General features: G+C 43.6%; 7 protein-coding genes and 1 pseudogene across 11 annotated transcripts in view; 2 read left to right on the top strand and 6 right to left on the bottom strand.

Moving 5' to 3' along the window:
- The window catches only part of LOC121579972 (gap junction delta-2 protein), a 15,540-nt gene extending 15,129 nt beyond the window's left edge, over positions 1-411 (bottom strand). Inside the window, exon 1 of the mRNA XM_041895006.2 lies at positions 45-411. Coding sequence (XP_041750940.1) covers positions 45-121 — 77 coding nt within the window. The 5' untranslated portion in view covers positions 122-411. The remainder of the gene's footprint in view (positions 1-44) is intronic.
- Positions 412-6,011: 5,600 nt separating this feature from the next.
- Positions 6,012-26,372, bottom strand: LOC121579968 (ras-related protein Rab-6A). 4 transcript variants are annotated; one of them, XM_041894998.2, is made up of 8 exons: positions 25,916-26,372; positions 16,918-16,976; positions 16,399-16,452; positions 15,483-15,588; positions 11,411-11,522; positions 9,780-9,873; positions 8,194-8,260; positions 6,012-7,971 (listed from the first exon to the last, which is right to left on the bottom strand). In XM_041894998.2, exons 1-8 carry the CDS (start codon positions 25,983-25,985, stop codon positions 7,907-7,909), a joined length of 627 nt encoding a protein of 208 aa, XP_041750932.1. In that variant the 5' UTR covers positions 25,986-26,372; the 3' UTR covers positions 6,012-7,906. The 4 variants fall into 4 exon arrangements, with proteins under 4 accessions (XP_041750932.1, XP_041750931.1, XP_041750930.1 ...); XM_041894997.2 differs by lacking the exons at positions 9,780-9,873; positions 15,483-15,588 and adding exons at positions 9,201-9,294; positions 15,199-15,304 and having other exon boundaries at positions 25,916-26,369; XM_041894996.2 differs by lacking the exon at positions 15,483-15,588 and adding an exon at positions 15,199-15,304 and having other exon boundaries at positions 25,916-26,365.
- A 1,026-nt stretch (positions 26,373-27,398) lies between these two features.
- Positions 27,399-29,456, top strand: LOC121580361 (39S ribosomal protein L48, mitochondrial). The gene is made up of 8 exons (XM_041895411.2): positions 27,399-27,560; positions 27,701-27,759; positions 27,899-27,930; positions 28,094-28,182; positions 28,287-28,456; positions 28,669-28,771; positions 28,878-28,967; positions 29,114-29,456. The coding sequence occupies exons 1-8, from the start codon at positions 27,540-27,542 to the stop codon at positions 29,186-29,188; spliced, it is 639 nt and encodes a 212-aa protein (XP_041751345.1). The 5' UTR covers positions 27,399-27,539; the 3' UTR covers positions 29,189-29,456.
- Positions 29,457-42,168: 12,712 nt separating this feature from the next.
- On the top strand, positions 42,169-116,046 carry LOC121579965 (protein phosphatase methylesterase 1). 2 transcript variants are annotated; one of them, XM_041894991.2, is made up of 14 exons: positions 42,169-43,351; positions 100,189-100,282; positions 106,444-106,536; positions 107,878-107,935; positions 108,040-108,091; positions 108,581-108,735; positions 110,517-110,607; positions 110,716-110,781; positions 110,866-110,992; positions 113,806-113,935; positions 114,069-114,113; positions 114,257-114,321; positions 114,950-115,017; positions 115,578-116,046. In XM_041894991.2, the coding sequence occupies exons 2-14, from the start codon at positions 100,244-100,246 to the stop codon at positions 115,579-115,581; spliced, it is 993 nt and encodes a 330-aa protein (XP_041750925.1). In that variant the 5' UTR covers positions 42,169-43,351; positions 100,189-100,243; the 3' UTR covers positions 115,582-116,046. The 2 variants fall into 2 exon arrangements, with proteins under 2 accessions (XP_041750925.1, XP_041750923.1); XM_041894989.2 differs by lacking the exon at positions 42,169-43,351 and adding an exon at positions 99,288-99,588.
- Positions 47,707-56,077, bottom strand: LOC121579967 (mitochondrial uncoupling protein 2). Its single transcript, XM_041894995.2, has 8 exons — positions 55,855-56,077; positions 55,519-55,672; positions 53,662-53,860; positions 52,879-53,074; positions 52,567-52,764; positions 52,373-52,474; positions 52,102-52,282; positions 47,707-48,021 (listed from the first exon to the last, which is right to left on the bottom strand). Exons 3-8 carry the CDS (start codon positions 53,785-53,787, stop codon positions 47,907-47,909), a joined length of 918 nt encoding a protein of 305 aa, XP_041750929.1. The 5' UTR covers positions 53,788-53,860; positions 55,519-55,672; positions 55,855-56,077; the 3' UTR covers positions 47,707-47,906.
- On the bottom strand, positions 73,266-78,796 carry LOC121579966 (mitochondrial uncoupling protein 2-like). The gene is made up of 8 exons (XM_041894993.2): positions 77,667-78,796; positions 77,162-77,297; positions 76,633-76,839; positions 76,279-76,486; positions 75,972-76,169; positions 74,164-74,265; positions 73,883-74,063; positions 73,266-73,716 (listed from the first exon to the last, which is right to left on the bottom strand). Exons 3-8 carry the CDS (start codon positions 76,756-76,758, stop codon positions 73,602-73,604), a joined length of 930 nt encoding a protein of 309 aa, XP_041750927.1. The 5' UTR covers positions 76,759-76,839; positions 77,162-77,297; positions 77,667-78,796; the 3' UTR covers positions 73,266-73,601.
- A 194-nt stretch (positions 116,047-116,240) lies between the features above and the next one.
- Positions 116,241-117,093, bottom strand: LOC121578994 (annotated as a pseudogene).
- A 23,686-nt stretch (positions 117,094-140,779) lies between these two features.
- On the bottom strand, positions 140,780-141,751 carry LOC121578993 (odorant receptor 131-2-like). Its single transcript, XM_041893276.2, has one exon. The coding sequence runs from the start codon at positions 141,749-141,751 to the stop codon at positions 140,780-140,782; it is 972 nt and encodes a 323-aa protein (XP_041749210.2).
- Between the last annotated feature and the right edge of the window lie 2,428 nt (positions 141,752-144,179).

The following is a 144,179-nucleotide window of genomic DNA, read 5'->3' as shown; positions in this document are numbered from 1 at the left end:
TTTTACACACACACTGGTGATGAGTGGCAGGAGGACAGTCTTACCTCCCAATCATGGTAGAATGTTGCTGGACAGCAGCCTCGAGCAGCCGCTCCAGAATGGTCCACTCCCCCATGGTCATTGAAAGACAGGTTCAGCCTACAGAGGAACCGGGTCTCCGGGGCTCTCCCCCTCTTCCTCCCCCTCCTCCTCCCCCTCCTCCTGGGCTTAGCGCTCCTGACGGTCCCCAGCCAGAGGGGGCGCAGCCGCCCCCGTCCCACACCAGCTTCTCCTGACCTCTACTCGCTGATTTGGCCGATGGTTCTCTGTGGGGGTGAACGTGTGTGCCCTCTCTCGGTCCGGTCCCGTTGTGCTCTTCTCTTCCTGGCAGAGGAGTGGTGCCGTCTGCCTCTCCTCCTCTCCCTCCCTCCCTCCCTCCCTCCCTTTCTCTCCCTCCCTGTGTAGTGAAGCTCGTCCTCCCCCTGCCGCACCACTCAGATCTATGCTATAGCTCACTGAATCTGACAGCCATGATCTCGCTCTCTCTCCTTCTCTCCCTCCTCCTTTATATCTCCCTCCTCCCCCTCTTTCTCCCCCTCACTCTCGCACTTCCCTGCCCTCTCTCTCTCTCTCTCTGTCCTCCACCCTACCCCCAGGGCTCTCCTGGTACCTCAGATGTACTCCCTCCCATCGGTGTGAAGCTCTTGTCCTTGCATTGTGTTCAGTACCTTCCCTGTACCCTTCCTCCTCTAACCCATCACACTACACACTACACACTGCACCCAGCTGACCCCTACTCTGCTCACCTCCACGCACAGCCGCACACACACACTCACAAACACACACACTCAAACTCGAGGACTGACTGTCACTGACTGAATCCTTCCTGCATTTACTACACTACAATGTAAAGACACATTTGCACATAAAGCTTCTGCCATGCACTGTATTGCTTACTGAATTTCATTGTCATGAGAAACGGTGGCTCCTCCACCCCCAATCACTACAAGAAACTCAAAAAAAAAAAAAAAAAAAGCCGGCACACTGAATCATCTGCCTTGCTGCTGCTGCAGAACTGCTGTCCTCTGTCACCCCTCTGGCTAATTCCAGCAGAATACTTCGCCTGGAGTCATGTCTGCCGCAGAGAGCAGGGATGAGTGGTTATCTTCCTGTAAAACCATCATCTCTCTCTTCTCCTCTCCCTCTCTCTGCTCTTTCTCTCTCCTCGCTCCCTCTTTCCCCCTCTCCTTGTGTATGTGTTCTGAGCTCAGTCTCTCTGTGATTACCTATTTCTCTCTAGGTCTCGCTCTTTGTTCCTCCCTCTCCTTTCGGCACTCTCTATCACTCTCTCTGGTTCACTCTCTCACTCGATCTCTGTCAAACTACGTAAGCATGCCACATTCCCCCCTTCTCTCTCTCTCTCCTCCCTCCCTATTTCCTTCTCTGGTAAATGTGCTTGGATTGCTAGTCTGATCGCTGGTTCACTTGTGCTCGCAAGAATGCCTCCCTCCATCGTGCCATCTCAGTTCTCTCCTCCTGTACTTTTGGAATGAGGGATTCTACCGCCACCCCTCCTTCCCTCCTGCCCTCCTGTCCTGCTCAATGTGGAGTATCTTTCTCTCTCACTGTCACTGTCTCTCATCACCCTCTCGTACACATGGTCTCGCTCTCTCTTCTCTCACTCTCTCCTTCTCTCTATTACACATCACCCGCCTCGTGACTCTGTCGAGAGGATTACAGGAGAGAATCATGGTTCTGCTCCTCATTCCCGCTCTACCCCTTCCTGTTACTGTATTCAGCATGACAGCACACTTATTTGTCTCTGCCCCCACTTTCTCACACCCTCCCCACCTTACTGTATTTTCCTCCCCCCTCCTCCTCATTCCCCTTCCCACATTCTGTCCATTTCCCCTTCTCCATTCCACCCCCATTCTTTCTCTGGAAAGATGAGCACAGTACAGTATTCTGCTGTGACATTCAAAGCTGAATTCATTAGATTAATATTATGCCGGTGTGATACTGTACATAGGCTACCTGCACCTGCCCACAAATACACATACTTGCTCTGCCACATCGGTACAGTAGCCACTGTGAGTCACACACCAACAGTAACTGCCTCAAGGGGAAGAATATCCAATGTTTCTTGGAAACTTGTCTGAACAAGGCCATGGATAATACACATCTAGCTGGTTTTTCTATGCATTGGCAGGACAAAACGACAGCGTCGGGGAAGCTCAAGGGGGGTCGTGTGTGTCTCTTTGTTAACAACAGCTGGTGCGCAATCTCTATTATTAAGGAAGTCTCGAGGTTCTACTCGCCGGAGTTAGAATACCTCATGATATGCTGTAGACCATACTATTTACCAAGAGAGTTTTCATCTATATTTTTTGTAGCAGTCTATTTACTGCACTCAACGAGCTGTATAGGGCCATAAGTAAACAAGAAAATGCTTATCCAGAGGCGACGCTGCTAGCGGCCGGTGATTTTAATGTAGGAAAACTGAAATCCCTCTTACCTAATTTCTACCAGCATGTCACCTGTGCAACTAGAGGTGAACAAACTCTAGATCTCCGTTACTCCACACACAGAGATGCATACAAAGCTCTCCCTCGCCCTCCATTTGGCAAATCTGACCATTCCTTTATCCTCCTGATTCCTGCTTACAAGCAAAAACTCAAACAGGAAGTACCAGTGATGGGCTCAATGCGGAAGTGGTCCGATGAAGCGGATGCTAAGCTACAGGACTGTTTCACTAGCAAAGACTGGAAAATGTTCCAGGACTCATCCGATGGCATTGAGGAGTCTACCACATCAGTCACAAGCTTCATTAATAAGTGCATCGACGACGTCGTCCGCACAGTGACCGTACGTACATATCCCAACCAGAAGCCATGGATTACAGGCAACATCCATTTACATTTACATTTTACATCCGCACTGAGCTAAAGGCTAGAGCTGCCGCTACGCCCTCCGACAAACCATCAAACAGGCAAAGTGTCAATACAGGACTAAGATTGAATCCTACTACACCAGCTCTGACACTTGTCGGATGTGGCAGGGCTTGCAAACTTTCACGGATTACAAAGAGAAACCCAGCCGCAAGCTGCCCAGTGACACAAACCTACAAGATGAGCTAAACGCCTTCTATTCTCGCTTAGAGGCAAGCAACACTGAACAATGCGTGAGTGCACCAGCTGTTCCGGAAGACTGTGTGATCACGCTCTCTGTAGCCGATGTGAGTAAGACCTTTAAACAGGTTAACATTCAAAAGGCCGCAGGACGCGTACTCAGAGCATGCGCTGACCAGCTGGCAAGTGTCTTCACTGACATTTTCAATCTCTCCCTGACCCAGTCTTTTATACCTACATGTTTCAAGCAGACCACCATAGTCCTTGAGCCCAAGAATGCCAAGGTAACCTGTCTAAATGACTATCGCCCCGTAGCACTCACATCTGTAGCCATGAAATGCTTTGAAAGGCTGGTCATGGCTCACATCAACACCATCATCCCAGACACCCTGGACCCACTCCAATTCACATACTGCTCCAACAGATCCACAGATCACGCAATCTCTATTGCACTCCACACTGCCCTTTCCCACTTTGACAAAAGGAACACCTACGTGAGAATGCTGTTCAATGACTACAGCCCAGCGTTCAACACCAGTGCCCTCCAAGCTCATCACTAAGCTAAGGATCCAGGGACTGAACACCTCCCTCTGCAACTGGATCCCACCCCCAGGTGGTGAGGGTAGGCAACAACACATCCGCCACTCTGACTCTCAACACGGGGGCCCCTCGGGGGTGCGTGCTTAGTCCCCTCCTGTACTCCCTGTTCACCCACGACTGCATGGCCCCGTACGACTCCAACACCATCATTAAGTTTGCAGACGACACAATGGTGGTAGGCATGATCACAGAGGACGACGAGACAGCCTATAGGGAGGAGGTCAGAGACCTGGCAGTGTGGTGCCAGGACAACAACCTCTCCCTTAACATCAGCAAGACAAAGGAACTGATCGTGGACTACAGGAAACGGTGGGCCGAGCATGCCCCCATTAACATTGACGGGGCTGTAGTGGAGCGGGTTGAGAGTTTTCTATTATTTATTTATTTCTCTTTCTCTCTGCATTGTTGGGAAGGGCCCGTAAGTAACCATTTCACTGTTAGTCCACACCTGTTGTTTACGAAGCATGTGATCAATAAAATGTTATTTGAAGCAAGGACAGACTGAGAGATATGTGGTTTTAGGGCATAAGAAGAAATAGAGGGAGGTAAGAGGCAGGGAGAGAGTGGGGGGTTGGGATTCAGGTTGTATGCAGGTTTGTGAGAGGTGAGTATAAAACCAGCCACGACTTCAGCAGGCAATCAGGCTAAAGGGAGCAAGTTCACAACCACAGACCTTACACAGCAACCACTGCAGTGAATCAATGTATCTAGCTCTGTGTATGTGTGTGTGTTAGAGAGAGAGAGAGAGAGAGAGAGAGAGAGAGAGAGAGAGAGAGAGCAGATAGGATCGGAGGGAGAGGGAGCATTGTGTGTGTTCAGCATCTTGGGCGAGGGGCCTTAGGGTCTCATCCTCATCAAGGACACGTGGTGTATCAGTCCTGAGGCAGTGGAATGTGTTTGGGCCTGGGTTAGTGACATAGAGAGGCTCTGGAGGGCTGTCGTCAGCTGGCTGGGGCTGAATGAATTCAGAGCTCTATTGCACATGAGAGACGCAGGTGTGTCATCAGTGACCTAGAATAGCCAGATCAAACACAGACACACACACACACAAGCAAACACACATGCTTACATGAACACATACAATTAAATAAACACACACACGTGCACGCACACACAACAAATATTATTTCGTCAATGACCTTGGATGGAGAGAAACCCTAAATTGCATTAATGAATTAACAGGAAAAATAAATCTTAGATGAATGGATATTCCAAAAATATCAATTTTACGATTTTCTTGTCACAAAGATGCTGATCATTAATAATAGATGTTGCTATTCCCTTGTCATAATCCTGTGTTGATACCCCATATTTAGGGCTTCAAGCTTGAACCCTGAGTATGAATCAAATAGGGTGAAAATACATCTGTGTGAAGTCAGGGGAAATTATCCAGCTACCCCTGCAGTAGACTAGAGAACACTGTTCACTACCTCAAAGTAGGCTATTTATCATCTGTCATGAGTAGAATAGTATAGGGGTCACTTAACCAAAAGAAGATTGAAAGTGTATGGTATGATAGATGACGCAATAACTACGTAGATGATAAGGTAGTAGGTGATAGTACGTTAGATGATGCATAACTACGTAGGTCAACATGTCTATGAAGGGAGTGGGGATGCAGGGATTGGTGTGTGTGTAGGTAACATTCATCAGGGAGCCGACATAGATCCTATGAACAGTCAAGACTCGTGGAATTCACTGCTCCTGGTCCCCTGGACAGTCGTTGGAGAGGCTGCCACCTAGTGGCTATACCGGCTCTCAGCAGGACAGTAAAGGGATGGGCTCCAGTCAGAGGCATAGTTGATTTATGCGTCAGATCAGTATCAACTCTGTTATCAACTCTGTTACCGGTTCCACTAAACCAAACCTACTGAAAAAATACTAAGTAAAATGCACTGTGGTAGCTGGGAAGCTGTAATCATCAACTGATATGAGCACTGACAAATGGTCTTGTAGCTTACTGGTAAGCTATTTCAGAGAGGTTGTCAGAAAGTGGATGCAGTGTTGCTGGTGAGTGCAGACAGGCATGATTACAGAGTAAACATTCTTCGACCTTACCCAAGACCTTCCCCTTGAAACAGGATGGAGCCTGCCCTGACATCTAACCATATCAGACAGAAGGCCAATACTTTGTCCTTCACCTGGTCTTCACTTACAGTGCCAGAAAACACTCCGTCTGAGGACGATAGCTGGTTATGGCCATAGATGGCCTAAACTTTGCCCACTATGACCCAATTATGTTGTGGGGAAATGATTTACAGACTTGAAATATTGAATTCAAATATTTTCAACACCGACAAAACACCAAGTTGACAGGAAATAACTAGACTAGGCACGCTTTGCAGCTTTCCTTGTCTAGCATTTATCTATTTATTCAACCATCAAAAAAGGACATTTCAGTTACTAAATGCAGACCTTTCTTGGGGATGACGATAAGACACTGATGAATTCTAGCAGTGCAAATTATGAGCTTGTGGCAGCACAGACAGTTTACCTCCAACCTCCAGTTAAAACCATTCCAAAGATAAAAGGTTACGGACCAAGACGCTACCAAAAAACTGTGGACTTTCCTCCAGAAACATACACAAAAAAACATTGCACTATTGTTTTTCAGTTGAATCAAATCATCATTTTGGGTGGAGTAGTGGGGTAGTGACATCACCAGAAGAGCTGGAGGTCATGTTTGAAAATCAGGTGGTTGACAAAATACTCTATTAGCCATTTAGGGATCATCCCAAGAATGATAGTATTAACAGTAATAAAAAAGAAACATGATCCAGTATAAATAAATATTACAAGTCATTGTGGACTGAATGAACATGTACGATAATTCTCATTAACAAAAGATCAAAACCAAAAAATTAAAAATTATACCTCTAAAGTGTCGATATAACATTAAACCAAACAAAGCCAGGAAATCCCAAAACCATGGAAGCCCTCTACAATTAACTGTTAAAAAGGCATGTCTGCATATCTAACGAAGTTGGGTTTGTGTTGAATATACTTCTCAACATTCTAAAATCATTTCACAAACACTACCGTTCTCCAAAGCAATATCTTTTCATCTATGATAATAATTGTACTCTTTACAAAAAAGTAAAGATCTAAGCAAGAGATATAATAGAAAATGGCAGCCAAGATGAAGATAGTTTTTATTCATTTGTGAGGACAATGGGAGAAATTAAGGACGGTCGTGTTGTGGTAGTGAGACTGCCCTTGTGTTTTATTGTTGTTACTTTACGTTATTGTGGTGGGACTGTGTCATGATGCTGTGTGTGTGAGTTCTTGTAGTTTCCCTACATTGTGTTGTCATACCATGCTTCTGTGGAGTGACACTGTGTGGCTACTCTGTGGTGGGACCGGCGAAAAAAGGAAAGGTTGGTATGCTCAACTTTTACCTGTCACTGAGTGAGTGATATTCTTGGGGGCTGCTGAGCTGTAATAATCCATTCAGAACCCATTTATGGCAGAAAAATTCCACTCAGTATCCATGACTGAAGTCTAGGTTCCGCACATGCTGCCATCATTTTTGACAACTGTCCAACCAACCATTTCCACAGAGTATACCCATGCAAGTGACGCAGCAAGTAACCTTGTAGTTTTTGAACTTTTCTAGGCCTTTTAAATAGTCTTCAATCTTCAAAAATGTCATAAAAGGCATCTGGCAGAATTAATTTCATCCACAAAGCCTAATATATCCGTGTTTTCATAAATATGAAGATATTATCTTGAAGCCCATGTAAAAGACCAGGGATATGAACACGGAAGTATGACGTAGGAACGAGTCACTTGCATGGCATTTTACAGAAAAACAGGATACAGTGCTTGAATATTTTTTAACAATAAATAATTTCCTTTTTGATTGCCAAAGTAGAGTGAAAGTTCAAATGAAATATAATAGCATTCACATCCACTTTTTGCTTGTTAAGCTTAAGGTCATCTCAGCGAGAGAGCAGGTTTCCACGACAACAAGGATGATGGACAGGTAGTGTTCTTCTCTTTCAGGCTGCGGTGAAGGAGTTAGGAATCAAGGAGTTCAGAGAGGGAGCGCAGTGAAGCAGAGAGGAAAGGTACAGTATAGAGGCCAATAGGGGGAGTGAATAAGCCAGGGCGAGAAAGATCAAGAACAAAGCGCAGGAGAGAGAGAGAAACAGAGGGATGGGAAGAGCGTGATAAACAGAGGCTGGAGTTAGCAGGAGTTAGCAGGAGCAGCCTCCTTCGCTGACGGGCTGTTCTGGGGGCTTCTCCAGCTTTATGTCAATCACTGGGGGAGGAGGGGTTAAGGACCAACTCAGAGAGGTCAGATAGGAACACATGAAGTCCTTTCAAACACTTCCCATCTTCTCAATATGTGTCAATAGGTTTACAAGCTAGCCAATAGGTGTCTCTAAATGTTTGAGTACAATCTGTAAGCATTTATAACTACTATTGCCACTGAAAAACATGTGTAGTCATACACACGTGTGTCTGTGTAGAGTAAGGATACTGTCTTCTCTGCTCTTGTCCTGTGTGCTCTCCATGCCAGGGAGGGCAGCAGCCACGCGCCGGAACAGCTGCAGGAGAGAGAACAGACCTTGTCTGTCAGAGTCAGACCATTCCAGACATCCTGCCCTGACATGTGGCCTGCCATCCACAGAGAGGGCAGGGCAGCTCTGTGGGCTTTCGGTCTTCTTAATACATCGTCATTGGAAGCATTAAAACAGGCACACTGTAAGGTTCACCTGTCCAGAGGCAGACACCATGAGAAAGGAGAGCCCATAGAATCTGTGTGCGTTTGATAGGTCAATCATCTATGATTCTAATCAGTAAATCAGAGCTCATTCTTTTATCTTAGTTGGTTTGAGCAGGGGAAACTGCTCCTCATGTACGCTGCTTGCTTTAATAATATGTTTACTTGCCTGAGGGTTTGAACAAAGGCCTCTTTCATAAATGATCTGTACAGCGTGCCTTCCACACAAACCTACTGTAGAGCTCACGAAACCCAATGCTTAAGATAGTATCCAGACTGATTCAAGCTTTGTTCATTAATTGGTTTAAGGTAGACAGCAGTAATCATATACATATCCTCCTAAAAGGAGGTAGAATACCATCCAATAAATTAACCTGCTGGAGAGGAGGAGTTCAAGATCATGCAGATAATGCATTAAATATAATAATTTGATATTGGTCAGAGAAATCACTTCAAATCAAACCTGGGGTGTGGATTACAAGTCTAAAAACTCTGTCCCACCCAGCAGACCAACTCTGAGCCCACACCTCTAAAGGGCAGTGGATGGTCTGTCCCAGGGTGCAAAGAACCCTCTGGTCTTTGGTTATTATGACTGACATGAGATTGGTAGGCAGGAGTTCTGAGACATATCCAAGGACCCCATTTAGTGTAAATGCAAGCCAGCGTTCAACACACGCATGGTGATATGCACGCGCACACATGAGAGAGAAGCTGTCAGAAGAACGCGTGAGCACTGCACACATCACACACACGCTGCGCTCTACCTGTTTGACATTGTAGCCTGTCTTTGCACTTGTTTCAATAAAAATAACATTCAGCTCTTTGGCTCTCTGTTCCCCTTCTTCTGTGGTTATCTGTCTGCGATGACACACGACACAGACACACACACCAGATGTACACAAACACATGAAAAAGAGAAGGTGAACATCATGAAGTGAAGGATGAACATGCCGTGTCTCCTCCTGCTGCTTCTCCTCCTGCAACCTCTGCTCTGTCGAAAAGTGCCCACACAGCTCCTACTTCATCTCTCAACACCTCAGAGTACCACCTCAGCTCCTGGTTCAATACACCATATAGGATACAAATGAAAGGCGCTTAAATCTAAAATTATCAATCAATGGGTATTATAGAATGGTGTGCCTGTGCGAGCCATTTCACAAATGCTAATGACCTTACATATTCCATATAAGGATTGGGCTAAACTAAACCTACCCATCCATCATTACTGTAGCATTTGACCCTTAACCCCTGAACTCTGACTATAATGGGTGACCTTTCGACGGTGAGCCGAGGCAGCAGCAGTGGAAGCATGGACGGAGAGCACGACTCAGTCACAAACTCACCTGCTTGACGTTGTAACCTGCTTTAGCACTAGTCTCAATAAACATTACATTTAGCTCTTTGGCCTTCCTCTCACCCTCTTCAATAGCAACTTGCCTGTGGTAGATAAGAGGGTTAAATATGCACAGCAACAGCATACGGTCAGCTCATATAGACACAGCATGCCAATAATACAACACAGCAGGACAGCAATCAATAAAAATAAAAAATGGGAATAGTAATTCAAAGCAGTTGTTTTAAGGCGAAAAGCATTGGGGGTTATAGTGGCCATGTGTTTAACCATGTGTTAAAATAAAAAGGAGCGGTTTGGCTATCACAATTGTTTGAACACACAAATGGATAAGACATGCTATGATCAGTTGAATCTCTGGATAATTCTAATATATCTAGGTCATGCTAATCTCAAAAGAGTCTCTGTGTGGTCTATTCAACCCCAGACAGATCAGTCTCTATAGGGCCTGTATCAAAGGAAGAGGTTGGATCCCTTGTTATGGCCAACAAGTCCCTGCTCAGCCGTACCTAGACAGCAGTGTTTCCCACTCAACACAGGAGGGCCTAAAGGTCTCAGACAGTCTTAAATCTCTCTACAGTTACAATCAGTGGATTCATTAGTATGCTCCAATGGAGAGAGCCCTCCAGGACCTGGGGCCTCATTTATAAAATGTTGCATAAGCACAAAATATGCCCTAAAAAAATGTGTGTGCCGGTTCTCACGCAAAAGATGGCATTTATAAAAACTGAACGTGAGAATGTGCTTATCCTCCCGCAAACTTTAGACTATGCGTACGCACAGTTTCCACTGGTTGAAGTATTGCATTGCAAGAAGGCAAAAGTAGCCTAGAAGCCTTGTGCAGGAATATATGATACATTAATAATAACAAAAAAAAAGTTAGCTGAATATAATAAGATCCAGCTCAGTTGGTAGAGCATGGCGCTTGCAACGCCAGGGTTGTGGGTTCGATTCCCACGGGGGGCCAGTATGAAAAATGTATGCACTCACTAACAGTAAGTCGCTCTGGATAAGAGTGTCTGCTAAATGACTAAAATGTAAAAGCGAAAATAAATGTATTTTATCTTTGCATTCTAAAATAATTCGAAATAGGCATCTATTTCCTATTATTTATTTCATTTCCATGATCATTGCAGGAAATGGACATGGAAACGATCAGTTTACAGGTCCACAACTTGCAATTGCTTTTGTCTTTCAGAAACGGTCAGATAGGATGTTTTCTTTTGCATTGACATTTGCTATAGCCTATCAACACCGCCAAAGACATTTGATCAATTTCGCCATTGTTATTTCCTTTAGAGGCCATCTTGGCCTAATTCCAATACTTCTACAGTATACAGCAAATAAGGGCGTTATCGTCACCATAAAAGGTGAATGAAGGGCATTTCAGGCGTGCAGTTTTACGAGAGGTCTGATTTATAACGGGAAACATGCGTATGCATGTATGGCATGCACCAAGTTTATACATCTCTATATTTGTGCGTGCGCAGTCTTTTCAGAAATGGCTCACACAGATATTTAGTGTAAAATTGACTCAATTATTATGAGGCCCCTGGTCTGAGGAGGACTGAAGAGCTCTACATGCTTACTGACTTTAGCCTTCAGTTATTACGTCACTCACACCTTTTGTCTGCAAGGTCCGTCTTGTTTCCCACCAGCATGATGATGACATCACTTCCTCTCTCCGTTCTGACGTCATCAATCCATTTTGTGGTTTGCTGGAAAGAGTTGACATCTGACACAGGAGGAGGGAGGGAGGGGAGTAGGGCAGAGAGAGCGAGAGATCAGAGAATAAATGTTCATCTCTATTCAGGTTGTGACGAGTACTGAATTGTGGTGATGAGCAGAATGACAGAGACAGTAACAAATATACAGAGAATGTAACAACAAGTAAGATCATTAAACTAAGTAAATCCAGCTCCCATGTCCTATCTATTTATCCATATGTAGGAGCCAAATAGGTTATATTGTACATTTTTATGTTTCAAATTCATAAGGAATTTCAGTTGTGTGTGTTTGCCACTAATCCCATGTCAAGTGTGTGTACCCCACTCGACAGGCTGATGGAGAATACAGTTAAAAGGCCTACAGACTCCAAGGCTTACTGGGATTGACTGGAACGGCAGCAGTCTTTTGACCATACCAGACCATGCTATTTGTTTCTTTAGTTTGAATGATCAGAATTCGTTTTGTTAGATTTTTCTTTACATTTTGTAAACAGAAGAACGAAAAATTAATTGACGATTATTTTTCAACTTGAATCACTCTGGACATTGGATTTGTATGCGTCAAGACTAACATTTCACCACTCTCCACTGTGGAAATTGTTTTGGTACAATTAAATTGGACAATTTAGCCACTACACCATCCATCCATCTAGGCTACTATGTTATCTATCCATTTCCTTGTATTCTGCCTTCCTGTCTATCTGTTTATCCCACAGACCAGGGGTACTCAACTCTTACCCTACGAGGTCCGGAGCCTGCTGGTTCTGTTCTACCTGATAATTAATTGCACACACCTGGTGTCCCAGGGCTAAATCAGTCCCTGATTAGAGGGGAACAATGAAAAGATGCAGTGGAACTGGCGTCAAGGTCCAGAGTTGAGTTTGAGGGACATAGACTGTACAGTCGTGGTCAAAAGTTGAGAATGACACAAGTATTGTTAATTATTTATGCATAGTCACTTTAACTCTACCCACATGTACATATTACTTCAACTACCTCAACTAGCCGGTGCCCCAGCACATTGACTCTGCAGCGGTACCCCCCTGTATATATAGCCTCCCTACTGTTATTTTATTTTACTTCTGCTCTTTTTTTCTCTCAACACTTTTTTGTTATTTTACTTTTTTATTAAAAATATATATGCACTGTTGGTTAAGGGCTGTAAGTAAGCATTTCACTGTTGTATTTGGCGCATGTGGCCATTAAAATTTGATTTGAAGTATTGGTCTTCACAAAGTTCGCTGCTTCAGTGTTATGAGATATTTTTGTCAGATGTTCCTATGGTATACTGAAGTATAATTATAAGCATTCCATAAGTGTCAAAGGCTTTTATTGACAATTACATTAAGTTTATGCAAAGAGTCAATATTTGCAGTGTTGACCCTTCTTTTTCAAGACCTCTGCAATCCGCCCTGGCATGCTGTCAATTAACTTCTGGGCCACATCCTGACTGATGGCAGCCCATTCTTGCATAATCAATGCTTGGAGTTTGTCAGAATTTGTGGGTTTTTGTTTGTCCACCCACCTCTTGAGGATCGACCACAAGTGGGATTAAGGTCTGGGGAGTTTCCTGGCCATGGACTCAAAATGTCGATGTTTTGTTCCCCGAGCCACTTAGTTATCACTTTTGCCTTATGGCAAGGTGCTCAATCATGCTGGAAAAGGCATTGGTCGTCACCAAACTGTTCTTGGATGGTTGGGAGAAGTTGCTCTCGGAGGATGTGTTGGTACCATTCTTTATTCATGGCTATGTTCTTAGGCAAAATTGTGAGAGTGAGCCCACTCCCTTGGCTGAGAAGCAACCCCACAAATGAATGGTCTCAGGATGCTTTACTGTTGGCATGACACAGGACTGATGGTAGCGAGGCTATATACAGGGGGCTACCGCTGCAGAGTCAATGTGCTGGGGCACCGGCTAGTTGAGGTAGTTGTCTTCTCCAGACAAGGTGTTTTCCGGATGCCCCAAACAATCGGAAAGGGGATTCAGAGAAAATGACTTTACCCCAGTCCTCAGCAGTCCAATCCCTGTACCTTTTGCAGAATATCAGTCTGTCCCTGATGTTTTTCCTGGAGAGAAGTGGCTTCTTTGCTGCCCTTCTTGACACCAGGCCATCCTCCAAAAGTCTTCGCCTCACTGTGCGTGCAGATGCACTCACATCTGCCTGCTGCCAATCCTGAGCAAGCTCTGCACTGGTGGTGCACCGATCCCACGGCTGAATCAACTTTAGGAGACGGTCCTGGCGCTTGCTGGACTGTCTTGGGCGCCCTGACGCCTTCTTCACAACAATTGAACCTCTCTCCTTGAAGTTCTTGATGATCCGATAAATGGTTGATTTAGGTGCAATCTTACTAGCAGCAATATCCTTGCCTGTGAAGCCCTTTTTGTGCAAAGCAATGATGACGGCACGTGTTTCCTTGCAGGTAACCATGGTTAACAGAGGAAGAACAATGATTTCAAGCACCACCCTCCTTTTAAAGCTTCCAGTCTGTTATTCTAACTCAATCAGCATGACAGAGTGATCTCCAGCCTTGTCCTCGTCAACACTCTCACCTGTGTTAACGAGAGAATCACTGACATGATGGCAGCTGGTCCTTTTGTGGCAGGGCTGAAATGCAGTGGAAATGTTTTTTTGGGGATTAAGTTCATTTTCATGGCAAAGAGGGACTTTGCAATTAATTGCAATTCATCTGATCACTCTTCATGACATTCTGGAGTATATGCAAATTGCCATCATCAAAACTGAGGCAGCAGACTTTGTGAATATTAGTATTTGTGTCATTCTCAAAACGTTTGACCACGACTGTATATATGTATTTAACGGTCTATCCTCTATCCAGCTGGAAGTGGTGTCCGTTTTTCTGAAGTGACAGTCAGACTTCCTCCCCAGAGAGCCAGTTAAATAGATGTCCTCTAGCCCTGCTGCAGAGCCATGTCTGCTTTTATCTCCCCCTAATGGCCAATCACCTAACACAGACACACATGGTAGCAGAGACACATGTGAAAACTGAACATTGTTATTTAATAATCAGGCAAAATAGGCCCCTGAAGCAACATCAAAGCTGCCGATACCAATTATTTCTAATGAAACTAAATAAGACACTTCATTGTTTTGTATATGGGTGAACAACAAACCTAAGAAGTCATGGTTGACATGACCAAAAAAGAGAGATCAAGAAAGACTGGTCCAGAGAAATAAAGATAGGGAAGGATTGAAAAGAAATTAGATTGCTCTATTGGAAAAAACAAGAAATCATCTACGAAACTACTAAACTATTTAGTATAAACAGATTTTACCGACTGATATTTACTATTCAAAGCTATTTTGTCTGTAGCCTAATATTTAATTGGGTTGTATGTATGCTACCGAATGCTTTGCCCTTCTGGTGAACAAATTAATATTTGTCTATTTAATACTGAAACAGAGAAATGTTCACAGACTACAATCACGCAAAAAGCAGACTAAATAAAGAAGTGGCCCAAGTGGACATATACAAAAAAAGAGTGGGAGGAAAACATCAACAAACATGAAAAGGGGACAAAAGGCATCAGGTAGGGGAAAAAAGGAGAATGGAAAAACAGAAAATAGAAAAGGGACTTGAGCCAGCGGCAAAAAAGGAGGACATCTTTTTTTGTTTTGATTGGTATCCTTCCATCACTTTTCCATCAATAGGGACCGCACTCACTTGTGATGTCATAGACTACCACGGCCACGGTGGAGTCTCGTATGTAGCTAGGGATCAGACTCCGGAAGCGCTCCTGGCCGGCTGTGTCCCAAAGCTGCAGTCTCACCTGAGCAGCACGTTACCACCAGCACACAGGGAGAGAAGGAGAAGGGGAGAGATGGAGGAGAGGGGCAAGAGGGGAGGAGAGGAAGAGGTGGTGGTAAGAGAGGGGAGAACTGGACGAGGGTTGAGGGGGGGGTCACGCACGCACGTCGAGTGGGCGGGGCGCGGAGGGGAGTACCTACTTGTGATGTCGTATACTACGACAGCGGCGGCAGAGTCTCGGATATAACTGGGGATGAGGCTACGGAAACGCTCCTGCCCAGCCGTATCCCACAGCTGCAACCTGATCTGTGGCGGATGGGAGGAGAAATAAAGGAAAAGAAAAGGAAAAAGAAAGGATGAAAAGAAAAGGAGACAAAAGGAGCGCAGAAACAATGGAAACATGAAGTAAGAAACCAAAAAGAATAAAGAAATAAAACAAATCAAAATTGAATCAACTTCTGAATGAGAGAAAAGGGAGAGAAATAGAGAAGAACGGGAGCGAGAGAGAGAGAAAGAGGGTTGCATGCAGGGAGTGTGTGACCATAGGAGGAATGGTGAGGGCCAGGGGAATCATGGGTACTAGGCCTCATTTCTGAGATGATCTTCTCTCCTTCACACTAGATATTGAATTTCAGAACCAGAATGAACCGAATATGAGCAGATGGGGAAAATGGAAGAAAGGGAAGAGGCAGGATCCAAGTCCAGGTCAAGGCGGCTCTCCGGCTTCTTTAAGGTGCTAGTGTGTGTGCTGTGTGTGTGAACCTGGGCCAGGATAAAACACAGTTAGAGCAGACAGAGTCAGGACACAGGATACCCAGCATCCCCAAAGTCCCAGAAACCACTGTTGGCAAGGATACAGTAAAGACAGAGACCTGTGTGATTTGGTGGGGGTGCGTGCGTACCAGTGAATGGGTACATCTTTACATTTCAAAGAGAGACATTTTCTAAAAATCACCATAATGCAATTTAACATTCCTCAGTAAAAGTATCACATAACACCACAGTCATGATTAACACACTCACTTAAATATTCCAATCATAATCAGCATATTACCACTCCATGGAATAAGACAATTTCAAGAGAGATCGATTTAAAAAGAAGAAAGTCAAACTTACTGTTCGGTCTTCGAGGTACATGGTTTTTGACAAGAAATCTATTCCTATTGTGGCCTGGAAATGAGAAAGAATGAAGAATGAGAACGTTTCTGACAATGATGAAGATGGTAGATTGATAAGGAAAGGCTTTAGTACTGTAGTTAGACTGAAATGAAGGAACAACAAACATATTGCCTAGTCGAGCCCAGCACTAACAGACATTTACATTAGTCATTTAGCAGACTTAGTGCATACATTATTTATTTTTCATACTGGCCCTGCGTGGGAATCGAACCCACAACCCTGGCATTGCAAGCGCCATGCTCTACCAACTGAGCTACACGGGATGGACCTAATTCAATTGGCTAATCATAAAGACAGACTAGCTGAATCAAGTGTGTTAGTGTTGGTCTGGAGCAAATGCCTGCCCACCCTGTTGTAGGACCAGGACTAGGGTTAGGCATTGAGACCAACGGCATAGTAAACCTAGCCCTAACTATCATATCCAGATTAAATGGTGTCTGTGTGGTCTAGCCTTACCTGGTAGGTGTTGTCGAAGCTGTCGTACATGAACCTGGTAATCAATGAAGTCTTCCCCACTGAAAAACACAAGACACATGTTAGAACCAATATAGCTACGTAAGGACACAGAAGTCCGGATCGCTGTAATTTTTCCGAATTTGATTTATTTTTAATTACATTTTTAGGAACTCAGTCAGGGTCTCAACTTACTGTTGAGTTAGAATAGTAGAACACACAAGGTGCAATTTTGAAAATTGGTTGTGCATCTGCAGTTTTCCTCTTGATGTCACTCAATGACCCCGTTTACATGTGCACAGTATTTTGGATAGTAGCTCATATAGTAGCTGTTTACATGCACCTTTGATATCCCGCTCATGAGTATCCCTGTACCATGAATAAACAAAATATTCCTCATTTAAGTATATGGATTAATTGGAATAGTAACTGAAATATGGACACTGACTGTAGGCCTATAACCTCTCACATGTAGCGTAATACAATATTAACTTGCAGTGAAATTATACAACAGATGTTAGCGGAGAACAAACAGGAGTGGAGAAATTATTTCTTTCTTTCAGCATCTCTTGAGAAAATGTGAATGCGTGTGTAATGTGTTATCTTTGACACTGTTATGCAAGCTGACAGTATTTTAACCACATAAAATATGCACCCAAGACTAACTGAAGTCTTATCAGAAACGTGTTTCATAATTTTCTCCGCTTTTAATTTCCTTAAAACCGGTCAAACTGATGACATTTGGACATTATTGCGTTTTCTCCCCGGTTCCTAAACGAAACAGACAACTTTACAGGTGTTAACTAGATTACTAACGCATTCCTTCTATCGATGTAAAACATTATTCTGGTGAGCACTACTTTATTTAGTCTTCTGGGCAACAAGTTATGACAGAAGAGAAACTGCATGTATCAAACTATAGTTGACAAACAAATGGCATACCAAACGCCAGAAATTATAAGCAGAAACTTGTGTAAATTAGGGGTGAAAGTAGCCAGTAGTAAATTATAGTAAATTAATTATAGTAGTCTAAATTATGGAATTATTATGGTGGAGCGAAATGTGCAGGTAACCTACTTTTTGAAGTGATTTGTTTGACAATCAGATGAAAACATCACAACACCCATGATATTCGAAACTGAGCCTGCGCAGACCGCAAAAACAACATTAAACAGGATAAGATGTTTACATGCCACAGTATCCGTCTTAGATCAGCATATCCAAGGCATCTTATCCGGGTTTCTCATAAATGGGATACAAGCTTTTTTGGGTTATTGTAAACGGGATATGATGTTTATATGCGTCAACTCAAAAACAGAGTACTTGAGTATCCCGAATAATAACAGGATATTGGTGTGTATGTAAACGTGGTCACTGACAGTCACTCAATTAGTCTAGACAGCTATCTTACCTTTTAGTAATCATGGCCGAATTACTGGCCGGGCACATGAACAGGGGCCCTGACCTCCAGGGGGCTTATTGATTTTGTTAATCACTTTCACTCAGATTTCATATTAACATGGCATAAGTAATGGCAAAATGTGTAGAATTGCAGGAGATTAGCTGGAACACTGCACCAAAAGACTGCTCTGTAAAGCCAACATATTTGTTTACCTTTTGTTTATAAAATACTTTTTCTGCTAACAGATCCCTCTGTAAGTATGAAATTACAGTTTTTAATCCCGGTGCTGAGTTAATGTGAGTTAACGTGTAGCGGCTAATTGTATAGCTAATAGGCTATGGGTCTGTAGATCGACTGTGGTGAATGAAGCTACAGCAGCCAAGGTGATAAGAAATGGGGCCATTTCGGCTTGTTTCTGCTGTTCTCCACATAGCCTTTTAGAGTTTTTAAATTGTATAGAAATGCAGTAAATGATCTTCAACTCCGCTCCCCCTCCCCTACCATCAGTCCCTGGCTATGGCCCTGATTACGGTCTTGAAGGGTAAGTAACACTAGTAGTGATGGCACATAGCACTGACAAAACAGAGACAGACACACAGTACTGGAGGCCTCACCAGACCAGCGTGGAATGAGTCTCATTTCACATAGCTAACATAAGACATGTTCTAGCCTGATTTGGTGCTGCAATTCTCCGAACACAGCAACTCCTCCTCAGACAATTTGCTGAGGTGCACCATCTGTTTTCTAACCAAAGCCCACAGCTCACCACTACTTTATGACTTGACTCCAACCAACCAAGAGGCCTGGAGTAAGAGACCATGAGGAGCTGTCTGCTGAGTCTGCACTTTAAGGGAGAGAACATCAGTAAAAATGACATAAGAAATCCGGAAGGGTTTTTGAATTGACTTGAAAAAACCCTCCAAGGAATGCTGGGAGATTCTCAATGCCAACCCAGACATAACATACTGGCATTTAAACAATACTTGATTTTCGAAATGTTGCATACTATTAAACATTCTATTTTTGCATACTGAGAATGTCTCTCACTCTCCCTCGCCCTGCACTGGCATGTGACAACACCTCAAGGGAAATTAGGGAGGGATTAAAACAGGGAAAACAAAGACAGTCATTTTGTTTCATTGCTCCAGTCTACCACATCGTGGAATGCACAAGTATTAATTTCCAGTACAACCTCCCCCTCCCTCCTACTCCTTCCCTGTACATCTCACCCAACCCCTCTATCATATTACCACTGTATCACTGTTGCTCATGGCTGGGTAGACCTCAAGTCATGGATCCTGTGCAGAGCTCTCAATAACACAGCAGTGTTCAGAATCACAGTACACACAGGTCTCTGGTACAGATTGCTCAGAGTCATCAATATATATATATATATACAGTGGGGAAAAAAAGTATTTAGTCAGCCACCAATTGTGCAAGTTCTCCCCTTAAAAAGATTAGAGAGGCCTGTAATTTTCATCATAGGTACACGTCAACTATGACAGACAAAATTAGAAAAAAAAATCCAGAAAATCACATTGTAGGATTTTGTATGAATTTATTTGCAAATTATGGTGGAAAATAAGTATTTGGTCAATAACACAAGTTTCTCAATACTTTGTTATATACCCTTTGTTGGCAATGACACAGGTCAAACGTTTTCTGTAAGTCTTCACAAGGTTTTCACACACTGTTGCTGGTATTTTGGCCCATTCCTCCATGCAGATCTCCTCTAGAGCAGTGATGTTTTGGGGCTGTCGCTGGGCAACACAGACTTTCAACTCCCTCCAAAGATTTTCTATTGGGTTGAGATCTGGAGACTGGCTAGGCCACTCCAGGACCTTGAAATGCTTCTTACGAAGCCACTCCTTCGTTGCCCGGGCGGTGTGTTTGGGATCATTGTCATGCTGAAAGACCCAGCCACATTTCATCTTCAATGCCCTTGCTGATGGAAGGAGGTTTTCACTCAAAATCTCACAATACATGACCCCATTCATTCTTTCCTTTACACGGATCAGTCGTCCTGGTCCCTTTGCAGAAAAACAGCCCCAAAGCATGATGTTTCCACCCCCATGCTTCATAGTAGGTATGGTGTTCTTTGGATGCAACTCAGCATTCTTTGTCCTCCAAACACGACGAGTTGAGTTTTTACCAAAAAGTTATATTTTGGTTTCATCTGACCATATTACATTCTCCCAATCCTCTTCTGGATCATCCAAATGCACTCTAGCGAACTTCAAACGGGCCTGGACATGTACTGGCTTAAGCAGGGGTACACGTCTTGCACTGCAGGATTTGAGTCCCTGGCGGCGTAGTGTGTTACTGATGGTAGGCTTTGTTGCTTTGGTCCCAGCTCTCTGCAGGTCATTCACTAGGTCCCCCGTGTGGTTCTGGGATTTTTGCTCACCGTTCTTGTGATCATTTTGACCCCACGGGGTGAGATCTTGCGTGGATCCCCAGATCGAGGGAGATTATCAGTGGTCTTTTATGTCTACCATTTCCTAATAATTGCTCCCACAGTTGATTTCTTCAAACCAAGCTGCTTACCTATTGCAGATTCAGTCTTCCCAGCCTGGTGCAGGTCTACAATTTTGTTTCTGGTGTCCTTTGACAGCTCTTTGGTCTTGGCCAAAGTGGAGTTTGGAGTGTGACTGTTTGAGGATGTGGACAGGTGTTTTTATACTGATAACTAGTTCAAACAGGTGCCATTAATACAGGTAACGAGTGGAGGACAGAGGAGCCTCTTAAAGAAGAAGTTACAAGTCTGTGAGAGCCAGAAATCTTGCTTGTTTGTAGGTGACCAAATACTTATTTTCCACCATAATTTGCAAATAAATTCATAAAAAATCCTACAATGTGATTTTCTGGATTATTTTTTTTCAATTTGTCTGTCATAATTGATGTGTACCTATGATGAAAATTACAGGCCTCTCTCATCTTTTTAAGTGGGAGAACTTGCACAATTGGTGGCTGACTAAATACTATTTTTCCCCACTGTATATATATATATATATATATACACCACTACACCAACAACACTGGGACGAATGTGTGCCAGATTTGAGCACTAGGGACAGGCAGTGGTCTAGTTTTTGCTACATATCATAGGCCTACTAGCTAGGGGAGATTGGGAAACAGTGGCTCAGCCTGACCTTATGGTCCTGTCATTCATCAGGATGATGAGACACACCAATCCACAGGTTAGGTTATGGGGCCAGAGGGAGTGATCTAGAGGCCTTATGTAATCTTCTCTCACTCCATTCTCTTCATCTCAATGTAATTGACATGACATTGTCTTACATACTTCTCTTTTGACAAGCCAAAGACCAAACTCTTTTCAATAATTGATTCCTCAGTCAATATGCCTAATCTCGTTCTACCTGATTCTCTTCCTGATAGCAAACAGCCAATCAAATGGGCATCAATGGAAGTTAAATACAGACAGAGTTGAAGAGGTCAACCTGCCCAGTGTGTGACCTCTAAAATACACCAATGACATGGCTACTTTTGAAACTGAAAACTTCTCCTTGAATGCAAGAAAATGGAGCAGCTCTTGTGCCATTGAGTGTACATAGATTAAAGGCAGGACGTGACACCAATCCCCAGCATGGGCTAAGTATGGAAGGGAAGATAAGAGTGACATTCTTGTGACAGGAATGCCAGATGGCAAAGGCCCCCAGCTACATTTAAATCATTCTGTGGAGCCACTGTAACGCTGACCAGTGAATGAACATGCCATGATTTGACAGAGAATACCTTGTAGCTGCCACAGGTAGAAATGTATTCCCAATCAAACGGTACAGCTTTCCCCATAGCCCCATATTAAAACAAATCAAAATTGGTCGCATACACATATTTAGCAGATGTTTTCACGGGTGTAGCGAAATGTTTATGTTCCTAGCTGCAGTTACAGTGCAGTAATACCTGACAATACAAAACACGCAAATCCCCCCCCAAAGAAAGGAATTAAGAAATATAGAACGAGCAATGTCAGAGTCCAGGATATAAATATATATGATGGTGTGTATAAAAACATTATGGGCAGTATATGAATAGCAAAGGTGTGTACAGCAGTAGTAATATAGAATAGGCCTCGACTAGAATACAGAAGATACACTGAGAGTACAAAACATTAAGAACACCTGCTCTTTCCATGACAGACTAGGTGAAAGCTATGATCCCTTATTGTCACTTGTTAAATTCACTTCAAATCAGGGTAGAATGATTTTTAAGCCTTGAGACATGGATTGTATATGTGTGCCATTCAGAGGGTGAATGGGCAAGACAAAATATTTAAGTGCCTTTGAACGGGGTATGGTAGTAGGTGCCAGGCACACCAGTTTGTGTCAAGAACTGCAACACTGCTAGGTTTTTCACGCTCAACAGTTTCCTGTGTGTATCAAGAATGGTCCACCACCCAAAGGACATCCAGCCAACTTGACACAACTGTGGGAAGCATTAAGAGTCCACGTGGGCCAGCATCCCTGTGGAACGCTAATCGACACCTTGTAGAGTACATGCCCCGACGAATTGAGGCTGTTCTGAGGGCAAACGCAACTCAATATTGGGAAGGTGTTCTTAATGTTTTGTACAGTGTAGGACGCACGTATGGGCATTCGGACACGGTCAGTGACTAAAGTTCAGGGCAGGGAACTGGGCGGAGGCCGGCTAGTGGTGACTGTTTAACAGTCTGATGGCCTGGAGATGGAAGCTGTTTTTCAGTCTCTCCATCTCAGCTTTGATGCACCTGTAATGTCTCCGCTTCTAGATGGTAGCAGGGTGAACAGGCCGTGGCATGGCTCGGGTGGCTGAGGTCCTTGATGATTTTCTTGGCTTTCCTGTGACACCGGGTGCTGTAGATGTCCTGGTGGGCAGGCAGTGTGACCCCGGTGATGCGCTGGGCTGACCGCACCACCCTCTGGAGAGCCCTGCGGTTGTGGACGGTGCAGTTGCTGTACCAGGTGACGATACAGCCCAACAGGATGCTCTCAATGGTGCATCTGTAGAAGTTTGTGAGGTTCTTAGGGACCAAGACGAATTTCTTCAGTCTCCTTCTTGCACCTTCCCTCACCAACCCGTCTGTGGTGTTCCCTAAAATTAGAAGGTAGGACTTGACCGATTCCATTGCCCACCTCTACTATTCCTGAGAGGAAAACCATAACCTAGTTTGAGTTCAAGACCGTCCCCTTCCCAGTTTCCCTGGGCGGAGTTCAAAATAATGTTTAATTTAGAGGCCCACCACTTCCTAAAAACAAAATTGTATTCCTTAAATAAATATAAACATGCTTACATGCCTGCTAGCAAGAGAGCTGTTTGTTTTTAGCATTATTTTTACTTACCAGGTAAGTTGTCTAAGAGGTGAGAACACTTTAGCAACAGCCTAGGAAAGAGTTTTCGGGGAGATGAGTAGCTCAAAGAGACATTTGGAAGCTGGGGATGATTAGGTGGCCAGAGTAATACGATGACCAGGTTGGGAATTGGGAACCAGCCAAGAAACCAGGATAAACACTCCCTCCCTACTCTTGCCCACAGAGAGTCAGGACCTCGATTTAACATCTCATAATTATATGGAAGGGTAGGCCTAACTTGGGAGGGTCAGGCCGTCCTTTCAAACATGCAATTAGTAATTACACTGATAAGATCTAATGGCGAAAACACCTGAGAAGTAAAGTCACTTAAAATCTATACCCATTTTCATTAGTCTGGACAGTTGTACATGTCAGACAAAAACATATGAGTGTGAAGTCTGTCGTTTGTGTGTTTCCCAGCGTTGAGGGATTTATACTGACTAGGCCTAATTTGTGCACATGAAAAGGCAGGAGTTATTCACTCTGATCCAGTGTTCACCTCTCACACCAGCGCAGAAATCCCTGCTTACATAAATGGCTGCGAAGGGGTGAGAGGTCAGGCTTCATTCCTCTTGGGCAGAACACAAAATAAATCACAGCAGTATATTCTCCACATTACTCCTCCCTAACTCCAGTCTCAACAGAAACATCACACACGTTTGTTAGCAGCACAAACACACACATAAATCTCATTGAAGTGTAGCATTGGTTCTGGTTAGAGGAGGGGGATGTTTGTTGCTGACAGTGGTATATAGGATATACTATTTTATAGGCTTGCATACGATGAAAGGAACATATTGACTTCCAGGCCACCGCCATACCATCCCACCCCCTCAGCAGTGCTGAGATCAGGCCTGTAACCCAGGTTAAGGCATCATTCCAGTCCTTGGCTGTTCCTCAATGCAGTAATGTTATATGACATATCCATCATACTACTGTATTTGCATCCTAAAGCCCCAAACCACACTAGTTCCTGTTCAATTCGATATTTCTCTGTGTCTCAACAAAGAATTGTGATTGAAACAGGGCACCCATCCAATAACTAGAGGTCAGAGAAATCAACTAAAGTTGGACAGAGAGGTTAATTGCTTAATTCTAGAGTTAAGTAGGAGCTGTTTGATTGCGGTGAGAGCTCCAGAGGGCTGAAACCTGTGGTCATCCTGAATGGAGTCAGGGAAGACACAGATGTGATATCCTGCACACCACAGTGCTTATGTTGAACAATGCTGGCAAAGAAAGGGGCTCTGAAAACCACAGGCCTCAAATCAGAGTGGTTCTGTCTGCAATCTACGTTGTAGGAAAGTTGGGTTACGGGTATCTCTGATCCATCCAGCACAATAGCTCAACTGGTTGTCAGAATCAGAGAAACAGGTGGTTTTATAAGAACCGTTGCTTTTTAAAAGAGAAACAGAATTGCCACCACATCATGAGAACAGAAATCTGTTGAAATGTACAACATGAAGTGCCAACTCTCCACGAGAGAAGAAGACAGTGCTGGCTGGCAGGCATGAGTCTATAAATCAACCATATAACGTTAGCATAAAGACATTAATAAACATTGGCAAAGCGCCCACGCATTGATACTGACGCTTTGGTTTGACGTACAATGCGACATCTTTCTTGACACAGAGGCTGTATTTGGCCAGAGTAACGACAGATGGCTAACGTTAGCACCGAAAACTTGACAACTGCTCTGAACAACACCAAAGACAAATCTGAAATTTCTGACTGTTCAATCAACACCGACCATAGTTGATTGTGAATGAGATACATCAAACCTAGATAACCTAAACATAGTATGCCATAGTTATACCAACCTACCATAACGGGTTATATTCTAGTAGTATGTAGCAACTGGATAGCTAGTTAACGTAGTGTTTCGATTTATTTTAGTTAACGTCGTTACAACTCGACTGCTGACCTGACTGACTGGGTGAACTAGAAACAACTCGTCACCCAACAGCTTGCTAGCTTAGTTAACGGTCGTTAAATAACTAGTTAGCTAGCTAGGCTAGCAACGAAGTAGCTAAACACTTGATATCACCGATAGGTTCAATATCACTAATCGTAGCTATTTAGATAATTTAATCGCCATGGTCTCGTTATTATGGCTGTCGGTGGATATCGATTAAAACTAAGGAACTCGCCCAGGATGATTGAAGAGGGCTGGCATTAGCTAGTTAGCCAGTTAATAGCTAAACTGATGATGACCACAACACGTTAGTCGTTACCCCACACAGTGTTCACTTACCGCTCTGTTCGCCAAGAAAGACCAATTTAAATTTCCTTAGAGGGTTTCCGAAGTCTCCTGCCGCGGACATGACTGCAATATTGTTAGGCAGGCAAATACAAGTTGTAGACTGTGGCCCACAGTGTGGGAAAAACACACTATCCCTTACTTTAGTGAGCTAGCTAACGTTAAATCCTTACTAGCTAGCCAGTTGAGTTGACAAGTTGAGGGGTTTGTGCCGTAAGAACTAAGTTAACTAGCTAGCTAGCATTAGCAATGCTCCTAAACTAACAGTTTCTTGGCTAGACTGGCAGTCGGTGAGTTTCGTAGCTAAATAACTATCTAGTAAATACCGGACTCTCAAACACTCAGCTGAATTGTTTGTGACTCACTGCCTGCCTGGCTAACTAACTACCTCAGCACTCCCACTCCATCGCTAGGTAGCCGTTTCAGAGGAAGTTTGTCACAACCTAATATGTTCGACGACGGGCACACGGCTCCACCAATCCAATGCGATTGTGGCATTCCGATGCAGTGGTGTAAATTACGGGTGTGTTCGCAAATTCACTCTGGAGTGCCAGAGTGCGCTCTGGGCGTTCGTAAATTCAAAGGATTGTCAGATTGTACGTTCATAAATTCAGAGCGTTTCGCTCTCGGAGCCATCAGAGCGCCGAGGAGTAGGGTTGATCCTACCAATGGCAGTCAAGCACCCAAACTAATGGCTAAAGTTGGCAAGCTACTTCCAGACACAAATGGAGAACACTTCACTCTGACCATTTTACTCGCCCTAGCAGAGCTGGTTAGGCTGTTTTCATGTGTTTTAGAGCGTTGTTGACTGTAACTGTGCAGCTGGCAACAATTTAATTACGTTTACCGACACCGGTCATATTCAACGGGTGTTATGCGTTCGTAAATTCCTCAGTTATTCTGAGCTCTGGCACACTCAGACGAGAGTGCTCTGAAATTGGAGTAGAGAGTGAATTTACGAACGCACCCATTTCGTGACCCGCCACATAAACTTTCCAATATATATCCGTCAATAATATAGTAGCTATTTCAGAATGGGAATCAGTGTCGAAATACATTAAAACGTGGCGTTTGTTTTGTGTTGTGTTCGCACGTCCTGAAGTGAACGATTGATGGAATTTGCATATTTCATGGAACGAAGTTTTTGCAATGTAATGCAATGTAAATACACATCCTAGCATATGTCAGATGAAAGGGGAGTTGATGCAGGTTGCTTTACGAGGACGCCACGTTTCCAGGGCCAGCATCGGACTTTGAACGCAATGCCGTCATTCTTTGTAATACAATGACATTGTGCAGTGAGCAATAATGACATCTTATACACTTGTTTGGCTGTATCAAATACCCTCATACTCGGCTAGTATTCTCTTTGATTGATATATTAAATAAAATGTAATAAAACATAGAAGAAGCAACTGCAAGCGAGAAGCAAACACATTTGAAAGCGGAAATAAGATATTGTCCTTGTTCCATACCACATTTTAGTCAGATGGACCAACCGGAAGTGTTTTTCTCAGAACCTCTGGTGTACATGTGCAACAACTGGCTGCTGCAAAATTGTGAATCTAACATAATTTCGAGAGTTGTGACGTGATTACATAATCTTAAAATTGAAGCAATGAATCCTGTCATTCGCAAGGTAGTGTGTCTTCTACTCAGAAATTGTGTTTGACACGTTTATTGTTGATGTAGCTAGCTGGCTAGTAAGACGGAAGGTCAAACATGTCAGTATATCAAAACACTTGTATATGATAGATTGTTTGTTTGTCTTCTATCCAGTTACAGGCTTCCTTCGTACTTCATTCACGTGCGTTGGACCACGCAGGATTGTTATTCGGGTAAGCTAGTTAAAAGCATATAGGCAGCCAATTGCTGGTTGTTACAGTACACAATAATTACCACATCAGGTTTCATTTGATGGGGTGGTAACTAGCGACATTTCAATGTGTCTATAATGTTTCTGATGTTTATTTTAAGGGCATCACTATCAGTGCAACATCCGATTCAGGGTAAGTCCTCCCACCAATAACAATAGTTAGTTACTGTTGTGTATCAATTTACTTTCTAGGAAAGCCTTAGGAAGTGATTATATCCTGAAAGTTATATTGCCACATATATAATTACCTAAGTGTATGTAAGCCATCTGTTTGGCTGGATAACTGTTTTCTACAGGGTGTCTGTCTTTTTCCAATGAGAGACAATACAGGACCATGCCTACTCATGGGATTGGCAAATATAAGCACCTGTTACCCAAAGAAGCGGTAAGTCCTTAGTACATCACTTATTTATACTTTCTAATACTGAAGCCACCAGCTTACACTGTTACCATGTCTACTTTCTAATAAAACATGTATTGTGCCTTCAGCCAAAGAAAAAGAAAGAGAGACAGCAGATGAAGCAGATCAAAATGGCTACATATACAGAGTACGGGACTCTGAACGTGAACGTGTCTGGGTATGACATGATCCTAGTAGAGCACTACTCCCAGTACGTCCATAATCTCTGCAACCGGCTAGGCGTCAAAGTGGCTGAGAGGTGAGAGGTAGACTTTAAGACACTGTGTTACTGGCCTCACTCAGATTTGATGGGCCAAATATCCATGTCTCTGTCGCAAAGTTCATAATGCTTCAATAGGAGGCACACATTTGGCCCTCTTGCATAGCATGGGATTACGTCATCCAATATCTTTGAATTATTGGTTAATTAACTAACCTTAAAGGGATGACCTAACACTATTCTCCTCTCAGCTATGCATTGCCCACTAAGAGCACGGAAGTCATGGTCATGCCAGAGCAAGGGACCAAGATGTATGTAGATGCCATCCTCAAGACCCATGAGCGAATTGTTCAGGTAATGGAGCGTTTTGAGTGATAATGTGTTCTCTGAACTTTTGGCAGTTGCACTGACAAACAACGTTTCACTCTAGAGAGAGCATTGATAAGTGTTTTGTTTACAGCTCAGCCAACTAAACGCCACATTATGCCCCACCTTTATGGAGGTCCTGTTAAAGAATCAGCCAGAGGGGATTCAACTCTCTGTAAAGCCGGTGAGCATATGACATCTGTGTTGTTGACCTCTGCATTACTTTTCTTTTGCCCATGGATCATATCCTATATCTACAGTATGTACACTTCTTTTGTCATTTGTTAGTAATTGTTCAGTGTCATAACACTTGCTTTTCTGTTTCCCCAGCACACAGAGGCAGATTACCAAGCCCGTTTCAAGGCGCGTCCAGAGCTAGAGGGACTGATGGCACAGATTACCTAGTGAGAGGAAAAACACTGTCCACCCCACTCTTTTACCTCAACTGTCATCTACTTTGTCACATTTGAATCTGTGGATGCCTATGCGTCTTTTTTTACTCACAATAGTGTTGTTGTTTCTTGCAATCATGACGTGTACACATTGTAAATTAATTGTGGGTGAATGTAGGACATTATACAAAAGCAGAAGAGCATACGTACATCCAGGTAGTTTTTGCAGGTGCTAGAGTTGTAGGTTAATTCATTAAAAATAAAAATGCCGCACACTGCTGCTCATGCTCTCAGTTGATTTTATTATAACTTTTGCACCCTTAGGTCTTCATCAGGCATCCATATCCCAGGTGGGGGTGGAAGGTCATTCATATACAGTGAGGGAAAAAAGTATTTGATCCCCTGCTGATTTTGTACGTTTGCCCACTGACAAAGACATGATCAGTCTATGATTTTAATGGTAGGTTTATTTGAACAGTGAGAGACAGAATAACAACAACAAAATCCAGAAAAACGCATGTCAAAAATGTTATAAATTGATTAGCATTTTAATGAGGGAAATAAGTATTTGACCCCCTCTCAATAAGAAAGATTTCTGGCTCCCAGGTGTCTTTTATACAGGTAACGACCTGAGATTAGGAGCACACTCTTAAAGGGAGTGCTCCTAATCTCATCTTGTTACCTGTATAAAAGACACCTGTCCACAGAAGCAATCAATCAATCAGGCCAAGACCAAAGAGCTCTCCAAGGATGTCAGGGACAAGATTGTAGACCTACACAAGGCTGGAATGGGCTACAAGACCATCGCCAAGCAGCTTGGTGAGAAGGTGACAACAGTTGGTGCGATTATTCGCAAATGAAAGAAACACAAAATCACTGTCAATCTCCCTCGGCCTGGGGCTCCATGCAAGATCTCACCTCGTGGAGAACGGTAAGGAATCAGCCCAGAACTACACGGAGGATCTTGTCAATGATCTCAAGGCAGCTGGAACCATAATCACCAAGAAAACAATTGGTAACACACTACGCCGTGAAGGACTGAAATCCTGCAGCGCCCGCAAGGTCCCCCTGCTCAAGAAAGCACATATACAGGCCCGTCTGAAGTTTGCCAATGAACATCTGAATGATTCAGAGGAGAACTGAGTGAAAGTGTTGTGGTCAGATGAGACCAAAATGGAGCTCTATGGCATCAACTCAACTCGCCGTGTTTGGAGGAGGAGGAATGCTGCCTATGACCCCGAAGAACACCATCCCCACCGTCAAACATGGAGGTGGAAACATTATGCTTTGGGGGTGTTTTTCTGCTAAGGGGACAGGACAACTTCACCGCATCAAAGGGACGATGGACGGGGCCATGTACCGTCAAATCTTGGGTGAGAACCTCCTTCCCTCAGCCAGGGCATTGAAAATGGGTCGTGGATGGGTATTACAGCATGACAATGACCCAAAACACACGGCCAAGGCAACAAAGGAGTGGCTCAAGAAGAAGCACATTTAGGTCCTGGAGTGGCCTAGCCAGTCTCCAGACCTTAATCCCATAGAAAATCTGTGGAGGGAGCTGAAGGTTTGAGTTGCCAAACGTCAGCCTCGAAACCTTAATGACTTGGAGAAGATCTGCAAAGAGTGGGACAAAATCCCTCCTGAGATGTGTGCTAACCTGGTGGCCAACTACAAGAAACATCTGACCTATGTGATTGCCAACAAGGGTTTTTCCACCAAGTACTAAGTCATGTTTTGCAGAGGGGTCAAAAACGTATTTCCCTCATTAAAATGCAAATCAATTTGTAACATTTTTGACATGTGTTTTTCTGGATTTTGTTGTTGTTATTCTGTCTCTCACTGTTCAAATAAACCTACCATTAAAATTATAGACTGATCATGTCTTTGTCAGTGGGCAAACATACAAAATCAGCAGGGGATAAAATAATTTTTTCCCTCACAGGGACATTTCAACATGTAAACAACATTGGTGGACATGCAGGTAATCACGCCTTTGATCTTAAATCTTTGTCCTGTGCGGGGGGTGTAAATGAGTAACATTTATATGTTAAACTGCATTGAACACATTGGCCACATTTGTAATTACCCACACAGGACAAATATTTAAGATCAAAGGCCTAATTACCTGCATGTTCACCAATGTTGTTTACATGATGAAATGTCCCTGTGGTCTGTCTAACATACAACAAAACACACAACAATACACAACTTAACCACCCCACTAATTGTATTGATCTCTATTAGACTGGCTAGCTTAGCACACCAAACATGGACATTTCAATATTGTCAGCTTGCTGTTAGCTAGTTATCGTCAAATTAGTGGATTCAGCTATTTCAGCCACACTTGTTACTGACAGGTGTATAAAATCGAGCACACAGCCATGCAATCTCCATAGACAAATATTGGCAGTAGAATGGCCCATACTGAAGAGCTCAGAGACTTCCAATGTGGCACCGTCATAGGATGCCACCTTTCCAACAAGTCAGTTTGTCACATTTCTGCCCTGCTAGAGCTTCCCCGGTCAACTGTAAGTGCTGTTATTGAGTGCTGAAGCGCATAGCACATAAAAATCGTCTGTCCTCAGTCGCAACACTCACTACCGAGTTCCAAACTGCCTCTGGTAGCAACCTCAGCACAATAACTGTTCGTTGGGAGTTTTATGAAATGGGTTTCCATGGCCGAGCAGCCGCACACAAGCCTATGATCACTATGCGCAATGCCAAGCGTCGGATGGAGTGGTGTAAAGCTCGCCGCCATTGGACTCTGGAGCAGTAGAAACGCGTTTTCGGGAGTGATGAATCACACTTCACCATCTGGCAGTCCAACGGACAAATCTGGGTTTGGCGGATGCCAGGAGAACGCTACCTGCTCCAATGCATAGTGCCAAATGTACTGAGTGGCGCAGTGGTCTAAGGCACTGCATCGCAGTGCTAACTGTGCCACTAGAGATCCTGGTTCGAATCCAGGCTCTGTCGCAGCCGGCCGCGACCGGGAGACTCATGGGCGGCACACAATTGGCCCAGCGTTGTCCAGGGTAGGGGAGGGAATGGCCGGCAGGGATGTAGCTCAGTTGATAGAGCATGGCGTTTGAAATGCCAGGGTGGTGGGTTCGATTCCCACGGGGGCCAGTATAAAAAAAAATAATGTATTCACTAACTGTAAGTCGCTCTGGATAAGAGCGTCTGCTAAATGACTAAAATGTAAAAATTTTAAATGTAAAGTTTGGTGGAGGAGGAATAATGGTCTGGTGCTGTTTTTCATGGTTCGGTCTAGGCCCCTTAGTTCCGGTGAAGGGAATCTTATCACTACAGCATACAATTCTAGATGATTCTGTGCTTCCGACTTTGTGGCAACAGTTTGTCAAAGGCTCTTTCCTGTTCCAGCATGACAATGCCCCGTGCACAAAGCGAGGTCCATACAGAAATACTTTGTCGAGATTGGTGTGGAAGAACTTGACTGGCCTGCACAGAGTCCTGACCTCAACCCCATCGAACACCTTAGGGTTGATTTGGAACGCCGACTGCGAGCCAGGCCTAATCGCCCAACATCAGTGCCCGACCTCACTAATGCTCTTGTGACTGAATGGAAGCAAGTCCCCACAGCAATGTTCCAACATCTAGTGGAAAGCCTACCCAGAAGAGTGGAGTCTGTTATAGCTGCAAAGGGGGGACCAACTCCTTATTAATGCCCATGATTTTGGAATGAGTTGTTCGATGAGCAGGTGTCCACATACTGTTGGCCATGTAGTGTAGCTACCAGTCTAGCAGTGACTACCAGGACTGTAGCGTTACCTAAAGTCGCTAATTTACCTAGTCCAGCTAACATTACGTTACCTCTTATCGAGAATTTTCCGTTTTGTTATCTGGCTGGCCGGCCTACTGGTCCAATCTGGCCGGCCCGCCAATCGGTCCAATCTGGTAAAGGGCCTCATTGGAGCTGCTACTGCTTCTCAATCTGTCACGGCTTCACCCTCAAGATTATTGGCCCATCATCCTCTGTTGGCCTATTGAGAAGCAGTAGCAGCTCCGATGCAGGAGTGGGCGGCACATAGCTCAGAGCTAGCCCACAGCGCTGACGAAGAAACCAGAGCAGTGATGAGTTCCACTCGATTGTAATTCTGAAAGTGTGGAGCCTACATGAGTTCCTGCAGTATTGCTAATATGATCATGATTGTGTCAGCTCGCTGTTTCTGATATCCCACCACCACCCCAGCCTACACCTGTCTGGGTTCTTTGTTTGATATCGCATATCGTGCTCAATGCCTGTAGTTATATTATCATCTTAATATGACGCTTGGCTCTGGCATTGAGCTACCCTGAAGGAGCAGTGCCCTAACACCAAGACTATGCATTGTTATCTTTTCTAATAAATGGTTACATGAATGTGTACATTTATTATTACAACATGTTCTGGTTCTGAAAACATAGCTTTCATTAACAGGAGATTGGACGATTTCAAAGGTACAGTGCATTCTGAGGGCAAAAAAATAACAAGAGACACAAATGTGGACAAAGTTTTATTGTATCTCATTTAACCTGCACAGACCATGGAACTTGAGGAGAGAAATAACATTAATCCATTTAAAGTAGACATAGTAAAACTGTCATTCTGCATTTGATCTAATTTCCTGGCTGTAGAGCTTGTGATTTATATAGAAATAGCTCTATGGTGATTTACACCTAAACAGTGCAGAGTGAGACAGTGGTACATATCTTTTACATAATCAATACTTTAAAGTGATAAGCAGAAAACGATGACAAACAATGGTGCTTCAATCATGTAGCTTTTTAGACAAGAATAGAACAGGAAATGACTGGTAGGGATTACAAGTAGTTCAGCGACCAACAAGTTCGACTTCAATGAATGTTTGATTAAGTACTAGCTTAAATTCAGTGGAATCTCTTTGGTTTTAAAAACACATCACTGAAAAAAAGGGGCTGCATGAATCTCCTCAATTACATCTGGATTTATCATTTTGGCTTACAGTATGTCATACATTTTTGCTAACCCTAAGGGCTGCATATCCCTGATCATGACCTTCAACCTTAGTTGGGATTGTCACAGGTAAATCACTTGCTGCATCCCAGATAGCACCCTATTCCCTATATATTGCACTGTTGACCAGGGACCAAAGTAGTGCACTATATAGGAAATAGGGTGCCATTTGGTACAAAGCCACATGCAGTTTTCTCATGGCTGCTTCTTTGGGTCCCACGGTCTATGTGACAGGTGTCTGATGACTGAAGAATATGATGTGTCTTGTCCTACTGACTGTGTTTCTACTGACTGTTTCTACTGACTGTGTTCCTACTGACTGTGTTTCTACTGACTGTTCCTACTGACTGTGTTTCTACTGACTGTTTCTACTGTCTTGTCCTACTGACTGTTTCTACTGACAGTGTTTCTATTGACTGTGATTCTACTGACTGTGCTTCTACTATGTTTCTACTGACTGTGTTTCTACTGACTGTGCTTCTACTGACTGTGTTGTAAGTCTGGGTGAATCCTGCTGCTCTGCTGTGCTGAGGGGCCAGTGAGAGACGTCACAACCAGTTGAGGAAGATTACAGTGTGTATCTGATATTGTAATTGCTCAACAATAAGTACATATCACACATACAGACACACAGACACAAAAAAAGTGGCTGCAGAAAAAGTGACACTGGTTTTCAACACCAATCCCTGGGATTTGGGAATTGACAATACTTTCCTGACATTCTTCAGCCAAAACTCCCTGGATAATTTCAACAAGCAGTCCCATGAGCAGAAACTGGAATAATGCAGCTACACACCAGCTTGGACTAAGGACCTAGTGAGCAAACTAGGAGGACTCACCACTGTACCAAAGGTAGCAGGCTTCGGGGCTTTAGCAATATCTATACTGATAGATATAGTCACGGTTGACTTCAAGACCCTGACCCCCCAAGTGAGCAACGCAGACGTTCTGCGCCATGTGTTTGCAGATGAGGCGTCTACTGTGCGCAATGTTATGGAGGAAGGGACAGATAGACGATGAACGTGCATGATGTGGCAAAGATGAAGAAAGGCATCAAGCACGGGGAAAGCAAACTTAGTTTTGCACTGACGCAACTAAATAACTCCATGCTGGTAGATGGCCACATGAGCACTCGTTCTTTCAAGATCTGGATCAATGGAGCGGCCTTCCATGTCCAGATTCTAATCCACCCGGCTCGACTGGAGGAGGGGGGTGGTGGCTGCGTGAGCATTTCAGGCAGACCAGTGAAAATCTGGCCCAACTAATGGGTCAGACAGAATCCTTCATGCTGTTTTAGAGACTCCAAATCTAAGGGAGTGATCTTTATTTATATTGAGGGGATACCTGGAGGGAATCAGGCCTCTGAAATTAAAATGGATAAAAAAACAACAACATGTAACCACCCCCCTCCAAAATAATAATAAAAACAAAATAGCAGGGAATATTAAATCCCTTTTTAGTAGGATATCATTGTTGCAGTTGTGATTTCTATCAAATCAACCCATGGTTGAGAACCACTGCTGTATTCATACCATATTCATGTTATCCGCTAGAAGGTGGCATGTAACAATTTAAGTGTTAAGGGCCATCCACACCAAGGATCATAAATATAACATTAAATTATACATAACTATAAAATGTTGGCGATCACACTAGAGGAACGTTTTGTCGTTCTACAGCCCACACCTGTCAATCAACCGCTCAAAGCATTCTACTGCATGCTGTATACCTATTAATAAGGTGGTACAGACCATTTAATGCTTCAGGGTGTGTTAATTGTCATAGTGACAACTGCAAATAATACTACATAATATAGAAACTCGTATTTAAATTAAATGTAGATATTCAACAACAAAAGCTGTTTAGCCTGCGCATCTTTTACATATTGTAATTTCTTGCCTTGTTGCTCAAGTGGTTTGCAAGTGATTTCCATTTTTCTAATGGATGTAAATTAGTTTGGATCTTCTTTTTCACTGTGCTCATCACTGTCTGTCCTGTGCAATCATTTAATACATCAATGCAACAATGTTATCAACACTGGGCAATGATACACTCTCTCAGCCCCCGTTATAGGGTCAGAGGCAGAGAATCCCAGTGGAGAGAGGGGAGCTGGCCAGGCAGAGACAGCAAGGGCGGTTCGTCATTCCAGTGCCTTGCCGTTCAACTTCGCACCCCTAGGCCAGACTACACTCAATCATAGGACCTACTGAAGAGACAAGTCTTTAGTAAAGTACAGAGTAAAGTACGGTACCAAGTCTGCGTCTCTCACATGGATAGGCAGACCATCCATAAACATTTAGCTCTATAGGAGAAGCCCTACCTCCAGCTATTTAATTAGAAATTCTAGAGGCAATAAGGAGGCCTGTGTCTTGTGACCATAGCGTACGTGTAGGTATGTATGGCAGGACCAAATTGGAGAGATAGGTAAGAGCAAGTCCATGTAATGCTTTGTAAATTAGCAGTAAAACCTTGAAATCAGCCCTAGCCTTAACAGAACCTCAGTGTAGAGAGGCTAGCACTGGAGTAATATGATCAAATGTTTTGATTCTAGTCAAGTATTTAGCACTAACTGAAGTATATTTAGTGCTTTATCTGGGTAGCCTGCGAGTAGAGCATTGCAGTAGTCTAATCTAGAAGTGACAAAAGCATGTATTAGCTTTTCTGCATCATTTTTGGACAAAACGTTTCTGATTTTTGCAATGTTACGAAGACGGAAAAAAGCTGCCCTTGAAATGTTCTTGATATGTTCGTCAAAACAGAGATCAGGGTCCAGAGTAACACCAAGGTTCTTCACAGTTTTATTTGAGATGACTGTACAACCATCAACATTAATTGTCAGATCAAACAGCAGATCTCTTTGTTTCTTCGGACCTAGAACTAGCATCTCTGTTTTGTCCAAGTTTAAAAGTAAAACATTTGCCGCCATCCACTTCCTTATGTCTGAAACACAGGCTTCCAGGGTAGGCAATTCATCATAATGTACAGCTCTGTGTCGTCCGCATAGCAGTGAAAGTTGATATTGTGTTTCCGAATGACATTACCAAGAGGTAGAATATATAGTGAAAACAATAGTGGTCCTAAAACGGAACCTTGAGGAACACCAAAACATACAATTGATTTGTCAGAGGACAAACCATCCACAGAGACGAACTGATATCTTTCCGACAGATAAGATCTAAACCAGGCAAGAACTTGTCCATGTAGACCAATTAGGATTTCTAATCTCTCCAAAAGAATGTGGTGATCGATAGTGTCAAAAGCGGAACTAAGGTCTAGGAGCATGAGGACAGATGTAGAGCCTTGGTCTGACACCATTAAAAGGCAATTTATCACCTTCATAAGTGCAGTCTCAGTACTATGATGGGGTCTAAAACCAGACTGGAGCGTTTCGTATAAAAAAAGAATATTCAGGAAGGCAGTGAGTTGCTGCGCGACATCTTTTAAAAATGTTGAGAGGAATGGAAGATTCGATATAGGCCGATAGTTTTTTTTATTTTCCGGGTCAAGATTTGGATTTTTCAGGAGAGGTTTTATTACTGCCACTTTGAGTGAGTTTGGTACACATCCGGAGGATAGGGAGCTGTTTATTATGTTCAACATAGGAGGGCCAAGCACAGGAAGTAGCTCTTTCAGTAGTTTAGTTGGAATAGGGTCCAGTAGGTAGCTGGAAGGTTTAGAGGCCATGACTATTTTCGTGAATGTGTCGAGAGATACAGGTTTAAAAAACTTGAGTGTTTCCATTGATCCGAGGTCCTGGCAGTTCTGTGCAGACTCAGGACAACTGAGTTTTGGAGAAAGATGCAGATTCAAAGTGGAGTCCGTAATTTGCTTTCTAATGATCATGATCTTTTCGTCGAAGAAGTTCATGAATTCATCACTGCTGAAGTGAAGGTTATCCTCTCTTGGGGAATGCTGCTTTTTAGTTAGCTTTGCGACAGTATCAAAAATACATTTTTGATTGTTTTTATTCTCCTCAATTAGGTTGGAAAAGTAGGCTGATCGAGCAGCAGTGAGGGCTCTTCGATATTGCATGGTACTAGTCGGAAGACTTCCAATTTGGTGGAGCGCCATTTCCGTTCCAATTTTCTGGAAGCTTGCTTCAGGACTCTGATATTTTCTGTATACCAGGGAGCTAATATCTTGTGACAAATGTTTTGTGACTGCATCTAGGATAATACGCAAGGTTAAATTTAGATCTTCAGTTAGGGGGTTAACTAATTTTCATATTCCAACGTCCTTGGGTAGGTGAAGGGAGTCTGGAAGGGCATCTAGGAATCTTTGGGTTGTCAAATCAAAATCAAATCAAATCACATTTTATTTTTCACATGCGTATAGACACAACAGGTGTAGACCTTACCGTGAAATGATTACTTACAAGCCCTTAACCAACAATGCAGTTTTAAGAAAATAGAGTTAAGAAAATATTGACTAAATAAACTAAAGTAAACAAATATATAATAATTGAAAGTAACACAATAAAATAACAATAATGAGGCTATATACAGGGGGTACCGGTACCGAGTCAATGTGCAGGGGTACAGGTTAGTCGAGGTAATTTGTACATGTAGGTAGGGGTAAAGTGACTATGTCTAGATAATAAACAGCGAGTAGCAGCAGTGTAAAAACAAAGGGGGTGGGGAGGTGTCAATGCAAATAGTCCGGGTGGCCATTTGATTAATTATTCAACAGTCTAATGGCTTAGGGGTAGAAGCTGTTAAGAAGCCTTTTGGACCTAGACTTGGCACTCCATTTTTACATTTACATTTTAGTCATTTAGCAGACGCTCTTATCCAGAGCGACTTACAGTTAGTGAGTGCATACATACATTTTTTCATACTGCCCCCCTGTGGGAATCGAACCCACAATCCTAGCGTTGCAAGCGCCATGCTCTACCAACTGAGCAACACATTATTACATTACATTATTTAATTACCGTCACAGCCCTAGACTAGACAACAAAAGTTGTACTGTAACTACATTAGCTATAGGCTATAACTGGTTTTTAAAAAAATCTCCAACATTCTTTCAAAAACCTTCCCAATGTGAAACGCTGTAGCAAACAAAGTACTTGTGATCAGTATGCAGTCTCAATGTCACATTAGCCTGTCCAGCTCAGGCGTTCGGCGTCGCCGGCCTTCTAGCTGCTGCCGAACCTACTGCTGGCAATCGCCCTTCACTCATCAACCCCGGACTTGTCTCATCATTATTACACACACCTGGTTCCAATCCCCACTATCACTGTATATATATACACTCCCTCTGCCATTTTTCTTTGTCGGTTATTGTAAATGTTACTTGTTTTCCTGAGAGGAATCTCTCCTACTATTTCCTGAGTACTTTATATTTTGCAGGTTGGGTTCGCCCTGTGCCTTTTGTTTATAAAGATACATTTTGAGCACAACAGCGTTTGGGTTTCGTCACGCTTTGATCTATGGTGCTTAAATAAATTCAATAGTTCTAAACCTGCGACTGCCTCCTGCCTACTCCTCTCTACACCTGTGACACTCAACTGGACTTTTTATGGCTTTAAAATAACTTATTTTCTTTCCGTAGGCTCTTTCCTTTGTTAACCCTGTTTTGTATTTCCCTAGAGGAGCTCCTGTAGCCTACAATGGAACCCAGCTACATCCCTTCTGTACATGGAGGCCTGCTCCTGCTACATGATGGATACACATACAGAAAGGAACGGAAGGAAGACAGCAAATTATCCTTTTGGAAATGCACTGCTTATGACTCACAGAAATGCAGAGGTCACATCACACTTTCTGATGGAATGATCAAGAGAGTGTCCGGAGAGCACAACCATGTCCCAAACGCAGCGCGGCTTCAGGCCAGGCAGGTACTCAATGACCTAAAGGAGAAAAGCCTTAAAATGCAGGAGTGTCCAAAGCACCTTTTGGTCTGCAATGTGTTGTCCATTCAATCAGATGTCAAAGAACAGTTACCTTCTGTTAAAAACATGGAGAAGATTGTGATGGAAAATGTTATGTTTGTGCTTTTCTAATAACCAATTCGACTGGGTTCATGCAAGTGACTGATTAATCGTGCATGGGAGGAATCCTCACTATCAGTATCTGCAATTTGGCAGTACGCCCAGAACATTGTTTTGAGAACGAAAGGGATATCTCAGTTTCAAGGTCTCAGCTTGGAGAGATGAACCCTCGTGAGGTATTGGTCAGGCACATGCATGAACCAAAACGTTGATGATGAATTAATTATGAATAATGAATAAGCTAAATCATACAAATATAACTTGTCTGTGTAAGCAGTATAAGAGATCTAACGGGACTGCCCCGACGAAGCTCACTTCGGACCGGTACTTTATGCATCCAAGTTTGACTGTGACCTCTCCAGCTTGCACTCCGGTACCGCTTGCCGTGCAGTAGCAGAGAGAACAGTCTATGACTTGGGTGACTGTAGTCTTTGACAATTTTTGGGGTCTTCCTCTGACACCGCCTAGTATATAGGTCCTGGATGGCAGGAAGCTTGGCCCCAGTTATGTACTGGGCTGTACGCACTACCGTCTGTAGTGCCTTACGGTCAGATGCCGAGCAGTTGCCATACCAGGCGGTGATGCAACCGGTCAGGATGCTCTCGATGGTGCAGCTGTATGACTTTTTGAGGATCTGGGGACCCATGCCAAATCTTTTCAGTCTCCTGAGGGGGAAAAGGCGTTGTCGTGCCCTCTTCATGACTTTCTTGGTGTGTTTGGACCATGATAGTTTGTTGGTGATGTGGACACCAAGGAACTTGAAACTCTCGACCCGCTCCACTACAGCCCCATCGATGTCGAATGGGGGCGTGTTCAGCCCTCCTTTTCCTGTAGTCCATGATCATCTCCTTTGTCTTGCTCACGTTGAGGGAGAGGTTGTTGTTCTAGCACCACACTGCCAGGTCTCTGACCTCCTCCCTTTAGGCTGTCTCGTCGTTATCGGTGATCAGGCCTACCACCGTTGTGTCATCAGCAAACTTAATGATGGTGTTGGAGTCGTGCTTGGCCACGCAGTCGTAGGTGAACAGGGAGTACAGTGTGTGTGTGTGTGTGTGTGTGTGTGTGTGTATGTGTGACATATACTTACTGTTGAGCAATTACAATGTCCAAAAGATGACATACACACAGACACAGACACACACACACTCTTCGCCCCTTCTCACACTAATCTTCCTCATTAACAAAAAATGTAAACAAGATGGGAGAACACATTGGGAGAGATCTTAGAGCATTCGTTGATATCCTTTGTCTGTGCTTATGGACTGCCCCCTTTAATTCAAACCACAGGTTTTCAATGGGGTTCATGTCCGGACACTGAAATGGCCATTGCAAAATGTTGATTTTGATGTGTGCTTGGCATTATTTCCTTGCTGGAAGATCCAGTTGCGGCCAAAGCAACCAGGTTTTTGGCTAAAATGTGCTGGTACCGGGGTAAGGTTCATGATGCCGTTGACCTTAACAATGGCCCTAGGACCAGTGGAAGCAAAATAGACGCATAACATCAAAGATCCACCACCATATTTCACAGTAGGTATTGGGTTCTTCTCTTCATATGTATATTTCTTTCGACGCAAAACCCACCACTGGTGTGTGTGGACAAAAAGCTATTTTCAAGTCATCCAACAAATCTAAACCCCTGGAGATGAATAAACTGCATTCTCACCTGGATTGGAACCTGTCTGTCCGGCTCTGTTTGAATGTGGCTCGATGGAAAAAAAGTTGTTCCACGCAGCCTAGGAGACAGCACTTGTATTAGTGTGTGCGTGTGTGTGTGCGTGCGTGCGTGTGTGTGTGTGAGTGAGTGAGTGAGTGTGTGTGTTTACCCTGAACTCACCGGGGCCATACTTGAGAACATAAGCAGGCATTTAGTTGTCAATGGCCCCACCATGTTTACCCACAGGGTTTCCAGTAAAAGTCCAGCCCTGTTCAAACATCTTTTTTTTTTTTTTTTTTTTTTACATTTATAAAAATAACAAAGAGACAGCAACACGGTCACATTCTCCTAACAACATCAAGAAGAGCAGACAGCAGCCTAATTTAAAGGTGACTTCTTAGAAACTCTTCTCAGAAACTCAGAAACAATGGGAAACTCAGCAACAAGCCCAAAGATGCCTGCATCAGCAGCAGTCTCACAGGTTTTCAACATCAATTCCTGGGATTTGGGAATTAACCATATTTTCCAGACATTCTTCAGCCCGAACGCCATGGATAATCTGAACAAGCAGTACAATTAACAAAAACTGGAAGTAGGCAGCTACGCACCAATCTGGACTAAGGGCCTAGTGACAATCCTAGGGGGACTCATCCGTATACCAAAGGCAGCAGGCTTCAGGGCTTTAGTCATATCTATAGTGATAGAGATAGTCACGGGTTCCATCAAGAACCTGATCCCAGAAGAGAACAGCACTGTTTGGAGGTTAAATGACGAGACAGAGTCATTGATGCGAGTAACCAGTCTTGTTCAGCACATTGCAATGCATCCGGGTATATCAAGCGCGCCGGTAAAAACACTGGTCTTGCAGTAATTAACATTTACCAACAGATGGCAAAAACGTGCCATCTTACACCCATAACATCTTCCCTTTTATAAAATAGGACAGGAGCTGTCAATTCACTAACAAAATAAACCTAGTAATAATATCCAACATGAACTGTTTAGGTTTTTTTCAGGTATAAAATAAACAACACATTTGGATATTCTTCACTTTTCCCATTTTTTTTATTTTTATTTTTATAATCTCTGTCAACAATCCATAATAGGAAATCTACAGATTAAGTATTTTAGGTGGCTCGGACAGCCGCCCACAGCGTGGAAAGACAGGGGGCTTTTCTGTGAGGACTGCGGGATCACGCACAGGCGTGTCACCTGACTGTCTGAGGGGAGTATTGATGGGCAAAGGAGCGGCCGCCATGTGATCCCCTGGCTCTTCGGCCAGTACCTCAGGCCCCACGTAACTTGCTGGGGTTCCGTCCTTTTGTCATGCGACCCCTATGACTATCAGGGTTCTGAATAGGTGCTGGCTCAGCAACTCGAAGGTCAACCCCGTTACGGCGGTACAGTGATCCATTCACTTCGTCCAAGTAGGAGCGTGGTGCAACTTTCTGCACACAGGATCCGAGTCTCCAGAGGCCCGTCCGGTCCCCTGGTAGTGGCTTCATCCGCACCACTTCACCCAACCTGAGCTCAGGTAAGTCCTTAATGTGTATAAGAAAAAGGGATACTGTTGACTCTTCATTGGAAGCTGTTTTTACCATACACTAGATGCATTCAGCCTTAATGTGCTGTAGATATACAGTGAGGGAAAAAAGTATTTGATCCCCTGCTGATTTTGTACGTTTGCCCACAGACAAAGAAATGATCAGTCTATCATTTTAATGGTAGGTTTATTTGAACAGTGATAGACAGAATAGCAAAAAAAATCCAGAAAAACTCATGTCATAAATGTTATAAATTGATTTGAGTTTTAATGAGGGAAATAAGTATTTGACCCCCTCTCAATCAGAAAGATTTCTGGCTCCCAGGTGTCTTTTATACAGGTAACGAGCTGAGATTAGGAGCACACTCTTAAAGGGAGTGCTCCTAATCTCAGCTTGTTACCTGTATAAAAGACACCTGTCCACAGAAGCAATCAATCAATCAGATTCCAAACTCTTCACCATGGCCAAGACCAAAGAGCTCTCCAAGGATGTCAGGGACAAGATTGTAGATCTACACAAGGCTGGAATGGGCTACAAGACCATCGCCAAGCAGCTTGGTGAGAAGGTGACAACAGTTGGTGTGATTATTCGCAAATGGAAGAAACACAAAATAACTGTCAATCTCCCTCGGCCTGGGGCTCCATGCAAGATCTCACCTCGTGGAGTTGCAATGATCATGAGAACGGTGAGGAATCAGCCCAGAACTACACGGGATGATCTTGTCAATGATCTCAAGGCAGCTGGGACCATAGTCACCAAGAAAACAATTGGTAACACACTACGCTGTGAAGGACTGAAATCCTGCAGCACCCGCAAGGTCCCCCTGCTCAAGAAAGCACATATACAGGCCCGTCTGAAGTTTGCCAATGAACATCTGAATAATTCAGAGGAGAACTGGGTGAAAGTGTTGTGGTCAGATGAGACCAAAATCGAGCTCTTTGGCATCAACTCAACTCGCCGTGTTTGGAAGAGGAGGAATGCTGCCTATGACCCCAAGAACACCATCCACACCGTCAAACATGGAGGTGGAAACATTATGCTTTGGGGGTGTTTTTCTGCTAAGGGGACAGGACAACTTCACCACATCAAAGGGACGATGGACGGGCCATGTACCGTCAAATCTTGAGTGAGAACCTCCTTCCCTCAGCCAGGGCATTGAAAATGAGTCGTGGATGGGTATTCCAGCATGACAATGACCCAAAACACACGGCCAACGCAACAAAGGAGTGGCTCAAGAAGAAGCACATTAATGGTCCTGGAGCTGTAGGTTCGAGTTGCACAAACGTCAGCCTCGAAACCTTAATGACTTGGAGAAGATCTGCAAAGAGGAGTGGGACAAAATCACTCCTGAGATGTGTGCAAACCTGGTGGCCAACTACAAGAAACGTCTGACCTCTGATTGCCAACAAGGGTTTGACCTTTTGTAAAGCCTGGTAAGGACCCTTCATGTGCTGATAGTTATAGGCCAATAGCACTGACCTCTAACTTGTGTAAACTGATGAAAAATATGATAATCAATAGATTGTCATATTTCCTGGAACATAGAGGTTTATTGAGTCAGTGTCAAAGTGGATTCCGTAAAGGTAGATCTAATTTGGATGCATTAGTAAAGGTGAGCAATGAAGTTGAAAAAACTCTGGTCATGAAAGAAGTAATGGCTACTGTCTTTTCTGACATTGAAAAGGCTTATGACAGTATGTAGAGAGAAGGCCTACTGATTAAATTGGAAAGACTTGGTATTGGTGGGAGATTATATAACTGGGTTTTGGCCTTATTTAATCGCTCTTTTCGAGTTAAAAAAGGACCCATTTTATCTGATGCCTATGGAGTTGACAATGGTATTCCTCAAGGCAGTGCTATCAGTCCTATTTTGTTCAACATTATGATTATCTATGTGTTTTTGAATGTAGGTAGGGGTATTGGGGCTTCCCTATATGCTGATGATGGAGTTATTTGGAAGAGGGGAAGGAATGTCTCTCGTGATCAAATCTATTCAACAAGCTATAGTGGATGTTGAAGGATGGTCGATTGACTGGGGATTTAAATTATTGGTGGCGAAGTCTTGTTGTATGTTCTTCTCAAGAAGAAAGTTGCTGATAATATACAGTTGTTTCTGTATGGACAGCCTATGGGGAGGTTTTCTAAGTACAAATATTTGGGTCTATGGTTCAATGAGCGATATACATGGAAAGATCATGTCATAAATGTTAAAACAAAGTGTAAGAAGGTGGTGAATCTTATGCGCTCGGTCTCTGGTTATGAATGGGGTGCTGACAGACAATCGTTGATGGATATTTATAGAGCTCTGATCAGGACGATAATTGATTACGGGTGTATAGTTTATGGAACAGCGGCAAAGACTTGGCTTCAGAAGCTGGACAGAATCCAGTATATAGCTTTAAGGATATGTATTGGTGCATTTAAATCAACATCTGTATGTACCTAACCAGTGGAGGCAGGTGAGATGCCTTTGGATATACGGCGTAAAAAATGGTCATTAGCTTATTGGGTTAGGTTGAAAGGCTGTGAGGTTGAGCATCCCACTGCTACTGTTCTAGATGACTGTAGGGACTATACTAGTAGACAAGGCAGCGGTTTTGGTTGGACAGTTGGAAAGCTTGCTGATGAGAGTGGTTTGAGGGAGTTGGAGGTCGGCCCTTCTGTGGTGATAGGGGATGTTGCTCCATGGTTACTCCCAGATCCTGTTAGAAGTTAGTAGGGCTCTTTTTAATTTTCTCAGAAGTACTGAGTTAGGTAGGAGGATTTAGAAATGTTGTAAACCGTGATTGACCACACACTCCAGCACAGTAGGTGGCGGCATGCACCTTTAACGTTGGTTTGCGGACCGCCATTATATCATAGAAGACTGCAATGGCTTCAAGTGATTCCTCTCATCAACACGAATTTGAAGATGGAGCTTTTCTTTTGCTACACGGTGACGTTCAACCGGAATATAGCGATGAGGATTCGAAACAAAGAATTGGATTTAACTAGAAGCTCAGCTACATGCCGATGCCAGCACCAAGACGACTATGATGTTTTGAGTGACCGTAAGTAGCTAGCTGAAGTTATAACAATACGTAGTGTAGCCACTGCCTGACTATCAGTTCAGTGGTACTTGGGAAAAGCTTCAGAGACAGTCACATAAAATGATAGGTCCACACTATTTATTTTTAAGCTCGAAAGAAGGCAACATAATACAAGTTTGGAGACGAGGGTCTGAAACAAGGTATCCCACCTGAGCCTGGACATCAGGATACATCTACCATGGAAGTCCAGGGGGGGTCGGTCTGTGTTTCTTTGATCTGACCGTTTCCTCCATGCACCCAACAGTATTCCTGCAGATAGTGTTCATTGTGCGGCAGAAGAGTCATCCCCGGTTTGCAGGGCAACACAATGACCTGGTCTATATGGCCCAGATCTCTCTGGAGAAGGTGAGACAGTCCAAGTCTGACCCAGGAGGGCAAGTGCAGAGTGCATGTTTCACTCAAATGCATTTCTCCCAAATACTTTAGTCATCAAATCTGCATTGAGTTCTTTCAACCCACAGAGTTAATTCCTCCTCCCACAGGCTTGGACTGGATTTGCTGTTGATTTTGAGACACTAGATGGCAGGCTACTCAACATCCCCATCATTGTGCAGTGCTTTTACTATTGACTTGGTTTAGTTTATGATTAGGCCAATAAGCCAAATTCACTGCATCGGCATCAGCTAACGTTACTACAGACTACAACTCTCCACCACCCTGATTGTTTTAAGACTGTTAAGCCAGATCTGCAATCACTTGTCATTTGTAAAACAAATCTTACAGGACAATTCTTACATGATTTATGACATTAAAAGGTATTCCTCACTAATGGTAATAAGGTTTCCCCCCAAAAAATCATCTTTAGCAAAAGAAAGTGCCAGTAAAGGTTGTGAATGCTGACAGTGCATGCCGTTCTGAGAAATGGAACTTCCCTGTGCTTCAGATTTTCAATCACTTGTCATGAGACCTAGCTAAAAGTTTCATTTCCCCATCCAACCCCACCCAGCTCCAAATACAGCAAAGTGGTGTCTGGAGAAGGCATGCCTGTCCCAGGGTCCTTCCCAGAGAGGAGACATCATCCAGTTTGACATGCTTTCCTCAGAAGCTCACCGCTGAGAAGAAACACCTGATCAACCAAGCCCTAGCTTTGTGAATAAACAGCCATAAAATTAAGCCTGATTTTAAACCGGATTGGAAATCTCCTTCCTTTGACCCCCACTTTTAGAATTGTTCCTTTCCAGCAGGTATATATATATATATATATATATATAAGATTCCTGTGAATAAGTTAGTAGCAAAAAAGACAGAAGTCATAATTACAAGTATACATTTTATTGTCAAAGGTTAAAGCACTTAAAAAAGACAATAGAAAGACAAGCTCTTCAGTCTCAGGAATATGCTTCAGTGAAAGGTGAGTGAAAAGTGGTTTAAAATGGAAACTACAAGGGCCACAAAATATAGTTAAATGGAATATGAGCAACACAGCATCACCATCCACTGCAGCCAATGGCCAGGTCTACAGAGGAGTGCCATAGTTTTGGCGGGCTGACATCATGGCACGTTTCAGCTGCTCATATGTAACAAACATCACCACGTTCCACGAGCCCAGTCGTAGAAAAGAGGGCATGAACCTGTAGGGAGAGAATTGAGACAACTCAGATCAAGGCAAAAGCTTCAATTAACCGGAGGGGGAGGAGGAAATAAACGACTGAACAAAAATTAAAACGCAACAATTTCAAGGATTTTACTGAGTTACAGTTCATACAAGGAAATCAGTCAATTGAAATAAATTCACTAGGCCCTAATCTATGGATTTCACATCACTGGGCAGGGGTCCACCCACTGGTCCCCGCAGCCGGACAACTTTCTCATGGCTTCTGGAGGGAAATACTGTTGGAATGCTCAACCGGTGTCGCTCATTCAGCCGACAGAAACTTTCAACCGGTTTTCCCCATTATGTAGCGAGTCGGAGTCTGAGTCTGAGTCTTCTCTTGTCTCTACTCCTCCCGTTACGGGGTCTGAGACGCCGAAGGCTCCCACCATTAGCTCTGACAAATTGAAAACCCTAGTCATTGGCGACTCCATTACCCGCAGTATTAGACTTAAAACGAATCACCCAGCGATCATACACTGTTTACCAGGGGGCAGGGCTACCGACGTTAAGGCTAATCTAAAGATGGTGCTGGCTAAAGCTAAAACTGGCGAGTGTAGAGAGTATAGAGATATTGTTATCCACGTCGGCACCAACGATGTTAGGATGAAACAGTCAGAGGTCACCAAGTGCAACATAGCTTCAGCGTGTAAATCAGCTAGAAAGATGTGTCGGCATCGAGTAATTGTCTCTGGCCCCCTCCCAGTTAGGGGGAGTGACGAGCTCTACAGCAGAGTCTCAGCACTCAATCGCTGGTTGAAAACTGTTTTCTGCCCCTCCCAAAAGATAGAATTTGTAGATAATTGGCCCTCTTTCTGGGACTCACCCACAAACAGGACCAAGCCTGACCTGCTGAGGAGTGACAGACTCCATCCTAGCTGGAGGGGTGCTCTCATCTTATCTACCAACATAGATAGGGCTCTAACTCCTCTAGCCCCACAGTGAAATAGGGTGCAGGCCAGGCAGCAGGCTGTTAGCCAACCTGCCAGCTTAGTGGAGTCTGCCAATAGCACAGTCAGTGTAGTCAGCTCAGCCATACCCATTGAGACTGTGTCTGTGCCTCGACCTAGGTTGGGCAAAACTAAACATGGCGGTGTTCGCCTTAGCAATCTTATTAGGATAAAGACCTCCTCCATTCCTGCCATTATTGAAAGAGATCGTGATACCTCACATCTCAAAATAGGGTTACTTGATGTTAGATCCCTCACTTCAAAGGCAGTCATAGTCAATGAACTAATCACTGATCATAATCTTGATGTGATTGGCCTGACTGAAACATGGCTTAAGCCTGATGAATTTGCTGTGTTAAATGAGGCCTCACCTCCTGGTTACACTAGTGACCATATTCCCCGTGCATCCCGCAAAGGCGGAGGTGTTGCTAACATTTACGATAGCAAATTTCAATTTACAAAAAAAAAAAAATGGCGTTTGTCTTTTGAGCTTCTAGTCATGAAATCTATGCAGCCTACTCAATCACTTTTTATAGCTACTGTTTACAGGCCTCCTGGGCCATATACAGCGTTCCTCTCTGAGTTTCCTGAATTCCTATCAGACCTTGTAGTCATAGCAGATCATATTCTAATTTTTGGTGATTTTAATATTCACATGGAGAAGTCCACAGACCCACTCCAAAAGTCTTTCGGAGCCATCATCGACTCAGTGGGTTTTGTCCAACATGTCTCTGGACCTACTCACTGCCACAGTCATACTCTGGACCTAGTTTTGTCCCATGGAATAAATGTTGTAGATCTTAATGTTTTTCCACAAAATCCTGGACTATCGGACCACCATTTTATTACGTTTGCAATCGCAACAAATAATCTGCTCAGACCCCAACCAAGGAGCATCAAAAGTCGTGCTATAAATTCTCAGACAACACAAAAATTCCTTGATGCCCTTCCAGACTCCTTCTGCCTACCCAAGGACGTCAGAGGACAAAAATCAGTTAACCACTTAACTGAGGAACTCAATTTAACCTTGCGCAATACCCTAGATGCAGTTGCACCCCTAAAAACGAAAAACATTTGTCATAAGAAACTAGCTCCCTGGTATACAAAAATTAATCCATGCATTTGTTACTTCTAGGTTAGACTACTGCAATGCTCTACTTTCCGGCTACCCGGATAAAGCACTAAATAAACTTCAGTTAGTGCTAAATACGGCTGCTAGAATCCTGACTAGAACCAAGAAATTTGATCATATTACTCCAGTGCTAGCTTCCCTACACTGGCTTCCTGTTAAGGCAAGGGCTGATTTCAAGGTTTTACTGTTAACCTATAAAGCGTTACATGGGCTTGCTCCTACCTATCTTTACGAGTTGGTCCTGCCGTACATACCAATACGTACGCTACGGTCACAAGACGCAGGCCTCCTAATTGTCCCTAGAATTTCTAAGCAAACAGCGGGAGGCAGGGCTTTCTCCTATAGATCTCCATTTTTATGGAACAGTCTGCCTACCCATGTGAGAGACGCAGACTCGGTCTCAACCTTTAAGTCTTTACTGAAGACTTATCTCTTCAGTAGGTCATATGATTGAGTGTAGTCTGGCCCAGGAGTGTGAAGGTGAACGGAAAGGCTCTGAAGCAACGAACAGCCCTTGCTGTCTCTGCCGGGCCGGTTCCCCTCTCTCCACTGGGGTTCTCTGCCTCTAACCCTGTTACAGGGGCTGAGTCACTGGCTTGCTGGTGCTCTTTCATGCCGTCCCTAGGAGGGGTGCGTCACTTGAGTGGGTTGAGTTACTGACGTGATCTTCCTGTCTGGGTTGGCGCCCCCTTGGTTTGTGCTGTGGTGGAGACCTCTGTGGGCTATACTCGGCCTTGTCTCAGGATTGTAAGTTGGTGGTTGAGGATATCCCTCTAGTGGTGCGGGGGCTGTGCTTTGGCAGAGTGGGTGGGGTTATATCCTTCCTGTTTGGCCCTGTCCGGGGTTTCTTCGGATGGGGCCACAGTGTCTCCGGACCGCTCCTGTCTCAGCCTCCAGTATTTATGCTGCAGTAGTTTATGTGTCGGGGGGCTGGGGTTAGTTGGTTATACCTGGAGTACTTCTCCTGTCTTATCCAGTGTCCTGTGTGAATTTAAGTATGCTCTCTCTAATTCTCTCGTTCTCTCTTCTCTCTGAGAACCTGAGCCCTAGGACCATACGTCAGGACTACCGGGCATGCTGACACCTTGCTGTCCCCAGTCCGCCTGGCCTTGCTGCTATTCCAGTTTCAACTGTTCTGCCTGCGGTTACGAAACCCCTACCTGTCCCAGACCTGCTGTTTTCAACTCTTAATGATCGGCTATGAAAAGCCAACTGAGATTTATTCCTGATTATTATTTGACCATGCTTGTCACTTATGAACATTTTTGAACATCTTGGTATGGTTCTGTTATAATCTCCACCCGGCACAGCCAGAAGAGGACTGGCCACCCCTCATAGCCTGGTTCCTCTCTAGGTTTCTTCCTAGGTTTTGGCCTTTCTAGGGAGTTTTTCCTAGCCACCGTGCTTCTACACCTGCATTACTAGCTGTTTGGGGTTTTAGGCTGGGTTTCTGTACAGCACTTCGAGATATTAGCTGATGTACGAAGGGCTATATAAAAAATAAAATTGAAAAATTGATCTGTGGCATTGTATTGTGTGACAAAACTGCACTTTTAAAGTGGCCTTTTATTTTCCCCAGCACAAGGTGCACCTGTGTAATGATCATGCTGTTTAATCTGCTTCTTGATATGCCACATGTCAGATGGATGGATTATCTTTGCAAATGAGAAATGCTCACTAATAGGGATGTAAGCAAATTTGTGCACAACATTTGAGAGAAATAAGCTTTTTGTGTGTATGGAACATTTGTGATTTTTTTTCAGCTCATGAAACCAACACTTAACATGTTGCGTTTTTGTTCAGCGTAATGACCAGGTTGTTAGACATGAATTTGAATGATACAAAGCAAGCAGCAACAGCTATATTCAAAGCACTGACCGATAAGGTGTACGAGCCCTGCAAAACAATCCATCTGGTGCAACCCAGTCCAGGAGACTCCAGGCAACTAAAACACTTATTCATAAGACATATGGCTTACCCTTTGTAGAAAGCAAGAGGTCCCTCCTTGGTCACCATGGCAAGAGCACAGTTGAGGGCGCTGCTGTACTGGCCGAGGGCAGAGTTCATATATCTCGTCTTCACAACATCCACAGGAGAGGCAATCACAGTGGTGCAGAATCCTGCACCGAATGCAGATGTGACGTGGCAGGGGAGGTCATCTGTAGGGCGAATGAAAAGGGTTAAGGAGAGGCATCACAATACCAGAGAGAAGTATGAGGGTTTAAATATGTGTCATGACAAAGGCTCACCAGTCAGGGGAGTGTTTTTAAGAAGTGCGTCCTTGATGAGGTCATATGTAACCAGCTCAGTGCAGTTCACGATAGCATTGCGGGCAATGTTTGGGCCAGTACCTGCAAGGTGGGGATGGAAACATTTGCAATACTGGCAGACCAAAACATTGGACAAAGGCACAAATGATCCATGTGATCAAGCAAACACCCACCTCTCCACAGACCACGCATGCCCTCTTCCTTGGCGATGGTCTTGTAGGCCTGCATGGTACCATGGTAACGCCGGTTTGGCCCAGAGGAACTAGCCTGTGCCTGGAAGCGGACCTTCACCACATCTGTGGGTTGGGCTAATGCGACTGCCATGGCTCCAGTGGTACAGCCCGCCAGCAGGCGACTGCCAATCCCTACATCTGGAGAGAGAAAGGGGCAGTTAAAACAGTGGGAGTTCCACTTTCAAGAGAATGAGTATCGTTTGAAAAGGGTCACGATGTTGGCATACAGTATGTGATGTGTAGCCTACTCACGGTCTGAGCCTTTGGTGTAGAATGACTTGACAGAGTCATAGAGGCCGATACGGACGGAGGCGAAGCTCATCTGCCTCTGGAGCCCTGCCACCAGCCCGTTGTAGAGGCTCCTGGCCCCCTCTGTACGCACAATGGTGGTGATGGTACCAAACACGCCCCGATACCGCACTGCTGTACCTTTCTCCTCTCCCTGGATCTGTGCGGAACAAAAGGGGCATAGCGAGACTTAACAGACACTGGGGAGGGAGCATGGGGAGGACGGGGGTCCAGGCACAAGTGTCCATGACGCTACATCCAGGGTCTGCAGATTCCAACGGCTTTACCATCACCTCCTGGGCCGCTTAGTTGGGGAAGGAAGTCGGGAGGAACAAAATTGAAGGAAATAGAAGGTGCAAGTCAGTTTTAATGTTGGCAAAAAACAAAAAAAAGGGTAAATACAATTAACCAGAAATGAAAGGGGACATTTTGGAGTCAGTGATGGATTTGGTGCCATTTTGTGGACCAACCAAGTTTCAGAATTTGGACCCATGGCCAGTAAAAATATTGATGCAGCAGTAATGTCAAGCATCCCTTTTAGTATGATGGCTCACCACATTTGACCAGTCAAATGAGCCCTTTCACATGTGATTTAATTTGAGAAATGATGACCAGTTCCAACCATCCTGGGTCCCCATCTGCTGAACAAAACCAGGTGGCAAATGCTTGGGTGATCCATTTCATGGCGCTACAATAGAGGACCCCACCAGTCCATTTCAACAAAGAACACATGATCCATAGGCTTACCTGTAGCCGGACTTTGGCTGTGTCCAAGGGAAAGGTGAATAGGTCAGCAATGCAGGCCGCTGTTCCAGCACCAATAAACTTCACAGCAGCGGTTGGGGGCACGTCAGCAGGTCTGAATCCAACCATTTTATCCAGATAAATGGTATGTGAAAATGTAAGAAGACTGATGAGGTGAAGACGAAGGGAACTCTGCCCAATTCTGAAAAGGGAGAGGGACAAATTAACAATTTTTCAAATAATTGGCAATATTCATAATTTCACTGACATGTTTCCATATCACAATTGTATGTTGGCACAACAATTCCAACTAGACCATGGTAGCCAGGGCCAGCTCTAGCCTTTTTGGGGCCATACGTGAGTTTTAAAGTTATTGTTCTGCAGTTCTACACATTTTACCATTGAGCAGAGATATTTTTGCAGTTTTAAATGAAATTTCCTGCAATTCTACACATTTTAGTCATTTAGCAGACGCTCTTATCCAGAGTGACTTACAGGCACAATTAGGGTTAAGTACCTTGCACAAGGGCATATCGACAGACTTTTCACCTAGTCAGGTCGGGGGTTCGAACCAGCGACCTTTTGGTTACTGGCCCAACACTCTTCACCCCTAGGCTACCTGACTTATGCCATGTTAATGATATCTGACTGAGAGTAACTAACTAAATCAAATGGGGGGGCCTGGAGGTCAGGGCCCCTGGGCAGAGTCGGTATTCAGCCATGATTACTACAAGTTTAGATAAATGGCTAGACTAACTTACCAATCAAACTTTTATTAGCTGAAATGGCTAATTGAGTGACCGACAAACCATGAGAAAACTGCTGATGCACAACCAAATTTCGAACTTGCATCTTGTGTATTCAACTATTCTAATGCTGGGCATACACTACACAATTTCACCACGAAGTTGCCATGTTTTGCCGATCAGGGTGAAATCCTATGAACTTGGGCTAGGATCAGTACGTCGGGACTCGCATAGTTTGAGCAGGTCAAGGACACACTAATGATGGCTGTTCCGTTCTCCAGACTCCTGTCGGATGTCCCTAAAATTCAGACATTTTGTTTGTGCGTCTTGTAGTTTAAGCAGGGCTACGACGCAGTTGGACAAGGACTACTGCCAATAGCCAATGAGCACTCAGCATGTGAGACCAAAACAATGATGGCTGAGAGGATAGCAACAAGCAGGTTGTCACTAGTTACCACAGCCACAAAGTCAAAATGGGCTATCATAAACATTTATTAATAATTAAAATGTCTTAATTTAAGGTTAGGGGTAGGCATTAGGTTAGCAGTGTAGGGAAAGGTTATGCTTAAAACCTGATTTTAAGAAGATAAATTGTAGAAATGGTGATGTTTCGCCATAATGACAGATTGGTGGAGCTTTTTACCTCCAAAGCAAGTGGAAATTGGAGGGGCTTAGTTCAAACTGTAGGCAAGCAGTTGTTTCAGGCCTCGCTCAGTGGTCTACTCAATTTGCGGAACTGCCATGAAACATCCCCATTGGCGGATCTGCCTGTTACCATGTCAGTAGCACACGACTAAGCAAATGACTCGAGTCAACAAAGGAAGAGCTGTACCCGGTTTACGCGATGCTGAATCAGATAGTGATTATTCAGCCAACACTGTGCATGCAGGGATACAATGTAGTGATCGTGAAAACAAAAGCATTAACTCCACAACTTCAAAATAACAGACAAGCCTGTTAATTTATATTAATGGTGAATTATAATTATATTAATGTTGAAGACATTTCAACTTACTATTTACTAAATAAAAATTAGGCTATGCATTATTACATCTAGAGATCAGGCGAAAAAGCTTTATCCAACTTTTCTTATAGATAATGTGGCCTACTTTACCTTTACTCAAGTGACCAAGGACGGTGATGGCAGAGATCAGGATTCTCTAAAGGCGTCCCTCTGGTCAAAATTACTTTCAATTATGATTTGGTTGCCTTGTTCTTCCATAGAAAAACGTTCAAAAACGATGTATCCAAAAAACATACTACAAATTCTGAAAAACAAGACAACAAAACAGGTCAATAAAACTCTGTAGCCTACACCAACCAGGATACAAGAAAAGAAAAACACGGTATCAAAGCATAGCCATTAACATCAATTTAACTTTGTACTACATTCTCCATAAGTAAACCAACATTTACAGACAGTAGGGCTATGAACATGTTAAAAGTTTACCGTGAATAAAATAGCGAAAAGTTAGATCAGGAAAAAACAAGGTAAAATCCTTTGTGTTGATGCCGCTGTAATGAACGTATAATCTTAAACCGTATAGTGAAACCTCGAGACGAGTTGGCAGAAAAAGAAAACTGCAGCTTTTTATACCACCATTAAAACCTGTCACGTCATGAGAAGGCAGCTGTGTTTGTTCTCAGCTGGTTGGCGGATTCGAGCTAAACTGGCCCTGCCCTGGGGTGTATTCACTAGGAACCAAACAGAACCAAACCGAAGCACGAAACGGGGAGGGACCTAACTGAATTTGTCGAATAGAAACTCTTGTTTTGTTGCAAAACGTTTTCCGTTTGGAGTAGACACTTTCCATTGCAACATTCAGTCAGGGCACTGGGCGATGTAAAACCAACTCGCCCATTGATTACACCAGCTGTTCTCAAATTCACCTAGCTGCTTGTTTGGCTCATTCAATAGCCTTCCACACCTCAACCAACCATACATGTCATGGTGGATTAACTGCATCGTATTGAATTAAATGTTACATTGATTAATATAAACCAGTAACAAACAGTGTGTGCTGTGCAGGTTCATATAGGCTGTGCAGGCAAAAAGGCAGGGTCTGTATTCTCAAAACCATAGGCTTTAACATCTATAACAACACAATTTCACATGCCATTTTATTGGCAGGATTGTTAATTGTTTTATTCCCTAGATCAAGATTAAAACTCATCAAACCTCCTTATCACTATTCTGACATTGTAACAACTGGATGAGACCAGATGACTCACCACTATCATCCTATTCCGACCTCCTGATTTAATCATATTCTTTGCTTCTCAAGCCAGTACTCTATCAACTTTTCAAGACATTTGACTCACATTGATATTAGATTTTCCCAAATGCTCTTACTTATGCTAAAGATATTGAGTACAGCGCAAAGACTGCAACATAACCTCGTCCCGAAGCTCAATTGCCACTGCAGCGAGAGAGCCGGCTGATGGACAAGATTAGGATCCCGTTATTTTAGCGCCCTACAACAGACTAGCGTCCTGTCAAGGGGGTGTACTTGTACATCTGAGGATGTCTCTTTTTTAACAACTAAACTAATTTGAGGTGTGGATGTAGGCCTATACTGTTTACTTCTAGTTCTGCTGAGTCATGATGATGATATACCAACAGAACCTACAGCACTTTAGAATAATAAAATCCACATGTGAAACTTCCAAATAGAGTTCTATGCTACGAGCTCCAAGGCTGTTGTGTAAGACCCGTGTTGTGTAAGACCCGGCACGGCAGACTCCCCTGCAGATGGAAACCCTTCGCTTCATGCCTTTCCCTTCCATATGTGCCCCTTCTTAAAATCATGTGTATGTTGTGTCAAAGGATTAGGCCCATCCATCAGGTTAACAGAGAGGTGGAGTTATGTGTTCTCATGCCAAAAGGTACAGGGGCAGCTGGCAATAAAAACTCTAGGAACTCCCAAATGATTCCAGTAAGTGTGGTTTTTTTTTCTTGACACTGAAGTGTTTAACGAGACACTTCAATGTTCCAGGGCAGAGGAGGGTGAAAGGGTAAAAGTTATTCTGTCTGAAGCAGTGTTGTAGTACTTGAGACCGGTCTCGAGACCACATATTGTCTCGGTCTTGTCTCGGTGTCAGATACATTTGTATGCGGTCTTCTTCCCGAGACCAGCGGAGTAAAAAACTCATAATTATCAGCTTCCATTCAGTCAGCGCATAAAACCACTTCGCCAGGCCAAATACACTGCTCAAAAAAATAAAGGGAACACTTAAACAACACAATGTAACTCCAAGTCAATCACACTTCTGTGAAATCAAACTGTCCACTTAGGAAGCAACACTGATTGACAATACATTTCACATGCTGTTGTGCAAATGGAATAGACAACAGGTGGAAATTATAGGCAATTAGCAAGACACCCCCAATAAAGAAGTGGTTCTGCAGGTGGTGATCACAGACCACTTCTCAGTTCCTATGCTTCCTGGCTGATGTTTTGGTCACTTTTGAATGCTGGCGGTGCTTTCACTCTAGTGGTAGCATGACACGGAGTCTACAACCCACACAAGTGGCTCAGGTAGTGCAGCTCTTCCAGGATGGCACATCAATGCGAGCTGTGGCAAGAAGGTTTGCTGTGTCTGTCAGCGTAGTGTCCAGAGCATGGAGGCGCTACCAGGAGACAGGCCAGTACATCAGGAGACGTGGAGGAGGCCGTAGGAGGGCAACAACCCAGCAGCAGGACCGCTACCTCCGCCTTTGTGCAAGGAGGAGCAGGAGGAGCACTGCCAGAGCCCTGCAAAATGACCTCCAGCAGGCCACAAATGTGCATGTGTCTGCTCAAACGTTCAGAAACAGACTCCATGAGGGTGGTATGAGGGCCCGACGTCCACAGGTGGGGGTTATGCTTACAGCCCAACACCGTGCAGGACATTTGGCATTTGCCAGAGAACACCAAGATTGGCAAATTCGCCACTGGCGCCCTGTGCTCTTCACAGATGAAAGCAGGTTCACACTGAGCACATGTGACAGACATGACAGTCTGGAGACGCCGTGGAGAACGTTCTGCTGCACATCCTCCAGCATGACCGGTTTGGCGGTGGATCAGTCATGGTGTGGGGTGGCATTTATTTGGGGGGCCGCACTGCCCTTCATGTGCTCGCCAGAGGTAGCCTGACTGACATTAGGTACCGAGATGAGATCCTCAGACCCCTTGTGAGACCATATGCTGGTGCGGTTGGCCCTGGGTTCCTCCTAATGCAAGACAATGCTAGACCTCATGTGGCTGGAGTGTGTCAGCAGTTCCTGCAAGAGGAAGGCATTGATGCTATGGACTGGTCCGCCCGTTCCGCAGACCTGAATCCAATTGAGCACATCTGGGACATCATGTCTCGCTCCATCCACCAACGCCACGTTGCACGACAGACTGTCCAGGAGTTGGCGGATGCTTTAGTCCAGGTCTGGGAGGAGATCCCTCAGGAGACCATCCGCCACCTCATCAGGAGCATGCCCAGGCGTTGTAGGGAGGTCATACAGGCACGTGGAGGCCACACACACTACTGAGCCTCATTTTGACTTGTTTTAAGGACGTTACATCAAAGTTGGATCAGCCTGTAGTGTGGTTTTCCACTTTAATTTTGAGGGTGACTCCAAATCCAGACCTCCATGGGTTGATACATTTGATTTCCATTGATAATTTTTGTGTGATTTTGTTGTCAGCACATTCAACTATGTAAAGAAAAAAGTATTTAATAAGATTATTTCATTCATTCAGATCTAGGATGTGTTGTTTAAGTGTTCCCTTTATTTTTTTGAGCAGTGTATATACACTCCTTTCTTGAAACATTAAGACAGTATCTTAAAAGCCTTTATATATGTTATAAACATTTTTGCGCAGTGGCGAACCTATAGGCCTTCAGTGTCTGACAGGTTCATGATTCTGAAAGGACAGAATCCGTAATACCAGCGCACTCATGTAGGAGAATGCACTTTTTGTAAAACACAAAGGGCCATTGGTGTAGTGAAGGCTATACGCAGGTATACGCCATCAGTGGCGATTCTAGCATGTAACTCTTGGTGGGGCAAACTATTTTTTTTATGCATGCCAGTAAAGCCACTACACAACACAACACTAAACAATACATTAATTACACTATAACGGTGACAAACGGTGCCTACAAACTGTTAGGGCCTACATAAAGCTGTCCCAACAGCAGAGCTTTCATTTCAGCACAATGGAGTGAAGCCTTACCACCGCTACACCTGGCTATCAGCGGAGCCTTGTCTGGCAGCAAAACAGTTCATTCAGCCTCATTTACTGCCTTTTTAAAAACCATAGCTGATATGGCTGACTTGCTTAAACAAATGTGGTTACTACTGACTACTTGTGGATTTGTGTAAGTCGATAAGAACCATGTTCTCCTTCAATAATAACAAACGCCAAAAATAGTTTTGACTTTTGAACCCATACAAACATTATTACATTTATGTTCAGTCAATTAATAATGTTCATTCTTATATCAATAACACTTAGCTCTAAGTATAAGCAAGTGCAAGAAAACGAGCTGTGACGAGGTAGGCTTATTCGTTCAGCACTTTCCAAATGGACACAGACAGAAATTCAAATAAATTCAGCAAGATGTTGAGGCCTTAACTTTACTCTTCTTTAAGTCACCACACACACACAGAGAGAGAGAGACGGTTAGCCTACCATTTTGAATTATTTTATTAGGCCTATGTGGTCTAAAAAGGAAGGAAAATACAATCATGAGGATCCACTTCTATATACAATATACTGAAACACAGACAGCACATTGCAAAACAACCCTCGCAATATCAACTGGAATTACATGGGTCTATTACTGAACTTTTTGTTGCAAACAAATATTTGAATGGGACGAGACTGTCACTGGCAAACATGGTTACAGACCCAACAACATTATATAGTATCTCCTCCTCGTCAAGAAAAGCACATGAGCTAATTATAATACACAAAGTAAGCTAAACAATGAAATCATTCCAACATTGCCTAAAATTGTCACGTTGTATACTGATAGAAGACAGGCGCAGGAATACGTAATAGTTTTTTTATTAATCAACCCAACATAAGGTACATCATAGAAAACGACGTGGACGAAGCCCAAAACAAACACGTATATATATATATAAACAGGGCTGTAACCCAAACAAAAGAGCGAGGTGTAAACCTCGGACGAGACCCGTTATAACAAGTGCACAATTACATTACAGTCATTTAGCAGACGCTCTTATCCAGCGCGACACATACTATGTACACATACTATATGTACACATACTAATCAGGGGGAATGGGAACGAGGTGTGCGTAATGAGACTGCTAGGCAAATCCCCGCCTTATCTTAGCTCATTGGTCACCATAGCAGCACCCACCCGTAGTCTGCGCTCCAGCAGGTATATCTCACTGGTCATTCCCAAAGCCAACACCTCCTTTGGCCGCCATTCCTTCCAGTTCTCTGCTGCCAATGACTGGAACGAATTGCAAAAATCTCTGAAGCTGGAGACTCTTATCTCCCTCAATAACTTTAAGCATCAGTTGTCAGAGCACCTTACCGATCACTGCACCTGTACACAGCCCATCTGAAATTAGCCCACCCAACTACCTCATCCCTATATTGTTATTTATTTTGCTCTTTTGCACCCCAGTATCTCTATTTGCACATAATCTCTTGCACATCTAGCATTCCAGTGTTAATACTATTGTAATTATTCTGCACTATAGCCTATTTATTGCCTTACCTCCATAACTTGCCACATTTGCACACACTGTATATATTTTTTCTGTTGTATTTTTGACTTTATGTTTTTTTACCCCATATGTAACTCTGTGTTGTTTTTATTGCACTGCTTTGCTTTATCTTGGCCAGGTCGCAGTTGTAAATGAGAACCTGTTCTCAACTGGTTTACCTGGTTAAATAAAGGTGAAATAAAAAATAAATAAAAAAAACAAGATAGTCCGGTGTTGGTGGTAATGAACGAGGTCAGTGACACCTAGAAGGCTAGTGACGTAGACCTCCGGAGCTGGTGAACGGAATGAGTAGCAGTACCAGGGGGATCCATGACAAAAATGATGAATAAGATAGACCTATAAAAATGTAGATGTACAAACTATGGCATAAGGGAACGATGAGCTGATTAGAGGCAATCCGTAATTTCGATTAAGACATTAATGAGCAAGCTAAAATGGACGTCGTCAATATAACTATTTGGTCGGCACTTTTGAAATGTACAGCGACAGAATTCAGAACATGGGTCGTTCTTACAGTATTCTCCCTGTACACCAAGTCAGAACCGTAGGATAAATAAAGGGGGCATATAAGCACATAATGAAAGCTCTTACAATATTCGATGATGACGTTTCTCTAAAACAGGCTATAGGCTACATGTGCACTACCAAGTCGGAACAGAAGGCTAAATTCTGAGGGGGAAAGGGACCAAATTATTAGGGTGAGGCACATGCCTCCTAACAGTTTACTACACAACATACACTTAGTATTACTTTCTTAGCTACAGTATACATATCTCCCCCCTGGCATATTACATAATTTATGCAGCAGCATACAATACATTTTTTGACTCACTGTTGTTTTGCTGTGCTCACTTGAATAGGAAGGTGGTGCAGCGGTCCTTCTTGTGAGCAAATTATGTCATCAAACTTTGTCATCAAAGTCTGGCATTCTCTGGATTTATGGTGCTTTCAAGAAAACTGGGAACTCAGAAAAAAACAAGGTTGAATCATGACGTCAGTGATCTTCAGGTCGGAGCTCTAGAAAGAGGCCAGAGTTCCGGACTTAGAATTCCGAGTTGGATGACCGTTCAAAACGTATTTTCCCAGTCGGAGCTCGTTTTTTTTCAGAGTTCCCAGTTATCTTGAACTCACTGAAGTCTGAAATTTCCCAGTTCCAAGTTCCCAGTTGTTTTGAAGCCATGCTGCAGAAGTCATGCTGCATTGACAGCATGGCCAATGTATTCAACCTTTTCTGGCCCATGGTGTTGTGTGTGAATGTTTATCCTTTTAAGCTTTGAAAATATACCTTTTTTTAAATCCTTAAACGCAGACTTGGACCACACACCCTCTCCACCTAATAGCAGGCAGTGGAAGCAAAATAGTGATTGCTTTGCAACGCTTGCAGTTAGCCACTGATTCTTTCCAAACCACTCATTGTTGAATTTGAAATTTCCGGCTTGTTGTGTAAAGTTTATGTCCAATGGCCGATGAGCACAGATCCGTTTTATCTATAATTTCTCTTCATATGACAAGGATTGAAAAGGATTTGCCAGTAGATTGTCAACGTGATTTATGAAGATGACTGCTTGTCTAGCTTGCTAGCTAGGATTTTGAAAGTATGATGTTGACATGATCAGTCCAATCAAAGCTACGGTAGATATAACGTGATTTATGGCATTTTATCTGTGGCCAATGACCTTGAGCCTTCTTAGATGGGCACTTCTAATGTAACTCTATGGCAGCACCCAAGGGGGCTTGAACTGTCTAGCTCTCCCTGTAGATTCTGCGGTGAAGTAGTGTCCCCATGAGTGACAGAGCACTGAGCCAATCACAGCGCAACTAGAGAACATTACCAATGCCTACGCCCTGTATTTTCTACTGCCTGCCCCACCACCACAGAAAGCACTGAGCTTGGCTGAAACACCTGCATTTTGGAGCTGCCTTACTCAAGACAGCAAGAAAGAGACCATGTTTGTATACGGCTTTATTCACTCAATATTTATTTTTTACATTGTTTGCAAACTGATATGTGACACGAATTAATGCCAAAATAACAAAATGTTTTTTTTGCTAGCCCCACCTGCCCTGAATGACGGATCGCCACTGTAAACCGTATACCCACTTTTTTTTCAGTGGGCATTGCATATACTCACTTCTTAATCCCTACTGATGAATATCAAAGTAGTGTAGTGGAGGTATACGATTTATCAATTATGTACAATAGAGAAATAATGCACAAAGTAGTCTACACAATCGCAAAGCACGTGAAATATATTCATGTGCGCCGCACACAGCCTAGTTTCAGCGGAATATCATCTGCAGGTAGCAAGAGTGGGCAGCTCTCAACTGGTTTTGGCATGGAGCAGCTCACAGAAGAATGACATCGGTAGCCGGTAGGGTAGGAAAGAGCAGCTCACAGAAGAATGACATCGGTAGCCGGTAGGGTAGGAAAGAGCAGCTCACAGAAGAATGACATCGGTAGCCGGTAGGGTAGGAAAGACGTTTGAACTTATATCCACCAGTAAATGCTAACTAAGGCAACAATGGGTATGCAAACCAGGTATTGAACAAGTTTAGTCCAAAGTCTTGGTTAGTAGGCTATTTGTGATGCAAAATCAGGGGCGTAGACATGGATGGGCCTGGGTGGACAGAGGGCCACCCACTGGGGAGCCAGGCCCTGACAGGCCCACCTATTCAGATTGATGTGGTATAAGCATTGTTGTGGACTTAGACCATCACATTCTTGTATTTTTTCTATATATAAAAAAAAAAAGTGTGGTTTGAGAGTGAAAATCTGAGGAATACAGTAGCAAGAACTTGAACGACTGTTATCCAGTTAGCATATCTCTTGCGTTCGCAAATTCACTCTGGCTAATTACTCCGATTTCAGAGCACTCTCGTCTGAGTGTGCCAGAGTGTAGAACAACTGATGAATTTACGAACGTGCAACACCCGCTGAATATGACCAGTGTGAGTAAACGTAGACAAAAAAAGTAATAGTCAGTCAAGAACGCACTAGATAACATGTAAACAGCCTAACCCACTCTGCTACAGCGAGTAAAAGGGTTAGAGTGAGGTGTTTTCTCATTTGTGTCTGGAATAGCTAGCTAGCAAGCAAGCCAACTTTAGCCAGTTAGCTTGGGTGCTTGGTTGGGACAAGCATGCATTAGCAGGCAAGCTGCAGAAGGTCAAGGAGGCTACAATTCCCCATCATTTATCAGTGAATTTTGACAGCCAACTAGCTGAAAAAGGATTAGTTGTTGATCTTGTTGTTGTTGATGTGCATAATTGAGAGAGAGAGAGCCTACCTTTTCATTGTTGTTTGATCAATAGAACTGTGAAGTTCCCAAATGTAAGAGGACTCCTGTGTTGTTTAAATATTTACAGAAATCCATTCAGGTGTATTTTGTGGCTTTTGGCAAATATGTTCTAATGATCTAAAGTCACACTGTTGCAACTGCCTGTAAACACACAGTCCAGTTCAAAGTGATTAATGGCAGGCCCGTGTGGTAAATTGCTTGTTTATATAAAGGCCTACTGTAGCTCTGATTGGCTATAATGCACCGGTCTGTGTAGACTCCGGTCCTGGACAAGAGAGATGTTTTTATTGTCACGCACAGAAGAGGACCCAAGAGCGCAAGTTCAAATTCAGAGTTCTTTATTCAAGGTTACAGGCGGGAAGAGGAGTCCCAGGGGTGTCAGGGGTCTTTCAGGGTCCTCCTGTGGGTACCTGTGCTCCGGGGGTCACCAAATGTCCGGGGGTGTCCAGTCCAAGTGCTTAGTGTGTGTGTTCCCCAGTGATGGAGCGGCGTATCGGGCTGAGGGTGGTGAAACGTCTGGGCACGCTCATCTGGTGGTCGGAGACCGGAGGGGCTGAAGATCGGAGAGTAGTCGAGGTCCAGAAGGCAGGTTGGGATAGACGGGGCAGTAGAACAAGGAGGCAGTCAAGAAAGGATCGGTATCACAAACAGGAGTCAGAGCGCAGACAGGCAGGTTACTGGTCCGGGTTTGAAGACGATCTGACAGGGCTTGGCTGAAAACCAGGGCTTGATATACTGGGAGAGGTAGTGGGGAAATGCAGTTCAGCTGGCAGAGTAATTAGAACAGAGTGAGGCAAGGTGAGGATGGTGAGTGGGAAATGCAGTGCAGCTGGCCAGGTAACAAGAGCAGAGCAGGGCAGGTGGAGCTAGTTAGGCTGAGTAGAGAGAGGGAGGTGAGCAGAGTGGAAGATAATTGAATGCAATTAATGTTGCTACCAGGGAGAGAGAGTGCTCATGACAGGACCCCCCTCCAAGGGACGGCCCCAGAAGTCCCAAGAACAACATCATGCCGGGAGGGTGGAGGGGAGCAGGCGGCGGGTCAGAACTCCTCCGAGCGGTCCGAGTGAATCTCCTCATCCTCAGAAGGAGCTGGAGGGTCACGGTCGGGAGACAGGACAGGCACTGAGACAGGAGCAGGGCGGGCCGGACGGCTAGGAACCCCTCTTGGACGACCCCCTACGGATTGCAGGCTGATCAGGATGTAGTCGGTGGAAGTCAGTGATAAGGGTCCGGTCCACTATCCTCCTGGCCGGGATCCAGGTCCTCTCCTCTGGACCATATCCCTCCCAATCAACGAGGTACTGGAGACCCCTACCCCTTCGCCTAGAGCGGAGCAGCCGCCGGACGGTGAAGACAGGACCGCCATCTACGAGGCGCGGAGGAGGTGGCGCCGGAGCTGCAGGGACCAGGGGACTTTCATGGACCGGCTTGACCTTGGAGACGTGGAAGGTGGGGTGGACCCGCATGGAAGCGGGCAACTGAAGTCGGACCGCCGTCGGACTGATGACTTTCTGCACAGGAAAAGGACCAATGAAGCGAGGGGCCAGCTTTCGTGATACAACCCGCAGCGGCAGATCCCGGGCAGACAGCCAGACCTTCTGACCAACCCGGTAAGTAGGTGCTGGGGTCCTCCGTCGGTTGGCACCGACGGCGTAGCTGGTTCCAGACTTCAGGAGCACAGTGCGAGCCTGGGCCCAAGTGCGGCGGCAGCGGCGGGCATACGCAAGAGCAGACGGACAGGTGGCATCCGCCTCCTGGCTGGCAAACAGTGGAGGTTGATACCCGTAGACACACTGAAAGGGGGAGAGCCCGGTGGAGGAACTGGTGAGTGAATTATGGGCATATTCCACCCAGAGCAGGTGTTGAGCCCAGGCCCGGGGGATTTTGGGAAGCCACACACCTCAGTGCCTTCTCCAGCTCCTGGTTCATGCGTTCAGTCTGGCCGTTTGACTGCGGGTGGAATCCAGACGATAGGCTGGCGGTGGCCCCAAGGAGATGACAGAACTCCTTCCAAAAGGTTGCTGAGAATTGCGGGCCCCGGTCTGACACTATATCCTGGGGTAGGCCATGGATACGAAACACATGTTCCAGGACCACCTGGGAGGTCTCTTTAGCAGAGGGTAGTTTGGGAAGGGGCACGAAGTGGGTCATCTTACTAAAGCGGTCAACAATGGTAAGGATGACTGTGTGTCCGTCAGAGGGCGGAAGGCCCGTAACAAAGTCCAGTGAAACGTGGGACCAGGGCCTCTTGGGTATGAGTAGGGGTTGCAGCAACCCAGCAGGAGGCTGGTTGGGAGTCTTGTTTCGGTTACAAGTGGGACAAGCTCGGATGAATTCTCGGACATCCCGTCTCATCCCCCGCCACCAGAACCGCTGGCGGACCAGATGAAGGGTGCGAGTGATGCCGGGATGACAGGCCAGACGGGATTCGTGCCCCCACTGAATCACAGGTGACCTGAGATTTGCTGGAACAAACAGACGGTTGGGGGCGCTGGTGCTTGGACCTGGCTGGTCCCGAAGAGCCTCCATGACCTGCTTCTCGATCTCCCAGGTGAGGGCCGCTACGACCAAGTGGCTGGGAAGAATGGGAGCTGTCATGGCGGTGGTCTCGTCCTTCTGAAACATCCGGGAAAGAGCATCAGGTTTGATGTTGCGAGATCCCGGGCGGTAGGAGAGCGTGAAATTGAAGCGCGTAAAGAACAGAGACCACCGCTGTTGACGGGAGTTCAGCCTCCTGGCTGTTTGGATATACTCCAGGTTCTTGTGGTCTGTCCACACTACGAATGGTTCCTTTGACCCCTCTAACCAGTGCCGCCATTCTTCAAGGGCGAGCTTGACAGCCAACAGCTCGCGGTTCCCAATGTCGTAGTTGCATTCGGCAGGGGTTAGCCGACGGGAGTAGAAGGCACAGGGGTGCATCTTGCCATCCTCAGCTGCTCTTTGAGAAAGCACTGCACCCACTCCCACGTCCGAAGCATCTACCTCCACCACAAACTGCCTTGCTGCATCTGGCATCTGGAGGATGGGAGCAGAAGTGAAACATGTCTTGAGGATATTGAAGGCCTTATCAGCAGCTGATGTCCATTGGTACGGTTGTTTAGTGCTGGTTAGCGCCGTGAGGGGTGCAGCCACTGTGCTATAGTTTCTGATGAATCTCCTATAAAAGTTGGCAAAGCCCAGGAACTGTTGCAACTTCTTCCGAGACTCAGGAACTGGCCAGGAAGTGACAGCCGACACCTTCGTGAGATCCATCTGAATGCTGCCCTCGGTCACCACATACCCCAGGAATGAAACGGTCTTGGCATGGAACTCGCACTTCTCTGCCTTCACGAAAAGAGAGTTCTCCAGCAGGCGGCGCAGGACCAACCGGACGTGGTGCGTGTGTTCTGACAGAGTCTTTGAGAATATTAAAATATCGTCAAGGTACACAAATACGAACGTATTTAGCATGTCCCTGAGGATATCATTCACTAGGGCTTGAAAAACTGCTGGGGCATTGGTGAGGCCGAAGGGCATGACGAGATATTCATAGTGGCCGGTTGGTGTGTTGAACGCTGTCTTCCATTCGTCTCCCTCCCTCATCCGCACCAGATGGTAGGCATTGCGAAGGTCCAGCTTAGTGAATACAGTGGCTCCCTGCAGCAGTTCGAAGGCAGACGAAAGTAAGGGCAGTGGGTAGCGATTCTTAACCGTGATGTCGTTCAGACCCCGGTAATCTATGCATGGACGAAGAGAACCGTCCTTCTTGCCGACAAAGAAGAATCCCGCTCCTGCGGGGGAAGACGACGGTCTAATTATCCCGGAGGCAAGAGAGTCATTAATGTAGTCCTCCATGGCCTTTCTTTCCGGGGCTGACAGTGAATACAGACGACCCTTGGGAGGTGCTGTGCCAGGCAGGAGATCAATCGCGCAGTCATAGGGTCTGTGTGGGGGGTAGAGATGTCGCCTTGGATTTGTTGAACACCTCTTTCAGGCTGTGGTAACAGGCCGGAACATTGGATATGTCGGAGGTAGCGCTAGATCCTTCCCGGTGAACGGGCAGGGTGGCCCCCCTTAAACAGGTCTGGTGACAACTCCTTCCCCACTCACGGACTGTTCCTGTCTCCCAGTCGATGTGGGGGTTGTGCTGACGGAGCCACGGGTATCCAAGAATGAGTGGTTGGCCAGGTGAGTGTAGGAGGTGAAACTGGATGGACTCCTGGTGGTTTCCTGACAGCAGGATTGTCACAGGGGCGGAGATATGAGTGACAGTGCCAAGATGATGCCCATCCAGGGCTCGTGCAGGAATGGGTTGTGTCAGTTGATGATGGTTCACGCCCAGTTGCTGTGCAAGCTCAGGGTCCATGATGTTTGCTTCGGCTCCCGGAATCCACAAGGGCGGCCAATGTATGAGTCTTGTCAGAAAGCTGAAGGCGGAGATGAAGCAGGGTCTTTCGGATGGAGGGAGACTGAAGGCTTGTTGAGCTCACCCGGATCTCCCCTACACCTGGTGAGCTGCGGCTTTTGCCGGACAAGTAGCGACACGGTGATTCTCGCCACCACAGTAGAGGCAAAGGTTGGAGCTTAGACGGCGCCGACGCTCCTCGGGAGTCAGAGAGGCACGGCCAATCTCCATGGGCTCAGGCTGATTGAGTTGGCTATGGGACTTGACAGGCAGGGGCTGGACAGAAGCGGTATCGACCCGAGTACGGATGGCAGGTTGACTGAGACGGCCCTTCTCCCTCCTCCGGGTCTGTATACGGCGGTCAATGCGAACGGCAAGGTCAATGGCGGCATCAAGCGTTGAGGGCGGGTCATGGGAAACAAGCTCGTCCTTGATATAGTCCGCCAGGCTATGGAGGAAGGCTTGCACCAGTGCCTCTGGGTTAAACGAGCTTTGACTGGCCAGGGTACGAAAGTCAATGGAGAAGTCTGCCACTGTCCGATTGCCCTGACGGATGGTGAGCAGAGCTTGTGACGCTTCGGCTGTTGGCGAGCCTAGGTCAAAGACCTTTAACATCTCCTCCTCAAAGGCACTGAAGGAGGCACAGGCTGGGGTTTGCCGGTCGAATTCCGCCGTTCCCCACAACCGAGCTCGACCGGTGAGATGTGTGATGACATACCCCACCTTGGCTCCCTCTGTTGAGAAAGTCCTGGGCTGTAGTGCAAACTGGATTCGGCAGCTGCTCAAGAATGGTCTTACTTGCTTCTGGTTGCCATCAAACGTTCCGGGTTCCCAATCCTTGGTTCAGGAGCGTGGGGATCTGGTGGCAGCACTGCCGGGCCTGCAGCATTGGGACCTCCAGCGGAGGGATGAAGGAGTATCGGTGGTACAGGAACAAAAGGACCAGGGGGGTGCAGGTGGAGTAGCCGGGCTTGAGAGTAGTTGCAGGGCTTGGGCTAGCTGTTGTTGCTGCAGTTGGAACTGTTGTTGCTGCTGGTTGAATAGCTGGAGAAGGGAAGCGATGTCGCCAGCCATCCGATTTATGTCTCCCTCAGAGCGTTCCAGTCGCTGTAGGGCAGTCCTCTCTGGCTCTTCCTCCATCGTGGTCAGGGAGTGCGCTGGGTCCATGATGGTCAGATCGTTCTGTCCCGCACAGAAGAGGACCCAAGAGCGCAAGTTCAAATTCAGAGTTCTTTATTCAAGGTTACAGGCGGGAAGAGGAGTCCCAGGGGTGTCAGGGGTCTTTCAGGGTCCTCCTGTGGGTACCTGTGCTCCGGGGGTCACCAAATGTCCGGGGGTGTCCAGTCCAAGTGCTTAGTGTGTGTGTTCCCCAGTGATGGAGCGGCGTATCGGGCTGAGGGTGGTGAAACGTCTGGGCACGCTCATCTGGTGGTCGGAGACCGGAGGGGCTGAAGATCGGAGAGTAGTCGAGGTCCAGAAGGCAGGTTGGGATAGACGGGGCAGTAGAACAAGGAGGCAGTCAAGAAAGGATCGGTATCACAAACAGGAGTCAGAGCGCAGACAGGCAGGTTACTGGTCCGGGTTTGAAGACGATCTGACAGGGCTTGGCTGAAAACCAGGGCTTGATATACTGGGAGAGGTAGTGGGGAAATGCAGTTCAGCTGGCAGAGTAATTAGAACAGAGTGAGGCAAGGTGAGGATGGTGAGTGGGAAATGCAGTGCAGCTGGCCAGGTAACAAGAGCAGAGCAGGGCAGGTGGAGCTAGTTAGGCTGAGTAGAGAGAGGGAGGTGAGCAGAGTGGAAGATAATTGAATGCAATTAATGTTGCTACCAGGGAGAGAGAGTGCTCATGACATTTATTAGGTTTTATTTACTGCAGTGTCTATTAATTGTCCAAACGCATGGCCGCTTTCCCACTTTATATTGCTATAGTATTTTCACAAATGCCTTAGTATACATAATTCCCAAACATTCTAAGAATTTATGAAAATGTGAAAATGACCATATCTAAGTGGTCGCTTGTCAGAAAATTTTTAGAAAAGTGTCCAATTCTTCCTGGGGGTGTATATGAACATATTTTAATAAGATTTCATGTTGCTAAAATGCTGTCAGTTCCACTTTAAATGCAACAATGTTTCACACACATAAGTTATTTTCAAAGAGATGGCTAACAACAGCAAGCGCGCTGCAATAAAAAAGACAGTTCTACTCACCAGACGATGATCATTTGAAACTTAATTTCTTGTTGAAAGTTATTCTTGAAAAGGGAGAAGCTAACTAATTAGCAACAATATCCTCTTTGATAACACCTGCAGCCGCTGCAAACTAGCCAGCAACTAAAGCTAGCTACCTAGACCATGGGAAAACTACTGCTCGCTATTGTGCAGTGACCTGTTGGCCTTCAAGAAGGCAGAAGTTTCCATAGGTTTTTGTAAGGGTCCCACCCATTAAGTCAAAATGTGATTGGTTGATTCCACTGTCACTCCAACATTTGGCCCTACTACAGTTGAATGGCAGATGCCTTTATCTAGCTTCTGATGTAATAGCCAATGGCTGACTTAGCTAGCTAGATTTATCTCCCCAGAGACCAGCAAAGAAAAATCTTGATTCGATCTTTTTTTCTCTTCAGTGTTAACCCTTTCCTTTCCAACAAAAACAGAAGTATATATAATAGTAATAGTATAATCATCATTATTATATTATTATAATCATTATTTTATAAATCCTTAGCCCTTCTCTGATTGGGTTAGTAATAATTTGTAGAGTGGCTCTATTTCCCCTCAGCATGCATTTTTTCACTATTTTGAATGTCTAAAGAATCCATATGTTGTTCTGAAATATGAACACAGAAATACTGGACATTTTGAACTCTTATTATGGTGGTGATTTAACAAAATTGCAATCATCGTCTTTAATTGGACTCACATTCTTCTGGCCTCTGTTTTAACTCGACCCCTTGTCCCCCTCCCGGTCTCGGTCTTGACTCGGTCTCACCCCCCCCCCTCCGGTCTTGGTCTTGACTTGGACTTGATTTGCTCTTTTCTTGGTCTTGAATCAGTCTCGCTTTAGGTGGTCTGGAACACAACACTGGTCTGGAGACATATGTTATTGTAACATGTTTTGGTTGTTTTGAAGTTGGACAAGATGGGTGTGTTATGAAAGTAATTCAATTTATGAATCTGATCAAGCTGAAGCAAATATATATGGATTTACTAACTTTGGACTTGGTCTTAAGTCTAGTCACAGGATTGGAGCCCTGACCATCACCACACATGGTTCATCATTGAGCCTCTGGCTTTATCAGCAATCACAGGCTGAGAAGGACCTTCATTGGGAAACAATCAGCTTCCTCAACAGACACAAGATGCCTTGTGATAATAAGGACACTCACAACAATGCATGGCTGAAATGACCAAGCTCCCTGAGAGGATAAGTAAGTGTATTACTTTAAAACATGAAATTATATTAAAAACAACTGAGTGCATGATGCATGTGGAATCAGTTGGTGCTATAGAACTTTAAGCATTCCCTCTATTCCTGGCTTTACTTGCCTCTGTTACGTGTCTCTCAAATATTATTGGAAGAAAGTATTTGGTTCACTAAAGTCAATGGGTTGGGTCTGCAGTTTGAAAGCTCACTTAGGACACTATTGTATGTGTATGCCACTCTAAAGCCAGGATAAAGATTGTAAACATGCTCCATGTTGTAAAAGAAAGCAGGTGTGTATCGAGTAAACTCTCCCATTTTTTTTTTCAGTGGTCAAAATTGCATTTTACAGAGAGAGGATTGATCCCATTAGATAAGGGGTTGTGAGTTAGGTTAGTACTATACTTCTCTACCATTTAGAATTTTGTTTGACAGAAAAAGACAACTCAATTGGGAAAAAAAGTGCAGCTTTATTTATATTTTAGGTCAACTGAATCAATTACATTTGCATTGGAATATACATAATTCATAACCTGATTATGAGTTATCGACCAGCGATAAACCAAGCTTTCACATCTTAATGAGAAAACACATGTAAACAAAGAATACATAGAAATATAAACAACTTCATCATAAGCGCAAAACTGTAAACATTTCTTTACACAGTCAAAGGAAAAGAATGAGGGAGAACAAGAGGAAAGATCTATGGCTCCGCTCTACTATCTAAAAGTGGTCATCGTTTCACAGGCCATTTGCTACCAGACCATTTTACATGGGCCCCGTTTGGGCTTTACACCTTAACATGTATAGTGGTGGATAATCCTACCACAGGAGGCTGCTGATGGGAGGACGTAGCATAATAATGGCTGGAATGGAGCATTTAAAAAAAACATTTCAGTCATTTAGCAGACGCTCTTATCCAGAGCGACTTACAGTTAGTGAGTGCATACATTTTCATACTGGCCCCCCATGGGAAACGAACCCACAACCCTGGCGTTGCAAGCGCCATGCTCTACCAACTGAGCTACAGGGGACTACAAATGGAATGGCATCAAACCATGGAAACCATGTGTTGGATGTATTAGATACCATTCCTCTGATTCTGCTCCAGCCATTACCAGGAGCCCGTCCTCCCCAATTAAGTTGCCACCAACCTCCTGTGAATCCTACATATCTGCCTCTCTGGCTTTAAAAAGTAATATGTGTCACCACTGTTAGAAGCCCACTCCAGAATTCCATGTCATGAGACCCTAGGGGAGAACAGGCGTGATTTCCACTGTGCTGTTGTGAAGCCTTCGTGCCTGCAAGGCTCAGTCCAGAAAAACATTATAAAAAGAACAAAAAATCAGAATGGTGACTCCCAGGAGGTCTTTGCTCTCATCATAGCCCTCTTGATCTGCTCATAAGACACAAACATCACAATGTTCCAGGACCCCAGTCGCAGGAAGGAGGGCACAAACCTGTGAGAGAGAGGAAAGAAGATGCTATTATAGCTGCGTAGCAGACAGGTGTTTTCAAGTCAAAGTTTATTAGTCACGTACACAGTTTAGCAGCGGGTTTCCATTCTAATCTAGGATAATGTCATTCAAAATGTTTTCTAGCAAGCCTTAATGATCAAACTCTTACCCCTTGTAGAAGGCTGTTGGCCCCTCCTTAGTCAGCATAGTGTAGGCACAGTTCATTGCACTGCCGTACTGGCCTGACGTGGAGTTCATGAATCTGGTCTTGACCACATCTACTGGTGATGCAACAATGGTGGTACAGAACCCTGCACCGAGTGCAGCCGTGAAGTGGCATGGAAGGTTATCTGGAGGAGAAATATCAAACATACATTACATTGACATTACATAGCTACATTAATATGTTATGTAATACAGTTCTAGGTCAAAACTAGACAGTAACCTTACCTGTCATTAGGTCGTACTTCAGTATGAGTTCCTTGATGATGTCGTAGGTGACCAACTCACAACAATTCACAATGGCATTGCGCGTTATATTCGGCATGCAGCCTGGAACAGAGGAACATAGATTTACAGTGGGGAAAAAAAGTATTTAGTCAGCCACCAATTGTGCAAGTTCTCCCACTTAAAAAGATGAGAGAGGCCTGTCATTTTCATCATAGGTACACGTCAACTATGACAGACAAATTGAGAATTTTTTTTCCAGATAATCACATTGTAGGATTTTTAATGAATTTATTTGCAAATTATGGTGGAAAATAAGTATTTGGTCACCTACAAACAAGCAAGATTTCTGGCTCTCACAGACCTGTAACTTCTTCTTTAAGAGGCTCCTCTGTCCTCCACTCGTTACCTGTATTAATGGCACCTGTTTGAATTTGTTATCAGTATAAAAGACACCTGTCCACAACCTCAAACAGTCACACTCCAAACTCCACTATGGTCAAGACCAAAGAGCTGTCAAAGGACACCAGAAACAAAATTGTAGACCTGCACCAGGCTGGGAAGACTGAATCTGCAATAGGTAAGCAGCTTGGTTTGAAGAAATCAACTGTGGGAGCAATTATTAGGAAATGGAAGACATACAAGACCACTGATAATCTCCCTCGATCTGGGGCTCCACGCAAGATCTCACCCCGTGGGGTCAAAATGATCACAAGAACGGTGAGCAAAAATCCCAGAACCACACGGGGGGACCTAGTGAATGATCTGCAGAGAGCTGGGACCAAAGTAACAAAGCCTACCATCAGTAACAGACTACTCCGCCAGGGACTCAAATCCTGCATTGCGAGACGTGTCCCCCTGCTTAAGCCAGTACATGTCCAGGCCCGTCTGAAGTTTGCTAGAGTGCATTTGGATGATCCAGAAGAGGATTGGGAGAATGTCATATGGTCAGATGAAACCAAAATATAACTTTTTGGTAAAAACTCAACTCATCGTGTTTGGAGGACAAAGAATGCTGAGTTGCATCCAAAGAACACCATACCTACTGTGAAGCATGGGGGTGGAAACTTCATGCTTTGGGGCTGTTTTTTCTGCAAAGGGACCAGGACGACTGATCCGTGTAAAGGAAAGAATGAATGGGGCCATGTATCGTGAGATTTTGAGTGAAAACCTCCTTCCATCAGCAAGGGCATTGAAGATGAAACGTGGCTGGGTCTTTTAGCATGACAATGATCCCAAAAACACCTCCCGGGCAACGAAGGAGTGGCTTCGTAGAAGCATTTCAAGGTCCTGGAGTGGCCTAGCCAGTCTCCAGATCTCAACTCCATAGAAAATCTTTGGAGGGAGTTGAAAGTCCGTGTTGCCCAGCGACAGCCCCAAAACATCACTGCTCTAGAGGAGATCTGCATGGAGGAATGGGCCAAAATACCAGCAACAGTGTGTGAAAACCTTGTGAAGACTTACAGAAAACGTTTGACCTGTGTCATTGCCAACAAGGGGTATATAACAAAGTATTGAGAAACTTTTGTTATTGACCAAATACTTATTTTCCACCATAATCTACAAATAAATTCATAAAAAATCCTACAATGTGATTTTCTGGAATATTTTTTCGCATTTTGTCTGTCATAGTTGACATGTACCTATGATGAAAATTACAGGCCTCTCTCATCTTTTTAAGTGGGAGAACTTGCACAATTGGTGGCTGACTAAATACTTTTTTTCCCCACTGTAAGTTAGTTTTGTTCTCAGTTGCTGTAATATTTTCAGGACAGGCATTTTTCCTTCCTGACTGTGAGATTGCTACCGACCTTTCCAAAGGCCCCGCACCCCTTCATCTCGGGCGATGGTCCGATAGGCGTCCATAGTGCCGTTGTATCTCTTCACCCCGTCAGCCAGACGTACTTGAGCCTGGAAACGCACCTTGACCACGTCTGTGGGCTGAGCAAACATCACAGCCATTGCTCCGGTGGTGCAGCCTGCCATGAGCCGAGTAACGATGCTAGCACCTGAAGAGAGGTGTGCACAGTTAGTTATGGGTCCCCAATAAATTAAGTGTATAAGATAGAGGTCAGCACAAGTGAGGTTATAAGGTTATATAGGGGTTGTAAAACGTACTGTCAGAGCCACGAGTGTAGAACTGCTTCATGGAGTCATAGAGGCCGATACGGACGGAGGCGAAGCTCATCTGCCTCTGGAGCCCTGCCACCAGCCCGTTGTAGAGGCTCCTGGCCCCCTCCGTACGCACCATGGTGGTGATGGTACCAAACACACCCCGATACCTCACAGCCTGTGCCCCATGCCCCAACTGAGCCTCCCCTTGAATCTGGAATACAAAGTAGGATTGCTGACACCTGACTGGGGGATGTTCACCACTGCTTGCGCTTTCTCTACATTTTAACTGATTTGTGCAGATCTAATGATCAATTTTAATCAAGGCCACCTAGCCTCTCATCCATCCATGCCCCTCACCTGTAGTCTGACTTTGGCCGTATCCAAGGGGAAGGTCACAAGGTCAGCGATGCAGGCTGCTGTGCCTGCACCAACAAACTTGACAGCCGTTGTTGGTGCCAGGTCTGTGGGTTTTATTCCAACCATAGCTGCGCCGGAGATGTGTTGCTTGAGTTCAAGACAACCAACTCAACAGTAGAGCAACGAGGATCAGCCTGCTGAGCAACTCTGTGGTTACCAGAGGGGCCAAGACACAGAGATAATGATTGGATACTATATCACATCATAAAGAGGTAATTTCATGAAGGACAGGTGACCACTTGCATATCAACATTCCATTCCATTGCATATGAATTTGCACATAGACTTGTATGGTTAAGATTCCTGCTGTTAGCATAGTATGTTCATCCAAACTGGCATAGTGTACTTTCATTGTAGCTATACAGAGAATGGTGCAGTAAATCACTGTCATCCCCTGGTATGCGAGACATGCTTTGATTTATTTGCTAAGGTTTTCCCATACAGTACAACTCTCAATGGGATGCAGTACCTGTCAGTGAGTGATATTGATGAGGAATATCTTCAAGTCTCTTTCACAGGTAAACTTCTTGTTTGGAGGTGTTTTCCTGATGAAATGCCTTGGTCCATAAAATCTTCCTGGAGACAGCAAAGCAGCATGCCACTACCTGTGAACATCAACAAACTTTCATCAATGATTATGATTATGACTATAATGGTGGTGGTAAGGTAAGACTTTAGCTGGCATGAACTATGATTACTTATCTACTACAACTGAAAATGCTACCACTCATTACAGTTGCTGCTAGTCCTACCATAGGTACCATTTCTCTTTATTTTACCATCAAGTAGACCTACTGGTGCTACTTCTATTTACATTGAAACCAATTTTAACTCAACAAAATGACCTAGGTGACTTGTAAAACAAATTGTCACAAAAATACCCCTGTAAGTGTAGACTATAAAAGTGAAGTGTAGGCAAAAATATTTCATGCTTTTCTTCTGTTATATATCAAGCAGTTCATCTATATATTTACCTCTTGGAATTTTGTAGAAAAAATGTAATCCAATATATGACAGCAAAAATTAAAGTTAATCCTCAATTTGTTAATCCTGTTGTTGTGCTTTGCTCCTTGCTGTTTCAGGGTACTGCACTTTTACCAAAGCGCTCCTCAATTTATAGGCTCGTCTTGCGCGCTGCAGCTCACCCATACCGTCAAATTGCGTAGTGAGTCACACATCATGCTATGTTTATCTCAAGTCAAGTGTTTATGGTAGGACAACAAGTTCAGGTCGTACGTCTTGGGCTGTTGTTTACTGTATCTGCATCTTCAAAAAAGCTGAACAGAAGTTATTACTAAACTTGTGAAGTTGTTTATTATGCACTTGGGCCATTTCAAACATGCTCTCCACAGGTTACGAAGCCGAATTTCTGTATGAGACCATGTTTTTATCGAAATTATTTCACCCATTCAGTTAATTTTTTTAAATGTCTCACTAATGTGTGCCTTTGCAAATAACACATTCGATAATAATAGGCCTACAAGATCCACATTTAGTATTCTAGAAAGAATATGCTATGAAACATCAAATGATTCAAACCATTATAGGCCTAATATTTTTTTTCAAACATAGATCTAACAGCTGTGTACTGAGCTGTTGTAATAGGCCTACACTTGATTTAAAACAGGCTATAGAATTGTTATTTATTTAGAAAAACAATAGAATCTGTGATTCCTTTTTTTAATAAGAACTGCCTGTACATTAGTTATGTTCCTAAACAGCGCATTACGAAAATAACATTGACACATAATCTGTCATCTCTTTAACACGGAACATTTATTTACATATTACCTCCTCGTATCACGTTTATATCTCAAGGGCACTCACATGGTATTGGTCAGGGATTGTATAATAGGTGAGAGTCTAGCCAATCAGGTGGAGCGGCTTGTCTGGATTCCAAAATTGCTCTTCCTTTTTTTTTTTTTTTTTTGGTCAGTGAGTGCAGAACTCTCGCTACCCGTGCCGCGTTCTCTGGCCAGTCGGAAATGTCTGAGTTTTCTAGTTCCGACCAGTGGCGACCCGTCATACAGGGCAGGTTCATTCAGGGCAGGTTTTTTGCCTGTTTTGCCTGTTATTTTGGCATTAATACGTGTCACATATCAGTTTGCAAACAATGTAAAAAGATATATATATTGAGTGAATAAAGCTGCATACAAACATGGTGTCTTTTTTGCTTTCTTGAGTAAGGCAGCTCCAAAATGCAGGTGTTTCAGCCTAGCTCAGTGCTTTCTGTGGTGGTGGGGCAGCCAGCAGAAAATACGGAGCGTAAGGGTTGGTAATGTTCTCTAGTTGCGCTGTGATTGGCTCAGTGTTCTGTCACTCATGGGGACACTACATCACTGCAAAATCTACGGGGTGAGCTCGAAAATTCAAGCCCCTTGGGTGCTGCCATTGAGTTACATTAGAAGTGCCCATCTAAGAAGGCTCAAGGTCATTGGCCACAGATAAAATTATGTCAAATCACGTTATATCTACCATAGCTTTGATTGGACTGATCATGTCAACGTCATACTTTGAAAATCTTAGCTAGCAAGCTAGACAAGCAGTCATCATCATGAATCACGTCGACAATCTACTGGCAAATCCTTTTCAATCCTTGTCATATGAAGATAAATTATAGATAAAACGTATCTGTGCTCATAGGCCATTGGACATAAACATTACACAACAAGTTGGAAATCGCAAATACAACAATGAGTGGTTTGGAAGGAATCAGTGGCAAACTGCAAGTGTTGCAAAGCAATCACTAGCCTGCTATTCAGTGGAGTGGGTGTGTGGTCCAAGTCTGGGTTTAAGGGTCTCTTTTCCAAGCTTAAAAGGATAAACATTCAACACCATGGGCCAGAAAAGGTTGAATACATTGGCCATGCTGTCAATCCAGCATGACTTCTGCCGTGTTCGAAACAACTGGAAACTCGGAACTGGGAAATCTCAGACTTCAGTGTGTTCAAGACAACTGGGATCTCTGAAAAAAACTAGCTCCGACTTGGAAAATATGTTTTGAACGGTCATCCAACTCGGAATTCCAAGTCGGGAACTTGGGCTTCTTTCTAGAGCTCCGACCTGAAGATCACTGACGTCATGATTCAACCTTGTTTTTTTCAGAGATCCCAGTTGTCTTGAAAGTACCATAAATCCAGAGAATGCCAGACTTTGATGACAACGTTTGATGACTAAATTTGCCCACAAGAAGGATCACCGCGCCACCTTCCTATTCAAGTGAGCACAGCACAACAACAGTGAGTCCAAAAATGTCTTGCATGCTGCTGCATAAATTATGTCATATTATGAGATATGTATACTGTAGCTAAGAAAGTAATACTAAGTGTATGTTGTGTAGTAAGCTGTTAGTAGGCATGTGCCTCACCCTAATAATTTGGTCCCTTTCTCCCTTATAACTTAGCCTACTGTTCTGACTTGGTGATGCACATGTAGCTTATAGCCTGTTTTAGAGAAATGTAATCATCAAATATTGTAAGAGCTTTCATTGTCTGCTTATACGCCCCCTTTATTTAGCCTATGGTTCTGACTTGGTGTACAGGGAGAATACTGTAGGAATGGCCCATGTTCTGAATTCTGTCTCTGTGCATTTCAAAAGTGCTGAACAAATAGTTATATCGACATTGTCCGACCTAGCTCGCTCATTGATGTCTTAATCAAAGTTACGGATTGCCTCTTATCCACTCATCGTCCCCTTATGACCATAGTTTGTACATCTCAATTGTCAGTAGAAACTACATTTGTTAAGCAAGTCAGCCATATCAGCTATGTTTTTTTAAAGGCAGTAAATTAGGCTGAATGAACGGTTTCGCTGCCAGACAAGACTCCGCTGATAGCCAGGTGTAGCGGTGGTAAGGATTCACTCCATGGTGCTGAAAAGAAAGTTCTGCTGTTGGCACAGCTTTATGTAGGCCCTAACAGTTTGTGGGCACCGTTTATCACCGTTATAGTGCAATTAATGTATTGTTTAGTGTTTTGTAGTGGCTTTGCTGGCATATTAATTAAATACATTACAAACTACTAACTACTTTTTATTTTGTAGTTTATTTTGATTTGTTTACGGTATTTTGTAATTGTATTTTGTAATTTTTGCCCATCCCTGCTTCCTCCACATACTCTGCTCTCCAGCTTCCCTTTCTGCTGCTTCACTTAAGTCTTGATGATGACTTCAGTTTAACTTAATTGTATCCTCTCGTTCTTCCTCTCTCCCACACACATGGATGCACACGCACACTGAGCAGAAAAAGTTTTTTCTAATTTGGATTTTATATTTAGAAACAGTCCATACACAGATAAACTATTTCACACAGTATGATGAGGAAATGGCAAAGCCTTATGTAACATTCATTTGCACTTCTATTTGAGTCCCAAAGAAAGGTCAAGCATCGTGCTGGCCTGGGACAGCTCCACACTGTCTGGGGTTGACTTCACTCAAATTAACCTTATACAGTGACTTCAGAAAGTATTCATACCCCTTGACTTATTCTACATTTTGTTGTCTTACAGCCTGAATTGAAAATGTTTTTTTTTTTAACTCACCCATCTATATACAATAACCCATAATGACAAAGTGAAAACATGTTTTTAGAAATTTGAGCAAATTGATTGAAATGAAATAGAGAAATATCAGATTTCACACCCCTGAGTCAATACATGTTAGAATCACCTTTGGCAGCGATTACAGCTGTGAGTCTTTCTGGGTAAGTCTCTAAGAGTGTTGCACACTTGGATTGTACAATATTTTCACATTATTCTTTTTTAAATTCTTCAAGCTCTGTCAAGTTGGTTGTTGATCATTGCTAGACAGCCATTTTCAAGTCTTGCCATAGCTTTTCAAGCTGATTTAAATAAAAACTGTAACATTAAATGTCGTCTTAGTAAGCACCTCCAGTGTATATTTGGCCTTGTGTTTTAGGTTATTGTCCTGCTGAAAGGTGAATTTGTCTCCCAGTGTCTGTTGGAAAGCAGCCTGAACCAGGTTTTACTCTGATTTTGCCTGTGCTTAGCTCTATTCCGTTTATTTTTTATACTAAAATACTCCCTAGTACTTGCAGTTGAATAGCATACCCATGCAGCCACCACCATGCTTGAAAATATGAAGAGTGGTACTTAGTGATGTGTTGTGTTGGATTTGCCCCAAACACAACGCTTTGTATTCAGGACATAAAGTTAATTACTTTGCCACATTTTTTACAGTTTTACTTTAGTGCCTTATTGCAAACAGGATGCCTGTTTTGGAATATTTTTATTCTGTACAGGCTTCCTTCTTTTCACTCTGTCATTTAGGATAGTATTGTGGAGAAACTACACAATATTGTTGTTGATCCATCCTCAGTTTTCTTCTATCACAGCCATTAACCTCTACGGGATCGGTGTCCTGTATACGGGACGGTTGAGCTAACGTGCGCTAATGTGATTAGCATGACTGTTGTAAGTAACAGCAAACTTTCCAGGACATAGACATGTCTTATATGGGCAGAAAGCTTAAATCCTTGTTAATCTAAGTGCACTGTCCAATTTACAGTAGCTATTACAGTGAAAAAATACCATGCAATTGTTTGAGGAGAGCACACAACAATAAAAAACGTATCACGGTAACTGGTTTGATACATTCACCTCTGAAGGTAAATAATGTACTTACATTCAGTAATCTTGCTCTTAGTTGTCATCCTAAGGGTCCCAGAGATAAGAATTTAGCATAGTTTTGTTTGATAAAATCCATTTTTATATTCAAATGTAGGAACTGGGTTCTATAGTTTGAACCCCTGCTGTCTCTGGCTCCACAACCACCCCACCCGATGTGTGAAAGTTAGTGTATAAGCTAATGATCCATCATGTATTCCTGGGAGTGTGTAAACTTACTTTTTGTATTACCATATCATTTTTGTATGTTCTATATAGTTATGTACTTGAAAATGTATCAATTGACCAATTCGGCACATTTGGGCAGCCTTGATACAAAATAGTCCAGTATTGCAACGCTTCACTGGATCAATCTGAAACTTTGCACACACACTGCTTCCGTCTAGTGGCCAAAATCTCAATTGCAACTAAACTGCAATATTATATTGTGGCCTTTCTCTTGCATTTCAAAGATGATGGAACAAAACAAGAAATTGAAAACGCATGTTTTTTGGTTTGTATTATCTTTTACCAGATCTAATGTGTTACATTCTCCTGTATTAATTTCACATTTCCACAAACTTCAAAGTGTTTCCTTTCAAATGGTATCAAGAATATGCATATCTTTGCTTTAGGTCCTGAGCTACAGGCAGTTAGATTTGGGTATGTCATTTTAGGCGAAAACTCTGTAACTGTTTTAAAGTCACCATTGGCCTCATGGTGAAATCCCTGAGCGGGTTCCTTCCTCTCCGGCAACTGAGTTAGGAAGGACGCCTGTATATTTGTAGTGACTGGGTGTATTGATACGCCATCCAAAGTGTAATTAATAACTTCACCATGCTCAAAGGGATATTCAATGTCTGTTTTTTTGTGTGTTTTCTACCCATCTACCAATAGGTGCCCTTCTTTGCGAGGCATTGGAAAACCTCCCTGGTCTTTGTGGTTGAATCTGTGTTTGAAATTCACTGCTCGGCTGAGGGACCTTACAGATACAGTAATTGTATTTGTGGGGTACAGAGATGAGGTAGTAATTCAAAAATCATGTTAAACACTATTATTGCACACAGAGTGAGTCCATGCAATGTATTATGTGACTTGTTAAGCAAAGGTTTACTCCTGAACTTATTTAGGCTTGCCATAACACAGGGGTTGAATACTTATTGACTCAAGACATTTCAGCTTTTCATTTTTAACGAATTTGTAAATTTTTTGACATTATGGGGTATTGTGTGAAGGCCAGTGACACAAAATCTCAATTTAATCCATTTTAAATTGAGGCTGTAACAAAACAAACGTGGCATAAGTCAAGGGTTGTGAATACTTTCTGAAGGCACTGTATAATGCAAACAAAATTGAGACAAAACCATCAGTAGAGTTGAAAATGCGATGGACAAACATTTATCTTGTATTTTTTATTCGATACATGGGAATTTAACTGCAAAAGTTACTTTTATGTGCACTATGCCATCGTGCAACAAGCCAATTTGATGGAAACACATCTCTGGTGGGAAAATGCGCATCTTTTATTTATGCAGATATTAGAATATTCTCTTGAAAATCTGTCGGCAATTGGATGGAAACCTAGCTACTAACAAACTCAACAGCCACCCAATAGCACTGGAACACACCACTACACCATAGCTCTGCCTTTGTTCAAGCTCCACAAGGCGCTACCACAGGAATCACCGGCATGTACTGTAGTTCGGGCACACTGTGACACGTTACTACAGGGGGAGGAGAGACGGAGTTGCTGACACCACTTGAATGTCTTCTCTCTCTCTGGCTGGAACCAGTTTCCTTGACACATCCTATGACCTTTACACACACAATCTGGTAAACAGCCACCCTCACTTCTCTTCCCTTCTGAAACTGAAACTGATTCCAGATATGGCTGCCTCACACAGCCACCAGATGCCTTTTTCCCCTCCTCCCTGAGTCTACTATGTACTCTGACTCAGGGTGGTGAAATAGATCATTCCTGCATCACTATAAATATATTGGTCAGTACATCCTTATGAGGTTAGTAGAGCACACTGACCTGACGGAAAACTGGCGTGTGACTGAGATATTTGGACGTTTGTGTGAGGGTGGGTTCTTCTGCGAGGCCTCCTTTGACTGCAATTCATTTCTCAGATAGTATGATATACATGTACACCTGCTCCCTCTATGGACATAAAAGATCAGAACATGACCTGTGGCCTATATTTCAGCTAATTGGTTTTAGCAAAGGCTCACAAACTCCCCAATGCAAACTGCAAAGTAAGATATTGTCAGTCCAAATACTTTCCAAACCTTGAGCACTGTCACCTTGTGTCATAGCCTCACAGGTGTGACAAGTTGCCTCATTGACTAAATGAGCAATCTGATTGGATAACGGACTGATTGATTTTACAGGTAGCATATATTTAAACCCTTTCTTTCTGCGTTCTAGGTGGCCGCCGCCCATGGGAAGTGATGCAGTCCAGAAGTCTGGCAGGTTTCTGTTTGCTGGGCCATGTGTGAGATGGTTTAGGTTTGTAGGCCAATGGAAGTTAATAGACAATAGACAACCTGCCTCCTGGGCTGCAGCACTTCCTTTGCTTTTTGTTTATTTTCCTTTGTTATGTTTTTGTGTGTTATAATCCTGCATGGTTTTTAAAGCAATTTAATGATACAACGTAAATGGAGCAGAAGATTGTTAAGTTATGGAAAGAACCATGCCAAAAATTAATGTTTTGAAACTGATCCTTTGTCTCTACTTCACACTGCCTGCTCAACCCAGATCCTAATAACCTGGTCATTTTTCCACCTTGTGACATCTACATAATATGTTGTAAGTTGTTTACTGAGAGTGGTGAGTTAGGGCTTCATGGAAATATCTGGGATCAGGTTTCAGGCCACTGGCCCCCCAGCAAAGCTCTCACGCATGAAGACAACTGTAACACCTTTGTTTTAACACAACAAACAAAATAGGAAAATAAAGTGTAATCAGTTTGTTGGCAATTGTCTCAGAGTGAGAGCGAGAGAGCTTGGAGGGATGTCTGCAGCGTAGACTAGGTTAGAGGTCACTGGTGTGTAAACAAGCTGACGGTGGGGTAGGAATCTGCTGGCTACCCAGCCAACCCCCCCCCCCCCTCCCCCCTCCCAGGCATACCAGACAATGTTCCTGTTTTCAGACTTATTCCATGCACGAGTCTGTATCAAATCAAATCAAATCAAATTTTATTGGCCACATGCGCTGAATACAACAGGTGCAGACATTACAGTGAAATGCTTACTTACAGCCCTTAACCAACAGTGCATTTATTTTAAATAAAAAAGTAAAATAAAACAACAACAAAAAAGTGTTGAGAAAAACAGAGCAGAAGTAAAATAAAATAACAGTAGGGAGGCTATATATACAGGGGGGTACCGGTGCAGAGTCAATGTGCGGGGGCACCAGCTAGTTGAGGTAGTTGAAGTAATATGTACATGTGGGTAGAGTTAAAGTGACTATGCATAAATAATTAACAGAGTAGCAGCAGCGTAAAAAGATGGGGTGGGGGGGCAGTGCAAATAGTCCGGGTAGCCATGATTAGCTGTTCAGGAGTCTTATGGCTTGGGGGTAGAAGCTGTTGAGAAGTCTTTTGGATCTAGACTTGGCAATCCGGTACCGCTTGCCGTGCGGTAGCAGAGAGAACAGTCTATGACTAGGGTGGCTGGAGTCTTTGACAATGTTGAGGGCCTTCCTCTGACACCGCCTGGTATAGAGGTCCTGGATGGCAGGAAGCTTGGCCCAAGTGATGTACTGGGCCGTACGCACCACCCTCTGTAGTGCCTTGCGGTCGGAGGCCAAGCAGTTGCCATACCAGGCGGTGATGCAACCAGTCAGGATGCTCTCGATGGTGCAGCTGTAAAAAAAGTTTGAGGATCTGAGGACCCATGCCAAATCTTTTCAGTCTCCTGAGGGGGAATAGGCTTTGTTGTGCCCTCTTCATGACTGTCTTGGTGTGTTTGGACCATGATAGTCCGTTGGTGATGTGGACACCAAGGAACTTGAAGCTCTCAACCTGTTCCACTACAGCCCCGTCGATGAGAATGGGGTCGTGCTCAGTCCTCTTTTTTTTCCTGTAGTCCACAATCATCTCCTTTGTCTTGGTCACGTTGAGGGAGAGGTTGTTGTCCTGGCACCACACGGCCAGGTCTCTGACCTCCTCCCTATAGGCTGTCTCATCGTTGTCGGTGATCAGGCCTACCACTGTTGCGTCGTCGGCAAACTTAATGATGGTGTTGGAGTCGTGCCTGGCCATGCAGTCATGGGTGAACAGGGAGTACAGGAGGGGACTGAGCACACACCCCTGAGGGGCCCCCGTGTTGAGGATCAGTGTGGCAGATGTGTTGTTACCTACCCTTACCACCTGGGGCGGCCCGTCAGGAAGTCCAGGATCCAGTTGCAGAGGGAGGTGTTTAGTCCCAGGATCCTTAGCTTAGTGATGAGCTTTGAGGGCACTATGGTGTTGAATGCTGAGCTGTAGTCAATGAATAGCATTCTCACGTAGGTGTTCCTCTTGTCCAGGTGGGAAAGGGCAGTGTGGAGTGCAATAGAGATTGCATTATCTGTGGATCTGTTGGGGCGGTATGCAAATTGGAGTGGGTCTAGGGTTTCTGGGATAATGGTGTTGATGTGAGCCATGACCAGCCTTTCAAAGCACTTCATGGCTACAGACGTCAGTGCTACAGGTCGGTAGTCATTTAGGCAGGTTATCTTAGAGTCCTTGGGCACGGGGACTATGGTGGTCTGCTTGAAACATGTTGGTATTACAGACTCAGTCAGGGACATGTTGAAAATGTCAGTGAAGACACTTGCCAGTTGGTCAGCACATGCTCAGAGTACACGTCCTGGTAATCCGTCTGGCCCTGCGGCCTTGTGAATGTTGACCTGCTTAAAAGTCTTACTCACATCGGCTACGGAGAGCGTGATCACATAGTCATCCAGAACAGCTGGTGCTCTCATGCATGCTTCAGTGTTGCTTGCCTCGAAGCGAACATAGAAGGGGTTTAGCTCATCTGGAAGTCTTGTGTCACTGGGCAGCTCGCGGCTGTGCTTCCCTTTGTAGTCTGTAATAGTTTTCAAGCCCTGCCACATCCGACGAGCGTCAGAGCCGGTGTAGTACGATTCAATCTTAGTCCTGTATTGACTCTTTGCCTGTTTGATGGTTCGTCAGAGGGCATAGCGGGATTTCTTATAAGCGTCCGGGTTAGAGTCCCGCTCCTTGAAAGCGGCAGCTCTACCCTTTAGCTCAGTGCGGATGTTTCCTGTAATCCATGGCTTCTGGTTGGGGTATGTACGTACGGTCACTGTGGGGACGACATCATCGATGCACTTATTGATGAAGCCAGTGACTGATGTGGTGTACTCCTCAATGCTATCTGAAGAATCCCAGAACATGTTCCAGTCTGTGCTAGCAAAACAGTCCTGTAGCTTAGCATCTGCGTCATCTGACCACTTTTTTATTAACCGAGTCACTGGTGCTCCCTGTGTTAGTTTTTGCTTATAAGCAGGAATCAGGAGGATAGAGTTATGGTCAGATTTGCCAAATGGAGGGCGAGGGAGAGCTTTGTATGCGTCTCTGTGTGTGGAGTAAAGGTGGTCTAGAGTTTTTTTTCCTCTGGTTGCACATTTAACATGCTGGTAGAAATTAGGTAGAACGGATTTAAGTTTCCCTACATTAAAGTCCCCGGCCACTAGGAGCGCTGCCTCTGGATGAGCGTTTTCCTGTTGACTTATGGCCTTATACAGCTCATTCAGTGCAATCTTAATGCCAGCATTGGTTTGTGGTGGTAAATAGACAGCTATGAAAAATATGGATGAAAACTCTCTTGGTAAATAGTGTGGTCTACAGCTTATCATAAGATACTCTACCTCAGGCGAGCAAAACCTAGAGACTTCCTTAGTATTTGATTTTGTGCACCAGCTGTTGTTTACAAATATACACAGACCTCCACCCCTTGTCTTACTGGAGTCAGCCGTTCTATCCTGCCGATGTAGCGTATAGCCCGCTAGCTGTATGTTGTCCATGTCGTCGTTCAGCCACGACTCGGTGAAACATAAGATATTACAGTTTTTAATGTCCCGTTGGTAGGATAACCGTAATCTTAGGTCATCCAATTTATTCTCCAATGATTGAAGATTGGCTAATAGGATTGATGGGAGCGGCAGTTTACTAGCTCGCCGTCGGATCCTTACAAGGCACCCCGACCTACGTCCATGATATCTCCGTCTCTTCTTCATACGAATGACGGGGATTTGGGCCTTGTCGGGTGTCTGTAGGATATCCTTCGCGGCCGCCTCGTTGAAGAAAAAATCTTCGTCCAATACGAGGTGAGTAATCGCTGTCCTGATATCCAGAAGCTCTTTTTGGTTATAAGAGACGATGGCAGAAACATTATGTGCAAAATAAATTACAAATAACGCGGAAAAACACACATAATAGTACAATTGGTTAGAGGGCTGTAAAACGGCAGCCATCGTCTCCGGCGCCATTATCTTCAGACACGTAGCCTGTGGGATATGGGGTGCTTTCTGCCAATTCACGTAATTGAGTTGCACTTTCCTAGCCATCAGATTTAGATTAAGATACAATGGAGCCGGCAGGAGATATGGGTCAGAAAAACGTACCTCATTGCAAGGATGGGATATGCCACTGTACTCCAAATGGTACCTTTATCCAAACTGATATATCGAGAAGATTGAATACTGCTAGCTTTTCCGGAAAACTGCCCTTTTCGCCCTCGTGCTAGCTAACCATGATGGCGTTCCGACCACAATGCAGCTCAGTGTAAACAAGCTGACGGTGAGGTGGGAATCTGCTGGCTACCCAGCCACCAGCCCTCCCCAGGCCCTTTAGAGATTTCCCAATATACCAAGTAAGGTACCCACAGTCCGTATCACATTTGAGTTTACAGCAAACTTCCACCATCGGCCCCAAGTCTTTGCTAGGTCAGCTGGTGGGGGTAAGAGAGCATGTAGTATGGTGACCAAGCTCCACATTCTGTGTCAACCCTCCCTGCACAATGACAGAAATAGTTGCGCAGTGAGACAGGCTGACAGGGCATATTCAGGAGTGTGGCACTGGCACCATCACCTCATATCAATCGTATGAAATTGAGGTTGTTGTAGTACATATTGTTGAACCCTTCAGTGTGAACTTTCAATGGATATTCTATATGGATTTATTATACCACTTAATAAAAACAGTTTGTACCATATCTGATGACCATGCTACATCAGTCATCTATCCACTATGCCCACATGGCACTGACCCACCATATACAGTGCATTCGGAAAGCATTCAGACCCTTTCCCTTTTTCAACATTTTGTTACGTTACAGCCTTATTCTAAAATGGATTAAATAAAAACATTTCCTCATCAATCTACACACAGGTTTTTAGAAATGCTTGCAAATTTATTAAAAATAAAAAACAGAAATGCCTTATTTACATAAGTATTCAGACCCTTTGCTATGAGACTCGAAATTGAGCTCAGGTGCATCCTGTTTCCATTGATCATCCTAGAGATGTTTCTACTTGATTGGAGTCCACCTGTGGTAAATTCAATTGATTGGACATGATTTGGAAAGACACACACCTGTCTATATAAGGTCCCACAGTTGACAGTGCATGTCAGTGGAAAAACCAAGCCATGAGGTCGACGGAATTGTCCATAGAGCTCCGAGACAGGATTGTGTCGGTGTATAGATCTGGGAAAGGGTACCAAAAAATGTCTGCAGCATTGAAGGTCCCCAAGAACACAGTGCCTCAATCGTTCTTAAATGGAAGAAGTTTGGAACCACCAAGACTCTTCCAAACTGAGCAATCAGGGGAGAAGGGCCTTGGTCAGGTAGGTGACCAAGAACCCGACGGTCACTTTGACAGAGCTCCAGAATTCCTCTGTGGAGATGGGAGAACCTTCCAGAAGGACAACCATCTCTGCAGCACTCCACCAATCAGGCCTTTATGGTAGTGGCCAGATGGAAGCCACTCCTCAGTAAAAGGCATATGACAGTCCGCATGGAGTTTGCCAAAATGCACCTAAAGGACTCTCAGACCATGAGAAACAAGATTCTCTGGTCTGATGAAACCAAGATTGAACTCTTTGGCTTGAATGCCAAGCGTCACGTCTGGAGGAAACCAGGCACCATCCCTAAGGTGTAGCATGGTGGTGGCAGCATCACGCGGTGGGGATGTTTTTCAGCGGCAGGGACTGGGAGACTAGTCAGGAATGAGGGAAAGATGAACGGTGCAAAGTACAGAGAGATCCTTGATGAAAACCTTCTCCAGAGCACTCAGGACCTCAAACTGGGGTGAAGGTTCACCTTCCAACAGGACAATGACCCTAAGCACACAACACAGGAGTGGCTTCGGGACAAGTCTCTGAATGTCCTTGATTGGCCCAGCCAGAGCCTGGACTTGAAACCTGATCAAACATCTCTGGAGAGACCTGAAAATAGCTGTGCAGTGACGCTCCCCATCCAACCTGACAGAGCTTGAGAGGATCTGCAGAGAAGAATGGGAGAAACTCCCCAAATACAGATGTGCCAAGCTTGTAGAGTCATACCCAAGAAAACTCGAGGCCGTAATCGCTGCCAAAGGTGCGTCAACAAAGTACTGAGTAAAGGGTCTGAATACTTATGTAAACGTGATATTTCAGTTTTTTATCTTTAATAAATGTACAAACATTTCTAATAACCTGTTTTTGCTTTGTCATTATGGGGTATTGTGTGTAGATTGGGGGGGGGACAATTTTATCCATTTTAGAATAAGGCTGTAACGTAACAAAATGTGGAAAAAGTCAAGGAGTCTGAATACTTTCCTAATGCACTGTATCCCATTGAGCCATGAGGGGGCAGACTGCCCATTGTCACAGTTCCAAGACCAGTCAGAAATGTCCAGCTAACGCTACGCCAATGACGCCGGTGTATCTCAAAATTGAACTTGGATCTGCGTTAAGTAGCAATGATATTCTTCGCCACTGTCTTACGACACGACAGATAGCTCAAACCAGTCATGACTATAAAAAAAACTTAGCATTTTCAAGATTCTTTCTAGCGAATTTCTTACATGATTGTATAACTAGTAAAGGCGTTTTGACGCTGAGGATACAGTATTTAGGAAGTTTGGCAATGAGGACAAAAACTAGTATAGTTTAGCCCAAGAGACCAGGGTTCCGGTCTGGAAGCACGGTTTCGACTGCTCCTACAGTTTTGCTTCGTTACTGCAGTTTAACTGACTCCCGGCCCAGATTTTTTTTCCCATACGGCCACCGAAGTGAGATTAGAAAATTCCTAATAAGACACTTTAGTCATCACATTTGTGCACAAAACATCCATTGAATTATTCAAATAATTGTCGCTGAGGCCATTATATTCATCCAATGTCTGCCATGTTTTTGGATGATGTCGCAACTCGCGCTGCTCTCTGAGTGCTAGTGCACATGTGATGTTGGTCTGTATAAACCGGATGCAAACCGGATATCGACAGTCCATAAATCGGCGTATGCAAACATGAGTAGATTACCTTAAACAACAGGCGGACATCTTGGACACAGTCTCCAGTTCTTATTATACCTCAGTCAAAGACCGTACAGTATGAAGATAGGCTAAAACTGCTTCTCCAATAGAAATCCCTGAACACACTTGTTGGCGATTATCATGGCAACATTGGCTAGCTAATCTCATGCGTAGAAACACGTCATTGGGTCTAACGGTCGTCTAGCGCCGAACTGCGCATGTGCAGGTTGTCAAATCAAAGGAACTCCTTTGATATAAAGTTGTTTTTGACAAAAATCAAAACGTGTCAGCTTGTCACTTTCACAAGGTTGGAGTAAAGTGTTTAACAACTTAAGACATTGGCTTGAATCTAGGTTGTGCCTTTAGATTTTGAGAAAATTAACAACTAAGAAATATTTTTTCACTTCTCTCATTGACATCTCAAACCCCAAACCCCGGCCTTGTCTGTTTGGTCTGTTTCGCAAGCGTTCCCGGAAGTCTCACTGTGTTGCGCCTCTAGGTTTAGAAACTCTGTGCCGGAAAACCGGGGAAAATACATTTGGGACAGGATATAGATGGGAGCACATGCGCACTAGGCTAATTCAGGACACAGATTGTAGTTTTTATGCTCTGATATCAGGAGCTGGCGAGGAAAAGTTCGATTAAACAATTGAGAGACTGAAACGAAACATCAGATGGCAAATATTTAAGGAGCGCTAATTGATATACAACCCCCAAATCAGCTGTTACTGTCAATAGTAAAACAAAGCTTTAAATGGTGTTTCAATTAACCTCAATCCTGAAAATGAAAGGTTAAGTTGCTTCCGGATATGGTAGACTCCTCCTCCTCCTCCTCCTCTTCCTCCTGACCACCACCATTCTATACCTGGGTATACCCTCCACTACACCACTGATATGGAAGAAAGAATAAAGGAAAACTGGTTACTGACACTGAGTGAACAATGTAGCACATGCTGTTCTGGAACAATGAGGGTGAGATTGGGGGGAAGGCTAAAATACAGAGAGAGGAAAGTGCACAGTAAGCAAAATTATGTTGAAAATACTTATTTTAGATGGCTTTTCCAGATGTTGACATCACGTGCATTTCAGGTGCTGAATGAAAGGTTGGAAGACATCTTTTCCAGACGTCAAAAATATGTCTTATGCTGTTTATACAGTATACCTTAGTTGAATACACTGACTGTAAGTCACTCTGGATAAGAGCGTCTGCCGAATGACCAAAATATACATGTAAAAACAAACACTTGCAAACCAAATTTGGTCGGTGCGGACCAGATCCAAATCTGAACAAATCATATACGTCTAGGCTATGTTTCACAAGTTTGAACATCACAGTACAGTACGGCATAGTTTAGTACAGTAGAGCAGACTAAAACACAGAGTACAGTACAGTACAGTACAGTACGGTATGGTACGGTCCAGGACAGTAGAGTTTTATTCAGTAGAGTACGTACATTACAGTGCAGTAAAGTACAGTACAGTAGAGTATAGTACAGTACAGTTTAATTTAGTAGAGTACAGTAGAGTAGAGTGCAGTACACTACAGAACAGTATAGTTTAATTCAGTAGAGTATAGTAAATTAGAGTAAAGTAGGGTACAATGCAGTACTTCTATGATTGGTTCAGATTTGGTCCGGTCTGGACCAAAAATCAACATCCGTGGACGTTGAAATCAAGGCCGGTCGGGACCGCACCAAGAAAAGACGGAGGACCAAAAAAAGATGTCCTAAAGATGTTGCCCGACGTCAAATGTATAGTTGGTGTGCAGTTTTTTACTAGTGTACCACGCTCTGTGCTTTTGGATTCTAGAGGCTCCTGCTTCTGAGGGGATTACTAGAAGGAATAGTATGGATTTACTAGTGAGAGCAACACAGGATCCCAGTACAGAGATACAGTATTAAACAGAGACACTGTTTAACTCAAAGCAACACACGCACACACTCGCACGCACACACACAAACACACAGGAGGAGAGAGGATATATACTACATGACCAAAAGTATGTGGACACCTGATCAAATCAAATTTATTTGCCACATGCGCCGAATACAACAGGTGTAGACATTACAGTGAAATGCTTAATTACAAGCCCTTAACCAACAATGCAGTTAAGATTTTTTTTTTTTAAGTGTTAAGTAAAAAATGGATAAGTAAAAAATAATTAAAGAGCAGCAGTAAAATAAAATAACAGTAGGGAGGCTATATACAGGGGGTACCGGCACAGAGTCAATGATCGTCGAACATCTCAATCCAAAATCATGGGCATTAATATGGAGTTGGTCCCCCCTTTGCTGCTATAACAACCTCCACACTTCTGGGAAGGCTTTCTACTAGATGTTGGAACATTGCTGCGGGGACTTGCTTCCATTTAGCCACAAGAGCATTAGTGAGGTCAGGCACAGATGTTGGGCAATTAGGTCTGGCTCGCAGTCTGCATTCCAATTCATCTCAAAGGTGTTCGATGGGGTTGAGATCAGGGCTCTGTGCAGGCCAGTCAAGTTCTTCCACACTGATCTCGACAAAGCATTTCTGTATGGACCTCAGCATTGTCATGCTGAAACAGGAAAGGGCCTTCCCCAAACTGTTGCCACAAAGTTGGAAGCACAGAATCGTATAGAATGTCATTGTATGCTGTAGCATTAAGATTTTCCTTAACTGGAACTAAAGGGCCTAGCCCGAACCATGAAAAACTGCCCAGACCATTATTCCTCCTCCACCAAACTTTACAGTTGGCACTATGCATTGGGGCAGGTAGTGTTCTCCTGGCATCCGCCAAACCCAGATTCGTCTTTCGGACTGCCAGATGGTGAAGCGTGATTCAACACTCCATAGAACGCATTTCCACTGCTCCAGAGTCCAATGTCGGCCAACTTTACACCACTCCAGCCGACCCTTGGCATTGCGCATGGTGATCTTAGGCCTGTATGCGGCTGCTCGGCCATGGAAACCCATTTCATGACGCTCACATCGAACAGTTCTTGTGCTGATGTTGCTTCCAGAGGCAGTTTCGAACTCGGCAGTGAGTGTTGCAACCGCGGACAGACAATTTTTACACGCTACGCGCTTCAGCACTCGGTGGTCCCGTTCTGTGCGCTTGTGTGGCCTACCACTTCCGGCTCCTAGACATTTCCACTTCACAATAACAGCACTTACAGTTAACCGCGGCAGCTCTAGCAGGGCAGAAATTTGACGAACTGAATCCTATGATGGTGCCACATTGAAAGTCACTGAGCTATTCAGTAAGGCCATTCTACTGCCAATGTTTGTCTATGGAGATTGCATGGCTGTGTGCTAAATTTTATACACCTGTCAGCAAACGGTGTGGCTGAAATAGCTGAATCCGCTAATTTGAAGGGGTGTCCACATACTTTTGTATAGTGTAGCTAGAGGGAGTAATCATACTGGGGCGACCGGAGGAGAGAAGGAGGCGAAATGGAGAGATGTCAGTTGCTCCTCTGTGGTTGTTGTTGGGGGAGTGGTAGGAGAGGAGTAGGGGTATGTGTGGGATAGATTGAGAGATGATGTACATCTTACGAGGTCATGTGAGGGAGAGGAACATATAGCGTATGCCCCAGACGGTCCACCCTCCCTTCTAAAGGATTCATCACCTGTTACAGATGAGAGTAAACTGAACCAGTACGGTCCATACCCACCATAAATCCTCAGGTCCAGTGCTTTTCCCATCATTCTCGGCAATGACTCAGCAGATCGAGTGTTATTCATCTCCCATGAAATCGATTCCATTGGTTTAGAGCAACATCTGTTCATTCCTCCCCTTGATGCATAGGAAAGGCAAGAGAAAGAGTGGAATGTGTATTACCCAATTGGAGCCCTTCAAGATAATAGAATAGGAGGAACACTGTTTTGGTCTTTACAAACTGGAACAAACATCAATCATCAGACTTAGATTGAGTCAAGCAAAGACCAATTTCATCCAAAGATTATATTTTCTTCTTGCATAAATAAAAGGTGAGACAAAACAAACTCACATAAATGCGCAGTGATGTGATGTACACAACATACAGCAACACTATGAGTGTAGATAAATAATAGTCTGGGGTGGCAGATACTAGTACTGTCTGTTAAAATCAAATCCTGTCCCCTCGTAGCAATAGTCACTTCAGTACAGCACTGCTCCTCTACATGGCAAACTGAGTAAACAAAGGAGAAGGGCGTTTCTTGACTCACTATATTAGGAAATGGATGCTCTGCATGCATCCTGTAAGCATTTAGGGCAGCACCTACGGCCTGCTGATTGGTATTGTACAATAAACACTTTTTTTCTTATCCTACTATATCTCTACATGAAAACCATGGCAATAGCAGCCAGAGTCTGCCTGCCAGCACTGGGTTTCACTGATACTGTATAAAACATCTTGTTTGAGATAAACTTGGAATCAAAATGTCTACAAGGCCTTGTATGCTGATTCAGTAATGGGTAAAAGTACATAGAGTATACATGTGGTACATTGAGCACATGCTGCATGTGCAGTAAGTGAATGCTGTGATACAGTGAAATAGGTTCCTCTGAGGAACATTGGGGATTTGTTTGTTCCATGTAAAACTCTGATTCTATAAGCCTGACAGTTCATTTCCTTCTGTGTCACTAGTACTACTAGTATGAGAGGCCCTTTAAACAATGGAGATCGTCACACCTGACAGATGAACGACTTCTTGAGTGTGTGTTCGTGCTTGATGCGAGCAAGAGAGTGTGCATGTGTTCATGTCTGTGCTCAACGATACTCTCTCACCACCTCTTTCAAGTAAACAGTACCAGGAAGTTTCCAAACCACAGCTTTGTATTCTCTGTCACGTCAATAAGCCACAACTTCACCAACACATGTATGGGCCCCGTGTAGCTCAGTTGGTAGAGCTTGGCGCTTGCAACGCCAGGGTTGTGGGTTCGATTCCCACGGGGGGCCAGTATGAAATAAAATAAATGTGTGCACTCACTAACTGTAAGTCGCTCTGGATAAGAGCGTCTGCTAAATGACTAAAATGTAAAAATGTCTGCAGAGTTATAATACGGAAACAGAGGGTGTTCTACTGTATGTGCAGTGTAGAGGGGAATTGTAAACACTCATTTGTCTATTACACAGTCACTCTCTGCAGCCAAGGACAGTTTGTTCCTGAGAGAGCTCTACAGGGTTATGTTGAGCTCTGATATTATCTTCTGTAGTGCTTTGTTGCAGTGAGGGATATTCTCTAGTAGTAGGAGTCACTTAGGCCTCCTGTAGCTCAGTTGGTAGAGCATGGCGCTTGCAACGCCAGGGTTGTGGGTTTGATTCCCACAGGGGGCCAGTATGAAAAATGTATGCACTCACTAACTGTAAGTCGCTCTGGATAAGAGCGTCTGCTAAAATGTCAAATGTATTTAGGTCATGTAACAGATCCACCTATACGCAGACGACACCATTTTGTGTACATCTGGCCCTTCATTGGACACTGTGTTAACAAACCTCCAAACGAGCTTCAATGCCATACAACACTCCTTCCGTAGCCTCCAACTGCTCTTAAACACTAGTAAAACTAAATGCATGCTCTTTAATCGAACGCTGCTTGCACCCGCCCGCCCGACTAGAATCACTACTCTCCGCGGGTCTGATTTAGAATTTGTGGACAACTACAAATACCTAGGTGTCTGGTTAGACCGTAAACTCTCCTTCCAGACTCACATTAAGCATCTCCAATCCAAAGTTAAATGTAGAATCGGCTTCCTATTTCGCAACAAAGCCTCCTTCACTCATGCTGCCAAACATGCCCTCGTAAAACTGACTATCCTACCGATCCTTGACTTCGGCGATGTCATTTACAAAATAGCCTCCAACACTCTACTCAGCAAATTGGATGTAGTCTATCACAGTGCCATCCGTTTGGTCACCAAAGCCCCATATCCTACCCACCATTGTGACCTGTAGGCTCTCGTTGGCTGGCCCTCACTACATATTCGTCGCAAAATCCACTGGCTCCAGGTCATCTATAAATCACTGCTAGGCAAATCCCCGCCTTATCTTAGCTCATTGGTCACCATAGCAACACCCACCCATAGTATGCGCTCCAGCAGGTATATCTCACTGGTCATCCCCAAAGCCAACACCTCCTTTGGCCGCCACTCCTTCAAGTTCTCTGCTGCTAATGACTGGAACGAACTGCAAAAATCTCTGAAGCTGGAGACTTATCTCCCTCACTAACTTTAAGCATCAGTTGTCAGAGCAGCTTACCGATCACTGCACCTGTACACAGCCCATCTGTAATTAGCCCACCCAACTACCTCATCCCCATATTGTTATTTATTTTGCTCATTTGCACCCCAGTATCTCTAATTGCACATCATCTTCTGCACATCTATCACTCCAGTGTTAATACTAAATTGTAATTATTTTGCACTATGGCCTATTTATTGCCTTACCTCCATAACTTACTACATTTGCACACACTGTATATAGATTTTCTATTGTGTTATTGACTGTATGTTTTTGTTTATCCCATGTGTAACTCTGTGTTGTTGTTGTTTTTATCACACTGCTTTGCTTTATCTTGGCCAGGTCGCAGTTGTAAATGAGAACTAAAAAACAGATGACATGACCATATACATATGGGATGACTCTATTTGCATTAATGACAGTTTACATACTTTCAGGATAGAGGAAGATATCTGTTTGAGTATAAAAGGTTAACTAAAGGACATAGCAGTAACCGGGGTTGTTGCCTGTGTTCTTCATGATTACATAATATGTGTGCTGTTACCTCATGGCATTCAACATCTCAAAGGGGAGCTCAGCAATATCAACCTCCATCCTGGTCAGGGGGGAAGGGAATGATGGGGGAGATTGAAGCAATTATGATGATGGCATGGTGTAACAACCTCTGCTGCCACAGACACACAAGAACATACACACATCATTGCACATGTCAGTATTGAGGCTATTTCTTAATTGATTTGACTGCGGAGTCAGAAGGTGTGTATAAAAAGGAGGACACTGCTCATCTCTGCCCTGCGTCACACTGCGTTCTACTGGTTACAGTATGGTAGTGCCCCTCAGTAATATACTTCCCTCCTTTTATTGATGCACACTTGCACACACATGTGTACATACCTCTTTGCAGGGAACTGATGCCTTTCACCCATATATATATATATATATATATATATATATATATATATATATATATATATATATATATATATATATATATATATATATATTATATTAACTTGCACCGCAGGATGATGATGATGATGATGATTAGGTGTCCAGTTGTTATGACTGTTATGATTATTACCGTTGGTATTATGACAATGATTCTAATTTCGGTAAAATGATTACGTAATCTTTTATCTAGGTTCTGCGCTTTACATATGGCAAGCCATGTTTTCTGGGAAATGTAGTTTTTGTATGTCTGTATCTCGATGGTTCAGTTGAGAATGGTGTACAGTGTGCAGACATATCCCAGAGTGCAATGTGGCAAACGGGTTGTAGGAGGGAATTGGTTGTGTCGTGAGAGGAGAACAGTCTTTGCTAAATTTGCAGATTTATTTTAAATTTGTTGCTGCGAAAAAGCTACCCGGTATTGGAATAAAATCGTAGCGTATGGTTGGTTCGAAGGAGGGGCAAGATTTGGTAGTTGACTGAACGGCCTTGTCTCCGCGTTCGACTGAATGGAGAAACAGCTGCATTTGAATTTGTTAGCCTCCAGACCCCCAGTGCCAGGAGGTTTGCAGTCAGGGTCTAAAATGAGAATGGGGTGAGTTCATAGTCAGTAACGTTAGTTGAGGTGGTTGGCGAGGTTATATCTGATTGTTGTCTGGCTCTAGTAGCTAAGCACTGCAACTGGAGAATGCGTAGCTAACTAACATGAGGCAACAACAGTCTCTTTCTATGTTTAACTGTGGTAGAGCTAACGTTAGCTAGCTAAGTTCACAACATTGCTAGCAAGCTAAATGGGTAACGTTAGCAAGCTAGCTAAAGTAACAGTTCAATATATCTGACAATTGACATTGGTTACTGAAACTAGTGAGGCGTTTCAATTATATTATCTTGTCGTGAACAATGCTCTTATTCTCGTGTTGTTCCATTCAAGTGCGACAGCCAGCTGGTTGTGACAGGTCAGAAGACTATCATCATCAGTAACTTGAGTCCCAGTCAAGTGACCGTTATGAAAGCAGTTGCTAAATGTGCTAGCTAACGTTAGCTAGCTACGACTCTTTTATGGGTTATGCTGCCTCCATATACTTAAATATTGTTATTTGAGTGTATACTGGGCTTGAGCTAGGGGATAATGTAGGACTGACTACACTGTTTGTTTAAAATGATATTTCTGTTTCTTATACTCCACCTGACACAGACCTGGACGGAAGAGAGACTTCACCCCTTTGTCCTGGAGTCAATACTTTGAAACGATGGAAGATGTAGAAGTGGAAAACGATAATGGCAAAGATATATCCTTTACTGCGAAGCCCATAAACTTGCTACTGTACTTCTACACATTGAATAGAACCATGAATGATGTATCTTATTTTTGAAACACTGAAGAGAAGGCCTTTCATACAGTGTGTAAATCCTGATCCAGTGCATCATAAGCATATATCTTCATTGTGAATGTGTCTCAGGGTTTCCGTTAGGAAAATGTTGGGTGTGTAAGAGACAATTTATGCTTGATCTGAAAATGTGGTCGGAGTCCGTATGGAGGGTGTGTCGCAGTTGCGGAGCCTCAGAAGTCATGCAGAGGCCAAATTGAGCTATGTACTGCATCGCCATGCAATGCGGTGGGCTCCATGTCCATATAGCTCTGCATTGACATGATTGGTTGACAGTAGGTGGGGGCAGGAGGTCCTGTATAAACACAAACTCACTTCCTTGACTACAGCTCAGCACTTCTCCGCGAAGAGCAAGAAGTATGAATGCCCTGCCTTCTGCAGAGGCCGTATCGCCGTAAATGCTGCACGGCCAATGCAGACGGCGGATTGACCATGCAGTGCCTTTAAGAACCCATTAGGGCGTCCACCCATGGTGCTCAGAATGACAAATCACATTTGGATTATGGTAATTCATTTTAACAGAACATGCAACTCCTGTGATGAAGCAGCCAATAAAACGTCATTTTCAAACAATTGCCAAAATGCAATTAGCAGGAAAACACCATTCTAAACAGCGCACCTGATAGCTGTTCCATATGTTAGAAACTTAGAAAGAGGGTTCATCTAAAGATGCAACAACTAGGATGGGTTGCTAATATGACTAGGGTGGTGCCCTTGGCTCCTGGACAACAATAGAAGTTGAGATGAAAACCAATAGAACAGGAGAGAAATGGCATAGCGGTGGATCCAATAGGGAAGTAAATGGATATATGACTTGGCCACAGCGAAATCGAGGATCATTAACTTATTTTAAAAAATAAATAGCTGTGGATTGTTTTAAATCACAAGCTCGTAGACCTGTGCCTATTTAGGGATGGCCGCAATTTGGGCAGCGCCGGTGGCAATAGGCCTAGCTGATTATTGAGTTGCGGCTGACAGTGAACAGCATCTTAAATATGTGTGAAGATAATGTGCCTTGAGCAGTGGCGATTTTGGCATGAAAATCTTGGTGGGGCAAACTCATCTTTTTTATTCTTTTTTATGCATGCAAGCAAAGCCACAACACAACACCAAACAATACATGAATTGCACTATAACGTTGACAAACGGTGCCCACAAACTGTTAGGGCCTACATAAAGCTGTCCCAACAGCAGAGCTTTCTTTTCAGCACCATGGAGTGAATCCTTACCAACGCTAGACCTGGCTATCAGCAGAGCCTTGTCTGGAAGCGAAACCGTTAATTTAGCCTCATTTACTGCCTTTTTAAAAACCATAGCTGATATGGCTGACTTGCTTAAACAAATGTGGTTACTACTGACAATTGAGATCTACAAACTATGGCTTAAGGGAATGATGAGCGGATAAGAGACAATCCGTAATTTCTATTAGGACATTAATGAGTGAGTAAGACGGATGTAGTCAATATAACTATTTGTTATTACGACAGACTTCAGAACCTGGGCCGTTCTTTCAGTTTTCTCCCTGTACACCAAGTCAGAACCGTGGGATAAATAACGGGGGCATATAAGCAGATAATGAATGCTCTTACAATATTCGATGATGACATTTCTCTAAAATAGGCTATAGGCTACATGTGCACCACCAAGTCAGAATAGTAGGCTACGTTCTGAGGGTGAAAGGGACCAAATTATTAGGGTGAGGCACATGGGCTACTAACAGCTTACTACACAACATACACTTAGTATTACTTTCTTAGCTACAGTATACGTATCTCCCTGGCATATTACATCATTTATGCGGCAGCATACAAGACATTTCTCGACTCACCGCTGTGCTCACTTGAACAGGAAGGTGGCGCGGTTGTCCATCTGGTGGGCAAATTTTGTCATGAAACTTTGTCATCAAAGTCTTGCATTCTCTGGATTTATGGTGCTCAAGACAACTGGGAACTCTGAGAAAAACAAGGTCAAATCATGTCAGTGATCTTCGGGTCGGAGCTTTAGAAAGAGGCCAGAGTTCCCGACTTGGAATTCCAAGTTTGATGACTGTTCAAAATGTATTTTCCCAGTCAGAGCTCGTTTTTTTACGAGTTCCCAGTTGTCTTGAACTCACTGAAGTCTGAGATTTCCCAGTTCCGAGTTTCCAGTTGTTTTGAACGCGGCAGAGGTCATGCTGGATTGACAGCATGGCCAATGTATTCAATCTTTTCTGGCCCATGGTGTTGCGTGTGAATCTTTATCCTTTTAGGCTTGGAAAAGACACCCTTAAACCCAGACTTGGACCACACATCCTCTCCACCGAATAGCAGGCAGGGGAAGCAAAATAGTGATTGCTTTGCAACGCTTGCAGTTAGCCACTGATTCCTTCCAAACCACTCATGTTGAATTTGCGATTTCCGACTTGTTGTTTAATGTTTATGTCCAATGGCCGATGAGCACCGATACGTTTTATCTATAATTTCTCTTCATATGACAAGGATTGAAAAGGATTTGCCAGTAGATTGTCGACGTGATTCATGATGATGACGGCTTGCTAGCTAAGATTTTGAAAGTATGATGTTGACATGATCAGTCCAATCAAAGCTACGGTAGATGCAGTGCATTCAGAAAGTATTCAGACACCTTCACTTTTTCCACATTTGTTATGTTAGCCTTATTCTGAAATTGATTAAATCGTTTTTTTCCCCTCATCAATCTACACACAATACCCCATAATGACAAAGCAAAAACTATTTTAGGATTTTTTTTTTGCACATTTATTTAAAATAAAAAATGGATGACATTTACATAAGTATTCAGACCTTTTACTCAGTTCTTTGTAGAAGCACCTTTTGCAGCGATTACAGCCTCAAGTCTTCTTGGGTATGACGCTACAAGCTTGGCACACCTGTATTTGGGGAGTTTCTCCATAAAAAATACTGCAGATCCTCTCAAGCTCTGTCAGGTTGGATTGGGAGCGTTGCAGGACAGCTATTTTAAGGTCTCTCCAGAGGTGTTCGATCGGGTTCAAGTCCGGGCTCTGGCTGGGCCACTCAAGGACATTCAGAGACGTATCCCGAAGCCACTCCTGCGTTGTCTTGGCTGTGTGCTTAGGGTCATTGTCCTGTTGGAAGGTGAACCTTCGTCCCAGTTTGAGGTCCTGAGCATTCTGGAGCAGGTTTTCATCAAGGATCTCTCTGTACTTTACTCCGTTAATCTTTCCCTCGATCCTGACTAGTCTCCCAGTCCCTGCTGCTGAAAAACATCCCAACAGCATGATGCTGCCACCACCATGCTTCACCGTAGGGATGGTGCCTGGTTTCCTCCAGACGTGACGCTTGGCATTCAGGCCAAAGAGTTCAATCTTGGTTTCATCAGACCAGAAAATCTTGTTTGTCATGGTCTGAGATTCTTTAGGTGCATTTTGGCAAACTCCAAGCGGACTGTCATGTGCCTTTTACTGAGTAGTGGCTTCCGTCTGGCCACTCTACCATAAAGGCCTGATTGGTGGAGTGCTGCAGAGATGGTTGTCCTTCTGGAAGGTTCTCCCATCTCCACAGAGGAACTCTGGAGCTCTGTCAGAGTGACAATCAGGTTCTTGGTCACCTACCTGACCAAGGCCCTTCTCCCCCGATTGCTCAGGAAGAGTCTTGGTGGCCAAGAACGATTGAGGCCACTGTGTTCTTGGGGACCTTCAATGCTGCAGAATTTTTTTGGTTCCCTTCCCCAGATCTGTGCCTCGACACAATCCTGGCTTGGAACTCTACAGACAATTCCTTCGACCTCATGGCTTGGTTTTTGCTCTGACATGCACTGTCAACTGTGGGACCTTTTATATAGACAGGTGTGTGTGTGCCTTTCCAAATAATGTCCAATCAATTGAATTGACCACAGGTGGACTCCAATGAAGTTGTAGAAACATCTCAAGGATGATCAATGGAAACAAGATGCACCTGAGCTCAATTTCGAGTCTCATTAATTTTTTTAAATTAGCAAACATTTTTCAATCTGTTTTTCGCTTTGCCGTTATGGGGTAGTGTGTGTAGATTGATGAGAAAAAATTATTTAAGCAATTTTATAATAAGGCTGTAATGTAACAAAATGTGGAAATAGTGAAGGTCTGAATACTTTCTGAATGCACTTTATAACGTGATTTGACATAATTGTATCTGTAAATCTATGGCAGCACCCAAGGGGGCTTGAACTTTCTAGCTCTCCCTGTAGATTTTGCAGTGGGGTGGGGCTCGAAACAGGCGGGGCTCTGCCCCACCTGGCCTGAATGACGTGTTGCTATTGGACTTGAGTATAATTTTAAATGTTGAGACAAGAAGGGGAGGGGTGTGGCGAAGAAAAAGGCGAGTAATTCTCTAGAATAGCTCAGCTGTCTCCTGCTAATTCTTGCGCATTTATTGTGTGAATTGTATGCCTTTTTGATTAATTCCCCATTACATATGTCACCAGTAGTAAATGTACCATTAATCCCTATCATTTGGTTACATTAATTTATGTTGATGTATTAATTACAGTGTGGACGGCAGGTAGCTTAGTGGTTAAGAGCGTTGTGCCAGTAACCGAAAGGTCGCTGGTTCTAATCCCCGAGCCGACTAGGTGAAAAATCTGTTGATGTGCCCTTGAGCAAGGCACTTAACCCTAATTGCTCCTGTAAGTCGCTCTGGATAAGATCTTCTGCTAAATTACTAAAATGTAAATGTAATTTTTTTTTTTTATATAGCGTTTTCATTTTCGTAGAGTGGAAACTTTTGCAAAGTTCACAACCCTCTACACTTGTGAGAAACAAGTTTTGGTTTATTTCATAACCATAATTTACAAGATTTGTCAATTTTTTCATTGTCTTTTCTTTGGAGTGCTCCATATGAGCATGTGTCTGATTTCTCTGTCCTGATAATGTTGAGGGAGCTGGCGCGCCTGAGCACGCATAGATGTGGGAAATGTAGGAAAGTGATTATAATTTTTTTTTACATCCACTGCTAATGGTAATATATTAAAACTATAGTTCCTCACAGTAAGCTATTTTAAAAATCTTTCCAACAATCTCCCCCTCTAATCACCAATCCTCAGTGTGAAATAGCAATGTAAGTTAAAGGCCAACTGCTGCATTGGCCTGTACACTATGAGTTCCATGCGCTCATTTCTTTAGCTGCAGAATGGATCACGGTGTATCAATGTGTCCATATGGCAGAGGCTGGTGATCTCGCATTAGTTGACTTAACTTTTAGATTTGTATAATTTTAATTCAGATTTTTATGATTAACCACGTGACAATGATTTTGAGAAAGAAAATGCGCTAATGAAAATCATAATTGCCACGCAGAATGGTACAAATGGTAGGCTAAATTGTAAGCTTCCCCAAACTTGAAACTCACGCGCCGCCTATGAAGTCTTTATAAAATACTTGCCTCCATGTTTCCATGGTTGGATTTTGCCTATAGGCTACTTTGAAGCAAGCTAAGACATTCCTCATAATATGAAATAAAACATTCAGGTTTCAAACAATTAAATATGTTTTGTTTTCAAAATGCATACTGTCTCCAGCTCACATTGTAAAGTGGTGGGTGATGCGCTGATAGACTGTTTCCTGCAGTTGAATGGTGAATGGGAGGCGCGCTTCAATTACCAGAAATAAAAATGGTAGCTATTTTTAATCATGCACCAAAACTGTTCTTAACAGGCAATTGCATTTAGAATTGTTATGCAATGAATGGGCTGAGGAGCAGCAGAAGAAATCCCCCTCAAAATAGGTTCTGTATGTTGTGGACATAGTTGTGATAGTTGTTGGATAAATAAGATACATGATGACTAACGAAAATACACAGGCCAATTTTAATTCCACTAAATTATGCAAATTATCCTATAGACCGAAAAGCATGAGGGTCAACTGTATTTACATCAACTGGTATTTCCATCAATGAATATAAAGCATTATTTTGCAATGGGATTTTTTTCTCTCCTGGCAACAGTTTTATTTATTGTCTCTTCATTCTTTTATCGGCCAACAGCCAGCAATTGCCAGCTAACAGAAACCCTGATGTGTCTGTAGTCTATATTCCTTGACTGCTCTGCACACGTTCAGAATCTATAGCAGCGGCCAGCATGGTCCTGTGCTGCTCCTGCTTCATGGAGGAGGCCACTCTGCTCTCTCCTGGGCTGTGTTCACTGTGAGTAATACTATAAAATACCAGATAGAGCACCCATCCTGTTTTATGTACACACCAGTGGCAGTCAGTGCCGTTTTAAGATGAGGGAGGACAATTTGTTTTTGATGAGCATGGTCTTATTTCTATTACAGCATATTGGATGACACTCATTCATATTCCATTCACCCAGTTCAATGTAACAGCGATAGGTTTAGGCTACTACATGATACACACATTTTCCCTATACCCATCAGCGTGATGAATACACCCCTGATCATACGTAAACAGAGTTCACTCTCATAACAGCCACGTTGTAGTCCTTCTCTTCCCTTCGCTTGTGGACTTCAATGCACAACAAATCAGCTGTATGTGACCAGGCAAAAAAAACTTTCCACGCCAAACCTCTACAAACAGCCTACATCGTTGTCACAATATAAGCTAAAGAAAGGTCATAGTCAGCATAGCTAATAGAACTAACGCGTTAGTAAACCCGCTACAATCATGCAGTAACGTTAGTGTACAGTCAGTAAGCAGTTACACCGGCGGGCCCGCTGGCAATAAATTAGTAATACCAAAAGCTTACCTTGACTTGGAAGAGTTCCAGTGTTGTGTTGGAAAGTCATAGCCAGCTAGCTAACATAGCATCCCTCTGTTTGAGCCAGGAGTTTGAATAGGCTAAACTAGCTAGCTGCATTTGATGGTAAGTAAGTGAAACTGAAAAATAATGACAATCTCTCTGTCTATTTCTCTCTTGCTTCTCCTTAATTTTGGAAGAAATTAATTTGTTAAAAACTGTTCAACTATTGTCTTTCTCTCTCTTTGAGTCAACTACTCACCACATTTTATACACTGCAGTTCTAGCTAGCTGTAGCTTATGCTTTCAGTACTAGATTCATTCTCTGATCCTTTGATTGGGTGGACGTGAGCCTCCTAGGTTTTGTATTGAAGTCAATGTACCCAGAGGAGGACGGAAGCCAGCTGTCCTCCGGCTACATCATGGTGCTACCCTACAGAGTGCTGTTGAGGCTACTGTAGACCTTTGCAAAATGGTGTGTTTTAATTAGTTATTTGGTGACGTGATTTATTTATTATATTTACTATAGTTTTATCTAAAAAGGATAACTTTCTTTCATGTTTTACCGTTTTAATTTTTATGAAATTCACTGAGGAGGATGGTCTTCCCTTTCCTCCTCTGAGGAGACTCCACTGGTACACACAATACCATCACAACATGTCTTGCATTTAAGGTTGTGTTAAGTGACTGTTGAAGGTGGAGCAGTATGTTTTCGAGCCTGCCTTATAACACAGATTGACATTCAGGCCAGAGTTAACAGTTTACACAAAGTGGGTTTGTGTTTGCAGGAGGTGATATATAGCAGAATTAACTGCAGGGTGGTGGCTATGGACCTCAGGGCCCATGGTGAGTGGCTAACTCTTCCTCATGATAAAACACATTTCATCTGGTTACCTCATATTCATAGTATCAATAGTATTAATTTTTTTACTATTTTCTGTCCCACACAGGTGACACCAAAGTAAAGAATTCTGACGATCTCTCAGCGGAAACAATGGCCAAGTAAGTTGTTAGGTCATGAATTTTTGGGCTACAAACATTTACAGATACATTTACCCTCATGCTCTGTCATCATTCAGAGATGAGTGTTATGCAGGGAGAGTGATGGGGGATGTATTGTGTTGAGATGGTATGGGAGGGAAAAGGACAGGACAGGAGGCAGTGGTATAGGTGTACTGTAGGTGAAGAGAACCTGCTGGAGAGAGAGGAGGACTGAGTCAGATGAGCCATTTGCTGCTGCTGCCTCCCACTGAGACACTGATCTGCTGTTTGATGCAAGGAGGAAACAGGCTTGCTGCATCCCCCAAAATAGTGTTGTTTATATCAACAAAGTGCTTTCTATCTCTGCTCTGGAAACTAAGTGACAGAGATTCCTATATTGTCCATATTCTGTTGGCTGTGATTGTTTGAGGAGCTGTATAAGGCTGGTTTGTATGAGTGAGATTGTTCCAGCAGTTGATTGATGCTGGTTTTGTCTCCTCTCTCCACCAGGGACATTGGCAAAGTGGTTGAAGCACTCTATGGAGAAAACCCGCCTCCGATCATGATGATTGGACACAGCATGGGTGGAGCTATAGCAGTTCATACCGCTGCAGCCAACCACGTGCCATCGTTACTTGGCCTTTGTGTCATTGATGTCGTGGAAGGTGATTATAGTACTTGTGTTTTTTTGTCCCATGATCGAGACTTGTCATTTGATGATCAAACAAGCAGCAGTTGGGGAGCTGACAAAAGAGAAAATGATTAATTCATAGTTTTATATGCTTCTAGTAAACTATGATATGACACAGCTACAGTGGGGAGAACAAGTATTTGATACACTGCCGATTTTGCAGGTTTTCCTACTTACAAAGCATGTAGAGGTCTGTCATTTTTATCATAGGTACACTTCAACTGTGAGAGACGGAATCTAAAACAAAAATCCAGAAAATCACATTGTATGATTTTTAAGTAATTTGCATTTTATTGCATGACATACGTATTTGATACATCAGAAAAGCAGAACTTAATATATGGTACAGAAACCTTTGTTTGCAATTTCAGAGATCATACGTTTCCTGTAGGTCTTGACCAGGTTTGCACACACTGCAGCAGGGATTTTGACCCACTCCTCCATACAGACCTTCTCTAGATCCTTCAGGTTTCGGGGCTGTCGCTGGGCAATACAGACTTTCAGCTCCCTCCAAAGATTTTCTATTGGGTTCAGGTCTGGAGACTGGCTAGGCCACTCCAGGACCTTGAGATGCTTCTTACGGAGCCACTCCTTAGTTGCCCTGGCTGTGTGTTTCGGGTCGTTGTCATGCTGGAAGACCCAGCCACGACCCATCTTCAATGCTCTTACTGAGGGAAAGAGGTTGTTGGCCAAGATCTCGCGATACATGGCCCCATCCATCCTCCCCTCAATACGGTGCAGTCGTCCTGTCCCCTTTGCAGAAAAGCATCCCCAAAGAATGATGTTTCCACCTCCATGCTTCACGGTTGGGATGGTGTTCTTGGGGTTGTACTCATCCTTCTTCCTCCTCCAAACACGGCGAGTGGAGTATAGACCAAAAAGCTCTATTTTTGTCTCATCAGACCACATGACCTTCTCCCATTCCTCCTTTGGATCATCCAGATGGTCATTGGGAAACTTCAGACGGGCCTGGACATGCGCTGGCTTGAGCAGGGGGACCTTGCGTGCGCTGCAGGATTTTAATCCATGACGGCGTAGTGTGTTACTAATGGTTTTCTTTGAGACTGTGGTCCCAGCTCTCTTCAGGTCATTGACCAGGTCCTGCCGTGTAGTTCTGAGCTGATCCCTCACCTTCCTCATGATCATTGATGCCCCACGAGGTGAGATCTTGCATGGAGCCCCAGGCCGAGGGTGATTGACCGTCATCTTGAACTTCTTCCATTTTCTAATAATTGCGCCAACAGTTGTTGCCTTCTCAAGCTGCTTGCCTATTGTCCTGTAGCCCATCCCAGCCTTGTGCAGGTCTACAATTTTATCCCTGATGTCCTTACACAGCTCTCTGGTCTTGGCCATTGTGGAGAGGTTGGAGTCTCTTTGATTGAGTGTGTGGACAGGTGTCTTTTATACAGGTAACGAGTTCAAACAGGTGCAGTTAATACAGGTAATGAGTGGAGAACAGGAAGGCTTCTTAAAGAAAAACTAACAGGTCTGTGAGAGCCTGAATTCTTACTGGTTGGTAGGTGATCAAATACTTATGTCATGCAATAAAATGCTAATTAATTACTTAAAAATCATACAACTTCACAGTTGAAGTGTACCTATGATAAAAATTACAGACCTCTACATGCTTTGTAAGTAGGAAAACCTGCAAAATCGGCAGTGTATCAAATACTTGTTCTCCCCACTGTAGGTGTATTCATAAATTTTTTGATTGAGTGATTAGTTCATCATATTTCTGTTATTGTGTTTATTCAGGCACAGCAATGGATGCCTTGAACAGTATGCAGAATTTCCTCAGGAGTCGACCAAAGACCTTTAAGTCTGTGGAGAATGCCATTGAGTGGAGGTGAGATGCTGTCCATACACGCAAAAGTGTACAAATACTAATCAAATACTTTACTAATAGAGCAAAATCCAAGTCATGTGTTCTTTGTTCTTGTCCGTCCCCCATCAGTGTGAAGAGTGGACAGATCCGAAACGTTGAGTCAGCCCGGGTGTCCATGGGAGGCCAGGTGAAAAAGTAAGTCTGGACTTAAATGAATCAACTTTAAGACGTGACTGTTCAGGACCTGTAACTAAACACAAGTCTTTACCTCCTCCATAGATGTGAGGAACCCCTCAACAGTCCAGTTGTCTCCAAGAGCATCGGCGAAGTCATCATTGAAGAGGAGGAGGAGGAAGAAGAGGAAGGAGAATCCAACCACAAAAGGAAGAAGGAGGACGACCAAGAGGTCAGGGCTGGGCTGATTAGGGGGAAATGTTGTTGATTTAAAAAAAGATATGTTTTATACCTACAGTGTATTCAGACCCCTTTACTTTTTCCACATTTTGTTACGTTGCAGCCTGATTCTGAAATTGATTTAAATGTTGTTTTTTCCTCATCAATCTACACACAATACCCCATAATGACAAAGCAAAAACAGGTTTTTAGAATTTTCTGCACGTGTATTAAAGATAAAAACTGGAAATATTAAATGTACATAAGTATTCAGACCCTTTACTCAGTACCTTGTGTAAGCACCATTGGCAGCTATTACAGCCTAGAGTCTTCTTGGGAATGACGCTACAAGCTTGGCACACTTGTATTGGGGAGTTTCTCCCATTCCTATTTGCAGATCCTCTCAAGCTCTGTCAGGTTGGAAGGGGAGCGTCGCAGCACAGCTACTTTCAGGTCTCTCCAGAGATGTTAGATCGGGTTCAAGTCCGGGCTCTGGCTGGGCCACTCAAGGACATTCAGAGACTTGTTCCGAAGCCACTCCTGCATTGTATTGGCTGTGTGCTTAGGGTCACTGTCCTGTTGAAGGTGAACCTTCGCCCTAGTCTGAGGTCCTGAGCGCTCTGGAGCAGGTTTTCATCAAGGATCTCTGTACTTTGCTCTGTTCATCTTTCCCTCGATCCTGACTAGTCTCCCAGTCCCTGCTGCTGAAAAACATCCCCACAGCATGATGCTGCCACCACCATGCTTAACCGTAGGGATGGTGCCTGGTTTCCTCCAGACGTGACTTTTGGCATTCAGGCCAAAGAGTTCAATCTTGGTTTCATCAGACCAGAGAATCTTGTTTCTCATGGTCTGAGATTCTTTAGGTGCCTTTTGGCAAACTCCAAGCGGGCTGTCATGTGCCTTTTACTGAGGAGTGGCTTCTGTCTGGCCACTCTACCATAAAGGCCTGATTGGTGGAGTGCTGCAGAGATGGTTGTCCTTCTGGAAGGTTCTCCCATCTCCACAGAGGAACTCTGGAGCTCTGTCAGAGTGACCATCGGGTTCTTGGTCACCTCCCTGACCAAGGCCCTTCTCCCCTGGTTGCTCAGTTTGGCCGGGCGGCCAGCTCTAGGAAGAGTCTTGGTGGTTCCAAACTTCTTCCATTTAAGAATGATGGAAGCCACTTGTGTTCTTGCTGCAGACATTTTTTTGGTACTCCTCCCCAGATCTGTGCCTCGACACAATCAAAGAAGTGTAACTTGGTCAAAAATACTTTGAATTTCACCACATTTTTACATTGTCATAACAAGCACATGTTCAACTTCATAAAACAAATGTTTTCCCCATCTCCAGAGGTTGAATTAAAAATATATAGTAAGTGCCTATTAAGTGCCAAATAAAGTAACAGGGTTGATGATTTTTTCTTAAATCAGCCATGAATCTCCTTGTGACAGGGGGAATGAAAGCTCAACAGGGAGTGGCAATTCAATGCTAGCTTCACAAGAAAATTATATTGTTCAAACATTTCTAGCCTGTCTATCTATGGGTAACAGGGTTGACGTGTTATGCTCGATCCGCTCAGTTTCCCACCACAAAACACCAGAAAATGGCCTTATTAAAACGAGAGTTCAGTTCATGTAACAGGGTTGACCTTAAAATGAGGAACAGTCGTAAATTAATAACTAATCACATGAAATAAATAATACTCTTCAGAAATGACTTCAAAGCACAAAATAACTAGGGCTTTTCAATTATGGTTAAAATCTTCCTAGAAGTGATACAGGGTTGATGGAGAGACGTGAAAATGCTGAATTTTGGCACCTTAGCAAGCCTTTATTTATACTGAACAAACATTTTAACGCAACATGTAAAGTGTTGGTCCCATGTTTCATGAGTTGAAATAAAAGATCCCAGAACATTTCCATACGCACAAAAAGGTTATTTGCTCATATTTGGTTTACATCCCTGTTAGTGAGCATTTCTCCTTTGCCAAGATAATCCATCCACCTGACAGGTGTGGCATATCAAGAAGCTGATTTTAAACGGCATGGTCATTACACAGATGCACCTTGTGCTGGAGACAATAAAAAGCCACTCTGAAATGTGCAGTTTTGTCACAACACAATGCCACAGATGTCTCAAGTTGAGGGTGCGTGCAATTGGCATGCTGTCTGCATAAATGTCCACCAGAGCTGTTGCCAGAGATCTGAATGTTCATTTCTCTACCATAAGCTGCCTCCAACGTCATTTTAGAGAATTTGGCAGTGCGTCCAACCGGCCTCACAACCGCAGACCACGTGTAACCACGCCAGCCCAGGACCTCCACATCTGGCTTCTTCACCTGCGGGATTGTTTTAGACCAGCCACCCGGACAGCTGATGAAACTGAGGAGTATTTCTGTCTGTAAAAAAGCCCTTTTGTGGGGAAAAACACATTCTGATTCGATGGGCCTGGCTCCCCAGTGGGTGGGCTTGGCTCCCAAGTGGGAGGGCCTATGCTTATTTCCTTATATGAACTGTAACTCAGTAAAATCATTGTAATTGTTGCATTTTGCGTTTACATTTTTGTTCAGTATATATTAAAAATCAGATGTATTGAATTCTCCATGTGGTCTATATTAAAGGGCACTTCATTTAATGTATCAGGCTTTTAAAATTATATATTGGTGCACAATTTCTACATAAAATATCTTAAAAGGCAACAAAAAAATCTTGGAACAACCCAGTTGGTGTATACATCTGGGTGCATATGTCATCTTGGGGGAGTGTGTATTTAATTTCCCACCTTTACACAGTCTGTTGTAGTGTGTACATGAAGAGTAAACTGTCTCTTGGTCTTCTTCAGGTGAAGAAGGAGAGCCTCTATACCTGGCAGATTGATCTGTCAAAGACAGAGAAGTACTGGGAGGGCTGGTTTAGTGGACTGTCTGCCCTCTTCCTGTCCTGCCCTGTGCCAAAACTGCTCCTACTCGCTGGTGAGTCCCTCGGTTTAGTCCGTTTTAATCCACATTACTTTAAATTATGTTTTCAATATAATACAATTACATTTTTGTCTTTGACATTGGATTAGAGCACACATTGTTGGGTATAACATTTCCCTCTTTACAGGTGTGGACAGGCTTGATAAAGATCTCACAATTGGACAGATGCAAGGTGAGGACGGCCTTATAGATTAATGTGTGTTAGGTTGGTTGTTGTTTACAATTTTGGCTCCGATGGTGACCCTGAACCCACTGTAGATCTTCCCCCACCCATTCCCTGTTGCACATAAAGATTGGTGTTCTGTTTGTGTTCAGGGAAGTTCCAGATGCAGGTGCTCCCTCAGTGTGGCCATGCTGTCCATGAGGACGCCCCTGAAAAAGTGAGTGGGTTTTAACCTTCTGGGTATGATTCTGAACAACTGCTTGGTGCATGTGCAGGCAGGTCACTAGAAAAAATACGTAGATTTCGGATGTTTGAAAAGAGAATGTCGATATATGCTGTCATCGGCGCTCATCAAAAAAAAAAAAAAACTATGGCACAGCTCTGGGCTCGAACACACTCAGATCCAGAGCGTGCTGCTTAGACCACTGCTGCCGGAAGTTCACAATTGTCTTGCAAGCAGGGAGAGTACTTAGTGATACTAAATGAAACAGCTCATTCAAAAAATATTGTTTTATGCTTTCCAAAAACCATAGCCCTAACCTTAACCACTCGGAATTAATACCTAAACTTAACCCTTTGAGTTGTTTCTGTTTTAACCCTGTAACCATGCGGAATGAACCCTGTAACCACACAGAATTAATGGGTAAAACATTTACGTTCATCCAATTATATAAAATCCCGAAGTGAAACGATGAGATCAAGTTGGCATGTGTTTTTGTTTCCCATTTTGTTTGCGATAGTAGAGGTTCAGGCCAGTATGCATGTAATATTGCACACAAAATACAATTCTCAATGTCTGGGAAGTGAAGTCTGGGAACAAACCCACATTGCTCTTGTTTCCCCAGGTAGCAGACGCTCTGGCCTCGTTCATGGTCCGTCACAAGTTCACTGAATTCAAGGAGGGTTTCCTGTGGTAAGACTCATTTAACTCGAATAGAAACATATCACATATTTGTTTACAACATTGTTTATTACTTTTAAGTCTGCTTGTCCAATAATCATTGTACAATCGCATTGTTAAGACCTGCATAAGCATGTATCGCTTATCTGCACTGTTAAAACCACATGATTTGTGGCCTGGGTGGTCTAGCAGTTAGGACCGCTGGCTACAGCACACATGCTTTCCAGGGTCGGCGGGGGTTCAAATCCATCCCACTGCCTTTGTGACTCACTCTGTCTATCTTCCCTCTGTCTCTCCTCGGTCCAATAAAATACAAAACCCTCCCTCCCAAAAAAAAATAAAATATATATATATATATATATATATATTTTTTTTAAAGGAAATTATGGACGTCATACAATATAAGGTTTTGTAACGATTGCTGACACCATGTTGGTAGTTACTGTATAAGGTCTGTTTTGACACAAGTAATTCTTTTTGATGTCAAATGGGATGCTAACTGGTACAGGAAAACCAAAAAGCATGTGTTTATGCTTTCATGTTTTTGTTTTTTTGTTGTCAAATCGTAACAGCTAATGAGAATGGGATCCAAATAAATAGTAAACTGCATAGAAAAGTCCCAGTTTTGCCCTGGACCCAAACAGCACTCATGGAGGAGTTGCCTGGAGCCTCGTGGACACCATCTTCTGCCAATTACTCCCAACTGGGAGAAAATAGATCAGTATAAATTAAATAAACATGAGCACTATACAACTGCAAAATTCTCAGCACTTTGGTTCTTAAATTTAAATTAGCTTTTGTAATTAATTATTACTTTGAGAAATGTACATGTAGATCTTTTGCCACTTATAGCTTTGCCTTTTTTTTTTTAAGAATGCAGGGATTTGGTTTCACCCATCCCACTCAACCTTTTTTATTTTCATTTCCTGTGATGGCTTGCCTGTTTCTTGTTCAATTTTGGGTAACTCCATCATGTCGTGCTCTGTGTTTAACATCCTTGGATTTTAAGAATTATGATTAAAAATGCATAAGGAAAATCTCTCCAGATGTTTTCATTTCTGTTCTGTTGCATGTCTGGTAAATGCACTGTTTACTTCCATGGTAAACACAGAGACACCCATTAGGGACTATTCTGCATGTGTACAAGACAGATGATGGACTCCCCGTTTTCTTAACTGACCGGGCAGGTTATCTGCCTCGAATGAACATGAAGAAAAATAGTGCCATGTTTTCTTCTATTGTACCATCACAGCAGCCTTGACCTTTCTAGTTCTGCAAGTGAAGTAGTGTAGGAACAGGGGTCGTATGGCGTCATCCCTCAGCCCGTAGATGAGTGGGCTCAAACATCTTGGCAGGATGATGAGGAAGAGGAAGTTAATGTATCGCAGGTCAATAAAGATGGTAGTACTGCCTACACTGGCCAGTGCACTTTCAATGGGTGCATACAGAAAAGAGGAGAGAGACAGGCCCAGCTGAACCAGGTGCAGCAGCACAGTCTTGTGGGCCTTACTGGCTTTAGTTTTGTCAGAAGAGGCAGACCTGGCTGTGACAATTATGGCAATGTATGTGTAAATGATGATGAGAGACACAGCTACAAAGCAAAAAGTATTGAACCCCTGAAACACTTGCATCTGCCACAACGCAATGAATAAATTCTGCCGTGTGCAAAATATCGGGGTAATAAAAAAGCCGGGATCCTTTGCTGTAGAATAAAGCATATCAATTATAAGATTTATGAATATGACAAACCAGACGACTGCAATGGCAATGACGGTTCTTTTTGTTGTGGCTATGTCACTATGACGGAGAGGGTGACAGATGGCTGCATAGCGTTCTAGAGACATCAACGCCAGGTTAAGTGGGGCAACACGGGACATGCCACTGCCAAACATGACAAACAGTCCACAGACAACCTTTACCAATCGTAGATAAGGCAAACACATACAGAAGGCAGCTGACCAGCAACTGCATGGAGTCATTGAAGAGCATATGTGCGAAGAGGATGTAGCGGGGAGTTTCCATAAAAGTTGTTCTGCTACTCATAGCAAAAATCATCACGCAATTTATGTAGATAAAAAATACAGCCATCAGGGGGGCGCTGTTGGAAGCCAAGGATGTAGCACGCGTCTCCCTATCGCTCCTGAGTTAGTGACCAAATTTATATATTTAACTTTGCAAAATTGCATACATTTCTGTTTGCCCAGGCGTCTGAAGAGACCCATAAACAACTCAGTTCAAGTTTAATAAATTCAAATTCGTAATGACATCAACCCGGCCAAAAACAGAGTCTGCAAGAGCAGGCCGCAACAAGCCTGCAACTTCTCCCGACTCACCCCCCGCCACCGAACGCTGCCAATGCCGGCCCCACGGAAACACTGACTGTGGAGATGCTGCAATCCGTGATAGGCACCCTCAAAACCGACATTTTCGGAAAAATTGACTGTCTCTCTACCAATCTCAGGTCAGAGATATCAACGATCAAAGACGAGCTTAAAAAATCTATCGAGAGTATACAGAATAAGCTCGACGCACATGGGGTGACTTTATCGGATTTGGAGCGAGGTGCTACAGACCACAGCACTCGCATTAGCGAGCTAGAGGCTAACGTCGGCTCATTGACAACTAGGGTGGCATTCCTCGATAATAGATGCGAAGATATGGAAAGTAGAATGCGGAGGAACAACATTCGTCTACTGGGAATACCGGAGGGAGTGGAGGGCCCAAGGCCCACGGAGTACATGGCCCAGCTACTTCAGGAGCTACTCGGGCTAGAGGAGAAGCCATTGCTAGACCGGGCTCACCGCACTCTGCGTAGCCGACCCAGGGATGGAGAACCCCCACGACCATTTGTCATCAGGGTGCATTTCTTTCACGTCCGCAACGACATACTGAGAAGATCGGGAGAAGCATCCCCTCTTCTACATAAGGGTAAAAGAGTCTCGATATTTGCGGACTACACAACAGCTGTGGCTAAGAGGCGGGCTAGCTTTGGAGCTGTGAAAACGCCAACTACACGCCTGCCCGGGGCGTGAAGTTCGGCCTCATCTACCCTGCGGTTTTGAGACTGACTTTACCGGACGGCTCCATGCACAGATTCGAGGACCCGGCTATAGCGGCAGATTTCATCAACAAGAACGTGAAAGCGGCTGTTGTACCGCATGGTGTGTAACAAATGGTTGGCTGGCTGGTCTTCCTAGCAGGCTAGTTAGCAGGCCGAATGGGTGACTAACGAAGCCATCTTTGCTGGGTTCATCGACATATGAATGTCATTCTCTTTTTTATCTCTTTATTTCCAGCCCAGGTTTGCCGCCTCTAATGCCAATATCTGGGGGTCTGCATGGCTGTTTCAGTTTGTTCATTTACCATCTGCGTCGAGGTTAAACCTCTCTTAATCGAGGATAATTTTCCTTAAACTCTGTTGGGGACCATTCTATCCATGTTTGGCTTACTCTAGTTAAATGGTCACTAATCTTAGGTAGCACAGAGTTAGAGTTATCATGCTTAGCTCTAAACTTTCTTTGTATTTAGGGTTTTGCTTGCATCTCATTTGGGGAGATGCTTCCGGCAAGGGCGGGTGTGAGGGAAGGGTTTGTTCACTCTCTATTTGTATATAGTTTGTATATGTTTTTTGTGCCTCTTCGCTTGTTTTTGTTTTTTACATTTGCGCTTTTAGGTTCAACTAAGATCTTCAGTTTACATTGTACCTTGTCCTTTACACATCCTCTCTCTCTCTTAAGATATGACTCAGCCTAGTGTAGCCCATACTGCTGGAGGGAATGGCTTTAATTTTCTTACTTGGAACTGCAGGGGCATAAATAACCCAGTTAAACGTAGTAAGGTGCTACACCATCTTCATCATTTGAAAGCTCACATCATCTTTCTTCAAGAAACTCATCTGAAGGTATCACAACACTCAAGTCTTAGGTGCAGATGGGTGGGTCAGGTGTTCCATTCCTCATTTCAGAGTAAGGCGAGAGGGGTGGCTATTTTACTTCACAGATCGGTACCTTTTACATGTTCTAAGGTGATCGCAGATCCCCATGGTAGATATATAATTGTCAGTGGTAGGCTGCTCAATACAAAGGTTCTTCTTGTTAATATCTATGCTCCTAACTGGGACAATGGTGATTTTTTCAAATCGGTTTTCTCTACACTCCCAGATATGTCCACCCATATGTTGATTTTAGGAGGTGACTTTAACTGTTGGTTAGACCCACAATTGGATCGATCCTCCACTAAACCTACCACCTTATCAACCTCAGCTAGAGTTGTTCGAACCTTTATGTCTGAATTCGCAATCTCAGATCCTTGGAGAATGGCTAATCCAGCTGGGAAAGCATACTCTTTTTTCTCATCGGTTCACCACACTTTTACGCGCATAGACTACTTCCTTGTTGATGACCGGCTCCTCCACTCCATATCTTCATGTTCATATAACCCAATTGTTGTATCTGACCACGCCCCTGTTACTATGGAAGTAGCTTTTCAAAATGTAGACAATCAGCGACCGCCTTGGCGACTAAAAACTCAACTGCTCAGTAATGAACACTTTGTCAATTTTGTTTTGAGTCAAATCGACTTTTTCATGATTACAAATAGAACCCCAAACATCTCTGCGTCTACTCTCTGGGAAACTTTGAAAGCTTATATCAGAGGTGAAATTATCTCCTACACCGCACATGAGAACAAATTGAAAAGGAATAGGTTATCTATGTTAACACGCTGTATTGCCCAATTAGATGACATTTATGCCGTTTCACCATCCCCGGATATTTATAAGGAACGTTTAACTCTGCAAGCAGAATTTGACACACTATTAACAGACCAGGTTACTGAAATGCTTGTCAAGTCTAGGAGCACTTACTATGAACAAGGAGATAAAGCCAGTAAATTATTAGCTCACAAGTTACGTCAACTATCATCATCATCTCAGATTACAAAAATTCGTACATCATCTGGGATATCATTAGATCCTGGGGGGATCAATGAGGAGTTCAAGAGATTTTACCAGTCTCTATATACCTCTGAAAGTAAAGCAGATACACTGGAATTGGATGATTTCTTCCACTCACTTTCTGTGCCTTCGGTCGGCCGGGATTTGGTTAAAAAATTAGAGCAGCCGATCACTGTTGAAGAACTGTCTAACGCTGTCAAATCCCTTCAATCTGGGAGAAGCCCAGGGCCTGATGGCTACCCGACAGAGTTTTATAAAAAGTTTATCACCAAAATAGCCCCTATTCTAATTGAAATGTACAATGATGCATTTGTAAATGGTGCTCTCCCACATACTCTCACTCAAGCAACCATTTGTGTTATTCTTAAAAAAAAACAAAGACCCTCTTGACTGTGCATCATACCGTCCAATTAGCTTGCTAAATGTGGACTATAAAATTCTAGCCAAAATTCTGGCAACGCGCTAGAAACAGTCCTCCCATCAATTATCTCTCCGGATCAAACAGGATTTATAAAAAATAGACACTCATTCTTCAATCTCCGAAGATTATTTAATATTATATACAATCCTTCTATCGACAATACCTCTGAAGCCATTATATCCCTGGACGCGGAGAAAGCGTTTGATCGGGTGGAATGGAAATACCTTTTTTACACTCTAAATAAATTTGGCTTTGGCTCCAAATTCATGACCTGGATAAAACTTCTGTACTCATCCCCCAAGCCTCTGTCAGGACTAATAACACTCAATCAGATCGCTTCCCTTTGCAAAGATCGACACGTCAGGGTTGCCCTTTAAGTCCCTTACTGTTTGCCCTCGCCATAGAGCCACTTGCAATAGCACTTCGCTCCAACCCCCTCATCAAAGGCATAGTCAGATACGGGCACGAACACAAACTGTCTTTATATGCAGATGATTTATTAATATACACATCCAATCTTTCTGTCTCTGTCCCTGCTGCCCTTGCCACTTTCGCATCCTTCGGTCACTTATCAGGGTATAAACTAAATCTCAGTAAAAGTGAATTGATGCCACTTAACATGGCTGCAAAAAAATCCCCTTTACATAACTTGCCATTTAAAATAGCTCACAGTAGTTTTATTTATCTCGGGGTACATGTCACAATTAGGTTTGAAAACCTTTTTCAAGCCAACTTTGCTCCTCTCTTAACCCGTACTAAGGACGATTTGGAACGGTGGTCTTTGCTACACCTCTCCTTAGTTGCTAGAATTAACTCTATTAAAATGAATACTCTCCCTAAATTCTTATACCTCTATCAGTGCCTTCCAATATTTCTACCCAATACATTATTCAAAAAGATCGACGGCCCTAATTCTACCCTTTATATGGGACAAAAGCCTCCTAGGATGCGAAAACAGCTCTTGCAGAGGCCCAAACCAGACGGCGGTCTAGCTCTACCAGATTTCAGATTCTATTATTGGGCCGCTAACCTTAGGATCATTCAGTACTGGTTGCAGAGCAGAGTGATATTCCCACCCCCAACTTGGCTGGAGATGGAGGCTGCCTCGTCTACACCGGCATCATTGTCTTCCCTCGCTCACTCCTCTATTACAGGCCCTTACTCCTCCTTCACCAATAATATATGTGTCAAAACAACATTGAAGATCTGGAATCAATTTAGACGCCACTTTGGGTTTCAAACAACCTCTTCCTTGGCTCCGGTAGCCTCAAACCCAGCTTTTCCCCCATCTATGATTGATGGTGCTTTCTCAACATGGTCTAATCTCGGTATTAAAAGATTCAGAGACCTGTATACTAACAATACATTTAGTACGTTTCAACAATTATCAGCTAAATTTGGTCTCCCCAGACATCATTTTTTTAGGTTCTTACAAGTCCGGAGTTATGTCCGCAGCATAGATCCAGGATTCCCCAACCTTTCTGGTGGAACACAGTTCGACACATTTCTCACCCCACTTCCTAATCAGAAAGGCACATTGTCAATAATCTATAGACAAATTTGCTCACTACAAGCCATCTCATTAAACAATATCAAATCCTCTTGGGAGGAGGAACTGGGTGAGGAAATATCTGATGAACTATGGAAGGGGCACTCAAAAGGGTACATAGCTCTTCTATTTGCGCTTCGACACGGCCTCATCCAATGCAAACTCATTCATAGGGCCCACTGGACCAAAGCAAGACTATCAAAAATTTACAAGGATGTGAACCCTAATTGTGTTCGATGTAACCAGTCCCCTGCTAATCATGTGCACATGTTTTGGTGCTGCCCATCTCTTGTTGGTTTCTGGAAAGACATCTTCAACACACTCTCAGAATTAAGCGGCACACAGATCGAGCCAGACCCTCTCATTGCATTATTTGGAGTTTCCTTACCCACAATACAATTGACCAAAATGAATAAGGATGTAATTGCCTTTGTCACGTTGTTAGCGAGACGATTAATTTTACTTAGATGGAAATCCTCTGCAGCCCCTTCTCATGCTCTTTGGATTAAATCTATTTTGAATTGCATAAAGTTGGAGAAAATAAAACAGACACTCAATGGGTCTGTAGACAAATTCTATGCAAAGTGGGCTCCCTTCTTTTCTTATGTTAAAAGAATACATTTCCCTGCAGTTCCAGAGTGATGTATATTTATATATTGGTGATGTAAGAAGCCTGGTATGTGCATATACGACATCTCGGATGTTAAGGACGGTAATAACTGTGCTAGCTGACCTATAACAACTGGATCAAAACAGATATTTTTCCTTATTTTTTTATTTTTTAATTTTTTTTTGTGTTTTATCTTATTTATGTATTCAATGCCTATTTTTTCTTTCATGTCTGTCTCTCTATGTTTTGCTGTATCGTTGTCTTCAAATTGTTGTTCCATATTCATACCAAATAACTTTCAAGTGCAATTATTTACTAAATGCTGGTACTGAAAATTCAATAAACAAAGTATTAAAAAAAAAAATACAGCCATCAGGATTGCCACCACCACTTTAACCATAGTCCTCTCATTCATCTAAAATATGATCATCTGTTCATATATAAAAGAAGTCTCCTGAAAGGTTTCATTGGTTACTGCCATACTCTTGAGTGCCTTTGAAAAGAAATAAGAGATTGAGAGGAGAACCTATTAGAACATCATTCTTACAAGCAACTGAAACATGAATGTTTATCTGATTAACATTATTCAAAATGTTAACACTTGGCTTTCTGTAAAAAAAATAGAAATCAGAGGTGGCATTTGAGTTCTAACAAGTCATTCATAGATCTGTACACCGAAATCTGAAATACAAACCTTTGTGATTGGTAGGACTGAGGGAGCCTGCCTCAGACTGTTGTTGTGCTGTTGAGCTCTGTATTTATAAATGGACAAGAGGTCAGTGACATCATGGTATCATTGGCCCTAAGGTGAAGACAATCTCTGATTGGGCTACCCTTTCACTCACTCACACACACACACACACACACACACACACACACACACACACACAATGAGATGGGTGCCAATACTCCCTAAGAACAGAATGATCTGAGAGGAGAGATGGCCAATTGACAACTTATTGATCATTCTCCCAGTCTACTTCAGTAGCACCGTATAGGCAGTGGTGGAAAAAGTACCCAAAAGTAAAGATACCTTAATAGAAAATGACTCAAGTAAAAGTGAAAGGCACCCAGTAAAATACTACCAGTGGTGTAAAGTACTTAAGTAAAAATACTTTCAAGTACTACTTAAGTAGTTTTTTGTGGTATCTGTACTTTACTTTTACTATTTATATTTTTGACTACTTTTACTTTTACTTCACTACATTCCTAAAGAAAATGATGTACTTTTTACTCCATACATTTTCCCTGACACCCAAAAGTACTCGTTACATTTTGAATGCTTAGCAGGACAGGAAAATTGTCTATTTCACAAACTTATCAAGAGAACATCCCTGGTCTTCCCTACTGCCTCTGATCTGGCAGACTCACTAAACACATGCTTCGTTTGGAAATTATGTCTGAGTGTTGGATTGAGCCGCTGGCTATCTGTAAATAAAATAAAAAACTAGAAAATATGTCAGTATGCTTTGCTTAATATAAGGAATTTGAAATTATTTATACTTTTACTTTTGATACTTAAGTATATTTTAGCAATTACATTTACTTTTGATACTTAAGTATATTTAAAACCAAACACTTTTAGACTTTTACTCAAGTAGTATTTTACTGGGTGACTTTCACTTTTACTTGAGTAATTTTTTATTAAGGTATCATTACTTTTCCACAATTGGGTACTTTTTCCACCACTGAATACTACTTGAGTAAAATTCTAAAAGTATTTGGTTTTAAATATCAAAAGTAAATGTAATTGCTCAAATATACATAAGTATCAAAAGTAAAAGTATAAATCATTTCAAATTCCTTATATTAAGCAAACCAGACGGCACCAGTTTCTTGTTTTTATTTATTTACGGATAGCCTGGGGTACACTCCAAAACTCAGACATAATTTACAAATGAAGAATGTGTGTTTAGTGAGTCCGCCAGTTCAGAGGCAGTAAGGATGACCAGGGATGTTCTTTTGATAAGTGCGTGAATTGGACCATGTTGCTGTTTTGCTAAGCATTCATAATGTAAGGAGTACTTTTGGGTGTCAGGGAAAATGTATGGAGTAAAAAGTACATTATTTTCTTTAGGAATTTAGTGAAGTAAAGGTTGTCAAAAATATAAATAGTAAAGTAAAGTACAGACCCCCCAAAACTACTTAAGTAGTACTTTAAAGTATTTTTACTTAAGTACTTTACACCACTGCGTATAGGGTTGGAAAAATGATATATTAAAATATACACTGAGTGTACAAAACATATTGAGTTGCACCCCCTTTTGTCCTCAGAACACCCTCAATTCGTTGGGGCATGGACTCTACAAGATTTCAAAAGCGTTCCACAGGCATGCTGGCCCATGTTGACTCCAATGCTTCTCACAGTTGTGTCTAGTTGGCTGGATGTCCTTTGGGTGGTCGACCATTCTTGATACACGCCGGAAACTGTTGAGCATGAAAAACCCAGCAGCGTTGCAGTTCTTGACACACTCAAATCGGTGCGCCTGGAACCTACTACCATACCCCGTTCAAAGGCACTTAAATCTTTTGTCTTGCACATTCACCCACCTTCTGAATGGCACACATACACAATCCATGTCTCAATTGTACACGCCGTGTATGGTGGTAAATTCAAAATGCATCTACATGTACAGTTCTTCTGGCCAAATACATTGACACCCTTGCACTTTTCTTAAATAATCTCCTATTTCTTCTCAAATAAGTTGTTATTGGATTTTCAACGTTGCAGAATACATTTTATAAAAATAAAAGATAAATGGCAAGGACAAAACGATTGGCACCCCAGAGCTAGTGCTTGGTTGCACATCCTTTAGCCAAGATAACTGCTGACAATATGCAATCAATGAGCTTGCTGCACCTTTATACTAGCACTTTGGCCCACTTCTCAGCAGCAAACTGCTCTAATTCTTCAGTGTTTGAGGAGTGCCCTCCACCAACTGCTGTTTTCAGATCTCGCCATAGATTTTGGATGTGATTCACATCTGGACTCTTTCCTGGCCAGTACAGTACAGTCCAGTGTTTCTTCTTGAACCATTCCAGGGTGCTTTTGATGTGTGTTTGGGGTTGTTGTCCTGCTGGAAGACACACAACCTTCAACTGAGAGACAGTTTTTGGACACTGGGTTGAACATTGCACTCCAAAACACCTTGCACTCCAAGGCCCCCAGTACCAGAGGCAGCAAAGCAACCCCACAGCATTATCGAACCTCCCCATGTTTGATTATAGGGAGGGTGTTATTTTCTTTGAATGCTTAATTTGGTTGTTGGTAAACATAGGAAGACCCCAATGTTGAAGGAGACTCAAGAAAGCCTGATTGAACTTCTCAAAAACCGACTTAAACAAGCCTAAATCTTGGGAGAATGTTATGTGGACCAATGAAACAAAAGGTCTTTGGCAATACAGATCAGTGCTGTGTTTACCAACGACCAATATATTTGGCTGCAACTGTACCTGTCTGTCTCATTAGGCCTCTGTCTATCCTGCTGTGAGTTGTCTGGACCCATATTCACAAAGCATCTCCAAGTGGGAGTGCTGATCTAGGTACAGGTCCCCTCTCTTATTCATTATGATTTAAAAAGCTAAATTGATCCTAGATCACTCTAAGATGCTTTGTGCTTACATGCCCTGGACTCCTCTACAGTGTGTATTTCAACTACTGGGTGCTGCCTAGGGTTAGATTCTGGTGACCTCATGCATGGTCATCAACAGCATAGGAAGGAAAAACATAGCAGCAACAACAACAGCCTTACAGACAGAAAAACTAAAATATTTACAATAGAACATGTTAATCATTACATTAAATATTATTGTGTGTGTTAATGAGGGGGCAGGGGAGAGGGTCAGAGGGGATGTTTCTGATCGGCACCCTGGAGCTCTGCTGCAGTAGCAGCTCCCTCCCTCCCTCACATCACCAGGGCCTAATGCAATACAGCCTCGTGTGGCATCATACTCTCCAATGTACCCTATTGAACTTTTAACTTACCTGTTCATGTGTGCAATACTTTTCTGACCTTTCACCTGCCTGTGCTGCACTGTTCTGACACACTGCACAAGATGCTCAGGTTTACCTCATTGTCCTGACCTTTAACCTTCTAAAGACAACCACCACAGTGACCACAATATCATGATCTTTGAAATATTCAACTTTTAAGCATATGTTATTCTACTATTTCTAATGTCTGACAACAAATAACATATCTATCAAATCTAAAATCCTGTTTTACCCAAACCCACCAAATTGTTGATACCATAATTCACAACTGTTTCTCCTTATTATACTTACCCTTGTTTATTTACATCAAATCAATGATCTGAATAAGAGCGTCTGCTAAATGACTAAAATGTAAATCCCATTTACCTATATGCTGTTGAAACCCTAACAATTTGCCTCTACGAATATCATGTATTTTGAAAACTGTGAGTTCTGCACCTCACACAGATACAAGTGTTTTCATTGTAACAGGATTGATGCCTCAATTTTAATGCATCTTGAATTACTTTTTTTATTGTTAAGATCATTTAAAAACATTCAAACTGATATGTTGAGGGGTTCAAACTGTTGCGCATCTCAGTGAGATATAGGGCTTGGTGATTTAGAGCTTGGCTCAAATAGAAGAACCAGGTTCTTTGTTTCTGGACCCCAATGTTCAGCAGGAGATTAACCTGGACTGAAACACAGTTTGGAGGGGAGAAAGGGGATAGCCAGGGACCTTTACAGTAATTATGGGGTGTGGAGGAAGCACAGTGGAGAGATGTGAGTCACTCCTCATTGGGTGTTGTTGGGGGAGTGGTAGGGGAGGAGTAGGGGTACAGTTGGATGGATGGAGAGATGAGGTACATCTTACGAGGTCATGTGCGGGATGTGAGAATTAACCAAACCATATCCACCATAAACATGTCCTCAGGAGATCATTCTCGGCAATGACTCAGCAGATTAAGCGTTATTCAACTCATGTTAAATCTATTCCATTGGTTTTATAGCAACATCAATCCAAACCCTCCCCTTGAGAGAATTACATTGGTAGACAGAAGAAAGGCGAGAGAGAGAAACACACGCACTCATGCACTCATGAGTTAATATGTGATTGGTGACTGGACAGACGTGGTGCTGTGAGGTGGTGTGGGTGTATGGATATATACGCAGTTTGGCATTTATTGTCATGAATCTTGCCCTGGAGGCAGCTCCGCAGAGTGGTCACTAGCTGGCACTGCCACAAAGTCATCAAATCTGATTTTAAGCCTAACCCTAACTACACTGCAAACCCTTATGCTTAACCTTAAATTAAGACAAAAAAAAAAAACATTTTTGTTTTCATGAATTTTTACAAAATAGCCAATTCTGACTTTGCAGCTGGCCCATCTAGCGGAAATCTGCCTCCAGGGCAAGATTCATGACAATAAACGTCAACCTGCGATATGTACAATACCAGTCAAAAGAAATTAGAGAGGAACCAGGCTCTGAGGGGTGGCCAGTCCCCTTCTGGCTGTGCTGGGTGGAGATTATAACAGTACATGGCCATTAAGGCCAGATTTTTCTCCAAGATGTTCAAACGTTCATAGATGACCAGCAAGGTCAAATAATAATCACAGTGGTTGTTGAGTTGCAACAGGTCAGTACATCAGGAATAAACGTCACTTGGCTTTTCATAAACGGGAATTTAGAATTCCTTGCTGAGCGGCCTTTCAGGTTATGTCGATATAGGACTCGTTTTACTGTGGATATAGATACTTTTGTATCTGTTTCCTCCAGCACCAAAGTACGTTCATCTCTAGGAGACAGAACACGTCTCCTTCCTGAGCGGTATGATGGCTGCGTGCTCCCATGGTGTTTATACTTGCGTACTATTGTTTGTAAAGATGAACGTGGTACCTTCAGGCGATTGGAAATTGCTCCCAAGAATGAACCAGACTTGTGGAGGTCTACACATTTTTTTCTGATGTCAAGCAAAGAGGCACTGAGTTTGAAGGTAGGCCTTGAAATACATCCACAGGTACACCTCCAATTGACTCAAATGATGTTAATTAGCCTATCAGAAGCTTCTAAAGACATGACATCATTTTCTGGAATTTTCCTAGCTGTTTAAAGGCACAGTCAACTTAGTGTATGTAAACTTCTGACCCACTGGAATTGTGATACAGTGAATTATAAGTGAAATAATCTGTCTGTAAACAATTGTTGGAAAAATTACTTGTGTCATGCACAAAGTAGATGTCCTAACCGACTTGCCAAAACTATAGTTTGTTAACAAGAAATGTGTGGAGTGGTTGAAAAAAACGAGTTTTAATGACTCCAACCTAAGTGTATGTAAACTTCCGACTTCAACTGTAGATGCCTGGTCTGGAGCTCATTAGAATAATACCCAGCATGTTTTGCAAGTGTTCCTTTTTACATTAAAATGTTGGGCTTTTAGAAGACGCTCTTATCCAAAGCAACTTACAGTCAGTGCATTCAACTATGATAAACAACCACATATCACAGTCATAGCAAGAAAAACTTTTTTGTAACCGTTACTGAGAATGTAATTGTAGTTGAAGTATTCTGTTGTTTCTCTCTGTTGGTCTGAAAACATTGAACATGATCACTGCCAGTTCTAAAGCCGTTGAAAAAGCTAACATTAGTGCATTTGACAGATTGGTGGAATAATAAATATTCCATACCTGCAATCTTCAGTTTGCTCCATTCTCTTATTTTGATTGGAATAAAAAAAAATGATGAATGTGATATTCCTTCTTCATTGACATGTAGATTGTGAATGTATGTACAGTGAGTTGTATGTACAGTTGAAATTTGGCCATAGAAGCAATTACAAAAAAAATACGCATTTTCAAAGTAGGGTACAGTAAAAGACGTCTTTTCAATGTCCGTTAAAGACGTCTTTTCAACGTCCGTAAATTACATATTTTCAACGTCTGATTTTTTTTCCCTATTTTGTTGCCTTACAACCTGGAATTAAAATGGATTTTTGGGGGGGTTGTATCATTTGATTTACACAACATGCCTACCACTTTGAAGATGCAAAATATTTTTTCTTGTGAAACAAACAGGAAATAAGACAAAAAAAACCAGAAAACTTGACCGTGCATAACTATTCAACCCCCCCCAAAGTCAATACTTTGTTGAGCCACCTTTTACAGCTGCAAGTCTCTTGGGGTATGTCTTTATAAGCTTGGCACATCTAGCCACTGGGATATTGGCCCATTCTTCAAGGCAAAACTGCTCCAGCTCCTTCAAGTTGGATGGGTTCCGCTGGTGTACAGCAATCTTTAAGTCATACCACAGATTCTCAATTGGATTGAGGTCTGGGCTTTGACTAGGCCATTCCAAGACATTTAAATGTTTCCCCTTAAACCACTCAAGTGTTGCTTTAGCAGTATGCTTAGGGTCATTGTCCTGCTGGAAGGTGAACCTCCGTCCCAGTCTCACATTTCTGGAAGACTGAAACAGGTTTCCCTTAAGAATTTCCCTGTATTTAGCGGCATCCATCATTCTTTCAATTCTGACCAGTTTCCCAGTCCCTGCCGATGAAAAACATCCCCACAGCATGATGCTGCCACTACCATGCTTCACTGTGGGGATGGTGTTCTCGGGGTGATGAGAGGTGTTGGGTTTGCGCCAGACATAGCGTTTTCCTTGATGGCCAAAAAGCTTAATTTTAGTCTCATCTGACCAGAGTACCTTCTTCCATATGTTTGGGGAGTCTCCCACATGCCTTTTGGCGAACACCAAATATGTTAGCTTATTTTTGTCTTTAAGCAATGGCTTTTTTCTGGCCACTCTTCCGTAAAGCCCAGCTCTGTGGAGTGTACGGCTTAAAGTGGTCCTATGGACAGATACTCCAATCTCAGCTGTGGAGCTTTGCAGCTCCTTCGGGGTTATCTTTGGTCTCCTTGTTGCCTCTCTGATTAATGCCCTCCTTGCCTGGTCCGTGAGTTTTGGTGGGCTGCCCTCTCTTGGCAGGTTTGTTGTGGTGCCATATTCTTTCAATTTTTTTTATAATGTATTTAATGGTGCTCAGTGGGATGTTCAAAGTTTCTGATATTGTTCTATAAACCAACCCTGATCTGTGCTTCTCCACAACTTTGTCCCTGACCTGTTTGGAGAGCTCCTTGGTCTTCATGGTGCCACTTGCTTGGTGGTGCCCTTTGCTTAGTGGTGTTGCAGACTGGCCAGGTCAGCCTCCTCTGTAGGGCCCCCTACACAGTTACTGCTGCACCTGGTTCAGCTGGGCCTGTTTCTCTCCTCCACCCTCCATAGCTTACTACAGGATTTCATTGATAGTCACTTTGAGAGAATCACATCTATAAAAGCTTGATGTGCTCTGTTCCACTCATCACTATCCTGTGTCTGAGTCCTAGACATTGTTTTTGGACTGGCAGTAATATAGCCTATATGAAACTATTGAGTTTGTTTACTTGTATGCTCTCAACAGTGCCTTCGGAAAGTATTCAGTCCCCTTAACTTTTTCCATATTTTGTTATTTAACAGCCTTATTCTAAAATTGATTAAATCGTTTTTTCCCCTCATCAATCTACTACACACAATACCACATAATGACAAAGCAAAAACAGGTTATTAGAATTTTTATAAAAACTGAAATATGACATTTACATAAGTATTCAGACCCTTTACTTAGTACTTTGTTGAAGCACCTTTGACAGCTATTACAGCATTGAGCCTTTTTGGGTATGACGCTACAAGCTTGGCACACCTGTATTTGGGGAGTTTCTCCCATTCTTCTCTGCAGATCCTCTCAAGCTCTGTCAGGGTAGATGGGGAGCGTTGCTGCACAGCTATTTTCAGGTCTCTCCAGAGATGTTCGATCGGGTTCAAGTCCGGGCTCTGGCTGGGCCCACTCAAGGCCATTCAGAGACTTGTCCCGAAGCCACTCCTGCGTTGTCTTGGCTGTGTGCTTAGGGTTGTTGTCCCATTGGAAGGTGAACTTTTGCCACCAGTCTGAGGTCCTGAGCGCTCTGGAGCAGGTTTTCATCAATCAATCAATCAATCAATTTTATTTTATATAGCCCTTCTTACATCAGCTAATATCTCGAAGTGCTTTACAGAAACCCAGCCTAAAACCCCAAACAGCTAGTAATGCAGGTGTAGAAGCACGGTGGCTAGGAAAAACTCCCTAGAAAGGCCAAAACCTAGGAAGAAACCTAGAGAGGAACCAGGCTATGAGGGGTGGCCAGTCCTCTTCTGGCTGTGCCGGGTGGAGATTATAACAGAACCATGCCAAGATGTTCAAAAATGTTCATAAGTGACAAGCATGGTCAAATAATAATCAGGAATAAATCTCAGTTGGCTTTTCATAGCCGATCATTAAGAGTTGAAAACAGCAGGTCTGGGACAGGTAGGGGTTCCATAACCGCAGGCAGAACAGTTGAAACTGGAATAGCAGCAAGGCCAGGCGGACTGGGGACAGCAAGGAGTCACCACGGCCGGTAGTCCCGACGTATGGTCCTAGGGCTCAGGTCTCTCAGTTGGCTTTTCATAGCCGATCATTAAGAGTTGAAAACAGCAGGTCTGGGACAGGTAGGGGTTTCGTAACCGCAGGCAGAACAATTGAAACTGGAATAGCAGCAAGGCCAGGCGGACTGGGGACAGCAAGGTGTCAGCATGCCCGGTAGTCCTGACGTATGGTCCTAGGGCTCAGGTTCTCAGAGAGAAAGAGAGAACGAGAGAATTAGAGAGAGCATACTTAAATTCACACAGGACACTGGATAAGACAGGAGAAGTACTCCAGGTATAACCAACTAACCCCAGCCCCCGACACATAAACTACTGCAGCATAAATACTGGAGGCTGAGACAGGAGCGGTCCGGAGACACTGTGGCCCCATCCGAAGAAACCCCCGGACAGGGCCAAACAGGAAGGATATAACCCCACCCACTCTGCCAAAGCACAGCCCCCGCACCACCAGAGGGATATCCTCAACCACCAACTTACAATCCTGAGACAAGGCCGAGTATAGCCCACAGAGGTCTCCACCACAGCACAAACCAAGGGGGGGCGCCAACCCAGACAGGAAGATCACGTCAGTAACTCAACCCACTCAAGTGACGCACCCCTCCTAGGGACGGCATGAAAGAGCACCAGCAAGCCAGTGACTCAGCCCCTGTAACAGGGTTAGAGGCAGAGAACCCCAGTGGAGAGGGGAACCGGCCTGGCAGAGACAGCAAGGGCTGTTCGTTGCTCCAGAGCCTTTCCGTTCACCTTCACACTCCTGGGCCAGACTACACTCAATCATATGACCTACTGAAGAGATAAGTCTTCAGTAAAGACTTAAAGGTTGAGACCGAGTCTGCGTCTCTCACATGGGTAGGCAAACTGTTCCATAAAAATGGAGATCTATAGGAGAAAGCCCTGCCTCCCGCTGTTTGCTTAGAAATTCTAGGGACAATTAGGAGGCCTGCGTCTTGTGACCGTAGCGTACGTATTGGTATGTACGGCAGGACCAACTCGGAAAGATAGGTAGGAGCAAGCCCATGTAACGCTTTATAGGTTAACAGTAAAACCTTGAAATCAGCCCTTGCCTTAACAGGAAGCCAGTGTAGGGAAGCTAGCACTGGAGTAATATGATCAAATTTCTTGGTTCTAGTCAGGATTCTAGCAGCCGTATTTAGCACTAACTGAAGTTTATTTAGTGCTTTATCCGGGTAGCCGGAAAGTAGAGCATTGCAGTAGTCTAACCTAGAAGTAACAAATGCATGGATTAATTTTTCTGCATCATTTTTGGACAGAAAATTTCTGATTTTTGCAATGTTACGTAGATGGAAAAAAGCTGTCCTTGAAACAGTCTTGATATGTTCGTCAAAAGAGAGATCAGGGTCAAGAGTAACGCCGAGGTCCTTCACAGTTTTATTTGAGACGACTTTACAACCATCAAGATGAATTGTCAGATTTAACAGAAGATCTCTTTGTTTCTTGGGACCTAGAACAAGCATCTCTGTTTTGTCCGAGTTTAAAAGTAGAAAGTTTTCAGCCATCCACTTCCTTATGTCTGAAACACAGGCTTCTAGCGAGGGCAATTTTGGGGCTTCACCATGTTTCATTGAAATGTACAGCTGTGTGTCATCCGCATAGCAGTGAAAGTTAACATTATGTTTTCGAATAACATCCCCAAGAGGTAAAATATATAGTGAAAACAATAGTGGTCCTAAAACGGAACCTTGAGGAACACCGAAATGTACAGTTGATTTGTCGGAGGACAGACCATTCACAGAGACAAACTGATATCTTTCCGACAGGTAAGATCTAAACCAGGCCAGAACTTGTCCGTGTAGACCAATTTGGGTTTCCAGTCTCTCCAAAAGAATGTGGTGATCGATAGTGTCAAAGGCAGCACTAAGGTCTAGTAGCACGAGGACAGATGCAGAGCCTCGGTCTGACGCCATTAAAAGGTCATTTACCACCTTCACAAGTGCAGTCTCAGTGCTATGATGGGGTCTAAAACCAGACTGAAGCATTTCGTATACATTGTTTGTCTTCAGAAAGGCAGTGAGTTGCTGCGCAACAGCTTTTTCTAAAATTTTTGAGAGGAATGGAAGATTCGATATAGGCCGATAGTTTTTTATATTTTCCGGGTCAAGGTTTGGCTTTTTCAAGAGAGGCTTTATCACTGCCACTTTTAGTGAGTTTGGTACACATCCGGTGGATAGAGAGCTGTTTATTATGTTCAACATAGGAAGGCCAAGCACAGGAAGCAGCTCCTTCAGCAGTTTAGTAGGAATAGGATCCAGTATGCAGCTTGAAGGTTTAGAGGCCATGATTATTTTCATCATTGTGTCAAGAGATATAGTACTAAAACACTTAAGTGTCTCTCCCGATCCCAGGCCCTCGCAGAGTCTGGCAGATCCAGGACAGCTAAGCCCTGGAGGAATACGCAGATTCAAAGAGGAGTCCGTAATTTGCTTTCTAATGGTCATGATCTTTTCCTCAAAGAAGTTCATGAATTTATTACTGCTGAAGTGAAAGCCATCCTCTCTTGGGGAATGCTGCTTTTAGTTAGCTTTGCAACAGTATCAAAAGAAATTTTGGATTGTTCTTATTTTCCTCGATTAAGTTGGAAAAGTAGGATGATCGAGCAGCAGTGAGGGCTCTTCGGTACTGCACGGTACTGTCTTTCCAAGCTAGTCGGAAGACTTCCAGTTTGGTGTGGCGCCATTTCCGTTCCAATTTCCTGGAAGCTTGCTTCAAAGCTCGGGTATTTTCTGTATACCAGGGAGCTAGTTTCTTATGACAAATGTTTTTCGTTTTTAGGGGTGCAACTGCATCTAGGGGTATTGCGCAAGGTTAAATTGAGTTCCTCAGTTAAGTGGTTAACTGATTTTTGTCCTCTGACGTCCTTGGGTAGGCAGAAGGAGTCTGGAAGGGCATCAAGGAATTTTTGTGTTGTCTGAGAATTTATAGCACGACTTTTGATGCTCCTTGGTTGGGGTCTGAGCAGATTATTTGTTGCGATTGCAAACGTAATAAAATGGTGGTCCGATAGTCCAGGATTTTGTGGAAAAACATTAAGATCTACAACATTTATTCCATGGGACAAAACTAGGTCCAGAGTATGACTGTGGCAGTGAGTAGGTCCAGAGACATGTTGGACAAAACCCACTGAGTCGATGATGGCTCCGAAATACTTTTGGAGTGGGTCTGTGGACTTCTCCATGTGAATATTAAAATCACCAAAAATTAGAATATATGATCTGCTATGACTACAAGGTCTGATAGGAATTCAGGAAACTCAGAGAGGAACGCTGTATATGGCCCAGGAGGCCTGTAAACAGTAGCTATAAAAAAGTGATTGAGTAGGCTGCATAGATTTCATGACTAGAAGCTCAAAAGCGAAAACGCCATTTTTTTTGTAAATTGAAATTTGCTATCGTAAATGTTAGCAACACCTCCGCCTTTGCGGGATGCACGGGGAATATGGTCACTAGTGTAACCAGGAGGTGAGGCCTCATTTAACACAGCAAATTCATCAGGCTTAACCATGTTTCAGTCAGGCCAATCACATCAAGATTATGATCAGTGATTAGTTCATTGACTATGACTGCCTTTGAAGTGAGGGATCTAACATTAAGTAACCCTATTTTGAGATGTGAGGTATCACGATCTCTTTCAATAATGGCAGGAATGGAGGAGGTCTTTATCCTAATAAGATTGCTAAGGTGAACACCGCCATGTTTAGTTTTGCCCAACCTGGTCGAGGCACAGACACAGTCTCAATGGGTATGGCTGAGCTGACTACACTGACTGTGCTATTGGCAGACTCCACTAAGCTGGCAGGTTGGCTAACAGCCTGCTGCCTGGCCTGCACCCTATTTCACTGTGGGGCTAGAGGAGTTAGAGCCCTATCTATGTTGGTAGATAAGATGAGAGCACCCCTCCAGCTAGGATGGAGTCCGTCCCTCATCAGCAGGTCAGGCTTGGTCCTGTTTGTGGGTGAGTCCCAGAAAGAGGGCCAATTATCTACAAATTCTATCTTTTGGGAGGGGCAGAAAACAGTTTTCAACCAGCGATTGAGTGCTGAGACTCTGCTGTAGAGCTCGTCCTCCCCCTAACTGGGGGGGGGGCCAGAGACAATTACTCGATGCCGACACATCTTTCTAGCTAATTTACACGCTGAAGCTATGTTGCACTTGGTGACCTCTGACTGTTTCATCCTAACATCGTTGGTGCCGACGTGGATAACAATATCTCTATACTCTCTACACTCGCCAGTTTTAGCTTTAGCCAGCACCATCTTTAGATTAGCCTTAACGTCGGTAGCCCTGCCCCCTGGTAAACAGTGTATGATCGCTGGGTGATTCGTTTTAAGTCTAATACTGCGGGTAATGGAGTCGCCAATGACTAGGGTTTTCAATTTGTCAGAGCTAATGGTGGGAGCCTTCGGCGTCTCAGACCCCGTAACGGGAGGAGTAGAGACAAGAGAAGACTCAGACTCAGACTCCTACTCGCTACATAATGGGGAAAACCGGTTGAAATCAAGGATCTCTCTGTACTTTGCTCCTTTCATCTTTGCCTCCCAGTCCCTGCCTCTGAAAAACCTCCCCACAGCACGATGCTGCCACCACCATGCTTCATCGTAGGGATGGTGCCAGGTTTCCACCAGACATTCAGGCAAAGAGTTCAATCTTGGTTTCATCAGACCAGAGAATCTTGTTTCTCATGGACTGACAGTCTTTAGGTGCCTTTTGGCAAACTCCAAGCGGGCTGTCATGTGCCTTTTACTGAGGAGTGGCTTCCGTCTGGCCACTCTACCATAAAGGCCTGATTGGTGGAGTGCTGCAGAGATGGTTGTCCTTCTGGAAGGTTCTCTTATCTCCACAGAGGAACTCTAGCACTCTGTCAGACCATCAGGTTCTTGGTCACCTCCCTGACAAAGGCCCTTCTCCCCCGATTGCTCAGTTTGGCCGGGCGGCCAGCTCTAGGAAGAGTCTCGGTGGTTCCAAAATTCTTCAATTTAAGAATGACGGAGGCCACTGTGTTCTTGGGGATCTTCAATGCTGCAGACATGTTTTGGTACCCTTCCCCAGATCTGTGCCTCGACACAATCTACGGACAATTCCTTCGACCTCATGGCTTTTGCACTGACATGGACTATCAACTGTGGGACCTTATATAGACAGGTGTGTGCCTTTCCAAATGATGTCCAATCAATTGAATTTACCACAGGTGGACTCCAATCAAGTTGTAGAAACATCTCAAGGATGATCAAATGGAAACAGTATACACCTGAGCTCATTTTCGAGTCTCATAGCAAAGGGTCTGAATACTTACAGTTGAAGTCGGAAGTTTACATACACCTTAGCCAAATACATTTAAACTCAGTTTTTCACAATTCCTGACATTTCATCTTAGGTCAGTTAGGATCACCACTTAATTTTAAGAATGTGAAATGTCAGAATAATAGTAGAGAGAATTATTTATTTCAGCTTTTATTTATTTCATCACATTCCCAGTGGGTCAGACGTTTACATACACTCAATTCGTATTTGGTAGCATTGCCTTTAAATTGTTTAACTTGGGTCAAATGTTTTGGGTAGCCTTCCAAAAGCTTCCCACAATAAGTTGGGTGAATTTTGGCCCATTCCTCCTGACAGAGCTGGTGTAACTGAGTCAGGTTTGTAGGCCTCCTTGCTCGCACACGCTTTTTCAGGTCTGTCCACACATTTTCTATAGGATTGAGGTCAGAGCTTTGTGATGGCCACTCCAATACCTTGACTTTGTTGTCCTTAAGCCATTTTGCCACAACTTTGGAAGTATGCTTGGGGTCATTGTCCATTTGGAAGACCCATTTGCGACCAAGCTTTAACTTCCTGGCTGATGTCTTGAGATGTTGCTTCAATATATCCACATAATTTTCCTTCCTCATGATGCCATCATGATGCCTTCATCATGATGCTGCCACCCCCGTGCTTCACGGTTGGGATGGTGTTCTTCGGCTTGCAAGCAACCCCCTTTTTCCTCCAAACATAACGATGGTCATTATGGCCAAACAGTTCTATTTTTGTTTCATCAGACCAGAGGACATTTCTCCAAAAAGTACGATCTTTGTCCCCATGTGCAGTTGCAAACCGTAGTCTGGCTTTTTTATGCCGGTTTTGGAGCAGTGGCTTGCTGAGCGGCCTTTCAGGTTATGTTGATATAGGACTCGTTTTACTGTGGATATAGATTATTTTGTACCTGTTTCCTCCAGCATCTTCACAAGGTCCTTTGCTGATGTTCTGGGATTGATTTGCACTTTTCGCACCAAAGTATGTTAATCTCTAGGAGACAGAACGCGTCTCCTTCCTGAGCGGTATGACGGCTGCGTGGTCCCATGGTGTTTATACTTGCGGACTATTGTTTCTACCGATGAACGTGGTACCTTCAGGCGTTTGGAAATTGCTCTCAAGGATGAACCAGACTTGTGGAGGTCTGCAATTTTTTTCTGAGGTCTTGGCTTTTTTCTTTTCATTTTCCGATGATGTCAAGCAAAGAGGCACTGGGTTTGAAGGTAGGCCTTGAAATACATCCACAGGTACACCTCCAATTGACTCAAATTATGTCAATTAGCCTATCAGAAGCTTCTAAAGCCATGACATCATTTTCTGGATGGCACTGTAAACTTCTGACCCACTGGAATTGTGATACAGTGAATTATAAGTGAAATAATCTGTCTGTAAAAAATTGTTGTGAAAATTACTTGTGTCATGCACAAAGTAATGTCCTAACCGACTTGCCAAAACTATAGTTTGTTAACAAGAAATGTGTGGAGTGGTTGAAAGACAAGTTGTAATGACTCCAACCTAAGCGTATGTAAACTTCCGACTTCAACTGTATGTAAATAAGGTATTTCTGTTTTTTATTTTTAATACATTTGCAAACATTTCTAAAAACCTGTTTTCGCTTTGTCATTATGGGGTATTGTGTGTAGATTGCTGAGGGCAAAAACAGTTTTCATCCATTTTAGAATAAGGCTTAACGTCACAAAATGTGGAAAAAGTCAAGGGGTCTGAATACTTTCCGAAGGCACTTTGGTGGCAGCAGATACACACTGTGTGCTTGCATGTCATTTCTGGGTAGTTCATCTATTTCCATCATAGGAGGTTGGTGGCACCTTAATTGGGGAGGACGGGCTCCTGGTAATGGCTGGAGCGGAATAGGTGGAATGGAATCAAATACATCAAACACCTGTTTGATGCCATTCCATTTGCTCCATTCCAACCATTATTATGAGCCGTCCTCCCCTCAGCAGCCTCCTGTGATTTCCATGTATCAGTTAGTTTGAGAAACAAAAGCGTGTGTAAAATAACATTTATTTTGTCTGAACCTCTCCTTGTCTGAGCTTCTTCACTCCTCTGTAGCTCAATTGGTAGAGCATGGCGCTTGTAACACCAGGGTAATGGGTTCAATCCCCGGGACCACCCATACGTAAAAATGTATGCGCACATGACTGTAAGTCGCTTTGGATAAAAGCGTCTGCTAAATTTACATTTACATTTTAGTCATTTAGCAGACGCTCTTATCCAGAGCGACTTACAGTTAGTGAGTGCATACATTATTATTATTTTTATTTTTTTGTTTATACCCCCCGTGGGAATCGAAACCCACAACCCTGGCGTTGCAAACGCCATGCTCTACCAGCTGAGCTACATCCCTGCCAGCCATTCCCTCCCCTACCCTGGACGACGCTGGGCCAATTGTGCGCCGCCCCATGGGTCTCCCGGTCGCGGCCGGCTACGACAGAGCATGGATTCGAACCAGGATCTCTAGTGGCACAACTAGCACTGCAATGCAGTGCCTTAGACCACTGCGCCACTCTGACAAATGGCATATTATATTATTATATTATAATTTCTGACCCTGTTGCAGTGACAAATCCTAATGTCCAGAAATGTTCCATCTTTGTGTTTTCTGTTTGTGTTAACAAGCTCAATATGTACAATGTCACTCACTGCGGTGACTTCCTCTATATCCCCATAAACCTTGCAGCACTCTGTTAGAGCCGGTGTCAGCTTGGTGACTATTATATGGTGCATCTGACTGATGTCAAATAAGAGATGATCAGGTAAACTGAATGAATTTGACTGCATATGAAAACACACTGACACTTTCTCCATGAAATATCTGTAATCTTTGATTATAAGAGGCAATACATTTGTACAGACACATGAACTTGATTACTTACTATACCAGGCCTGGACCCCAGTGTAAGAGCAGCCAAAGCACAGGTCCCCTCTATGGACAGAAATGTAATTCTACAGCTTTCATTTAACACTGTATTAACATTATGCTGACATTATCTTGATTAACTTTTTATTAATATTATTGGGGGACAATTAAGGTTGACAAGGTTGTGTCCATTCTGTGGAGAGAAAAAAGTAAACCTCTATGATTTAGCTTGCTTTCATTCTCTGGACAGAAATGACCAGCAGTCATGATGTGAGGGAGAAACACAAAATGCACACATTCACACAAACCCTTACAATATATATTTTACAGAGATTCAGGGCTAGATTCAATCTGGACCACGGAAGATCCACATTATAGTGCAATTTACATTTAAAGGCAATGTTAAATGCATTCGCTGAGACTGCATTCACGGTAAATGCTGCATATGTCAGCTCAATCGGAAATGACCTTAAAATGTCAAGCGTGCTATAACGCTGATCTTCCACAGTCCAGATTGAATCTAGGCCTCATTCATTCATGCTGGTTCAAAACAAGTGAAAGATAAAAGCATGTGTTACTAAATGTTAGTGTTTACTGGATCTGTGTGGGGGCCCCACCCTCCTAACAGAGCAGCAGATGAAGTGTTGTCTGAAGGCTGATCTGAAGGCCTTGTCCCTCAGGCCATAGATGAGGGAGCTCAGGCAGCGCGGCAGGATCAGCACCACTACGAAGTTGATAAAGCGCATTTGTGTGTAGATGGCTGGGGGCAGGTGGGCCAGCAGGGCCTCCAGCACCGCATACAGGAAGGACATGATGGACAGGCCCAGCTGGAGCGCATGCAGCAGCACGGTACGCATGGCCCGTTGTGCCGACCCAGGTTCAGAGGATGAGGCGGACCGGGCCTCCAGCATGATGGCCACGTAGGTGTAGACCAGCACAGCCGTTACTGTCACAAACAGCAGTGTATTCAGGGCCACACCCTTCTCCTGCTGCCACCCAGCTGTCTGCAGTTGCTCGAGGGTGCACAGCGCAGGTGACAAGAAGAAGGACGGCTCTGTGAGGAAGAGAGCACACACATCGATTAGCACGTCGATGACACCCAGCGCCCACACCAGCCCCACGGCCAGCTGGGTCCTCCCGGGCGTGGCCAGCTCACTGTGCCGCAGTGGGAAGCAGACGGCCGTGTACCTCTCCAGGGACATAACGGCCAAGTTGAGGGGGGCATTGGTGAAAGTGCAGGAAGACAGCAGCACCACGAAGGCACAGGCAGCACGGACCACAAACAGGTAGGAGACCCTCAGCACGTAGAGAACCAGGGCGATGGTCAGGTGGATGGTGTCATTGTACAGCATGTGGGCAAACAGGATGTAGCGGGCGGTGTGGCGGAATGAGGGTTTGCTCCACAGGGTGAACAGCATGGCCAGGTTGATGTAGATAAAGACCACGAGGGTCCCCAGCACCAGGAACATCTTGAAGATACGCTCCTCTGGGATGGCCAGCCGCATGGCCTGCAGCTGCACATGAGTCAGACTCAGAGACCCAGACACGTTGGCCATTTAGGCTCCTGTTGGAGGAAGATACAACCAGGGTGAGGAGGGGAGCTGAAACTGTACAGTATGTACAGTCAAATTCACACTGATGTTCAGGTTATCTGTGTGATGTTCAGGCTGACTGTAGATGCAGCTTACCGTAAAATGCACAACATGTCATTGGTAAATTGAGTTGACCTGAACTGCCTTTTCAATCCCTAATAAAAGCATCTATACCTGATGATAATGTTGTTCTTTATATCCAGCTGTGACACTGCAATGCTGCCCAATCTCACTGGAGGGTGCCAATAGAGTGGAAATATGATCTGCTGATCATGTCCCTTGTCTCAGGAACTAATCTGATTCAACTTAAAGCTAAACATGTATTGCAAAAGCTAGTAAAATCAAAATCAACTAAAATTAACCAAATTGAACAGAACATGTTAAAAGTGTATTGAAAACAGGTTATTAATCATTAGACAATGCAAAATCATTTAAATCCCTCTGTATCCTCACCTTGCAGCTTCCAGTGATACTGTGCCTCTGTCTCTCTCTGAGATGCCAGGTCCCCGTCTTCAGGTCTAAAAGGTGCATCCCTTTTAATGTGTTAGCTACTATAGTGTCACTCGCTGACGTTGACGTCACCCAACGCACCCAGAGACTGGGCCATGAGTAAAAACACATGACTGATGACCCCCAGATAACTCCAGCGTTAAGGGAGTTGAGCTCACTACTACTTCACTAAGGACACACTGAATAGGTGCTGAAGTTAAGGAGAGGAGAGATGGGCAGAAAATCTAAACGCCCTCAGTGTGTTTGCTCCTGTACTTCTAAAGCAGGCTTCCCCTACCACTCTCCTCAGCTCTGGGCCAAAGGTCACTGCTGCTGTTCTGGCAAAGACAAGCAGTTAAAAGTCTCAAAATACGGAGAATAATTATTGATGAATCCATTGAAGTGGGCAGTTAAAGGTTGGGTTAGTAAAATGTATAGTTCAGCTTGTTTGTTTGACAATCTCTTACAGTCTTTTACAGTCTTTTATTAAATGCTCCTTTCCTGTAACCATCAGCAGAGGCCCACTGTGTGGAGGATCTATGAGTTCCCCTCTAACCATAGTAATCATTCATCATCACTCCTTTTATCTATTTTAACTTCATTTTAATGAACACCATTATTCATTCAAATACGTATTATCTGCATGAGACACAATACTTAGATTCTCAGAGGTCAAATTGTAAAGCCTCTGTCTGAATTGTGTGAATTCGTAGATAATTACTCAAACTACTTAATCATCAGCTCCCCTGGTGCTAGTTTGCATGGATGAGTAAAGCGACTGCCTTGTTGTATGGAAATGGGTGATTTATTCACTTTTGTTGGCAGGCTTGCAAACAGAGATATCTGCCTGATCCTCAATGTAGCTCAGCTGGTAGAGCATGGCGCTTGTAACGCCAAGGTAGTGGGTTCGATCCCCGGGACCACCCATACACAAAAATGTATGCACGCATGACTGTAAGTCGCTTTGGATAAAAGCGTCTGCTAAATGGCATATTATTATTATTATTATTCAGTGTAATGCTTTCTGTCTTCTGGTGTGATACAGTGGGGGAAAAAAGTATTTAGTCAGCCACCAAGTTCTCCCACTTAAAAAGATGAGAGAGGCCTGTAATTTTCATCATAGGTACACGTCAACTATGACAGACAAATTGAGGAAAAAAAATCCAGAAAATCACATTGTAGGATTTTTAATGAATTTATTTGCAAATTATGGTGGAAAATAAGTATTTGGTCACCTACAAACAAGCAAGATTTCTGGCTCTCACAGACCTGTAACTTCTTCTTTAAGAGGCTCCTCTGTCCTCCACTCGATACCTGTATTAATGGCACCTGTTTGAACTTGTTATCAGTATAAAAGACACCTGTCCACAACCTCAAACAGTCACACTCCAAACTCCACTATGGCCAAGACCAAAGAGCTGTCAAAGGACACCAGAAACAAAATTGTAGACCTGCACCAGGCTGGGAAGACTGAATCTGCAATAGGTAAGCAGCTTGGTTTGAAGAAATCAACTGTGGGAGCAATTATTAGGAAATGGAAAACATACAAGACCACTGATAATCTCCCTCGATCTGGGGCTCCACGCAAGATCTCACCCCGTGGGGTCAAAATGATCACAAGAACGGTGAGCAAAAATCCCAGAACCACACGGGGGGACCTAGTGAATGACCTGCAGAGAGCTGGGACCAAAGTAACAAAGCCTACCATCAGTAACACACTACGCCGCCAGGGACTCAAATCCTGCAGTGCCAGACGTGTCCCCCTGCTTAAGCCAGTACATGTCCAGCCCCGTCTGAAGTTTGCTAGAGTGCATTTGCATGATCCAGAAGAGGATAGGGAGAATGTCATATGGTCAGATGAAACCAAAATATAACTTTTTGGTAAGTTGCATCCAAAGAACAC

The sequence above is a fragment of the Coregonus clupeaformis genome, chromosome 13 (assembly GCF_020615455.1).
Source record: "Coregonus clupeaformis isolate EN_2021a chromosome 13, ASM2061545v1, whole genome shotgun sequence".
Classification (NCBI taxonomy): domain Eukaryota; kingdom Metazoa; phylum Chordata; class Actinopteri; order Salmoniformes; family Salmonidae; genus Coregonus; species Coregonus clupeaformis.
This window is presented reverse-complemented; position numbering and strand designations above follow the sequence as displayed.

What these genes read in the sequence shown, in the direction of transcription:
- LOC121579968 (XM_041894998.2), bottom strand. Translation starts at nt 25,985, where the DNA reads ATGTCCGCGGCAGGAGACTTCGGAAACCCTCTAAGGAAATTTAAATTG. An exon ending in CTTTCTTGGCGAACAGAGCG is followed by an intron (nt 16,977 to 25,915) that starts GTAAGTGAACAC and finishes TGTGTTTTTCAG; the next exon opens with TGGGGAAGACTTCATTGATT. An exon ending in GGACAAGAGCAGAGAAGACA is followed by an intron (nt 7,972 to 8,193) that starts GTATCCTTACTC and finishes CTCCTCCCCCAG; the next exon opens with TGATTGACATAAAGCTGGAG.
- LOC121580361 (XM_041895411.2), top strand. Translation starts at nt 27,540, where the DNA reads ATGAATCCTGTCATTCGCAAG. An exon ending in TGAATCCTGTCATTCGCAAG is followed by an intron (nt 27,561 to 27,700) that starts GTAGTGTGTCTT and finishes TCTTCTATCCAG; the next exon opens with TTACAGGCTTCCTTCGTACT. An exon ending in ACCTGTTACCCAAAGAAGCG is followed by an intron (nt 28,183 to 28,286) that starts GTAAGTCCTTAG and finishes TTGTGCCTTCAG; the next exon opens with CCAAAGAAAAAGAAAGAGAG.
- LOC121579967 (XM_041894995.2), bottom strand. Translation starts at nt 53,787, where the DNA reads ATGGTTGGATTCAGACCTGCTGACGTGCCCCCAACCGCTGCTGTGAAG. An exon ending in CAGCCAAAGTCCGGCTACAG is followed by an intron (nt 53,075 to 53,661) that starts GTAAGCCTATGG and finishes TGTTCCGCACAG; the next exon opens with ATCCAGGGAGAGGAGAAAGG. An exon ending in CCTCTTGCTTTCTACAAAGG is followed by an intron (nt 48,022 to 52,101) that starts GTAAGCCATATG and finishes CTCTCCCTACAG; the next exon opens with GTTCATGCCCTCTTTTCTAC.
- LOC121579966 (XM_041894993.2), bottom strand. Translation starts at nt 76,758, where the DNA reads ATGGTTGGAATAAAACCCACAGACCTGGCACCAACAACGGCTGTCAAG. An exon ending in CGGCCAAAGTCAGACTACAG is followed by an intron (nt 76,487 to 76,632) that starts GTGAGGGGCATG and finishes TTTGTATTCCAG; the next exon opens with ATTCAAGGGGAGGCTCAGTT. An exon ending in GGTGCGGGGCCTTTGGAAAG is followed by an intron (nt 74,266 to 75,971) that starts GTCGGTAGCAAT and finishes CCTCTGTTCCAG; the next exon opens with GCTGCATGCCGAATATAACG.
- LOC121579965 (XM_041894989.2), top strand. Translation starts at nt 99,503, where the DNA reads ATGGAGAAACAGCTGCATTTGAATTTGTTAGCCTCCAGACCCCCAGTG. An exon ending in TCTCCTGGGCTGTGTTCACT is followed by an intron (nt 106,537 to 107,877) that starts GTGAGTAATACT and finishes TTGTGTTTGCAG; the next exon opens with GAGGTGATATATAGCAGAAT. An exon ending in TATGGACCTCAGGGCCCATG is followed by an intron (nt 107,936 to 108,039) that starts GTGAGTGGCTAA and finishes TGTCCCACACAG; the next exon opens with GTGACACCAAAGTAAAGAAT.
- LOC121578993 (XM_041893276.2), bottom strand. Translation starts at nt 141,751, where the DNA reads ATGGCCAACGTGTCTGGGTCTCTGAGTCTGACTCATGTGCAGCTGCAG.